Below are 144179 nucleotides of genomic sequence, written 5' to 3'. Positions count from 1 at the left end.
CAATGTGGAAGTAGCGTTCAGACCGCATGCCAGGTTATCTCATTTCCTTTTCAATGCCAAAGATAAGGTCGACAAGTTGGAAAAATCTTGATGTTATAAGCTTAAGCGTCGGGAGTGTAATAGTGTTTATGTGGGACAATGCGGACGAAATTTCCAAAAACGGTATGCTGAACATGAAAGGTCCTTCAGACTAGAAAAAAATGATTCGACGTTTTCAAATCATTCCTTGGCATGCAACCGCAAGTTTCCGAATCTAAGCGATAAGGAAATTCTGCACTATGCAAGGAAGGGTTGTAAATTCAATTATTTAGAATCCTTGGAAATTCACAACCTGAATACCTGAATGGTATATATTAGCGAATGTAATGAATCATTGTTAGTTTATTGTTCAAGTTTGAGAATGTCCATGTAGGACGAAACTGCAGTAACGTTAGTTACTAATGAAAGTGGTAAAAAACATAGAAATTTCTCTTTTCATCATGATCTCCTACCACGTAGTAACGGCTACATCCATCAATTTATTGTAATTCTTTGGGTCTATATGTGGATTCATATATGAAAACAGATATCCTCCTCCTCGCTGACGTATTCGAACAGTTTCGTGCAAGCTGCCTCAGGACTCATAATCTGGACCCTGCCCATTACTATACGCTACCAGGCCTTACCTGGGATGCGATGCTCGAATTGGAACTACTGACCGATCCTAACATGTTTCTATTTGTTGAAAGAGGGATTCGAGGTGGACTTAGCCAAGTTTGTTCGAAGAGAAGAGCTCATGCGAACAATAAGTATTTGAACAGCCAGGTTTGAACGGTCGGTAGCCAAGCGGTTCGGCGTGGGTGCTATGTTCACTCACTCGAATTGACTGCCGTGTTGGTCGGTGGTTCAAGCCCTAGTCTGAACGATCGATCTTCACTTGCTGCCGTCCAAGCCGTGTTAGGAATCACACGTTAAAAGGTAAGACCTCGTTAATCCTTAGCTCGCACAAGTTTCGACTTCTGAGGGTTGTCGTTCGTAGGGGTGCGACAGCTGGTTAACGGAAAAACAGATTTTAAACAGATTTTTTAATTATGACTCTTCAAATCCTGACATATACCTCATGTATTTTGACGTAAACCACCAGTATGGGTGGGCGATATCTCAGTATTTGCCATATGATGTGTTTAAGTGGTGAGATACCACTATTGACGTCTCATCAATACTCGATGAGAGCGACGTGGGATATATGCTTGAAGTTGATCTGGTGTATTCTAATCATCTACGTGATTCGCACAAAGACTTTCTTACTGCCCTGAACATATAACACAAAAAAAAAATATGTGATTTATTATCGCGCCCTCAAACAAGCCTTTGTTAATGGTCTTATCATCACGAAAATTCATCGAGTACTTCAATTCAACCAATTACCATGATTGAAGTCCTATATTGATTTGGATACTGAGTTGCGGAAAAGGGCTATGAATGAGTTTGAGAAAAACCTCTTCAAACTAATGAATAATGCAGTATTCGGAAAAACGATGGAAGACATTAGAAAATGAGCCAACATTAAACTCCTCACCAAATGGGTTGGTCGCTACGGAGCTGAGGCCTATATTTCCAAGCCAGAATTTAAAAATTGTATGATATTCAATGAGAATTTGGTGACAGTCGAACTGAGGAAACTGCAAGTTTATCTCAATAAACCGATACAAGTAGGTCAGACTATATTATACTTGGCAAAGACTACCATATACGTTTTTCATGGCTATATGTGCCATCGATTCGGAGATAATTGTGTTATTCTCTACACCGATACAGATAGCCTGATTTATGAAATATGCAAATGATACGTCAAAATTGTCATAAATTCTTCTATACTTCGGATTGCCCTTCCAACAATCAGTTTAATGTTCCTTTGGTAAATAAAAAGGTTATCGGGATGATGAAAGATGAGAATAATGCAGTTCCGATGACTGAATATGTAGGCCTTAGATCCAAATTATATACAACTAGGATGTTGGTGAGGAGGATAGTATCAATAGGAAGCGTCAGCAGTTGGTAAATGATAGAAATGATGACGAAGAAATTATTCAAATAATCTCATGCTTGAGGGTTACCAAGAAGGCAAAGGGTGTCAAATCTTCTGTGGTGAAGAATAAAATTACTTTCGATGATTATGTGAATTGCTTAGAGAATTGGAAGAATATGAGGGTTACTCAAAATTTGATTCGATCCGATTAACATCAAGTACATTCCATCGTCCAATACAAGATTGCTCTCAGCCCTAAAGATGATAAACGTTATATAATTCCAGATTCCCACGATACGCTACCTTGGGGTCACTATTCTATCTCTCAAACATCAAATGCTATGGATATAGACGAATATTAGTACATATGTATTTAGTATTTCATTACTGAATGTTCAACTAACTACTTTATACTATCAGTAGATTTGAGGTATAGAGATTTAAAAAACTTTGATAGCAGCAGAATGTCTCGATACTCGAAAAATGTAATTGTGAACATATCAATGGAATGATTAGATATCAATAAATACATTCTCTAGTATATTGTTTTTGAATTTATGAATAATTCCTTCCTACGTTAGAAACTTCCAAACCCATCTTCCTTTCAGATTTTACTTACCCCTCACTCATAACTAACATGATTCTAATTACAGTCTACAAGCAATTTTTATCTATTCGACAGGTAAAATTTTTGCTCCTGTTACGAATCATTATGATTCAATCAAAGTAAAGTGATTTTCTATTTTTCTCAGTATGCTAAGTGAAAAAATCTCGGTTCTTTACAGAAAAGGTTTTTTTTATTAATTCAATTTCAATTGTTCCACTGTAAATGGTTATTTCTTCAAACTAACACATAATGTTAGATTAAACATCATTTGGGTTGTTAGAGAAAATGGGGTTTCAAAATGCGTGATTTTTGCTGCGATTGAAATGATCAAAATAATCGTTTCAGCGCGTTATATTTTATAAAAATTTTTATGCGATTTTCATGGGAGAAATGATTTTTGCTGCGATTGAAATGATCAAAATAATCGTTTCAGCGCGTTATATTTTTATAAAAATTTTTATGCGATTTTCATGAGAGAAATGACCGCTTCATCATAATACGTCACTTTTTTTATTATATTGACATTACCTATCCTAATCACTAAATTAGCCAGCTCGCAGTCCTGATATGAATCCTCTAAATTTTTTATTTATAGGGTCATCTGAAGGCTCTTGTTTATGAAACTTCTGCAATAGATGTGAATGACTTGAGGAACCGAATAATTGACAGATACAATGACATAAGGAACTGGTATTTTTGAACGTGTCAGATAATCAATGACACATCGATCGCAGTCGTGTACTTTATCGGACATTTCGCTCATTGACTTCAGGCTCGAAATAGTTCATTATTTACTTTTGGTCCTCACCTCAACATCAACTACACACAACTTCACGCCAACCTAATAATTTGTTGCGATGGTATCTTACTAGGCGATACCGGGTGGTACCAGCATCTACCATCTATTATGATGTGAACTGACCACCGAAATCGTGCGATTTGAACCAGTTTTTTCTTTTGGGGTTTTCTCAAGTTGCAGGTGCATGCGAATCAGCCACAACCACATCGGTCCTCAAAGCCAACATAACCCATGCCATCGGTCAAATTCAGCCTGATTTATGTGCCAGAGTCATGGAAAATTGTACGTTTCGGATACGCTCCACTCAGAAAAGCCGTGGCGGATATTCGAACGATGTTGTATTCCACATATAATGACATTAATAGATCTTTCAAATGAATGAAAATTTTCGATGATATCTCACACACACTTTGTTTTATTTGAATTTAAAGATGAACGCTCCTTTTTCTCTCGCGGCTGGCGCCTCATTTGAAGTATTTAAAAATTCTTTCTTTTGGCACATCTACAACATAAAACGAACCTACATACAAAATTTCAGCCTCCGAAAATATATCGGTACGGAGAAACAGAGATTAATGAGTGAGTGTTAAGTGAGCGACTTTCGCATTTATAAGTATAAATTCAATGAATGAAGTTTGACCATATAAGCGAGTACAGAACTTACTTCACCAGAGAGGGTAAACTGTTCAGTGCAAAATCAGACGAGTATTCTGAATATAACTTCGTTCGTTTTAGCGGTAGCGAAGAAAATTTGAAATAATGTAGGTGGTCTTTGTGAGCCTACCAAAGATGTCAAGATTTGTATAAAAGCTGTGAAAATATCGGTATAACAGTGTGAAAATATCGGTGAATAATTTTTATCAATATTATCTAAATATGATGAACAAACTTGTTATACTTAATATCAATCAACATACAATGGAACAAGGTCTCATTTCAAATATGTTACAAAAAAATGTTGGAAGTTGTTTTTTGTTAACCAACTGTCAACTCCCTACGAACTACAACCCTCAAAAGTATCTCTCTCTCTAGGTTTTTTTGGCCTATGCTTCCGTACGGCGCAAAAGTGTAACTTGTGCGAGCTAACTATTAATGAGGTCCTACCTTTTAACGTGCGATTCCTAGCAGAATCATGTGATACAACTTATTAAATTGATTTCGATAACATAGATCACGATTCGTATTCACCACAATAACTATCAACATATTTTTTTAAGGACAAAACACAAGCACTACAGGAAAATCCTTAAATCCTTGGATTTGAATCGCTGGAGATTAAATCCATTTGGAAAAACGTTCTCAGGAAGTTTATTCATCATAAACGCCGTTCTCCAAATGAAAGAGTTCTTAAACAGTGAAGTGTACTTAGTTGAAACTCAAAACGATGAGCAGCCACAGTCCATCGTGTATTTCTGATATGTATCCCTCTTGGTGGAATCAAATGTACCAAGTCACTTGAACATTTTCTGTGAAAGTATCTATAGAAGAGAGACCTTTTTTCGATGTTCCAGACTATCAAGGTCAGAAGTGATAATCGCGTCTCCAATCAGGCGGATGGCTCTTTTCTCGATGGAATCCAGCAGCTTAAGGGTATGCTTAGGGGCGGAACTCCATACATGAGAACAATACTTCAAAGAAAGTCTGATCTGAGGGTTATGAAGCATTGCTGAGGTGTATACAGTTTCCTGGTTCGGAACACTGTTTCAAGCTTTTGAGAATCGGCTTTTGTAATTCCAGCGACATGATTGTGTCAAGACAAATTGGTGTCCATTTTACTTTCACGAATTAAATAGATTAAAATGTCAAAACAAGAATTCGACATCAATTTACAGAACTGATTAATTTCAATCTTAGTGAATTTCAACCCTTTAGGTCATTCACGTCAATAACGCCAATTCACAATTTGTTCACGATTTTGAATGATGAAAGATATCCCATATTTTTATATGGGCATTTGTTATGAAGAGCTTATCTCCTAGTATTATTCTGATATTTGGTATTTGTTGTATCAGTTTGTATTCTAATAAAACGCCTTTTTGTCATTTATCACCAATTATTTTTTTGTGTATGAAGATTAAGAAGCATATGGAATGCCGTTTTTTTATTTATTACCAACGTATTTTTGAACGTCATTTTAATCCATACGAACTGAATTGAAACAAAACTATCCACGTTGAGATTGTCATGAACCCATTGAATTCAAAAACAAAAGTGAGTAACAACAAAATGGTACATTCCATTGATGTATAAAAATGTTATTAAGTTTCAAGTTTCAATACTCCACAAGAAATTGGTTTCATTTGAATGAATCAGCAAATTTAGTTCTATTCTAAATTCATGTGATATCATTATTTATTTGCAATGCTCCTGATTTGACGATTAAATAATAAAATGGCGTGCTCGATGTGTATTTTTTGAAGCATGTTTCTTTATCGATTGGTTTATGAAAAATATGAAAATCTTTCTAGAGTAATTTACGCTAAAATGAATATTTTTTTTAAAGAATGATGTTTAAGATACAGCAGGATTATTCATGACTATGTTGTCAATTTCATTAAAGAAATATTCGTGATTGTATATCTCCAACAAAATACATTCAAAAACATACTGGTCAAAAATAAAATCGTTGGTACACGAGGCCATTGAATTCATGAAATTTATGTTTAGGTATCACTTGATCAGAAATGAAAAATTTGTATGTATGTATATTTTCCTTAATGTTCAGTAGAATTTGAAATTTTCATTTTCAACGCAATATGCATTAAATTTGAGAGAGCAGAGAAACTTTTCAGAATTCTTCAATTTATCACCATATATATGGGATATATTTCTTTTAGAAATGTCATCATTTTCTTCATTTTTCACAGTATGCTGATCAAAGCAAAGCGGTATTTTTCAAATCGAAACTTACATTTTACGAAAAAACTTGCATAATAAAAACTTTCAAAAGCATTTCTCTGTGGCCTGATTTTACCTAAGTTTGTAATGAATTAAATTACCTGACCTCATGTCCCAGTTTCCACATCTGAAAAAATATTTAGTAACGGGGAGTTATTCAATTCTAATTGAGCATTCAATAAATTACCCGAATTCCTGGATATATTGATTTCTAAACATTCTAGAAGATTGAGTTTCAAACTCTTCTCACGTCGTATTCATGATTGAACTCATGTCATTCTGCTGAAAGGTAGTTTACAAATGTAGAATTGGTCTTTCTATATACAAAACTAAATCTATGATCTTTAATTCTTTGGGAAAATGATCCCCCTGTTTGGCCAATATACAACTTTGGTCAAGAGCCACAAGTCAGCTTATATATTCCTGATCCATCCGACATTGAAGTTTTGTTTATGTAAACAAGTTTTATTAAAGAACCAATTATATGATGAATGAAAGTTCGCAAAAATTTAAAATTTCGGTACCTACCTACTCACAAAATAATCGTATATTTCATTGAAAATGTATGTATGTATGTATGAATTTAAATGAAACAATTGTTCTGCATCTCAAAAAATGTCGAGTGGCAAAATAATTTGTTTTTGGGAACAGAAATATTTTCTGAATTATTTGAATGGAACCGATGGCTTGTGCAATATTCAACAGTTGTATGAAAATATAGGAATCACACAATAACTCTTCGTATTTTTATGGAATGTACCGGCGCACTTGAACAGTCAACTGCTGAGCGGTAATTACAATATGAATAATACTAATATTGTGTTTTATTACGAGTGTGAATAAGTTACAGAGCGGACACTACAATTGGCGACAAGGATTTAAAAAAAGAAAAAATACCAATAATAACAAAAAAATGAATGATAGAAAAGTAAGCAATATGACATCAGCAATGTTCCATGAAGTGCCGGTCTTCAAAATAGAATAGGGCACGCAGAAACTATTCGATAAAAATTCAGCCCCGCAATTTTATACCAAGTCTGGAAAAACAAGTATACCTATATATAAGGAAATGCAAGAAAAGCCTTTTAATTTGAAGAACAAAAAACGGTGAGGCTAAAAAACGCTGGTGATTATGTTTTTCTCCATGCAAAGAGCATCTCTTCTGTTTTGTATGCAAGCTTTTCTCACCCGTACAGTCACAGTTTACTCATGAGCGCTTTTGTGATTGAAGAAATGCCGTCGCACGATTGGTTGAACATGAAACCTCGAAAAATCATCTAAAGGCTTCAATCGATTATAGTGGGCGATCCCAACTAATTGCTCGCATAGATCGAGAACTGTCGGAGCAAATGGAAAAAAGTGTTGAATATTGGCGAGAAGTTCTTAAAAGAGTATTGCGAGTCATAGCTGTTCTTATCGAAAGGGGATTGGCATTTAGAGCGGACAACGAAACTTTCGGATCTCCTTACAACGGCAACTACCTTGGAATATTAGAACTTTCAGCTGATTACGATGTTTTTTCAAAAAAACATTTAGAATAACATGGCAACCGTGGATGTGGTCACACAAACTACTTGTCATCCACGATTTGTGGGGAACTGCTAGAAATTTTAGGAAAAGCCTTTTTAAAAAAAATGATTGATCGAGTGAAAACTGCAAAATATTATTCAGTTTTTCTGGACTCGACTTCTGACGAAGGCCGAGTTGACCATTAGTGGTTCGGTTTATTGAGGGGCACGCTCCTGTTGAGCGTTTTCTTATATTTATGCCTAACCAGGATCATAAGGCAAAGGATATGTATGAGGGATTGATTAATTTTCTAGAACAAAACGAGCTGGATCTGAAGAACATTCGTGGACAGTCGTACGACAATGCTCTGCAATGAGTGGCAGATATAATGGCCTACAAGCATCAATACAAGAAAAAATAGCCCAGCAGCTTGGGTGCCGTGTGTTGGGCATTCACTTAATCTTGTCATACAATCGGCAGCCAGTTTTTGTCTCAGAGCAATTAGTTTCTTTGATTTTTTAGAAGAGCTGTATGTATATTTTACTGCTTCAACTAACAGGTACAATACAGTTAGTCGCTATTTACGAGAAGCAGAAGCTTTCGAGCTAGTTGATTGCCGAAACTACGAAGAAAAAAGAAGAAAAAAAAACGTCCAGTTGTCCACTTTAGATTGCCCGCAAGCTTCGGAAGTTCAGTTGTCACCCTCGGACAAATTTAGAACTCAAAGCTATCCCCCAGTTATCGACCAGCTCATGACCGCTCTTCAGAAGAGAATGGCCGCGTACTCAATTCTGAATGTACGATTTGGATTTTTCAAAAATTCAACAACTATTTCTGATCAAGAAATTTTGTCTGTCAGCCAAAACTTGGTGAAAACCTATTGTGACGAAGTAGATGATACTCTTGGCAACGAATTCATACATTTCAAACTATTTATAGTTCATTATGAAGAATTTGAACAGAAGAGAAGATGAGAGATTATCTATGAGACATGTATGAATTGTTGTGTAAAAACAATGTTAAGGACGGCTTTCCCAATGTTGAGATAATTCTGAGAATTTATGTCACACTAAAGATCCTTTTCGAAACTGAAACTTTAAAAAATAAACTCTGAAGTTCCATGACCGAGGACAGATTAAATATTTTGGCTCTCCTTAGTTTAGAGAGTTATGTTTTGAGGGAAACAGACTTCGACGATAATATCGATACGTTCATTAATGTCAAAATCAGACGAAAAATAATTTAGCGTGTAGGTACCTCTAGCTCAATTTTGAATAAATTTTATGTTAACCAATTCATTCAGTTGCTCCCTTCTTCAGCTTGACCTTAATAGAAACTTTCAACAGTTAACCAGAAACGATTTGAAGGCTTCCACCACATGCTCTGCCTATGGGCCGCTGAAGTCTAAATCCGGCGCTGGAAGGGGGCATGTAAAATTGAGGCAATGATGCCGGTCTTAGTAGAAAAGAGCAAGGAAACATAAGTGAAATCTATCGATTTTCTAGAAAGAAAAGGGCAGAGAGTAGGAGATTTGAGCCGGCTCTAAGCCTCCCCCCACCACTATGACGTCACGTGGGGTGGATGACCTAGACTGACTCATGTGACCTTGAAAAATATGTCTGGTGCATGCGACCTGGAAAAATATGTATGGCCTTGAAAAATATGTCTGGTGCATAGGTGGTATGTGTACAAAACAGATTAGAGCCGGTTCTGGGCCTCCCCCCACCACTATGACGTATTAATTGCTTTTTTTGTTGTTGTTGTTCAGTAACATCAAGGCGATGTGATCTTGAAGGGTCTGGTGCATGGATCGTTCAGAATTTTTTTCATATGAGATTTTGTGTGTGTGTGACATAGTGACCTAATTACATTTGATTGGTGTGTGTGTGAGAATGCACGGTACAGAGTTTCATCATGTGCTTGTCTATGTACAAACATACGTCTGCATACTTCGAAGATCCTTCATGTAATTAATGTTCCATCGGTGTGAGCCCACCAAGTTAGTAGTGGTGTGACGTCACAGCAGCAACCGATCAACGGTAAGAGAGCAAGATGTTCACTCCGCGACGTGTGGCTGAGTAATGCGTATTCATCGGTGTGCCCTCACCTCTCTCGATGCAGTGAAGGCTGTGACGTAACGCATGGTGACACGCAGGCGGCCGAGGACTGTGCTAACGTCTGCCCTCTCCGAGAGCGCAACGATCACTGCCTGTTCGTATAGACATCTGTTATCGCATCCAGTTGGGAGGTGAGCTTGGCTGTGACGTCATGCATCTCTAGTGGATAGCAAAGTAGGGTGGACTGAAGAGAGTTGAATAACGTGCATTTGTATAGATAATATTGTAGAATTTCGTGAAGTATTAATCGAAAATTATCAACTTGAGCTGTGCCAAGGTACGGTTAGGCCGAATTGGATAAATATAACAATTGACAGAAATTCTCCATATTATAGCAAAATTTGACCTCACATTTCCGCTTTGAAACCTCATTGAACTATTGAGGCCCGTGTCGGACTGCAAAGTTAAAGATTATAAAATAATTAGAGATGAGTATTGAGAAAAGTTCATTGCATGTATTCAAATGATTCAACATGAAACAAAGCAATAAAGCACAAGTGATAAGAAATGAGAGTTCAGGGAGTGAATTCTTGTTGCTTGTAACTATCCAATGGAATTTAAAATCTGAATCTTGTGCAATGTTATATTCATGATGACGAATAAAAGAACAGTTATTATTTAGGTCTATTTTATGTACGGAAAACACTGGAGAGAGTGAAATTGAATTACATAATACATATTCGGAAGAGAAATAAATATATTAGGATTTGGAAAAATCTTGAGGTTTGGTTAGAATTTAGAAATTGTCGAAAGAGACAACTGCTTTGATGAGCCGATTCTCTATAATTTGTGCCTGTATTTCTTGCTTCCGTATGATAAAAACTTATTTTGATATTGCACGTAGCTTTTGCATTCCGTTTCGACCTTCACAGCATATGACATCAGCGTAACTATAACTGAAAAGTAGGATGTGTCATCACTTTGATCGAAAATAAATTCATTCACCTGTCATTGCCAGATTTACCCGTCAAGTTTGGTTTGACTTTGAAATAAATGCAAGGTTATTATCTGCCCCAAAACAGATGCGTAGACTCAACACATAACATTTTACAGGAGAACAGACTGACATTTCTCACGCATATGCATGTCTAACATGAGCTAGGTACCACATATTTAATGATGATTCAAAATGCTACACTATATTTTTCCTTGAAATATAATTACATTACAATTTGAAGCAACATAGTAGATGATATCGACGTAACTTCAACTGAAACGTGGGTATCGCTTCACTTTGGTCTCTTTTTTTTCACACATTGGCAAAATCTGATGGTGAAGTTTGGTTTAACCTTGAAACTAAATACTAGGATTTTCTCGAGGGTCGAGTTTTTATGTATTCCGATTACACAACATTATGACGACCCTAGATCTAAATAATAATAATGAGTTTATTTACCATAATGATCAGAACAACAATATTATAAAATAGCAGGGTAAACAAACAAAGGCATCACAAAAGAAACATTTTCGAAAAAATGTTTCTTGTGCGTGATATCGCCTAGTACAAAGTAACAACATGAATAAATATACAATACATAGATAAATACACGAATATCGTAAAAACTTGAATAAATACACAATACATGAATAAATACACAATACATAAATAAATCCACAATATATAGATAAATGAACGAATAAAATGAATAAATAAGTTGACAATATATATATATATATATATATATATATATATATATATATATATATATGCCCTCCTCTGCCCTCTTTCAACACCATCTACAAACAGGTCACAAGATTAATTTTGAGTCCACAAAACAGATAGCACAGGTGCAAAACCCAAGAATACGACAAATCAGGGAAGCTATCGAAATCAAAAAGCAAGGCCTCATCAACAAAAGGGATGACTCACTAAACATCCCAAGGATTTGGAAAACAATAATTAAAAACAACCACCAAAGACAACCACAAATTGATAATGAACCATCGCAGGTAGGAGAACCGCCAGAAGCCATTAACAACCCTCAGGTAGAAAAACAGGTAGGAGAACTACCAAAAGCCATCAACAACCCTCAGGTAGAAAAACAGGTAACAAATCCATACAACTTACGCAAGCGAAACCATATAAAAACACCACAAGAAGAACCTGACATCAGTTACACCTCTCGAAGCGAAGCAGTAACTCGTCTTGATAATGCCATCTGAGATGATGGCGAAACGTCGACTATCGAATAGTACACAACGGATGAACACCCGGAAAAACAACACATCATATTCTACCATCCGTGAAAACCTACATTGTAATATATATATATATATATATATATATATACTTATATACATATACACATATATACACACACACATATGACAATGAACCATCTAATATAAAATATAATTAACCGGGAGTTAATTATGATGATTTTGACACAAAAAGTAGGAGGCATAATTCAGGTAAATTCAGACCGACTGTGAGTATTATTCATCTAACAATTCACTCATCACATTTCTCGGGTTGCTATCAATAAAGTATTTCAGTCGTTTTTTGAACATATTAGTGCTCTCCAGAGATTTAATCTCTTCCGGAATGTGATTATAGCATTTTGGTGCAAGGTAAGAAAACGATCTTTGTGTTGTTGTTTCAGTCATAGAAGGAAGTTTGTAATAGTTTTTATCTCGTGTGTTATAGTTATGAGCAGGGAGTTGGTTGGAGTGTTCTGAAGTATGATATTTGATACTTGTGATGAAGAAGTATAACTGCCTCAGGTCTAAGATCTGTGATTCAGAATAAAGTTTGTCAGAAGGATATCTGAGGTTTTTATAAATCTCCTCTGTATCACTTCTAATTGGTTTATTTGCGTCCTCAAAGCTCCACCCCATGCTAGAATCCCGTAAATGAAATTGAAAATGAAACGAAACTAGTAATCAATGAATTCGAATGTTGGTGTAGAAACAATCATTTAATAAATAATGAAAATAAAACAACATTTATCCAGTTTTCAAGTAAGTATCAGCGCCCTCTCCAAATAAATCTAGGTTTCGAAACAACAGAATACACAAAATTCCTTGGAACACAACTTGACAATTGTCTTTCAATAATCACATCGAATACTTGTGCACTTCTCTGAAAAACGTATTTTGCCTTCCTAACAATGAAATTAAATTTTTTGAGACATAATCTCTTGGATATATACTATGGTCTAGGGTATTCTAAGCTTAATATAAATATTTCCATTTGGGGACACTCATCAGAAATAAATAGAATCTTTATAAGGGAAAAACGCTTAATTAGACTAATTTTTGATCTCAAATACAGAGAATCTTGTAAGAAACATTCCAAGACAAAAAATTTTTCACTTTACCATTCATTTATCTTTACAAAATATTAAGCTACGTTCAAATACATTCCCATTTGCTAATAAGAAATAAGTAATAACTTATTATCACACAGCATCAGAAGTGAAACAAATTCAAGAAAAAAGTCAAAGATTTTTTGGTAACAAGTTGTTTTTACTTCCTGATAGAGTATGAAAATAATATTTTTGTGTAACATGTGCTGATAAAATATCTTTTGTAAAATGTGACGTGTCATATATACATTCATGTATCAAAAATGATGACTAAAATTTGACTTTGACTTCTCCGCCAATGTCATGCTAGACGGAGATTTGTAGACATGTAGTGTCAACACTTGACATTTTAAGGAGATCAGACTGATATTTCTCACATATATGCATGCCCTACATGAACTTCCGCATGCTTAAAAATGATGTAATAATTTGAAATGTCACACTACGTTTTTCTTTTCGAAACATAATTTATTACAAATCTGAAGCCATATAGTAGATGATATTGATATGATTTCAACTGAAAAGCAGGTTTGTCCTCACTTTGGTCAGTTTCCCCCACCATGTCAAGATCTGACAGAGCAGTTTGGTTTGAGCTTAAAACTGAACGTAAGTTTATTCACTGCCCAGGTTATGCTAGACGGAGATTTGCGGAGTGCCCAGGTTATGCTAGACGGAGATTTGCGGAGTTTCCAAAAGAGATGCGAAGGGTCATGCCATTTTGCAGTAGAATAGATTGATATTTCTCACACATGCATATGCTCGCCTAACAAGAACTTTCACGTATTGCAATACAACCTAATCATTTGAAATGCAACACTATATTGTGTGGTTTGACTGTGAAAATGAATACAAAGTTCATTCTTTGCGAACATCATGCTAAACGGGGTTTGGAAGTTCTCCAAAACAATGCATACAGTCACAACACACCATTTCACAGCGAAAAAGAACATATTTTTCACACCTAAATATATTCTCGACATGAACTTTTACATGTCGCAATACACATACTTCAATTTGAAATGTAATACTATCTTGTTCTTAAAACCCAATATTATCCAAGATTCAAGCCAACATACCATATGACGTAAGCGTGTATTCAACTGAAAAGGAGGGATTTCCACGCTTCAACCTGAAAACTGATTCCTTCCCTCCACCATTTCATGATCTGACCTTGAAGTTGACTTTGATCTTCAACTTGACTACGTGGTGATTTTCTGTCGATGTCCTGCTAAACTGGTTTGTGAGTCCCCAAATATTACATAATGCACACATTTTTCGTACACACACACGCATGCTTCACACCATGCATGCTTATGCTTATGTTGTAGTATTTTTTTCGAGAGAATTTATCTGGTTGAAGCTGCGATGATTCTGCAACCGTGTTAGGAATCACACGTTGAAAGGTAAGACCTCGTTGGTCCTTAGCTCGCACAAGTTTCTCAACTTCTGAGAGTGTCGTTCGTATGGGGGTGACAGTTGATTAACGGAAAAACAGATTTTAAACAGAAACAGAACAGTATGATGTATCCATCAGAAGTGCAATACTAGGAGTTTGATACAAACTATTCCAATACATGAGTTGGATTCGACCTAATATCGATACTCACGATCAGTGTAGGCTAAAGAAGGCGAAAACAAGTGTCTCAAAGAATTTTTCAGTTCAATTTATCCAATATGAAGTTTTCGCATATTGGTTTCTCTATTCTTTTAATCAGTATATCATTTACTTGCTGCATGATAAAGATACAGTAATGCAACTTGTCGCTATCGAATTGGGTACTGTAATAGCGCGATAAACATTTTTGTCAACATTTTTACTGTTGTTCCTGTAAATATAGTGTTTCAGACTGATATATCATCATAGAAATTCATTTTTCTGATATACTATGATTCCATAAGACATGTGTCTCAATAGCAGATTTTCCCCGCTAGGTAGTTCTGTTTCTAATTTACTGTTCGAGGAATATTTTCTGGCTCTCCATTTCGGTCAATCAGTTATTGTTGAACCTGCTTCTGCAATTTTGAAAAATGTTTGCTGATGTGATGAAATATATCGCATCTATCTTGAGCCTCATAAAAGATGAATACAAGGAGAAAACAGTGAAGGATGGACTTGAAGAGTGTTATAAGGCTTCTAAACGAATAAAATAAGATCTGAAAAATACTACTACTATGGGTGGGAAACAAAATCTACCAGCATTCTTGGTCAATATTACAACACTACGTAATCAGATGAAATTTGAGATGAAGAAAGAGCAGGCCTGATTAGCCGGAAAGAGACAGCCTCTAATCGAGTACATTGGGATGATTCAGAATCGTCTTTCAATTCGCATATCAGGACTGAAGTGATTAGTAATCTCGAGCATAAGAACCCTACCTCATTTTTAATCGACTGTAAGATCCTTTTTGTAAGACGAATTCAAAATGCATTGAAAAAGGATGCGTTTTTAAAGGTTGAATTGACATTCGGTGGAGAATTTGAGGTTGTCATCCATCCATAGTAACACTGATATGAATATGTGGTTTGAGGAACATGTTATGGAGCCAATCATGATGAAGTTGGAAGAGTTTCAGGAACGTGACAGAGGTTAGACGTTGAAAGCAGTAGTGAATTTGGGGGTTAACGTAAACAAATTTGTGCCGCAGAGAGGTTAATCATACATTGAACTGCCTTCTCAAATCAAACGAAAAATCATGATAATGCCTGCTTCGCTCGGGCCATTGTTTCGGCGTTGTATCCAGTTCCCCATTGACAACATTCAGATCACATCCTATCTTATCCTGACTATTCAAAAGTTCTGAAGTTTCAAGGTATTCACTTTCCGATGACAATTATTCAGATAAATAGTTTCGAAGAGCCAAATGATCTCTCAGTCAATGTTGACATATATGTGACAAACCATTCAATATATCAGACAAAATAGTATGCGACCATAATCGTCTAATATCTAAAAATAATCAATCGCGGACCATCACACAATGAGTGCATTATGAACTATCAAGATGATCAAACAATTCCCATCGTGTTTCATAACTTATCAGGGTATGATGCACATTTTGTTATAGAAAATATTGCATTGGATCTCAACGGAAGTGTCGCCGTTTGGCCGATAACAAAGGAAAAGTATATCTCCTTCACTAGAAATATTTCTGGTAGCAAGATCCACTTCAGATTTCTCAACTCATTCAGATTCATGAGTTTTTCGCTGGATACGTTAGTATCATATCTATCAGATTTTCCAAATCTCATATCAAAGTTCTCCAACCTCTCGAATGATGAAGAGTAGATCTCGACAAAAAAGGGTGTAATGCCGTATGACTATATCGATTCTTTCAAAAAATTCAATGAAGATTTTTTACCCCCTATCGAAACCTTTTACAACAAATTGGAGGGAAAACCGTGTCCTAGGAGATCTTACTTACGTGCCAAGCTGATATGGGCTACTTTTAATATAAACACATTGGGAAAATATACGGATCTGTATTTGAAGACGGATGTTATGCTTCTGGCTACGTCTTCGAGCAGATCCGGTCAAGTTGTCATAAAACTTACGGTTTGGATCCTGCCCATTATTTCACTCTGCCTGGCTATACATGGGATGCTATGTTATTCAAAACGAAACAGCAACTTGAACTTCTCACCGATGTAGATCAGTCGATGTTTTTCGAAAAGGGAACAAGAGGTGGACTGAGTCAAGTTTGCTCCAAGCGAAGAGTCACAGCTGATAACAAATACATGGGTGACAATAATGATTAAGCCAAAGCTGACTCATACCTAATGTATTTCGATGTTAATAATCAATATGGTTGGGCAATGTCTCAATATCTTCCATACGGCTGGTTTGAGTGGATGGACACCAACATTGATATCACAACTGTGCCTGATGATGTCTCGGAAGGTTATATACTAGAAGTTGATATGGAGTATCCAAACAACCTTCACAATATGCATAAGGATTTACCGTTCTGACCCGAGCATGTGGATCCTAAGACAAAAAAATCTCGAACCGAAAGTACATCGGATGTGAAACAATTTAAATTGATGGCTACTCTACAGTCGAAGAAAAAGTATGTGAATCATTACAGAAATTTCAAGCAGGGCTTAGAACATGGTCTCATTTTGAACAAGATTCATCGTGTTCTAAAGTTCAAGCAGTCCACATGGTTGAAGCCCTACATAGACTTGAACACACGTTTGCGAACTGCTGTCTTGGAATGTTTTCTTACAAGATTCTCTGTATTTGAGATCAAAAATTAGTCTAATGAAGCGTTTTTGCCTTATAAAGATTCTATTTATTTCTGATAAGTGTCCCCAAATGGAAATATTTATATCAAAAGCTTAGAATACACTAGACCATAGTATATATCCAAGAGATTAGGTCTCAAAAAATTTAATTTCATTGTTAGGAAGGCAAAATACGTTTTTTAAGAGAGGTGCACAAGTATTCGATGTGATTATTGAAAGACAATTCATTGTGAAACCTAGATTTATTTGGATGTAACCCCTATGATGGGTTTGAACTCTGTATTTAAAGCGGAAGATACTTTTTGCTAGGGAAAACTATAGCCAAACTTAAAATTAGAGCAGCCGCTGTCACCATTTGAAATTTAGAAACGAAGAATGATACTTACCAGAGAACTATCTTAGATGTTGTCTGCAGAAGTAATCACCCTCCAAAGGTTTGGCTTAGCTTCTCCTATCAAATAGGCACTGTTTTAGTATAGAAAACTTCTTCACTTAAGTCCTTCCAGGCGCTTTGTCGGGATATGCCATTGATACCTCTTATGAACTTTTCCTAGGGAGTTCTCTCATGTATTGTGAGATATAAATATACTCTATGTTCCCCCTTTTCCCCTGCTCTCCTACCAGTATAATTACCGGCAATAATACACCGCTTTCAAAGTTGATAAGTATAATAAAAAAAATATATAAGAAATTCGAAACTTACAAATTAATATAATATTAACGACAAAAATAAGCAAAAAGAAACCAGACCATCAAATTAACAACCAGACCATAAGAGCATGCTCAACCGGCATTCGATTTAATATTCATAAGCATACCCTTTATTCGGCAACTCTATATGAGACAAACTATTTAAATAAATATTCACCCACAGTGTTTCAATAAAATTATATGGTTAGCCACCAGACGAAAAACCCTAAAACTTACTTACCAATAGCTCTATTCCTCCGTTCAGCTATAGAACGCGGCTAATCCTTTTATGGTTCGCTGAATCTAACACCAATTCCGAATTTCACTCGTCGAATTTGCAACCCAAAAGAAGGAAAGGAAAATCGGGTTTTTCCCAAACTCCCAAAAGTACCTTGAATATCACCCTTTTCGAATAACTCGCGACTGCACTCTCGGTTACCCCTTTCTTTCTACTACTTAATTAGTTTTCCGACTTTATCTCAAAAAAAAAATTCTCCTCTAATCGATTTTGCTCGAATCGACCCTTCGACGACCCAAAATCACCGACGGACACCTCACGACTCCCCAAACTTAAACCCTCTAATTATTTTCTCTCAAATCGACCCTTCGACGACCCAAAATCACCGACGGACACCTCACGACTTCCCAAACTTAACCCTCTAATTATTTTCTCTCAAATCGACCCTTCGACGACCCAAAATCACCGACGGACACCTCACGACTTCCCAACAAAACCCTCTAATTATTTTCTCTCAAATCGACCCTTCGACGACCCAAAATCACCGAAGGACACCTCACGACTTCCCAACAAAACCCACTCTAATTATTTTCTCTCTAATCGACCCTTCGACGACCCAAAATCACCGACGGACACCTCACGACTTCCCAACAAAACCCACTCTCCCGCGTTCCATCTCTCGCGACAAAATTTTTCCTAAGTCCGCGGATATTTCCCTTCTCAAAATTGAATGGCAAAGTTACGGCCCATACATCCAATCAGAGAATTCAATTCTATCATTTAGTTCTTTCGGTCGCTTCGTGATTCGTTAAGTATTTAAGTGGTTTTTAGCATAACGTTCCCAGCTTATCGCTGACTTTTCAAAAGACCCAGCTGCGTTTCATAAACAAAGTGTCTCAAGCTATCAATAATAATGAGTTTTTTCGTCTGGCCCTTACAAAGTAACTGTGAATAAACCTACTGTATTTTGTGGTTAAGAAATATGCCTTTAGCACGTACAAATCCTATATACATCCGTTCAGTAAGATATCGTATCCCCATGAACTTCAATTTTTCCTATTCAGATAAATATGTGAGACCACAAAATTAAAAATAAAATACAGGGCGTCTTCTCATAAGGCGAACTGTTACAATACTCCCTCCTTTGAAAAAAGTCCAAGGCTACATCTTGCCTTGACTTTTTCCCAAAATAAGTGATTGGGACCTATATTTAATAAAATGATAAAATATAAAACCAAAAATTTTAACTGCCCACAATCCTCTAGGGCCCTACACTAAAGTTAAGTCCGGTCCTGTTCACTATATGGAGGTTCCTCTTACCTCTGAGAGACTCTTATCTTTCTATGACCTAATTAAACACTATGTTTATATTATCGGACGCGGGTATCGGCATTTTAAGAATTGACTTTTTCACTTGACATTCCCGAGCTTTCGACGCACTTTTGCTGAAAACACTGGCGTTGTCTCGTTGCTGGAATGCTGTGTTATAAGGCGACCTTTTCTGACTTTTCGCTGATATTTAGTCGATTTAATTCCGATTCGTTCGAACCGCACTAAATTGCCGTTTGACATTACTAAATTAAGAGTTCATTGTTTATTTTGCCTCGTTTCGTTTCGTCCAGTGGGGTTCGACGAATAAGTCCGGATAGACTTTTGTTCGCGGTATGGGACTCCTCATAGGGGTTTTCCCGTTTTCAATATCTATGTTTTCCGCATTAGAATTTTCACCCGGATTAGTTGGCGGTGTTGATTCTCGTTGGCGATACATGATCCACATCGTAAGATTGCTCCATAAGCTTGCTAGTAGGGTGATGCCACAACCTACTGTTTTATATAAATGTAGTCCGTTCAGGGTTACTCCAACTGCATATTTAATTACTTTGAATATGGTATAGAATCCTATGAGACCACTCATAAACATCCCGACGTCGGTAAACCATCCCCATATTTGTTTCATTGTCGAATGGGCTAATTCCTTCATTTCTTCCGAATTGAATATGTTCAACGTTGAAAATCCTTGCCCTGTCGTCTCGAGTCCCACAACTCGCCTGGAGATTATATTTTCCACTGCTTTCCTTTCGGATCCAAATGTTAGTATTTTCTGCGCTTTATGGACTTCGTCTTGGGTATATAACCCTGCTGAACCTATTGGTAATATAGGAGAAAAATTCAACTTGGGCGATGTCTCTACTTCTAGTTCCTTTGGCGCCCTTTTAATCGTGGGGTATGGCGCTAGGCCAATCCATTCATTGTCTATAAAATACAAGGGGGGAATAAGTCCGTTACAGTCTATTTCCTCCGCGTGATCTTGAATGATCCGCGTCACTGGGGCTATAAACTTGGATTGGTTATTTACTTCTATGGGTAATTCGTGGTAACATTTGTCGGTTCGCCTAATACTTGCGGATTTTGGTACACACCTCATAATGTAGAGTACTTCTCCTAGTACACGTCCAACATGTCCTCCATCCTCTTGGACTATCTGACTAATCAAGGTTGGTATCAGGGGTGCCATTAACAAACGGTTTCTGAGTACTTCTCGATGTACCAGACATCTCCGATGAATTGTATCTAAATGGAGTTTTTCCAGATTCCTCTTATACGCTTGCTCTACGTATAGGAATTTACTGTTTACATAGGTCATCAGGTCCGTATTGTATGGTAGTATTTCCATATGTGGGTCTAATACGTTTCCTGTTTCTTTCATCCAGATTACTATCCTAGGGTGCTCGGTTTGCCAGATTTCGGCATGACACATTATTCCCTTTTTCAGTAAAGTAAGAGCAAATATCTTGTCTTCACTTTCCACTACTACGTAGCGTTTCCTATTGCTTTCATTGGTTACCACTTCCGCTTTTCCTTGATAAAGTAAGCTCAATTTATCCTCACACGGGATTTTAGTGTTACTTCTCCAGACGTTCTCTCCTAGCGTCGTGTCGAAACAGTATCCTGTTAGAAATGAACAGGTTACTCCTCCTACCAGCTGTATCTGGTTTTCGTCCATTTTGATTTTTGCCCAATAATCACTCGCTTGAATTTTTATAGAAGCGGTAATGATTACATCTTCCCAGGTGCGCCCTCCTTCGTGGTAGGTAGTGCCTTTACAGGTACCCTCTGCATTCACCGTCCCAGCGATGGTCAGCGAAGCTGTGGTAGTCCCGTTCATCGCTATACCTCCTATATCCTGGTGATACAACCGTATGCTTCGATAACGATGTAAGGATAAACATTCGTCTGCCCCGATTCGGTGCACAAAATTTGAAAGTCCGCCGGCCACTACCGAACTATGGCTATGCATTCCGCAATGGGTGATTAATCGAGTTATTTCGATTAAACAAGTCCAGACCTGTATGATGTTTATTTCGTTTCGCTGAATCACTTTAATTTGGGCCTCGACACTCGAGTATTCAGATTCCGGTTCCGGGCATTGCGCCACGTCCCTAATTGATACCTTTATAATGTCTGTATTGTAGTCATTACAGTCGTACACAATTATTCCGCGACACTCCAGAATTAGCAGAAAGGTCAGAATAAAGGTAATCGCCTTATAGTTGTTCCAGTTGCTGCTATCAGTTGCTGCTCTACGGAGTTGGCTCATGATGTGGCACTGTTTGTTTAATTGGTTTCTTTCCCGATTCGCGCACCACCTAAGAATAGATTACAATAATGATTATTCAGCGTACAATGAGTCCTTATATAATTGTTCTAAGGCTATTCATACAGGATGTTGCAGGCTGTCCCTACAACTTGATGTCTTTGAGCAAAATTGTCCTTTTCATTATGAAGGATATCAACCCGTACCTCCACACGAGAGCCTATTATTGCTATTATAATATCGTTACGCAATCAAAATCAAAAATACAAGTAAGAATATCAGTTCTTCAGTTACAATTAACACAAAATATCGACATATTAAATATAACAATGGCCAAACTTCTTCCATAAAAAAAATCAAAACAATCATTCCTTACCTAAAACTTTGTCAAAACAGTTTTTCTAACGTTTTTATACCTAGCCTATTGCCTACCCGTGGTCTGATCAGGTAGCCATTAGGGTCTCCATTGAAGCTTAAAGGGGCTTCTCCCTCTTTAAAAGAAATTCGCTACACGCGATATTTTGAAGTGTTACTTACTTTGAGATTTTTTTTTTTTTTTTTTTTCATCAGACAATGTCGGCCCTGGTAGATATATTCTTGGCCCCCTCCACGGAGGCAGTTTTTTTTTTCTTTTTTTTTAACTTTGTCTCTAGGGTGTATACCTCCCCGGAGGTTTGCGAATTCTTGTGGATCGCCTTAGAACCGGTTCAGGTTCCTCCAGTAAATTTTCTTCGGAGCCTTCTTCTGATGATCCCTCATCACTACTTGTATTGGGGTTGCTCTCTCCTCTTAGTAGGCCAGGGGCCCAAAACTGTGGAATTACTGCAGGTGACCATTTTGAAGTTTCCTCTTCCTTGTCCTCTTCTCCCTCTTCTTCCATCACTCTTTCCTCTTTCTTTCGTCTAAGAGGTGTTTCCGCTTCCTCTGGGTCCTCTTCTACTTTCCCGTGAAATGCTTTCAGTCTATTTACATGGACAATTTGATTTTGTCTTGTTCCTACCTTCCTAAGTTCGTATGTTACGGGACCTATTCTTGTCATAATTCGGTATGGTCCTATCCATGGTTTACTCAGCTTCTTTGACGTCCCAATTTTCGTGGCCATATTTTTAAGGTACACTAAGTCTCCCAGTTCAAATGCTCTCTCTTCCGATTTCTTATTGAATTCTTTAATTCTTTTCTCCTTAGTTTTTTCAGTATTATTATAAACTTCCGAGTATACTCTATGCATCCTAGCCATGAATTCCGAGACATAATTTTCGTCATAATCATACTTCAATCTCTGGGATCGAATGAAGCTATCCATAGGAAGTACCTGATCTCGGCCATGTAAAAGAAAGTATGGGCTATAACCGGTTGAACTGTGAATACTCCCCCGATAAGCCATCAAAACAAAGGGTATCCAATTATCCCAATCTCGTTGACTTTCACAAATATATTGCGACAACATATCCTTAAAAACACGGTGCATTCTTTCAATCTGCCCGTTTGACGTAGGAGCGTAACTAGAAGTTTGAATTTTTTCAATATTTAATACTTCACACACTTCTTTAAATAGGTTGGACATAAAATTTGCTCCTCGGTCTGTCAGTAGCCTTTTAGGTGTTCCATGTCTCACAATGATGTGCTCTACGAATATCCTTGCTATTGTTTCCGCTTTTTGATCCGGTATAGGTATAGCTTCAGGGTATTTCGTAAAATAGTCTTGGAATGTTAATAAATACCTATTCCCATTCATTGAAGTAACTAGGGGTCCCACGATATCCATTGATGTTAATTCCCAAGGTTCTCGTGTAGGAGTAAAGTGCTGTAGGGGAGCTTTCTTCTGATGTGCTGAAGTTTTTCTCCGATTGCACGCATCACATCTCGTACAATAATTAATAATGTCCGTCCTCATGCCTATCCAATAAAATCTTTTCCTTATATTCCACAAAGTTTTTTGTTGTCCCTGATGTCCAGCGAGTGGTGAGTCGTGAAAATCTTCTAAGACTTTCTTAACATATATCTTGGGTACTATTAATTTATCTGTATTATCCTCTATTCGATATAATATTCCGTCCTTTGAGAGATAGTACACATCGTCCATCCTTTCCTCTGTTTGTCCTAGTTGTTCTTTTATAGCTTTGCAGAATGGGTCTTGTGATTGCGCTTTCTTCAGTAGTTCTCTATCCCACTCTGGTTCGATAATTTCTTCTTCAATTCGTAAAATTGCTCCACTTTCTTTCGGCAACGTATAAATAAACACTTCTATGTCTGTATTATAAAAAATGAATTCAATCATTGTTTGTATTTTTTCCCAATTCAATCCGTCTAGTCCGCATGCTATTTTTGGCATTGCTAATTTCTTATCTTGATTATCTTCGCATGTCTTCTTTAAATTCCGCAGAGCATTCCACACCGTTCGATATGATGGTTTATCATGATATTTAAATTTCGTTATTAAGTAATACACGTTTCTCTCGGGGAGTTTCAACTCCGCCACTTCTCCTACCATTTTCTTCTGTTCTAGTAGAACATTCACTGATCCAAATGATTCTCTGAATTGTACTGCGATTCCTTGTCCCATAGCGAAATCTTGTGATACGCAGTGCGCGAGGGCACACGATTCGGGAGCTGAAAATAAGTCTCCTTGTTTCAAGATTAAATTCTTCGTCTTCAGCGGCTGATGAACTGTTAAGTATTCTTCATACTCTTCGAATTCTATATGATCATCTTTAGCATACATCCTACTAAGTGCGTCCGCATTCCCATGAAGTCTTCCTCGTCTATGTATGATCTCAAAATCGTATTCTGCTAATGTCAAGGCCCATCTGGTCAATCTCGACCCTGGGTCGTTCATCGAAAGTAGCCATTTAAGTGGTCTGTGATCCGAAATTACGGTAAATTTTCTCCCATAAAGATAGCATCTGAACGTTTGAATCCCAAATATTACTCCTAACAGTTCTTTTTCTGTTGTTGAATAATTCAATTCTGCTTTTTTAAATTTTCGACTTGCATAGGCGACTGGTTTTTCATAACCATCCCTCATTTGACTCAGAATAGCCCCCACTCCTAGTCCTGAAGCGTCTGTGGATACAATAAATGATTACTCGAAATCTGGAAAGATTAAGACAGACTCTGCCGTCAAACTTTGTTTTAATTTGTCTATTGCTTCCAACACTTCTAGGGAAATTTCAAATTTCACATCCTTTTTCGTTAAATTCACTAAAGGTGCTGATATCTCTGCGACGTTCGGTATAAATCTTCTATACCAATTCACGAGTCCCATGAATGCTCGGACTCCTCTGACATTTCGGGGTATTGGGAATTTTTTAATGGCCTCAATTTTCTCCGGATCAGGAAGAACTCCTTCTTGTGTAATCATATGTCCCAAGTATTTCACCTTTTTTAATAGAAAATTACATTTTTTCGGTTTCAATTTGATGTTTACTTCTCTTAGTTTCTCAAAGACCTGTGCTATTTTTGCTAAATGATCTTCTTCTCCTTCGGCGTTGAATATAATGATGTCATCCAAATATACCATGCAACTTTGTCCTGTAAGTCCGGAAAGCGTCATATTCATAAAACGCTGAAAGGTACTGGGCGCATTGACTAATCCAAATGGCATTTTGGAGTACTCGTAGTGACCTTGAAAGGTACTGAACCCAGTCAAAGGTATATCTTTTTCCTCCATATCTATCTGATGATATGCTTCTGCAACGTCAATCACCGAAAATAAGACCTTATTGCCTGAACTATATCCTTGAATTAAATCTGATATATTTGGTAAAGGGTAATATTCCTTCTTCGTGACGCTGTTGAGTTTTCTGTAATCAATACACATCCTCACTTTTTCTTCCCCAGTCGGTGATTTTCGTGTCACTAATACCACTGGTGCCGACCATGGGCTGTAATATGGTCTGATGATTTTTTGTTTCAACAGCCTATCAATCTCCTGTTGCAACACTTCCCTTTGTCCATACGGTATGCGATATGGCGCTTGGCATATGGGTTGTGCTCCGGGTTCTAGAGTTATGCTGTGTTTCACTTTCGTAGTACTAGTAAGTTCGTCGTCATCGTCTCTGAACAAATCCTTGTATTGCCTCAGTAATTTGATTAAGTTTTCCTTATCTCCCTTTTTTAGATGATCTAGTTCAAATCCGTCTTCGATCCATTTGTCATTTGAAAAATCAAATCCTTGAATTTTCAACCTCTCTCCTTCGTTTCTCTCCTCTTCTTCTTCACACGTCACTGCATGCGCAATTTTTTGATTTCTTCTTATATCAACATTTTTCCACGACAAGTTTATCAGTCTTATCGGTACTTGACTACCATTTTCCGTCAAGGTTTTTGCGGTAATTACGTGTGAGTTTCCTACTTCCACCGATTCGCATACTAGAAATTTTCCTGTTAGATTTTTCTTCAAGTTCCCCATTATCACCACTTCTGACCTGGCCGGAATATCCAAGTCATACCCTGCTACTACGTCCGTTTCCCATCTGTGGAGTTCCTCCCCTACTATCAGCTCCTCCATTTGTTTAACCGCTCTTTCTTCTCCTGTTCCCACCTTTTCCATTTTCCATAAAATTTTCTTCCTTGCTTTGTCTCCTTCAAGATCGTTTTTCCTGGGCTCTCGGATTTCCTTTTGTTCCCGTTGCAACTCTTCTTTTTTCTTTCTTTCCTCTCGCTGGGGGTTTTCCCTCTTTTTCTTCATTATGAATCTTGGTCGGGTCATATTTTCATCGTACCCCTCGTAATCTGAGTCGTCTTCACTCCGTTCTCCATATTCTTGAATGATTACTTCCACCTTGTTCAGATGTTCTATTTCCAGGCTCAATTTTTCATCCGATTCCCGGACTTCCTCTTCTGTTTCGGTTTCGGTTTGTGTCCCCATTTCCTGGACTAATCTCTTCTCCATTTTTTTAGTTTTCTCTACCAAAACTGTAGGTTCCAGTAGTCGTTGTTTTTCTTCCGAAGTCTTCACCTCGTTCCATTTTGACATTTTATAAAATTGTCGAACTTGCCCAAGCCACTCGGTCCAACCATTTGATGTTCTCCGCCCATCTTCTTGTATATTTTGATTTTTTCCTTCAATGTTTCTTTTTCCATAAGTTTTTCCCTGCGAATCCTCGCGTATCCCATTCCAGAAACAGTGTCTGACTTGTTTCTCAATTCCACAGATTCCGTCCACTACTTCATTTCTCGAGCGGAAACGTACAGTACGTTCCCATAGACGCATTACAGGCTTTGGTCCATAGATCAGATGTACATTATTTGCAACAAAAAAATCTCTTCCTAAAATAACAGGCGTAATTCCCGCAGTTTCGTCTTCGCATACATATGCTTCAAAGTTCGTCTCTTCCATCCCTGGTTTGATCCCAAGAGCTAAGGTCGTTGTTCCAAAAATTTTCAGCTGATGTCCGGTAACGCTAATGAGATGAATATCTCTTCTTCGCTTGTAATTAATATCGATTTCTGGCACCAGACTTTTTCTTACCAATGTGACCGCCGCTCCAGTGTCCACTAAACAATTACAGGATTCCCCATTTACCTGAAGAATCACTATATAGGGTATCTCCTGTCGTTCCACCTGGGGTATTTGCAAAGACTTTTGTTTGCTGCCCATCCTTTGGCTTCTTTCTCTTCCACGAGGGTTTCGTTTTCTTCCATTCTCGCCTTTCCAATTCCTTTCTCCTGCATCCCAACATCTTCTTGCCGTTTCTAGTTTTCCCCTATAAAAATACCTACTTTGGCCGCTTTCTCGGGGTTGAAAAGTCGGCCTACTTAGTTTAAAGCGTTCTTATTTTCTTCGCTTCTCGCTGAAAAGCGTCCATCAGGTCTCGATTGTCTTGGAATCGCCCCGGTATGTCGACCATTTCCAAAGTTCCTGAAATCGACCGGCCTTTTTCCGGTTTCTTCGGTTTGTGGATTTAATACCTTCCTTGTATTCTCTCTTCGCCCTTTTTCATAAGAGTCATATCGTCTCCGTGGGCTCCAATTTCCGGGTGGATTCCGTTTTTCTGGACATACATTCGCGTAATGTTCTACTTTGTTACAGTGGTAACAAGTCACCTTCCTTACTGTTTCTTCGCTGCCACATTCTCTTGACAAATGCCCTTTTTTTCCACACTTGTAGCAACTAAAACTCTTGCTCGGCATTCTTTCTCGTCCACTTCGACAAACTGTAGATAGATGTCCCATTTTCCCGCAATTGAAACAGATCTTTTCCTGATCGATTTGCGAAACATTCGAAGAGTTTCTTTTCCCTTGAATCATCATAAGTGTAGTCTCTTGTAGCCTCACAAGGGTTTCTGCCTTATCCAGGTCCAAATCTGGTTCCCTTAGCAACAAAATTCCAACTTCTCTCAATAAATCCTTCCGTAGTCCTATCTTAAATTGATTCATTATAATTTCCTTATTCTTTTTCTTCAATCCCGCAATTTCTGTGGCTTCAGCTCTTTCCAAATCTTCGTTTAACAGCTTGGCCCCTAAGGCGCGTAACCTCGTACAATAAGTTGAGACATCTTCTTCGTACCTTTGATAACACCTGCTCAACATCAATTGGTTCTCACCTGGTAATTTAATCGGTCTAAATTTTCCAATAAATCGTGCTTTAAGATCGCTGTAAGACAATGTATCCAAATTTGGATCGGCTTTAAAAAAATTGTAAGCTTCACCTACTAATTTAAATTTCAATAACTTGACAGTTTGGTCCTCAGACCATCCGTCTAAGCTAGACCTTTGCTCTAGTTTTTCAAAATATTTAATAACCTCCTTTCCGGAAAAAACATCCAGGGTTGACGCAATCATTCCCAATGAGTACGCCATTGGCATCATCATTTCGGCCCTCGTATATATCGGTGAAGTACCTGTGGTACTAGTTGTTCCTGTGGTTGTAATCATTTTTATGGGTTAGTATAAGTGGGTGAACTTTACATGCATCAAAAATTATAGCTAGAAAGCGATACTACCTTTATTTTTATTTTTTATTTTTTTTTGGCTTCTCTCTGACGAACCTACTCTGAAAATCCCTACTTGATTACCCGATTGAAATCAACTCTTTATTTACTATTTCTGATTTCAACTTCTTACTTCCATTTTTTCACTCTTTATTTTAAAGGAATCGGCTTTATTTTTTCTTTAGGGTGTCCCTTCAACTGTTTCTGTCATCCGACTTAACCCCAATTACTTCAAAAGAGAACGCAAAACAATGGGTTCAAATCAGGTTTTTTCATTCAATAACAATCATCCAACTTACTTTTTCACACAACAGTAAAACAAAAAAAAATTATATTCAATTCAACTTTTTATTCAATTAATTTCGTTCAAAAAAAAAATCCCAAATTATTCATTTCAATGTGTTATTTCCTCGAGTTCCTTCAACTTTTGCTTTCGCTCCAAAATAAAAAAAAAATAATTGATTCAACTTTTTATTTTGACGTTATTCGAAAAGAACACTTTCCAAACCTAATTCAATTCATTTTTCGTTCAATAAAATTCTCGATGCTTTGTTTCGATATCATTTCATACTTAAAAAGGTTTGTTTCCCAAATGTTTTCAATTAAATTTTTTCTTCATTAAATAAGGTTTTTTTTTTATTTTAATAAACCCTATTCGATTCGTTTCGACACATTCAACAGGACATTCTCTTCAAACCCCCAACAATTCTACAAAAAGAAACTTTTTCATGTGATCTGACAAGGTACCATGTAAATTTTTACTTTGTCAATTCCACAAAATTCACTTCCACCAGTTCGATCAACATCATTCAACTACACTTCCTCAATCTATGGATCTTTATTTCGTCCTATCTTTCTGAACCATTCACATTCTAACGAAAATTCCTGTTCTTTCTCAAAATATTATTCAATATTTATTTCCCTCACCCAATATTCCTTTCCCTTCAAATTTCCTTTGAAAAAATAATCTCAACACGGCTCAGTCGATTGCATAACTTCACCTATTGATTTATAAGAAAAATAATTTTGTTTTCAACAAAAACTTCAACAATCCAACGTCTTGAGAAAAATAATAACCGTTTCGTCTCCACCTTCTAAAAAGAAAAATCCCCAAATACAAAAAATCAACAGAAAATCTCCCCGTCGACAAATTCAAAATATCTCACAATAGAAAAATTCAAAGTGTCTCTCCCTAGGAAAAATTCAACATAAATCCCACCGCTTTTACCATTTGTAACCCCTATGATGGGTTTGAACTCTGTATTTAAAGCGGAAGATACTTTTTGCTAGGGAAAACTATAGCCAAACTTAAAATTAGAGCAGCCGCTGTCACCATTTGAAATTTAGAAACGAAGAATGATACTTACCAGAGAACTATCTTAGATGTTGTCTGCAGAAGTAATCACCCTCCAAAGGTTTGGCTTAGCTTCTCCTATCAAATAGGCACTGTTTTAGTATAGAAAACTTCTTCACTTAAGTCCTTCCAGGCGCTTTGTCGGGATATGCCATTGATACCTCTTATGAACTTTTCCTAGGGAGTTCTCTCATGTATTGTGAGATATAAATATACTCTATGTTCCCCCTTTTCCCCTGCTCTCCTACCAGTATAATTACCGGCAATAATACACCGCTTTCAAAGTTGATAAGTATAATAAAAAAAATATATAAGAAATTCGAAACTTACAAATTAATATAATATTAACGACAAAAATAAGCAAAAAGAAACCAGACCATCAAATTAACAACCAGACCATAAGAGCATGCTCAACCGGCATTCGATTTAATATTCATAAGCATACCCTTTATTCGGCAACTCTATATGAGACAAACTATTTAAATAAATATTCACCCACAGTGTTTCAATAAAATTATATGGTTAGCCACCAGACGAAAAACCCTAAAACTTACTTACCAATAGCTCTATTCCTCCGTTCAGCTATAGAACGCGGCTAATCCTTTTATGGTTCGCTGAATCTAACACCAATTCCGAATTTCACTCGTCGAATTTGCAACCCAAAAGAAGGAAAGGAAAATCGGGTTTTTCCCAAACTCCCAAAAGTACCTTGAATATCACCCTTTTCGAATAACTCGCGACTGCACTCTCGGTTACCCCTTTCTTTCTACTACTTAATTAGTTTTCCGACTTTATCTCAAAAAAAAATTCTCCTCTAATTGATTTTGCTCGAATCGACCCTTCGACGACCCAAAATCACCGACGGACACCTCACGACTCCCCAAACTTAAACCCTCTAATTATTTTCTCTCAAATCGACCCTTCGACGACCCAAAATCACCGACGGACACCTCACGACTTCCCAAACTTAACCCTCTAATTATTTTCTCTCAAATCGACCCTTCGACGACCCAAAATCACCGACGGACACCTCACGACTTCCCAACAAAACCCTCTAATTATTTTCTCTCAAATCGACCCTTCGACGACCCAAAATCACCGAAGGACACCTCACGACTTCCCAACAAAACCCACTCTAATTATTTTCTCTCAAATCGACCCTTCGACGACCCAAAATCACCGACGGACACCTCACGACTTCCCAACAAAACCCACTCTCCCGCGTTCCATCTCTCGCGACAAAATTTTTCCTAAGTCCGCGGATATTTCCCTTCTCAAAATTGAATGGCAAAGTTACGGCCCATACATCCAATCAGAGAATTCAATTCTATCATTTAGTTCTTTCGGTCGCTTCGTGATTCGTTAAGTATTTAAGTGGTTTTTAGCATAAGGTTCCCAGCTTATCGCTGACTTTTCAAAAGACCCAGCTGCGTTTCATAAACAAAGTGTCTCAAGCTATCAATAATAATGAGTTTTTTCGTCTGGCCCTTACAAAGTAACTGTGAATAAACCTACTGTATTTTGTGGTTAAGAAATATGCCTTTAGCACGTACAAATCCTATATACATCCGTTCAGTAAGATATCGTATCCCATGAACTTCAATTTTTCCTATTCAGATAAATATGTGAGACCACAAAATTAAAAATAAAATACAGGGCGTCTTCTCATAAGGCGAACTGTTACATGGAGAGGGCGCTGAGACTTACTTGAAAACTGGATGAATGTTGTTTTATTTTCATTATTTATTAAATGATTGTTTCTACACCAACATTCGAATTCATTGATTACTAGTTTCGTTTTATTTTCAATTTCATTTAGATCTAGGGACGTCACAATGTTGTGTCATCGGCATACATGAAAACTCAACCCTCGAGAAAATCCTAGTATTTAGTTTCAAGGTTAAACCAAACTTCACCATCAGATTTTGCCAATGTGTGAAAAAAAAGAGACCAAAGTGAGGCGATACCCACGTTTCAGTTGAATTTACGTCAATATCATCTACTATGTTGCTTCAAATTGTAATGTAATGTAATTATATTTCAAAAAAAAATATAGTGTAGCATTTTGAATCATCATTAAATATGTGGTACCTAGCTCATGTTAGACATGCATATGCGTGAGAAATGTATGTCTGTTCTCCTGTAAAATGTTATGTGTTGAGTCTACGCATCTGTTTTGGGTCAGATAATAACCTTGCATTTATTTCAAAGTCATACCAAACTTGACGGGTGAATCTGGCAATGACAGGTGAATGAATTTATTTTTGATCAAAGTGATGGCACATCCTACTTTTCAGTTATAGTTACGCTGATGTCATATGCTGTGAAGGTCGAAACGGAATGCAAAAGCTACGTGCAATATCAAAATCGACAAGTTTTTGTCATACGGGACCAAGAAATACAGGCACAAATTATAGAAAATCGGCTCATCAAGGCAGTTGTCTCTTTCGACAATTTCTAAATTCTAACCAAACCTCAAGATTTTTCCAAATCCTAATATATTTATTTCTCTTCCGAATATGTATTATGTAATTCAATTTCACTCTCTCCAGTGTTTTCCGTACATAAAATAGACCTTGATAATAACTGTTCTTTTATTCGTCATCATGAATATAACATTGCACAAGATTCAGATCTTAAATTCCATTGGATAGTTACAAGCAACAAGAATTCACTCCCTGAACTCTCATTTCTTATCAGTTGTGCCTTATTCCTTCGTTTCATGTTGAATCATTTGAATACATGCAATGAACTTTTCTCATTACTTATCTCTAATTATTTTATAACATTTAACTTTGCAGTCCGACGCGGGCCTCAATAGTTCAATGAGGTATCAAAGCGAAAATGTGAAGTCAAATTTTGCTATGATAGGCAGAATTTCTGTCAATTGTTATATTTATCCAATTCTCCCTAACCATACCTTGGCACAGCTCAAGTTGATAATTTTCAGATTAATACTTCACGAGATTCTACAATATTATCCATACAAATGCACGTTATTTAACTCTCTTCAGTTCACCCTACTTTGATACCCACTAGAGATACCTGACGTCACAGCCAAGCCCACCTCCCAACTGGATGCGATAACAGATGTCGATACGATAGGCAGTGGTCGTTGCGCTCTCGGAGAGGGCAGACGTTAACACAGTCCTCGGCCGCCTGCGTGTTACCATCGATAGCGAGGCTAGAGCGATGCGTTACGTCACAGCCTTCACTGCATCGAGAGAGGTGGTGGCACGCACCGATGAATACACATTACTCAGCCACACGTCGTGTAGTGAACATCTTGCTCTCTTACCGTTGAACGGTTGCTGCTGTGACGTCACACCACTACTAACTTGGTGGGCTCACACCGATGGAACATTCATTACATGAAGGATCTTCGAAGTATGCAGACGTATGTTTGTACATAGGCAAGCACATGATGAAATCCTGTACCGTGCATTCTCACACACACACACCAATCAAATGTAATTACGTCACTATGTCACACACACAAAATCTCATATGAAAAAATCTGAACGATCCATGCACCAGACCCTTCAAGGTCACATAGCCTTGATGTTATTGAACAACAACAAAAAAAAAGCAATTAATACGTCATAGTGGTGGAAGGAGGCCCAGAACCGGGTGTAATCTGTGATATACACATACCATCTATGCACCAGACATATTTTTCAAGGTCATATGCACCATACATATTTTTCCAGGTCGCATGCACCAGACATATTTTTCAAGGTCACACGGATGAGGATGGAAATGACGTGTGTACCATGGCTATTTCGAAGTTGGACAAGTATTTATCACCCAAACAGAGCAAAGTTTATGAAAAACATTTGTTGAAACTACTTAAATAGGAAATTGAAGAGAAATTTGAAAAATTCTCACCAAGCTGAGGAATGTCAATTCAATAATTTGGAGATACAGCTTATTGACCAAATAACGAAAAAATGTTGATCTGTAGATTTGAGAAAGAAGATTTTGGCTGCGGGGATTGCAATTACCTTGAGTACGATCATCGCTGAAGCGTATTCATTGGAAGTCACCGAGAGATAATCAGAATTTAAGGATCAACCTGCTACAAGTTCTACGAGCAATATTAACATTATGGCGTCATACATTATTGAAAGATACACAAAAAAATACTTTCTATGTGGTCTGGAAGAAAGAAAAGGCAATCACCATAAATGCATTGCAAGAAATGCAATCTATCGGCGATGTAATCGAAAGGGACATTTTGCTAAATATTGTTCTAGCGAAAGAACGTTTCCTGCTTCAACAGGTGAACCCGAAGACAAAACAATCGGTGTCAAGCAAAAGGTTCAGACCATCCATTTCAGCAGAAGTCGACTGTGTCGAAGAGAAGAAGGTGTTTCATATTGATAACGATGATTCAGTTGAATGCGAGGTAGGTGGGTGGAAGAGTAAAAATATTAATAGACTCGGAAAGTAGGTAAATGTAATATTTCTGAGAAAGCTTAGGAACAGCTGAAGAAATCGGAGTTGAAGTGTGGGACCAAATGCAGAATTCAAACAAGATTATCTACGCTTATGGCGGCTCGAAGGGTCCTTAACAAATTATAGGACCATTTGAGTTAGTTATTCAAATACTTGACCAAAAAGAGATTGTAACTTTTTATGTAATCAAAGATGGCAAACGAAACTTATGGGAAAACACACAGCGATTTCTTAAAATGTTCCCATAATTGAGTATCAACAATGTAACTGCGTTATCATCATTTCAAAAAAGTTGAGTATGTTGTCAATCCCCCAATAGATAGGCAGATATCTCCAGTCAGTCAACCTTATAGAAGGATACCCTTACCGCTGGAATCAAAGATCAATAAAAAATTGACGAATTGATTAAATTAGATGTAATCGAGGGAGTGAAAGGTCCATTGAAATGAGTATTCCCCATAATGCCAGCACTAAAGGAAAATGGGGACGTTAGGATTTGTATTGATACGAGAAGGCCTAAAAGAGCAATACTAAGAGAAAATTGCCCTCTTCCGACAATAGATTCTCTTTTGCCACACCATCGTATTACAAAGTATTTTCACATGCATATACAAAGAATGTTTTTCATCAAATTGAAATGTTTCCTGAATCGCGATATGTAACTACATTTATCAGTAGCAGAGGAATATAAAGGCATAAGAGATTATTATTTGGGATGAATACAGCTACGGAAATCTTTCAAAAAAAACTATGGAAAAACAGAAAAACTCCGCTGACTTGCGAGAGTACTATAAATTTCATTGATGATATACTCGTATATATGGAAAAAATGAGGAGTGACATGATAACAGATTAAAAAAAAAGAAATATTGGAACTCAATGATGTTTTATTAAATCGAACCAAATATATTTTTATAGTTTCAAACATCAAATTTCTTTGTGAAAAAATCAGAACTCCATCCTCAATTGACGAAGTACATAGTTTCTCAGGACTAGCAAATTTTATAGGCAAATGGATCCCAAATTTGACAACTCTCACATAGCTTTTGAGAAATTTATTGAGACTGATATTATCTAAACATACGAATATCGAAAAATATTGGGGGAGAGAAAAAAGTAACGGATTTCAATAGTTGAAAGATTCGCTATCAAATATACCCACTTAGGTCATAGCGGACGCAAGTCCGGTAGCATTGGGGGCTGTTCTTATTCAATTCGATAATAACGGATCGAGAATAATTGCATACGAAAACAAAAGTTCAACAGATCTGGAAAAACGTTATTGTCAAACTGAAAAGGAAGCATTGGTTTTGGTTTGGGCAGTAGAACACTTCAAAATATATCTAGATGGAAAGGAATCGTTCGAATACTCATAGTCGATCACACACCATTAGAAGTGATATTTGGACCATGGTCACATTTATGCGCGGTGAGTTTTACGAATGTAGTCTTTTAGGTATCGAGTTGTATTTCGGCCTAGTAAAACAAAAATAGCTGGCCCATTGTCACGGTTTTGTCAAACTAATACAAGTTACTTATCCCTTCGAACCATATGATTTTTTTTCATCAACTCGTTGAGTACGCACGACCAGTAGCTATTACATTGAATGAAATTCGAGAAACATTGGAATGTGGTGAAGAAATTTACAAATTGAAAGATGGAATACAAAATAATATTTGGGATGAATCTATCAAATACTGCGAAGAATTCAAAGTAGAGTTTTGTATTAGCAATAGTATTTTATTACGAGGCACCAAAATTGTCATACCACTTGAATCAAGGCAATGCGTGTTGAATTCTGCGCATGAAGGAGATCCTGGAATGGTTGCAATGCAAGGCAGACTCAGAACGAAGGAATGATAGCCAAAAATCGATGAACATGTAGAAAAATTTGTGAAATCATGTAAGGCCTGCACTTTGGTTTCTAATTCAACCATACCACAACCTATGAAGAGAAGAGAAATTGCCTATGGGACCATCGGTAGATGTAGCTATCGACTTTATTAGACCTTTACCAAGTGGAGATTACCTTTTGTTATTATCGATTATTCTAGTCGATATGAAGAAATCAAAATAATGAAAATCATTTCTTCATCGAATACTATCAAAGCACTCAAGGAAGTATTTTCGAAATTGAGTTTTCCTGTTTCTTTAACATTACATAATGGAAAAAAGTTTTTCAGAGAAGAAATGAATAGGTACGTTCTACAACGAAAATGCTATAAAAATTCATCATACAATACCATATTGGCCTCAAATGAATGGTGAAGTGGAACGCCAAAACAGAGCGAGATATATTCAAAATATTGAAGATCTGCCAGGGACTTTAAAACAACCGGCAACTGGAATTATGGGATTTCCAGATTATGTACAACAGTACACCCCATACGATTACTGACAAAACGCCTTGTGAGATATTCCATAAAAGACAATTCAGTAATATGATTCCGAGTAAATTTTTAAATATAGATCACCAACTTATAGACTAACAAACTAGAGACAGAGATTTAAAAAGAAAAGAGTAAAGAATATGGTAACAGGAAAAGAAGAGCTACGGAAAATATAGATATCAATGTAGGTGACAAGGTATATCAGAAAAATTTGACGAAGGCAAACAATACATATGGTAGTTAGCAAACAAGGAGGTGATGTGGTTATTAGAGAAGAGAAGAAGAAGATGATTCGGGACATGAGTACAGAAGAAATGTTTTCCACCTTAAGAGAGTAGAAAGAAAATGGAAGGTATGTGTTAGGAATCACACTTTAAAAGGTAAGACCTCGTTAGTCCTTAGCTCGCACAAGTTTCTCAACTTCTGAGAGTTGTCGTTCGTATGGGGGCGGTAGCTGATTAACAGATTTTAAAACAGATTTTAAAACAGTATAACTGCGCACCTCAGGGTTCCGTTAAATCAAACAAAAACTGCCATAAACCCTTCACATTTCAAGTCAAGTATTTATATTCCCTCGATTACCTTTGCAATATCTGAATCTTTTATTTGCAGGATTTTTAGGAACTACGTGGGTTCAAGATGTACCATTAATTATATTTATCTACGATTATAAGGTTATGTTAAAATTTGGAAAAATTGTAATTGAATATATTTTATTGAAAAAAAAACAGTGATGTAAGATATGACTATTATGAATAAAGATGCGAATTAGATGATTGCATAAGGCATATCGAAAAAGAGGATTATTAGTCAGTTAATCGGTCGTACTTAAACTGCTGAGCGGTAACTACAATACGAATATTGCGTTTAATTACGAATATGAATAAGTGAAGTTACAGGGTGGACACTACAGTAGTGAAGGTCAAAATGGCGTTCCATAGCTTCATTTCTTTGATAATTCGTGAAAATGTTGAAATCAGTCACCACAGCTAACGATCCATTGTCAGATAGGACATGTAATATCTGCTCATCCCAAGTCCATAGTTACAGGGTAGAAACTACAGTAGTGAAGGTCAAAATGGCGTACCATAGCTTCATTTCTTTGATAATTCGTGAAAATGTTGAAATCGGTCACCAGCTAACGATCCATTGTCCGATAGGACATGTAAGATCTGCTCATCCCAGGTCCATAGAGTTTAACTTCGGTTGAATCCCAAAAAAACCCTTGAACCATCACCACCACCATAAAACCTTCTTTATGGGCCAGAGTAACGACAGTGTCTAGTGTTTAAGTCACTTTCAACAAATTTTCTGTCGACAAATAAATACCAATTAAATAACTATTTTTCAATGAAATCATATAGTTTTATACAAATCTTCACAAAATATAGAAGTATTGTAGACAATTTACAACTCTCAAAAATGAAAACATGAAAATCATATTTTCAATATCAACAATTTTATGACTCATCTGGTTTTGAAAATAGACGTCACATATATTATGATAGTATAATCCAGTCCTTTCGATTTTCAGTATTGATTACATACAGAACAAAAACATTTTGTTATTTTATTCTTCCAAAATAATTAAACTGAATTTGAAATAAAAATTGAAAATAATACTATTAGGTATTTCCAATATCCCAGACATTGGAAGAAGAGACTTTAAGCAGAATAAATGTTTATAGAACATTTCATTTGGCGAAAAAAAATTTCCGAGTATTCGAACCTTAACTGGTCCCTAAACACTTCATAATACAGTTTTTCTCGTTTTAATGTAGTGCAATTGAATGTGACGTAATGCCAGTCGAACTTGTATGGATGTCTATGGTCACTTGCAGTAAAAAAAGTAAAAATGAAATATAAGGAAGAAGACGAAGCGGTTACGTGTACAGGTTAGACGATGTAACTTTATTTTCAAATTCTTTTTGGGTTTTTCAAAATTAAGATATCGACAAAACATTGGGACTCAACGGAAATATCAAAAAATGGGTCAGGCCGTTGGCAGAAGCTTTGACATTTCTTCCAATGAATACTGTTTAAGATTCATAGGAAAAGAAACCATAGTAGCCAATGATCCCTTCTGGAATCGTTTTTTAGCCTTCAATATCACCCCACCAATGACAATGTAAGTAAATATATGAAACCGATAACGTTGAGGTGAAATAAACTAATTTTCAGAAACGAACAGCTAGCTATCGAATCAAAAATCGAACCTTTATGTCAGGAGCTGTTGAAGAATAATTTGAGTTCTGGAAACTTCAATTCCCTTATTCAATGTTTCCTCACAAAGTCAACTGAGTTATTATCAGCTACAAATTCTAATGCGTAAGATAGTTCATGAAAAATTATGTTTTGTTTCAACAATGTATTTCTAGGGAGCTTTTTAACTGGCAACTTTTCAACACCATCTTTACGATACGTTGCGTTTTAAAGTTCATGACTGAAATTCTTCCTGAAGAAGAACTGATGAAACATATTGAGTTTAAGGGAAGTGGGAACTATGTAGAGTCCTTTATTGGCACATTGGTGGGCATAATAGTAGATGTACCAGTCGAAGACTCGACTTATCTCATTCATTTGGAAGCTTTGACTTGTTTATTGGTGTGCCTGTCTGTTCAGTTTCACTCTGGTGGCAGATCAGATCAAAGTATGATATACAGACTCATCATGAGGGGCAAGCATGTTATACATGCCCCGGTTTTGGTGAAAAGTTTGCTGACAAATTTTATCAGCCAAGGGAAGTTACCCCCTGGATATGGTGGGAATCATGGCCACAGCATAGTACTAGGTGAGATTTTGGTAAAACTTCAATATCTAAGTTCTCTCCAAAACATGTGAATATTTTTCATTATTGTTACTTATACTGCATTATTGGTATAATTTTGGATAGGCTGCACCCTGTGATTTGGAAAAAATTTTTGATGCACTTACATGTTTTGGCTTCTAGATTACGATTCCGAAAGGAAAAATCTACTCACTCCAGAGTTACAAAAATTGCAGCATTGCTGCCTTCTTTTTTCATAATACAAACTATAATAAATATAGTTTAAAAAACTAAAAAACACGCTTTTAAAGAACATCGAACTAAAAAGTAAAAAATATTTTTTTAAATAAGCTTAAAACAATAACGAACGAAAAATACTAGTATTATTGTAAAAAAAGCGATGGGCGCTTGATATACAAAAAATATGGCACAAAACGCCCCCGCTTTTTTCATAATAATATTAGTGTTTTTCGTTTGTTATTGTTTTAAGCTTATTTTTAACTTTTTTGTTCGCCGTTTTTTAAAAGTGTGTTTTTTAGTTTTTTTAAAGTATATTAATTTTTCATTTTTTAGTTTCGTATGCTATAAAAGCGTGTTTTTTAGTCTTTTTAAACTATATTTATTTCATCTAAACTTTGGGATCAATCAGTTGTATACTGTTTAGAAAAATGACCGTTGATATTTTCCGATTCTGGAGAGGGAGCCTGAAAATCAGCTACCAAGTTCAAGGAAGGTAACAGGCGCCCAAAGGAGGGTTACAAATGAGGCAGCAGGCGCGCGAGTTAATTAAAAAAAAAATACTTTTTTCAAATGAAGAAATACATGTAAAGTGAGTTCGAATTATAACAAGGAGGTTACGTACAGCGCCATTTGCCCGCGAATAGATCAAGCAATAATGTCGATACATCAAGGAGGTTACGTACAGCGCCATCTGCCCGCGAATATATCAAGCAATAATGTTGATAATTCTGTCAAATACAGATACCGAGCTTGAGAGTTACAAACAAACATACATACATACAAGTGAAGCTGATAAAAGAGTGTTAAAAAAAACAAGTATTTATTCACGTCTTATTTCACTTCCTTCGATACTTTTCAGTTTAATAATCAACATTTTTTCTATAAAAAACTTGATGAATTTCAAATCCAAGTCAAGTGCTTTTTGTTTTCATTGTTGATATCTTCAATTATTTTTTGACACTATATTAAGTACTTGTTAGATTAGATTAGATTTTTTATTGGTCAGGTTATTACACCTTAGTGCTATGATAAGTCAATAATGTATAAAATAAATGTAAATTACAATTAAAATTACCAAAAAGAAGTAGGTAGTACATAAATATTGTATATGATACAAGCACAAAGTAAAGTAAATAAATATATAAATGTAAAAATAAAGATACATAGAGACAGTACCTACATTAGGGGTGACTGGCGGGGGATCACTGTCTCTCTCTTATGGGTGTTTGACAGTCCCCCGGTGCAGACCACACGGCACTCACCCAGTAAAGTTATTGGTCAACCACCCTATCCCGCATCTGCGGGCAACAGGCGTTGGCCGATTTCAAGCTAGATGTGTGGGAGAGGTGTCTCGCAAGAGCCCTCGGCGGTTACTCATCCAACGCTGGAAAGGTAGCTTTCCTAACATGAGTGCCCCTTGGGGTAACGTAAGGGTATGCGGTGCAGACCACACGGCGTACACCCAAAAGTTGTTGATGAACCGCCCTATCCCGCACCTATACGGGTAATGGGCGCGACATCTTCGACACATGATGTGTGGTAGAGGATGCTCGTGAGAGTCCTCGACGGTTACTCATCAAACATTGGAAAGGGAACTTTCCTAACATGAGTTCTAGGGGGGAGGTGAGTGCCCGCTCGCGGCTGGAGGCTAGTGAGCCTCATCTCCAACCGGCGTTGGCCTCTTAGGGGCAGCGGCTCCGCTAGCGGGTAAAGGGATACAGGGTTGCGGTAATCCATTCATGGGTGCATTGCAGCCCCATTCTGAGGCACTGGACGGCTTATGCTGTTCCGTGATCCTCGCCTGCTTCTGTACGGATCCAAGCGTTCGAGGTGTCGGGGCTCGCGGTCCTTCCGGGCTCTAGTATCCGAGTCTAGCCTTGGAGGTCACCAAGGCAGACGCTTGAGGTGTCGGAACCCGGTTGGACGGAGCTACTAGTATCCGAGCTTAGGACCCCGGCCGGCCAATTCCGGGACCATATTCCCAATTGATTTGGATTGGTTGGCGGGGGCAGGTGTGCGACGCGAGCACTCTCTGGCGAAAGAGGAGCTTAGTTAACTTGTACGAACGTTCGGTCGAACGCTGCCGATGGTCCTGTCTCTTGGTTAGCCACACTAAGTAGATGTAAGGAAGCAATTCCGGGTTCGGTGAGCGGGAGGAAGCCCTGCGAAATCCTGTTGGTGTGGGGTGAGGGGCGGTACCCGCAAGGATTTCCCGAAAATCCACCCCTCCACACCCGATCGCATCCAACGCCGGGGTGCGTCTGGGGGGCCTAACCGGCCCCCCGGTGCGGTCGTAACTATGACTCTAAAGTCAGACGCATCATAGTAAGCATTCTCTGGAGATGTTTTTTCAGTTTCCGTTTGAAATTGGCAAGGGTTGCATTTTTCATTGATTGGGGCAGTGAGTTGTACAATGATATGTATGAGTTACATCTTGTTATTTCTAGTCTTTGGTTTGGTGCTTTTATATTATCCTTGTTCCTAGTATTATATGAACGGTTGTTTCCGTTTGAAGTAAACTTTTGTAAATTTTCTTGAATATGTATCAAATTGCAGTATATTACACATGATGGTAGAGTTAATAAGCCAATTCTTACAGCTCTCTATTTGACATATTCCAGCCAAAGTTCTGATTTTTTTTTTAATTTTAAATATTCTCGAGATATGAACAGATGTGCCCGGTTTATCAATCCATAAATTAAGGAACTATGAAACATTACATGATGAGCGGTATGGGCACCTTCTTTACCGACTTTATTTTTTATCTGCCTGATTGCATAGACCTTGCATGATAGATTTTTTGCTAGTTTGTCAATATGGGGTTTCCAAGTTAACTTTGAATCAATTGTTATACCACGACATTTTACATTATTTGAGAGATTATGAAACAGCGAGAACATAACTGTTTTTGTCTTGCTTTTATTCATACATAGGCTACTCGCCTTAAACCAGTCCATAGCTTCTTGAATAACTCACTTTTCTATTTCTGATGACTTCAAAAATTTTTTTCCGAATGGCGTAGGAAGTGTCATTGGCGAATAGCATTGTAAACTTTGTCATTGAATTTGGTAGGTCATTAATATAAATCAAGAAAAGTAGTGGCCCAAGCACACTACCTTGTGGAACACCATTCAATATTGTTTGTAAGCTACTGATTTCTCCATTATATGATACACATTGCTTTCTCTCATTTAGATATGATGCTATGTGTGCTATGCCTACAAATCCATAGTATCTCAGTTTTTCCAATAGAATGTCAGTAGAGACGCAGTCGAACGCCTTGCTCAGATTGAGGAATATGCCAAGTGTTGATTCTTTGTTTTCGAAACCTTCAGTTATGAAGTCGACTAATTCAAGCACTGCTTTCGACGTGCTTCTTCCTTTCCTGAAGCCAAACTGTCTATCTGTCAAGATATTTGTGTACTCTAAATAATTTATCATTCTTATTGCTATTATTTTTTCTACAATTTTTGCAATTACTGGAAGTAGTGCAATTGGTCTGTAGTTTGATGGAAGATTGATATCACCACTTTTAAAGACCGGAATTATCTTTACAATTTTTAGTTTTGATGGAAATACACTAGATTTCAGAATCAAGTTAACAATACATGTAATTGGTCGTAGTAGCGCAGATAGATTTTTTTGTACATAACCACTGAGTGATTGTAAATATCAAGCGAGCCCGAGTTTTTTAGGGATTTGATGACGTCATTCACTTCATTCATTTAGTTTTTGCTATCAGAAGAAATAAAAAAATAGTAAATCAAAGTGAGGCACTTGCAACATATCATTCACTTTTTCATTCAGTCCTTAGGTATGGTATAATCAATTGGAATAATGCATTAAATGTACATCTTAATAGAATATTTGCCATTCAAATCTTCATCTGCAGTAAGAAGCATAATCTCTGCCAATTATGATGAAAAGTGTCGACCAATATTTGTAAAACTTAAAATAATGACCTAATAGGTTGAAAAGAACAGATAATATAGGAATTAAGCTTTTATTATCTTATCTGTCGAATTTTGTAACTTGCCATTTGGAAGATTCAAAAACTTATTGAAGAAAATATTAACCAAACATCCTTCATATGAAATTGATCAATTTTTCGAAGTTATTCAAGAAGAAAGAGACACTTTTGTGGTCGCCTCCCTAACTTTTACTCAACTTTGAATATATATAATTTATTAGCTATGTGATTTATAATTTGTAAAAGCTCATGGCTTTACATTTTAGTCAATTTTTATAAGATTGGATTTTTATCTTGTTAACTTGTATTTTTTTGTAAATCTAACTTATCTAGAAGCATTTTTTAGAAACTATATTGACGAATCTTATCCTCTCAAACCTATTTTAGAAATTGTATTGACGTGTCTAAAAACTGTGTGTTTCTTGAGACTAATAGTCTTGAGACTAATAGAATTATCATTATTTCCTCTGCAGTATCAGTTTGATAGAAATGCATTGAGTTATCAGCATTGCATGGAACTTGGTGGAGATAGTTTGAGAATGAATTGGGTGTGCTCATTTCATTATTCATATCCAGGGCTACATTTATAAAAGTCATTGAACTGATCTGATGTAAGACAAGAAGAGCTATTAGTGTGATTATTACTACCTATGTTTTTATTAATAAGCTGCCAGATTGTTTTTTGTTTATTGTTCGAATCGTTCAGTTTTTTTATCGTCTTTTTTCTCTTCATTTTAATAAGTAATTGTTCGTATTTATATTTTTTTGATTTAAATTCTGATTTGATTTTCTCACTGTTGTTAAAAAGTTTCAATTGATCGTTCAATTTCTGAATTTCATTTTTTGCAGCAATTACTTCTGGATATGAATAAATGCTAGGGTCACGCTTAGAATTCATTCTGACTTTCATGGGAGGAAATGATACTTCCATATAGTAGGTCAGGGTATTATAGTGAACTTCAATCATCTCGTTTATCTCATGTTGTTTAAATAGTTCAATCCAATTTTTTGTTGATAATTTATCAAAGAATAATGTTTTGTTTGCAACATTTTTATCCAAAATTATTTTATATTTTTGTAGAATCTCTCGTTCTGTGTTAATACTTATAATTTGAGAATAATGGTCAGATAGATGAAAGTCAGAATCTTTTGCTGCCTCTACATCAAAATTTGTGAGCATATTGTGGATGCATGATTTTGAATTACCATAAATTTTAGTGTAGCCCAAAATTCGTTTGGATAAGCCAAAAGATGAGAATATTTCTATCATATCTTCACTGTGTTTAGAATCTGTAGCGAAATCAATATTGAAGTCACCACCGATGACTAGATTGAAAGTTCTAAATTTTTCTGATTATATTAGAAGCATGGTAGAGATATTATCCTTGAAAATATTTATATCTCCACATGAAGAGCGATAGATAGATACGACAATGCATCTTTGTTTTAATAGCTTAATGCAGCAAATTTCAATGTGCTTTTCCATGTTATATTTATTCAAAGCATCAATTATTTCGAACAAAATATCAATTCTAATCAAAATACACACCCTTTCGTGAATGTATGTGTGATTGAAAAGGAACTAGCTAATATATAATTTTCCATTTTATAAAAAAGTGTTTCATCACTACTCAGCCAGTGCTCACTTAGTAGTACAATACCAAAATGATGTTGCAGTACAATTACTTCAAGTGAGTTCAGCTTATTTCTGAGACATTGTATATTAACATGCATTATCTCAAGTCGAGTTTCCGTTTTCCTAATTCTAAAAAAGTTGTATGGGGATTCGTTACTTTAAGAAGAAACTCCATTAATATTCACTAAATTAAGTGAATAATGGATTTAAAAATGAAATTAACATTGGTTTGTATGCCAAGTGACTGGGCATTGCAGAATAATTTGAATGGTTTAATTTTGTAGATAATATAATTAAAATCATATGAATATTGAATAACTTATTAGTCGGTGGCAGTTACCAACAAATTTTTGTTTGAAATGTCACTAGTATACAACTTTAAAATAGGGAAATGTTACCAGAAAATATTGTTGAGTCAAGTTTTTTATAGAAAAAATGTTGATTATCAAACTGGAAAGTGAGAAAGAATGTGAAATAAAATGTGAAGGTGATGAGGTGAATAAAAGCTTGTGTTTTTTAATAGGTTGTATTGTGCAAAAAGAAGGCTGAAAATTTGCCATTTCAATAATAATAATAAATTTATTAATTCCAAGAAACATTACATGTTTATAGTAGGGGTAATGTAACATCCAACTTGAAAATAAAATGATAATAACCCAACAAATAAAAAAAAAACAAAAAAATGAATAAATATGATGTATATCTGATGAAGAATGTTTAAATAAAATTTTCAAGAAATGCCCTTCAAGAGGGAAACTTATTTGCGCATTAATTATCACAATGCATACACTTCAAACCTACTATCTCTAGAAGATCGTTGCTTGGGGATATCGACTGAAATGGGCTTGAATATGAATGATTGTATCACAAGGGATCCTGTTTTCTTTAGCATTGAATTTCATATCACCAACTATTGTTGCAACAGTCCATTGTGATGAATCTTTCATAATTTCAACAAAAATGGAATCTATTCTTTATGTTGGCACTTTTAAATATTCACCACGCAATAATGCTGATTTTATAAAAATGCCATTTTCTGTTTTGTAATTTTTCTGTTCACTTCACTGTTCTATTCACAAAACCATATCTTTATTTTGTAGATATAATTTATTCATACATGATTTATATCACTAGAGTACTCATTGTAAATAATGATACTGTTAATAAATAATTTAATATAATAATAATTTATTAAACCACTGTGGTATAATATATACATGTTGTATTGTAGCTTTGCTAGTACATAACATACATATGGTACGTCAATTAAATCAAACCATTTACCCTTAGTACATAGTTGAAATGAAGTATAAAAAAATATTTGTGAACCTATAAAAACAATATGTATTAAAAACACAAAAGAATAAAAATATAAAAATACTTACAAAAGCAATTGTCAGTAAGATATATCTTATAATAATAAAATTAATAGTAATTTATTTTCGTCAATGGGTGCAATATGTACATATGTACATATGACTGGTTGATTAAAAACAAAAAGCATACTATAACATTAATAAATAACATTTATGACATTCACATTAGACTTATTCAGAAAATAATTACATTAAATTATCGTTTAGGTATTCCTGGCGACTATAGTAACAATTTTCAATGAGTAAGGATTTAACAAGGTTATAGAACACATTTTCGGATTTCAGAGTTTTAATCGAAGTTGGCAGTTTATTATACAGGATGATCCCATTATATAGGGGTGATTTCTGGAATTTAGCTGTCCTGTGGAGGGGTATTGAGAGGATCCATTAGTTGTGAGAGTTGTAAGATTTTTTCTAATAAAAACTACACATTTAAAAATATACAGTGCTGGGACAGAGAGCAATTTCATTCTTATGAACGCTGGTTTACAACTTTCACGATATTCCATGTCAAAAATTAGTCTCAGAATACGTTTCTGCCCTATAAACACCATGTTGAAATCCGAACCGCACCCCCAAGACATGATGTTCAAGGAAATATGTGAAAAAGCCATTGCATAATAGATGCTAATCAGACTTTTCTGATCTACACAGTTTTTCATTCGCTTTATTGCAAAAAATGCCTTATTGAGTTTCTTGCAGACACCATCAATATGAGAGTTCCAATTCAAGGCTTCATCCACAATTGTTCCTAAAAATTTTACTTCTTGTGACATACCTATTTCATCAATAGAGAACACTGCATCTTGAGTAATATGATTTCTGTTATAAAATTTCATTGTCACTGATTTTGAGGTATTCAAAACTAGTCGGTTGCGTTCACACCAAGAAGTGAATTCATCGATAATGTTACTAATTTTGGTTACCACGTCGTCCATAGCATGTCCAGTGACTGTAACAGTGGTATCATCTGCAAACATCGTTATGTGGCAGTCCCTGACATATTCAGGCAAATCATTGATAAATATAATTAATAATAATGGTCCTAAAACTGATCCCTGAGGAACGCCCAGTTTAACAGCATGCTCATCTGATACGGTGCCTCCATATTTGACTGACATACAGCGCCCCTCCATATAGGAGCCTAATCATCTCAATACATTGTTTGGAAGACCAAGTCCAATCAACTTATTAGACAGAAAATTCCATGACACAGAGTCGAATGCCTTTGACAAGTCAAAGAATACACTTATAACAAAGTTACCAGCGTCCAAGTTGGAATAAATGTTGCTGAGAAAGTGGTAAGAGGCTGTTTCTATGGAACGATTTTTCCTGAAACCATGCTGGTTGTTACATAATATGTTGTTGCTTTCTACATACTCCCTTATTCTGGAGGCTACAATTTTCTCATACAATTTTGAGAGCGAGCATAGTAGAGAGATCTGTCTATAGTTATCAATCTCAGCACGATTTCCTTTTTTAAATAGGAGAATTACCAAAGCCTTCTTAAATTTCTTTGGAAAATACCCTTGTATGAAAGACTGGTTCATCAAATAGGTAAGTGGATCAATTATAGCACTGATTATATCTTTAACTGTAATTATTGATATTTCATCAATACCTGTCGACGTCTTATTTTTCATTGATCTGAGAGCGTCATATATTTCAGATTCTAATATTGGGCTGTTATCAAAGGGGTGTTGGATACTGACATTCGTCCTACTGGTGCAGGGTAGGGTTAAATTATGTCCAAAGTTGGTGGCTATGATAGATGTAACAGTGTGTGCAATTCAGATGTATTTTGCGCATTTCCAACTGAGTTTGAATTATAGTTTAAAGTAATGCCCCCTTCCCCAGCATCAAAATGCATTGATTTCCCTAGTTCACTATTTATTATTTTCCATGTCTCCTTCGTTTTGTTGGCTGCATTCCCATTTTTTTTAGAAAAATAGTTAATTTTATTCTGTTTGATTGTTCTTTTATGTTCTCTCAATCTTATTTTATATGTAAGCATGCTTTGGGCATCAATTTCTTCATAACTGGTGATCAGATAGAACATTTCTCTTAAGCATTTTCCTTCTTGAACAATATCATTAGTTATCCATGAGTTTTTAGGCTTCTTAACTTTACTTTGTTTTATTGGGCAAGATACATCAAAACACCAGAACAGAGACTCTAGGGAAAAGGTAAAGCTTTTTTGCACAGACATATATGAAAAATACCATTCAGTCTAGTTCGAAATTAATTTATATTATTTGGATTAACTATTCGCTTCATTATTGATTTACTAGGGTTGCATGCATTTACTCCCTTAGAAATATCTGTCTTGATAATGACAATATGCGATATATGATCAGCAATGTTTGGTTGGATAAGCTCACAATCATAGTTAGCATCATGTAATGTAATGACCATATAGTCAATAAATGTTTTATTTGTCTGACCATTAATGTTAGCAAATATCCCTGTTAGGTCGAACATATTATTCTTTAATTGAAATGAAACAAAAAGGTCTGTCAGTAATTTAGTATTGGTTGCATTCGTTAGGCAATCAATGTTGAAGTCCCCACAAAGAATAATGTTATGAGATTTTTTCTATGCAATTTTCAGTGTCGGCAACAAACAATCAAAAAACAAATGTACATCACTATTTGGAGGTCGATAAGCAGTTATGATAACAATTTTTACACTATTGACCTTACAGTAGATACCGCATATTTCTATTTGGCACTCAATGGATAGTTGTTTTATTGCGACAATTTCCCTGAATTCAATGTCTTGTTCTGCTAAAGTACAAGCTCCACCGCGAATATAATTACTTCTACAAAAAGATGCTGCAATTATATAATCATTGAAATATATATTATTAAAACAATCATGACTGATAAAATGTTTAGGTAAGCATGCTATGTCAATATTGTGAGTTTTTACAAAACATTCTACCGAGTTCAAATTATTCAAAAATCCCTGAACAAGAACGTGGCATATTTTAGTATGAAATAGATATTTTGTACTACTAGTCTTAATGTCTATAAAGCTTTTGTGGACAAATTTATTAAATTCTGGAGTTGAATATTTCTCTTACATGGTATTAGGATACGTCTATTGATTTTTTTAGTACAGAAGGAAAATTTTTTGAGTATTTATCGCCAATGACCAGTATGGTTTTTGCAGCTGGAGTAGATGCTTCTTTGCAAGTGATAATACACTCTTGTCCCTGAATTGTTTTTGGAAGCACTTCTGCTTTGTCATCGCCAGCTGATGCAGTAATAAATAGTAGTAGAGCATTTAGTAATTACTTTGCTTTCATCAGCTGTTTGTTCAGCGGAGTTATCACCAATATAAATGTCAAAAAATCAAAAACTCAAAATCAAAACTCTTATTAAGATTTGTCTTCTTACCATGTATTTTTTTACCATGTATTTACCTTTTATCATTACTCTTTTCTCTAGCTTTAGTTTTGCTCTTTGTTTTGTTGATTTTACATGATTCTTTTTTTGCTTCTATTTGGTTATTAATTTCGTGTTCGAAATTTTCAGATTTCTTCATATCTCTGTTTGAATCACCCTGTATGTTTGTGTCTCCCAATGTAACATTGGCTGCTCTAGACTGTCAATACATAAATCGTCTTTTTTTGTCACATGGAATTCCTTTGTTGTTTTATCCATCTCAAGGTCGTGGTCATGGCATGTCGAAGTTCCTATGTTTTGTTGGTTTCTGTCAGTTTGCGTTTCAACAGTTTTTGTTTCAATCACACTGTTTGTTAGTTTTTGTTTCAAAGATATGACTTCGATCTTCAATTCACTGATGAGTTTTTGTTGTTTGTTTATTTGGTGTATTTAATGAATATTCGTTTTCCTGATTCCCACTATTTTTGGAAAATGTTTAATTAGACTTACGAAACTTCATCTGCTGATAAAAAAATCTGATTTAAAAACTTGATGTTCATATCTATTTTCTTCATCTTCTCAAAAATAGAAAAATTGACTATTTCTGGAACTCTTTCGGTAATGAAATTTATAAAATGACGACCTTCTTTCACGTAACTCTTTGATTTTTTTCCAAACAAAACGTCTAATTTTCTAAAAATCATATATCTTTCCTAGTAAACTACATCATAATTAGAACTCAATGATATTTTTGCAAGGAATTTTTTTGTTGGTTCTGTTTGCAGTGATATGAAATTAAACATATAAAATGTATATGGCTATTGAAAAGATACGGAATGCTACTTTTTTTTTTGTTATTTTAAATAGGACTTCCACAATTGATTTATTGTGTGCGTTACATGCGCTGAAGTGACCTTGAAAAAGTTCCTGTTACAAATAATTTAACTATTGTGTATGTTTCATGTAATTTCATATAATATAGAACTCATATAATGTGTCAACTAATGTTGGATTTACAATTTCGTAAAAATGAAACACTATTCAATTTTACAACTTTGTCGAAATATTGTCAACAGCAGTAAGAAAAGTTCCTTGTAAAAATTTCCTGCAGGCTAAAAATACCTTTGTATGCAGTTGATAAGGGAAATGTAATTTTGGGAAAATTATACATTTCATATAAATTTGGCAAGTGAATCAATGTTAACAGAAATTGATTGTGAATGTTTTCAACATTTGAATCTCAATTTTTTCAAATGTTTATCCATGCGATAAATTTGTTACTTCAGATTTGTGAACAGCAGACAAAAATACTTAACTAATCATAAGAAATTGAAAATTTAGCATGAGGCTGTTTACGAAATTAACCAAAAATTCATAAAACTACTAGCGAGTCTCCCCAGCTCCGCACGGGTGCAATGCTAATACTAAATATACATATAAATGCTTGCGATCGCTGCTAATCATAAAGTGCTATAGGGCGAAGCACGGCATTCGTCGCGCTATTTATAGGCACGCGCCGTGAAACTATTCATTTAAGTTACATTCTTAAAAGGGCCATATTTATCTATATTAAATATACAATGTATTTAAGGTAGTTAATTGGATAAGGTTTAATGCTGTATTGTTTAATACCGCTTTGTAAATAAGCCATTATTTCTCGAGGATTGAAAATGGTTATTGTGGGTTATCCCTAAGAAATAGACATAATATGTCATCGCGGACTTTCTTGTAGTTTTTTTTTTACAATACTGTGGTATACTTTTTGATCTGTCTTGTAGTGTTCAGCCAGCGTTTGCAATGTAAGCGCAAAAAATGTGTTTATTTACAACATAACATTAAAAACCTCTGAAACTATACTACTATATTATGCATTTTATATAAATATAAACCATCCTCTTGAATCACAATATCTAATAAAAAATCCGCATCTTAGTTCTAAGCATACATAGATACAGACAGCGAGAAGCGACTTTGTTTTATACTATGTAGTGATATGATGCTATAAGAATAATTTTTTCAGGTTTGGCTTCAGATTTGTGGTCTTTGCTGACTTTCAGTAAAAAATCAACTGAGGAAGTGGTTTCTCCCGAATTGAATGATTTCCAGCAAGCCCCTCTAGCTAGTCAAAGTTTATTGCTACTTCTTGTATTAGTGCATCATTGGACAACAACTTCAAATCCATACAGGAACAGTTTGTTTTCCTGTTTAGATAGTCAAGGTATAAAAAACAATACTCAAATAAAATCCAATACAAATACTGCTCCCTCAAATCAGAAATTCAATATTCTTCTCTATTACATAATCTGAATAAATTTTATTGTAATCGAACAACTTTGCTTTGATAGTTTTTAATTAAAAATATTCACCAACTTTTTGGTATTTTTTGTCAGGAAAGATGTAGAATAGGATGGAGTAGCCGATTTGGGTGAAATTTTCAGGGAAGCTTCAGAACCCTCTAAAATGGGTAAAACATCAATATCAAAATAGTTTTTTCTGAAAAAACGTATTTTAGGGGTTAGAAAGTGACAACAAAAGTACTATACAAAATGTAATCATTAAGGAATTCATTTGTATAGATGAAGAAAGAAAAAGGAAGAAAAAAAAGAATAAGTTTTTTTTGTTCCAAAAATATTAATTATTTGATTTGTGTTGTAAGGATGGAAAGTGTTATTTTATAGGTGAGTCGTGTGGAATTACCTGACGTTGATATAATATCCTTCCTGTGCTTTTTGTGAATAAGGCACATTCTCTCTAGGCTAAAGAGAAGCTAATTGTGAAATGCCATGGGACAAAAAAGTGGTTTTTGGGAATTCCAAACTTTTGCCTAGCAAAGATATCTCAAAGCCCTTTTCTGGATAATAAGTACAGATTTGAATAGAGGTGAGGTGTATCACTACCAATGATCTTCTGATAGTTGGTATATACAAATCTTTGCGATAGTACAGCAGATCTCAGATTTTTAGTTTCACTATGAACCGCACTAATCACTGGTTGAATGTATTCCACGAAATCCAAATTTCAGCAGCTTACAAGAAACCACAGACACCAAAGTGTTCAAAAAGAACATTATTGCGAGTTTAGGTTTATAGCCCAACATAACATAAATATATTCCTTTATGCGAATAAAGGATATTTATGTTATGTTAGGTATATATTTATGTTTATGTGAATAAATAAATTTACTTTTGTATTTTTATAACTAACAAAAATCTAATTTTTGACACTGTCACCTCATGAAACATGAACGTAAACAAATTTTGTTTGATCATTTATCATTTTACTCCAATATTCTTGACCTGTGTTAATCCAATCAAGTTGCCATTATCAAAAAATGGTCTGAACTGTTTGGGGAGCTGTGTTTTTTTGTGAGAAGTAGCATTTCTTATTTTAATGAAGGGAGGAATTCAATTTCACGTTTTCTTGCAGATACCAATCCAGTACCTCCTACCAAAGCATCATCTTTGTTCAAAATAGATTTCAACTTATTGTTCCTGACGTTATGTGAGAAAGCGACAGGAGACGCTGCAACTTTGCTTTTGTATTTGTTGCTGCATCGAAACCAATCATTTAAATCATTCCTACTGAGAAGAGCAGACTTAGATCAATTGGTAAGTGACCCTGGTGTAATGTTGTTAATACACAGAAATTAAAAGGGCTGATCCTAGAGTGTCAGCCACTCGCTGGCAGAAACCTAATGTGCCGCCCTTTTAGGAATTTTTCATATTTTGACTGATACTTTCAACGTTGATATTATAAAGCCATCAACCCATATAAGAGTTGAGAGTAAAACATTATAAAAACCAACTAATACACTTCACTGTGAGATTTTCACTATGAAATGTTTAAAATCATGGCATGTGTTTCTCTATATAATAGCATCGGGAGAATAATTCAAATCAATTTCATTGTTTATTAGATATTGGGAATTAATTAATTTCCATACTTTTCAGCAGGCTTTTTGTATTTTTGTGAAGCAACCAACTTTACTGCCTTCAAAATTATAAATTGAACTTTATTACGACTTACTTTTTTTGTTATTATTCATATCAACGGTCAAAAATTAATTCATATATTATTTACGATCATTCTCCTTAGTGCCATTATTGCTGAGTTTGTACTTTAGGAATGTGCTATTTCCACATGAATAGATCTTATGAATAAGCTCGTGAATAAGACTCCATAACGTTTTTTGTTTCTTCTACTAACAGTAACAGTAATAAGACTCCATAACGTTTTTTGTTTCTTCTACTAACAGTAACACTCATTGGAGTGAAGTAGCCCATTCTAGTATATGTAAAAGGACTAACAAAACCACTCAATATGTATTTAGGTGAAGGAGACATTTCTAGAACGATGGGTTTCGCTCTTGCGATCTTACATTTTAGACATGTACTCCAACAACTTCTTACTGCTGATCGAACACGAACTATCCAATATTTTTGACATATTTCATTTAACACGTACTCTTAACCAACGTGTCCAGATATAAGTTGTTTTTTCTCTTGGCGCTTTTCTTCTTCACTATAACCTAATTTTCTTTGATCTTCAATTAACATTTTTTTTGGCTTGCACCACAGATTCCATGTCTTTTTTTTGTAGAACTGCAACTAGTCTTCAATGCTACATGTCAAACTGCATTCATAGAATGACTTTTAATTTTGTTAAATTACATTCATAGAATAACTTTTAATTTGTTGACTGCTTGTTTTTCTAGACTCTGTTACTTGACTTTCTCTGTGATTTATCGTGTCCCGTTCCCTTTATTTTCTTCAGTTCAGTTTATACTCGAAGGACCGAAGGTTGTATTTTCATAATGTAACCAGCTTTTCTGAGTAAAAAACTGTTTTCAGAATTATAAATCGAATAAATTGGAAGGGATATATTTTAAGGAGAGATTAATTTTTGTGAAAGAAAGGTTTTGGCTTTCTACTTCTTCATCTTCATACAAAAATCTTCCAAACCTTCCAAAGAAAAGAAGAAAGTAATTCATTTCAAAATAAACTTTACAAAGATGTGTAGATCATGCAAAGAAGTAACTTTCAGACACAAACAGGTAGAAAAAGCCCTCTAGAAACAACTACTTTTATATGAACGTTGAATTAAACAAAAAATACGTTTTCCTTTTAAGTCTGTACTCCAAACATTCTTTATAGAATTGAATCAGATATCATTCACAGGATCGCTACACAATATAGTAAATGAAGATGAAGAAAAATGCTCTCTAAACTCGTGTTTCGCTAACCAAGTTACCATCATCAGGAGATGGTTAAGACTGGTGAGGGAAAATGTTTTCAATAGATTCATGTTCCATTGTAAGAAGATATGTAGCATACATTGAGTTTAAATAAGAGATAAGATTATTAATGACATTTCATAATATGTACAAACAATAATAATCAAACTTCTGAATAGACTAAACCCTGGAAAAGTAAAATGTGTTTCAAGGTAAATCATAAAAACATCCTCCTACTAAGGTGGCCCAAATAAGTTTACATTCTGTGATTTGTCTTCTCGACTTTTAGAATTTGTCAAATTTTCTTTGTGGCACCAATATTAACTTGAGCATGCATATTGAAAATAATGAAGACAAGAGTTAGGTGTCAAAAAGATCTGGGATTTATAAATTGCGTGAAGAGCATGTCCGATGTTTTATAAAGATTGAACTGGAACAATATTTGAAACACACATAAAAACAGTTCTGGAAACAGTTTCCAGAATGAATTCAGCGTTTGCTACTCATCTACTTAGAGATACATGAGTTCAACCATGAACTCAAAACTCTTCATTTTTTCAGAAAGTATGGAAATTAAGATATTAAAAAATTTCCAAAACTCAATGAATGATTGAATCGATTTGCTTAATTCATTCTTACCAAGTAATCATTCTTAATTCCCCTAGAAGAATTACTATGTAATAATCATTGACCAGTGAAAACTGAATATGTTCTATCTTTTCAGTAGTTAAATTTAGCCCTTTTTCAAGTTCAAAAACAAGGGCTAGATAGTAGCAAATGTTTTGAAGTATAAAATGTTTTTAAATTATAAGTCATTTATCATTTATGCTTGAAAAAACTATTGCTATAGCGAAACACATTTTTTATTAACCTTACACAGTGAAAACTTCACGGCAAACTGAGTTAGTTGATTTTGATAAGGAATTTCATCACTTATCAGCAATTCCATTCAATTTTCAAAATAATAATAAAATACCAGTTTTTCAATTATTTAAAATTCAGCTCATTTATATGCAGTCTGCGGCCACTGCTTGTTTGGCTGTCCAGGAGCGAAGCATTTACTGCACACTTGGTAGGATCAGCTATGGATATTGAATAAATTCATTTCAGATTGTACCAATCCTGAAGACCCTGTATAATGCTCCAAATAGCAATTCCCATCATATATACATGTCTCTGATCATATTGCTCATAATGAGTGAAGATGACAGCTTTAATACTAATATCCATGATTTGGTGAGTTGAAAATTTAGATTTAGGCAAATGTGAGTATTGTGAGAATTTATAATAAGAATAGCTTTATTTTACTGGGAATCTGAATATACAATTCAGTAATGTCAAATCATTTTTTCAATGTACTAAAAGGGGTAGACATGACTAGACTATTGGATACAAATAAATAAAAAATATATGTAAACAGAGTCAGTTTTTCATAAACTTGATGAGATTTTATTTGAATGAATACAAAGTTGCACTTTACTTGACATTTGAAGGTAGGCCATTTATTGAACTAGACCGTTTTGAAACAAGAAATTGATAGTTTTCCTATAGTTGCCATGCGTTACATGAAGATTAGATTATCAAATGTGTTGTCAATGTTTCGTTATTCCACCAGTGATCTTAAAAACATGCATCAGTTTAGTTTATATGTTGATAATGTACGTATTCACAAAGCAGTGCAGTCATCAATGTTTCAATTTCCGATCAGACAAATAACCGTGGCATCATTTTTACAATCTGGGAAATTTTCTGACAATTTTCTTCTTCTATTCATGATCACTATTGACACCAGGGAACGCTTCAAATAACGAACATTTAAATAGAAATGGAAAAGCCAGGAATCGCACGGTGAAAAGTAATACCTCGGTAATTCTTAGCTCGCGTCAGTATGGAATTTTGAGGGTTGTTGTTCGTAGGGGTGCGACAGCTGGTTAACGGAAAAACAGATATTTATTGCCCTAATAAATTGCCCTAAGCAATTGCTAAGCCAGTATTGAGACATTTCCTAAACGTTTAATTATGATTGAACTATAAATTCGTGATTCAGACAGAAACATTCAGAAAATCTATACAAGAAAAGAAAACAATAACTTGTCACCACTTGAAACTTCATTTTAAAGTATAGAACTAGTATCGACTTTCTGCAGTTATTGAAATTTGCTTGCAGCAAAAATACTTTTAATTTGAAAAATTACAAAATTCAGAAACTAACAGACCAATGAAAAATAACAACTATCTTCCTTTTTATTTTAAAGGCGAAGACAAACTGATGTCCAAAAGTGATGATCACAAATAGGTCATATTAGACTCAATAAATTGTCTTGCACATTTGCAATATTCAAAGATTAATCTATTTATAAGTTTGGTAATTAATATTGCATGTGAAATTTTATTCGACTTATTGAACAAAAATAAGTTTTATGGAATAAATGAAGAATTTTTTATTGAATTTTCTTGGAATTTTCACCTTTCATGGTCTGAATAATAAACATTGTAGAATCAATTCAAACAAATATGAGAGAATTGTAATAACGCCTCTTCATTCAGGTACTAATATTAAAATTCTTTCAACTAATAAATGTAATGTCATAGTGATAATGGATACCATCAGTTATGAAAATAAAAAATTTCGCTTAATTTTGAATACAACGTACCAAACAAAAAATATAACAAAAAAACATTTACAAAAACTAAAAGATGATCTGACAAAATCATTTGAACAGAAAACTTGCGGAACATTGAACACGAAAATATCCTAACCAAAACGGAACTCACTCAAATGTTTTTTTTATATATGTTTTATATATGAATTTCACCTTCCACAATTTGAAAAATAAATGATGGAGAATTTTATATGAGTGTAGAAAGAGCAAATTTTTTACTTCACACAAATTACTCCGTAAATCCAAAGTATTTTTTACAAAGAAAAATGTTTTATTAACCAGTACAAGTATTAATAATTATTATAATTGTTTTCATTGTCAGGACGGAGTCAAATACATAAAAAAAAACACAAAAAAAACGAACAAAGAGACCAACCAACAACCTGACAATAATTTTGCTCATCAAAAAAAATCTAAACAGAAATTTATCTTAACGTTTCAGAAGCTAAAGTCCGTATTCATCTTCAGGATTGCAATTAAACTTGCACTCCCGACAGATGCCGATAAAAACTCATCAACAATGACTTTTGTGCAATGAGAATAATCATCAACAACATCTATTGGAGGAGCGTCATAATCATTAGAATCTGGAAAACATTTAACGTATTCAAAAAACACTTTATTGTGAGATTTTCACCAAACAATTTTACAAAAACGCAACACGTGTTTCGCCACGCCCGAAGAAGCTATTGTATGGCGAAACACATGTTGCGTTTTTACGAAATTGTTGAATAAAAATCTCGCAATAAAGTATTTTTTGAATACGTTAGTTATAGATATCCATCAAGTATCGGCCAATTCCATCTTATATGGAAAACATTTATTCTGAATAAGAAGCAAATTATTTTTTGTAACTGTAGCAGGTACTATGTTATAAAATTGCTTTTTCTTGACTTCCAATGCGAAAACATTAACCGATATACAGTGCATTCCATTTAAAACGCGCCACCCTGAATAACTTTTGGTACAATGATTTTCAGGAAAAATAAAAAAAAACAATAGTATACAGGGGGACACATTTTGACATATTCTTATTTGATGTTACTTTCCCTATCGCACCCCCAGAGCATGTCACCAATGTTTTTTAAATGGATCACCCTATATTATTTTGCATTATCAGATGCTCCATGATGAGCAGAATTCAACAAAGTATAAAACATATGGTCTGAAACTTATGGTTCGGGAGCTACAAATTATTTGAGTTGAAAACGAGCTACCCTGAATAACTTTTGAAGCAATGATTTGCAGGAAAAATAAAAAACAAGTCAACAATTATACAGGAGGCCACATTTTGAAATATTCGTTCTGGAGACAAATATGGAAGAAAAAATTTTCTACAGTAAATGTTCAAAAACGTTTCCACCAACTTCGTACAATGAGCTTCCATTGCCGCCCTCACATGGTTGAGAATCTCGGGAGTTATTTCTTTGCAATGCCTCATGATATTCTCTCTTAAATCTTCTAATGTTGTTGATTCTATCTCATACACTTTAGACTTCAAATTACCCCATAAAAATAAATCTACAGGAGTGAGATCCGGAGACCTTGGTGGCCACATTGTAGGGCCTCTTCTCCAATCCAGCAACCAGGAAAATGATCATCCAAAAATTGTCGCACTGGAGCTGCACCATCCTGTTCAAAAACTATTTCATTTTTCAATAAATTTATATCCTCTATTGCACGGTATTATTCGATTCTCCAACATATCCAAATATTTATCACTAGTCAAAGTATCATCGATAAAAAAGGTCCTATAATATAGTCACCTAAAATTCCTTCCCAAACTTTCAGTTTTTGAGGTCGATGGGTATGACAGTATAAATGAGGATTCGTAATAGTCCAATATCCACAATTTTGTCGATTCACCTCTCCATTCAAACTAAACGTATATGCATCCGAAAAACAAATTTTATGCAAGAAATTCTGATGCATGTTGATCCGTTCAGTGAGACTTTCACAAAACTTGATACGTCTATCGAAATCATCTTTGTTCAATACATGAACTAGTCTAATGAAATTTGTAGTTATGAGGGATCCTAAAAACATTTGTACGACTGATTCCTGATTCTCGAGATAACTTAGTTAGATATTTGGAATTTTCCAATAGTCCAACGTGCAGTACAAACTGCAGTACAAATAGCTTCATCGTTGACAACTCGTGAAAGGTTAAGCTTTTTAATGTTAACAGATCCAGTTTCCATAAATTTGTTCAATAGTTCCGAAACATATTTGTGTTGTATATTTCTTCCTGGATGATTATCATTGAATATACGGGCAGCAGCTCTAGCACTATTTCCATTCTGGTAGTACAAACTCACTATTTCAATCCGTTCTCGAAGCGTATGAACCATTGCTTCCCAAGAACTCACAAAAACAGAAACACCAATTGTAATTTCACCTGGTTAGGTAATCATTATTGTAGAATGAGACAAATACAAAATGAAGAAAATATCGAATTCAAACTGAACTAGGCAAAATAAGACTTTTGAAGTATACTTCACAAAGACACCTATGAAACCTAGGTAACAGATTGTACAGAAGTTCATTCAGGGTGGCTTGTTTTCAACTCGGATAATTTTTATCTTCCAAACTATGAGCTTCAGACCATAATGTATTCTACTTTGTTGAAATCTGTTCATCATGGAACATCTGATAATGCAACACAATTGATCCATTAAAAAAATGGTGACATGCTCTGGTGGTGCGATAGGGAAAGTTAGATCAAATATGAATATGTCAAAATGTGTCCCCCTGTATACTATTGTTGAGGTGTTTTTTATTTTTCCTAAAAGTCATTGTTCCAAAAGTTATTCAGGATGCTCGTTTTCAAATAATTTGTAGCTCCCGAACTATTAGCCTCAGACCATATGTTTTATACTTTGTTGAAATCTGCTCATCATGGAGCATCTGATAATGTGAAACAATATAGGGTAATCCATTAAAAAAAAATTGGTGACATGCTCTGGGGCTGCGATAGGGGAAGTAACATCGAATGTGAATATATCAAAATGTGTCCTCCTGTATACTATGGTTGACGTGTTTTTTATTTTTCCTGCAAATCATTGTACCAAAAGTTAATTCAGGCTGGCTCGTTTTAAATGGAATGCACTGTATTACATTTGGTTTGATTTCATATAGAAATTTTGACAGTTGGATTTCTTTCATTGCTTGCTCATGAAAAGCTGTAATAAATTCTCAAACAAATCTGATACGGGATATTGTTAAGTATTGTAAGGCATTTTCTTAGACATAGCTTGTATATTCAAGTGGCTGACCTTTGACTATCCATAGTGAGCCCCGATTTAACAATAAAACTGTTCTCTTTTCAAGAAACTTAAAACCGTCGACTGGTACACGGAGAGAGCTTTGACAGAAATTTCCTTGGGAGGCCTGCTTATACTAGTCATCCTACGAACAGTTCAATACAACATGCTCAAAATGCGAGACAAGTACCTACATACAAACTGCCTAGCCGCCCTGGCTAACATGTCATCACAGTTCCGCAACCTGCACCCGTACGTTAGCCAACGGCTGATATCTCTGTTAGAAACCCTAGCCAAAAAATACCACAGACTTATCGAGCTTGCAAAGACTGAAAAAGAACGCGAAGACTCTGAAGTCGTCGTATCTGTGAAGGACTCTGCTGACGTCGAACAGGACCTTACGGTGCTAGAGGAGGTCTTGCGGATGGTATTGGAGATTCTCAACTCGTGCTTATCGACGCAGCTGGCCAACAATCCTAACCTCATTTACACGTTTCTGTATAACAGGCACACATTCGAGTTGTTCAAGAACGATGTCGTGTTCCAGGACATTATACATAACTTGGATATTATCATTAAGTATTTTTCTGAATTGCTGCATGAGAAGTCCAGAGAGCACGAAGTCGATGCCCATCAGGTGCTGTTGGTAATTCAGCAAGGTGCTAGGAACTGGCCAAAGGAGAAATTAACGGTAAGGACAATTGGAGAATTATTATTTCTCTCAGATCTATGTGCATGGATTGAACAATTGATTTAGGCACGTTAATTCTCTTAATTGTTTGAACTCTGAAATTAATATGCCTAGACAGATGTGTAATAATCGAGTGGGTAGCTATAATGTAAATTCCTCCCTGCATAGTAATTTCCAGCTACAATCCCATGTTCGGTTTTCGACCCATCTATATACCAGATGTTTCTGCCAAATTAACATTTATCATTCACCCTTCATGGTTTATGACTTTAACCATGAGTTTGTATAACTTGTGGTCTGAAATGTTTTATGTTAATTTCTGCACTTATACCATAATATATATATATATATATATATATATATATATAATCGAGAAAGGTTAATGCAGTCAAGCTGTTGGAAAATAATTCCATGAAAATCAAAAGATAAATAGATTAGTACTTTTTAATCATTCCCATATTAAATTGAAATCAATATGGGAATGATCAAAAAGTACTAATCTATTTATATATATATATATATATATATATATATATATATATATATATATATATATATATATATATATATATATATACAGTGTCACCGATAAAGTCCGCATCAAATGGGAAACTTTTTTATTTATCGTTTTATGTGAAATTTGATTTTGGCAGTAGATTTTGCTTAAGAAATGATGTCAAATGGCGTCTACAAAATAGGTCAAGTGATTTCCTTAACCTGTCAAAATTGACATTTAAAAAAAGAAACATCGAAAAATGAATTATTCTTCAAAATATCCAAAAATATCAAAGGATAAAAACATTTTCTTTTGTAATTTTATACCCACACACCAAGTTTCAAACCCATAATAAGTATTTTATATTTTCACTATTTTTCCGCATTCCTGCTTTTTCTACTTATCAAAATTTAAGCACACCTGTACTAAATCATTTATTTTAACTAAACTCGTCACCGAATTTCTTTTTTTGTAATATAATAATATTTTAAGAGCCTCTTTGATGTTAAAAACAAATTTTGAAAAATAAAAGTTATCAAACTTGATGCAAAGTTCATCTAGTTTCAACGGGGCTTTCCAAACTATACAGTACTTGAGTTTTTTAATGAGCAAATGGCCTCACAATATGAATTAGAACAAAACGGAACATTAGGAAACAATATCTTAGAGTGTTTATTGTTTTTTTAACAAAAAATACAGTGGAATTTAATCTTAATCAAAAGGAACTGAAAATAAACATGTACCTATACCTAATAGCAAAAAAACACGAAAAAAAAACTCACGACATTAAATACACTACATTTCTGTATGTCTTCCATCGCGTTCTATGCAGATAATTGTCCTTCTTGATACATCTTTTATTGAGTTGCTGATACTCACAGGGTTTATGTTTAAAATAGAGTTTCTAATAACAGTTTCTAGGTGATTCACGTCACGAAAAGGTCTTTGTTAATAAACGATTTGTTTTAAGTAACCCCACAAGAAAAAATCTAGTGGGGTTAAATCTGGCGACCTAGGCGGCCATATTTGCTCCATATTTCGCCCAATAACTTTGCCCCTAAACATTTCTAATAGTTTCTCTTTGACTTGTCTTGAACTATGAATAGGAGCCCCGTCACATTGATACCACAGACTGTGTCTTATTTCAACCAGCATATTGTCCACTATATCACTGATCTCAGTATTTAGAAATTGCAAATAATCCTGAGAAGTTAAATTGTGTCTAAAAAAAAATGGTCCCATTACCTGATTATTTGAAACACCGCACCACACATTTGTTTTAAATGAATATTGGTCCCGACATTCTATCACAAAATGAGGATTTTCCTGAGCCCACCACCTACAATTCTGGGAACTGACTACGCCGTTCGATGTGAAGGTAGCTTCGTCGGTCCATAGGATTTTGTAAGGAAATTTTCTGTTTAATTCTACTTCTCCTTGGTACCAGAAAGAAAATCTAGTCGAACATCGAAATCTCTTTCCTTTGCTTTCTCTTTTAACGCCAGTTCTATCTACAATATTGGTAATACTTGATTTTCCCTGTTCGATAACATCCAGGCAGACAGCCAACTGAACCTCATCATTATTGCGTGATGGATTATGACGTTTTTTAAAAGTATTTTCAACTCTACCAGTCAGTTAAAATTTTTTTAAAATCCTACTTACAGTGGATTGCTGTACATGTCTACCAGGATGTCTTGCGTTAAAAATATCAGCCACTTGTCGATGCAATGTGTTTTCACCACAAATTAGCACAATTTCAATTTTTTCTTGTAAAGATAACATATTATTTTAATTTTCATACATTACATTGAACTAACGGGCATTAATTTATTCAGTGACAGTGATGTTTTCTAAAACACATTATGTAGTTTCATATTTTTTCACAGCCTACCCAGTTTTTTTAAATTAGTGTTGTTAGTGGAGTAGGTAAATGTAAATACTATGAGTTTTTTTCTTTTATTGAATGGCCTTCAAGAATCACGAAATGATGTTTCCTAATGTTCCGTTTTGTTCTAATTCATATTGTGAGGCCATTTGCTCATTAAAAAACTCAAGTACTGTATAGTTTGGAAAGCCCCGTTGAAACTAGATGAACTTTGCATCAAGTTTGACAACTTTTATTTTTCAAAATTTGTTTTTAACATCAAAGAGTCTCTTAAAATATTATTATATTACAAAAAAAGAAATTCGGTGAAGAGTTTAGTTAAAATAAATGATTTAGTACAGGTGTGCTTAAATTTTGATAAGTAGAAAAAGCAGGAGTGCGGAAAAAAAGTGAAAATATAAAATACTTATTATGGGTTTGAAACTTGGTGTGTGGATATAAAATTACAAAAGAAAATGTTTTTATCCTATGATATTTTTGGATATTTTGAAGAATAATGTCATTTTTCGATGTTTCTTTTTTTAAATGTCAATTTTGACAGGTTAAGGAAATTACGTGACCTATTTTGTAGACGCCATTTGACATCATTTCTTAAGCAAAATCTACTGCCAAAATCAAATTTCACATAAAACGATAAATAAAAAAGTTTCCCATTTGATGCGGACTTTATCGGTGACACTGTATATATATATATATATATATATATATATATATAATCAGTGATATGATCAGTGATATGATTTTATTAATAGGCCCATCAGAGGGGTAGATTTTTCTGAAAATAAAAATTTTACATATCCTTTGAACCGTTGTCAGCCCCATGCTGTTGGTCAGCCCACAGTTATACAAATCCCTCTATGAAGAGCATCTTGGTCAGCCCGACAATGCTGCCACATCGAAGGGCTGACCAGGAACGCGATCTATTTCAGTGTATCATTGGATTTCATCGTGAGGGTATCAAGTGTTTTTAAAATCCTGACAAATCTAGTTTTTCAGAGGTAAACTATGTGTTAGTTTACCGGAAAAAAATATATTAGGAAAATAAAAAGATGCCGTTACTATTGACTATTTATGTTTCATATAGTTTCTGTATTATGAATGATTGATTTCTTGTTTATTTTGTGGTAATTCATGATCACTTCAATGAAATTAATGAAATGTCTTACACGGACATCATCATACATAAATCCTCTACACACTCTTACCAGCATAAAGTTGCTGCATTCAATAATATTCTTCATAGACTATTGAATATTCCACTGTCTGAGAATAATTTCCAGAGAGAGCTAAGTTTGATCAGACAAATCAAACAAAAACTACAAAAGCAAGCCATGGACCACATCTACCCAAATTCAAGATGCGATAACGTCAGTTTTAAGACATTGTCATTTTTGGCTAAACCAACCAATAATATTTATTTGAAGAAAGACTGCGTAAACTTAGCTCACAGAACGAATTATAGTCCGAATAATAGTGTAAGTGCATTTATTAAAAACAATAAAGACAAAACTTCGGTATCGGATAGATCAGGAGTATATCAGCTGACTTGTGGCTCTTGCCCAAAACTGTATATTGGCCAAACAGGGAGATTATTTTCCAAAGAATTAAAAGCATAGATGTAATTTTGTGAATAGAAAGACCAATTCCACATTTGCAAACCACCTTTTAGCAGAAGTACATGAGTTCAGTCATGAATACGACATGTTACATTTAGAAGAGAAGAGTTTGAAATTCAATTTTCTAGAATGTCAAGCAATCAATAGATTCAAGAATTCGGGTAATTAACTAAATGATCAATTAGAATTGAATAACCCTCACTGAATATTTTTCAAATGTGGGGACTGGGACATAAGCTCAGGTAATTTAATTCATTAAAAACTCAGGTACTTGAAATGTAGGTACTTTAAATTTTAAAATTAAGTATATCAAGCATTAAATTTGTAAAATATAGTAGATAAAGATACGCCCGAAAAAGCCATTGTATGGCGAAACACGTGTCGCGTTTTTGTAAAACTGTTTAGTGAAACATTTTTGGCTGTGAGTTTTAGAAAGTATTTTGAAGTGTTTGTGAGAAACTTTCCAAAAATCCAACAGATATAATTCAACGGTAATACGCGACAAAAGTTGTTTTCTGTTAGAAACTTGACAATAGAAATAACTGTTGTATACGTTTTTGTGAGAGATTGTATCAATTAATCTAAAAGGTCGTTCACTTATACTTCAAGGTCCTTCTTCACAGTAAATTAGAAATCAACCCTGAAAAATCATCGTTGAATTCCTGATAAAATCACCTATCTAATAGATGGCATATATGGGGTTATTTTGTTTGATATTTTGAAGGGGAGTGTGTAGGCATCTTAGCGATACCTTATAATATTTCACAAAAATTAAGTGTTTCGGGAAATTTACATTACTGTCTTATTTATGGAGATATTAAACGTGGCTCCTTTCAAAAAAATTTCCCTATATAAACATTTTTGCAATCAATTATTTATATTTTGAGCTGTTTTGGAATCATCCGTATCTCTGAGTATAGGTTGGAAATGAGTCAAATCACTTTTCAGTATCGTCCTTTCATTTTTTATTTTCATTCATTCATTTTTGGATTAATTTTTAACCCATTTGATATCTTGATAGAGTTTTTCAACACACTGATCTCATTTCAGATCATCAGACACGCACAGTTTCAAAAACAATAAAACCTTCTCAAAAAGAAACTTGTTCTAAGGAACAAAACGAAATATAGTCAAAAAGTTTTTCGCTCTGAAAAAAAAAGAAGTGCTAGAATTGAATTGAGTTCTTGTTTGTATCTAAAATATAAGGGAAAGAAATATTCATCATTCAAATTTATGTATCTAAGATAGCGCAGAAGTTAAAATTGCTTCGACAAACTAAATGGAATAACGCACTGTTAGTTAGTATATTATTATTATCTTAAGTAAAACGGAAACAGTATATTTCCGTACTCGACACCGTTATCCGAAAAAGCTGATTTCGGGTAAGTAGTCGAATGTGGAAAAGTATGAGTTCAGATCAAGCATTTTTCTACAAGTGAAAATGTTACGAAGCTCTGAAAAAACTTGTAGATATAGGGTGATGCACGCACACGCACGCTTGTACAAAAAAACATACAAAACAGGAACTTTTTCAAAAAATTCTCCATCTCTATTATCGGATTTCTGCACCACGATAATCTAGTTAGAATATTATTCATCATGAAATGCAATTGCGGCGTTGCCCGATTGTGGGCTGACCAACATGCTATCCATTGAAAGTGTACGTATAAACCTGGGCTCACAAAGACACTATTCACATCAGGTGTATACAATTACACAGCCACGCCTCCTGGCGAAGTTTTGTGAAAGTAGGTGGTGTAATTGTCGGACCAACCGAAAATTTGCCAAACGTCATTTCACATGATAACATGTCCTAAAAACCCTATATACAGTGGGAAACGTTGGCGAGCCCGAAACCGGAACAACTGGCTTATTTTATCTTTGACCACCAAACTAAAGACGTATCATGAACTGTTGAGTATAGCCAATACATTATGTATGGTTTCAGCTTTCATGTTTTCCCATAAGTATGTTTGGCCAGCATGAGTGCTACCTTCACCTTTTTTTAACTTATTAAGCGTTGATTTCAGCTCAGTTTAGGTTATTACAACTCAACTTTATTAATAAGTATTCACTGTTTGGCTAACGAAGTTTTCTCTTCCTATTATATTTGATACCAAACAAACTAATTGATGAAGTAAGCATAATTGTGTGACCAGATATTATTATGTAAGATTATGCCACATTTACTTTTTTAGAGAAAACTTTTGGCCTGGTTTTACTAGCACTAAATTCCACTCTGTTTTTGATATAGAAAGCTAAAATTTCTTGGTGGGCTTGTCAAGATTTAAAATTTCTTCCGGCTGGTGAATATATCCAGCCGATGTTTGAGCATCTGCATTGGAAGATAAAACTAGTGTTAACCTTGGTATACCCCGGGGCTCGGTCCTAAGATCACTACTGTTTCTGGTATAGATGTAAATAACCTACTGCAAAATATAGTATATTGCCACGATATTACTATAATTACATCAATACAAAGTAATGAAAATTGTATTCATAACATAATATACAGAATGATAATATTAAACGTGTTTCTATAAACATTTTTTATGAATGAACTAAAAAATCCTTAATTAGGTAATCATGTATTAAGGTATTGAGTTGATGAAACAAGATAAAAGAATTCAACGCTTTTTGAAACAACTAAATATTTTTTTTTCAGTTGTATCTACTAGTATAATAAAGAAGAAAGTAATACAAATCATGAAATTATGAAACAACAAAAATTAATTGTCGCTTCGGGCGACTTCATTGATCCCATTTGCTTTTTCAGCTGCAGAAAAACCCGAAAAAACCTGCAGCACTACATCATCTGAAGATCTTGATTTGCCAATGCCCTCTCTTTCGTAAAACAAAATGTAGGGTGTCTCCAGAGGGTCCAATAAATTCAAGACATCGACAGAACACTTAGTGATACGACTATCGTCAAACTTAAAACAGTCTGTTTTGTCGTTGACCAAGTATTATTTTGAAAATCATTAGCCAATGAATTCATTTTTTGTATCAACCAAATTTTCAAAATAACCTGTTTGTCATATATTAATCCAACGTTGGGTGCCGCGTTTGCTCACGTTATACTAAAAACGTGTTCGAATGAACATTTACAAAGCTCTGTTGGCGCAGTAAATCGAGTTTTGACGCCTATTAATCACTGTAGATGAAACTTGGATTTACCATCATACACCCAAAACAAAAATATAGTTCAAACAGTGGACTGCAAAGGGAAAACCGGCATTTTTTTATCCATTTTTTGTTTGTATAAAAATCTGTGTCGATGATATCCCATTAGAAGTGATCTTGAACACTCTTTCCAGCTAAAATTCTAAGAGACCTATCTAGACTCTTTGAACTGAATGAGAATTTGTACTCTAAAGAAGAATAATACAGCTTACATACAATATAAGCTATGGGGACAGTTGCCTACCTATTTTCATACAATATAAAATTCATACAGAACCTTCTTTTTTTATTTTTCTCTGGCATAAAATGAATCTATTGAAAACCCCTTTTCCACACCATGACAAAAGTACTATCTTGATGCACATTTCACTATTAGCATCATCAGGAGATATTTTAGTCAGTAGGGATTTCTGAGGGCATGAATCCATTTCTTCTGAAAATTCCTCACAAGAAATGGCTTTCTACTTTCATTGTCGTTGAACATTGAATCACATCAAAGTTAATATTTTTTTAATTAAGTTTGTGCTACAAATATTCGTTATGTGATACATAAATGTGATATATAAATGGGTATTGATAGAAAATGTCATCTACATCCACAATGGGGAGTATCACACAAATGAGAAACCCCCAAACCCTCTTATTTCATTCCTCAATGATATGAATGATATATAAATGCAAGAGATAATTTTATCGGACATGCATTCAAAAAGGGGCAAACCATAGACAAAATATCAAAATCATTTGTAAATTGTGCTCTGTGCTTAATTTTCAATTTACAGTAAACTAGGACTAGTGTTATTAATTTTCACCAAGTGACGGACCAGTCCATTCATAATCACTTTAATACAACTTTGTGAGGATTATTATCATTTTGATTTTTTCAGAAATTTCCTGATCTCAAGTTCAAATACGTTGAGGAAGACCAACCCGAAGACTTCTTCATTCCTTACGTGTGGGCCCTTGTTGGTCAGCAGTCAGTTTTGAATTGGTCTAATGACTCATTGTCAGTTTTAACAAGTATTTGCTAACAATTCCAAAAATAACATGATATAAATAATGTATATATGTTAAATAAATTTTAATTTATAGTTACTTGTAATTATAATACCCAGAAATATTTATAACAAAATTGTTGATATGTATTATTAATTTTTTAATAAAACTATGTTTTTTTCCCAAGTGTTTGTCTCAATAAAAATAAATTATTGTTGATAAGTCTATTTTTCATAACAAAACTTAGGGTGACATTTCTTTTGAATTATATTTGAATGGGTAAAAACTATTTACAAATTCTTAATCATTTTTTTTTTATTCGGGAAGTCTTGTTTCCACTGATTATGGAAGGCATTTCTATAATTTTTTTAATGTGGTTGACAATTTATGAACTTTAGAGACTCGGACATCCATTGTAAAAAAGGATTAACAGGTTTACATTATATTGATTGAAATATTGAAAAAATACTACCACCAAAATATTCGGATGAATTAGCTGAAAAAAAAACGACAATTATATATAAATGAGAAAGAAATAAACAAGGAGTATTCTGTGTTTACCAAGGTCGAATCCAACTACCAGGTCCCTTTTGAACGAGAGAAACATTATTGAATTTAAAAGTATAAGAACGCAAATTTGAGAAGAAAATAAATGACCTGAGATAAAAGTGAATTGAATGAGTTAAGATATAAGTAACAGTAATGATTTTCAAAAATACAAACCACTGATGGTGAATGAATGAAAGTGATGAATAAAAAAAAAGTTTCAAACCAAGCTACTTTGTTCCAATTGTTAGCATACTCAATCGTTTCCTGGAGATAACTGGCCTATTCCTGACACTATCAGAACATTTTAGGTCACTTGGGCACTTTTCCTTCTCTCCTCTGAATTCTCTTGTTCAGTGCATCATTTCCCGCTTGATTAGAGGTTTTTATATATTGCGGATATCCGTAAGAGCCTGACGAAATTAGTTGTTTTTTTACCATTTTCTTTGAATTTTTGAACCAGTTTTTCCCAGTGCAGATAATTTCACCTTTGGACCACTTAATCTCATCTTGGTGGATCCAAACATGCATCACTAATTCTGATGTGCTATTCCTGATGGGATTTTTTTACTCGCCATTAAGTACTTTCAAGAGCCTTTTGGCAAGTCCTGATTCGGTGAAACAAGCACAAGAAAAACACCCAGCGAGGAGAAAACAGCAAATCGGGAAAAGAGGGCCTGTTTGAACTCATCAACATAACATGAAGTGGTTCGAAAGGAAGTTTAAAGATGTTGCTTACATAGAGAACGACACATTCAGCCACACTACTGAAAAATCTGCAAAGTATGGAAAGTTTCATTCAAGCAGGAAAATAGGCCTTGGTGCACTGAACTGGAAAACCGAAAGAAGAAAAAGTATAGCTAAAGCGTGCCCAAGAGATAAATAAATTGTCTTGAAATATAAGAAATAGGCCAGTTATCACTCAAATACGATAGAAGATAAGTTGTAAAGTAGTTTGTTTTAATTATTTTTTTCCTCATTTTTTTTAAATTTTCATTATTTATAATTATTAATTTATTCATTGTTCCACCTATTGAATAATTCATTTCCATTTCAGGTGACAAGTGTTTTAATTTTCTATACAAATTAACATTCTGAAACTTTTAAATTTCACAGTCATTGTTAATTTCATCTCACTCGAATATTTCAAGTAGAGGAATTTTGAAATTTCATTAATTTTCAGAGTTTAGGTATAAAATAATTAAAATTTTTCATATTAAAAAAGAAATTTCACCAACTCATCAAATGGACATGTGATAAACTAATTACCCATTTCAACATTACAGAACAGATTCAACCGATAAAAAGAATTCAATTCTATTTGGAAATTCAATGAATTTTCAGAATTCTTAAATCTATTAATTTCCAAGCAATATAAGTACATAGGCTTTTGCGACCAGAGTCATGATTTAAGATAACAAAATCTGTTCTGGTAGGCTGTGGTCGAATGCTGCAGTAGCAAACAAAACGTTTCTTATTTTACATTCAATGTTTTTTGGTGGGTTCGCAAAGTATGTCAATGTCCTAAGATGCTTATTATCCTGCGGTGGGGTAGACCTGGTAAATGCCTTATTTTCGTAATATTTTGGAAAGAACAGATTCATATTGTTTGTACCTTTGATGACAGCAATTTGTTTTACAAAATTTAGTTCTCTCTATCTCTCTGGAATTTACCTTCTGGCTGAGAAAGCTATTGTACAGTGAAACACGTGTTCACTGAAAATCTCATGAAAAGTGCCACTCAAACACTTTTTTAGATAATGAAAGTCCAGACCGCTAACATTCTCCATTATTTTTATTGGTAATAAAAAGTAACATTAACGATGTGACACAGAACATTGAAGTTCCATCCAGCCAAAATATAAATTGGAAATAATTAAGAAATACCCATATCACTTGAGACACTTTTTGACCACTAATATATCCCTGATTATTTCCCTTTATCTTTATTTTGAGCTTTACTTCTGTTCTTGAATAGCTCTTTTTTCTTTTCCTTCAGCTTCTTGTCCTTGAATGCTTCTAAGGCTTCCACTTCCTGTCTATGTTTTTCCATCCTACTCTTGGTCTCCATTTTGAGTTTGTTCTGTTTCTGTTCGTAAGACGCCCTCAACATTTTCATCATTGAAGAAATCTATAATAAATTTGAAAATAAAAAAAACAAATTCAAACAGATAGATTTTCATGACTGACCTTTTGCTCTTGGGGTTCACGAATGACAGCCACCCTTTCAATGCTCTTCTTCTTCTCCGAAAGCTTAACGCCATGTTTTGGTTTATCCCTGTAGGGTAGGGCTTTTTGTAGTTTTTGGGGTATGATAAGTGGCTTGAAAGGTTTTTCTTCTCTTTCGATTGGCTAGAAGAAAAAAAAAAGAATCCGTAAATACAAATTAGAAGAATATTTTATTCCAACTACACACAACTACACAATGCTATAACTTCGGGGGAAGTTATATAGCGAGAACAAGTGTTCCAGTAATAAAGATTCAGAAGTTTTAAATATGACTTGAAAATATTTTTCATTCATTTCAATCGTTCTTTAATTAAAAACTATACCAGTCCAACTAATGAAGATACTGTTTTGTGAAACGTGCCTCAAATAAAATTTATTGCGAAAGGTCTATAATTATTATCATGGATAAAAACTACTTGAGAAATATTCTTTGAAAGACGTTTTTTACGGACGAGTCAATGTTTCTTACTATATTTTGAATTTATATCAACAATCTGAAAAATAGAGCCAGGTCAATAGAGAAGCTGTTAAAGTATAACAAAGGCCAAACTGAAAAGGTCACCCCAAAAATTACTGCTCAGTATCAATCAATTATTTATTGACCCCAAGAAACATAAATTTTTAAAACAACCAAGTTTATAAAACGAATATTAACAGGAATAGATATTTTTATGGATATTTTTTTATGTATTTTCACCTTCCACACCTGTATAAAGTTCTCAATTATAAATTTCATATTTTTCAGATTATGGAAGATGAAAATACCCAAAAAAAGGTCGATAAAAACACTTTCCTCCACAAAAAATGACTTTCGTTCAGGAATAGAGATTTTTCTGAATACAAAACATACTAGGCAAATTATCATAAAAATGGGTACCATATTACAAAATTGGGGAAATGGTTTCTCGGGAAATCTGTCGTGAAACATATCAAAGAAGTACACCACCCCCTTCAATCAGAAATGTTATAGAAGATTCTGCTCAGCAGTTTGAAGTGGAACCTAGCAGACTTGAAAACCCTACAGAGGATGGGCAAAATTTTTTGTCTCCAATACGCCTCCACAAAATGCGAGAACGAGAAAGAGCTCCATTGCACCCATAAATTCAGTCAAACATCATGGCGTGAAAGAAATGACAGGCATAGAAACAATAAATAAAAAAATTAGTATTTGTCATGTAAATGTCCAGGGTTTTCTAAATAATTACACTTCAATTGAACTATTTGTTCATATTAACCAAATTAATATTTTATGTGTATCAGAACACTGGATTACCAGAGAACACTCAGATTGTTTTATTAATACTTCCTTTGGAAACTATAGAATAGCAGCTATCTATTCAAGAAATAATAAATTTCGTGGTGGTTCTATCATACTCATAAAGGCAGAACACAATGAAACTGTGATTAGGGCCATCGCTAATCTGTCCATAGAATGTGAAATTGAAATATGTGCCATACGTTACAAAATGAAAGACTGTACCATTTCTGTTATAACCGCATATAGACCACCAAATGGTAATCCCAATATTTTTATCAGTGTGTTAACACAGGCACTTGATATAGCTACTAGTAGGTCTGATTTTGTTGTTCTCTGCGGAGACTTTAACATAGACCAGTGTTTCTCAAAGTGTGCGCCGCAGCGCCCTGGGGCGCCGTGGAACCTTTACTGGGGAGCCGTGGGCCACGGGCAAGTCTCAAGGTACAACGTTTTACAACATATATAAGTGAGAGTAAAGGTAATACGTCGGTACCTCTTAATAAAAATCCTCTAATAATATGATAATATCGGTAATTGCACAATGCAATCCGTCAAGACAGCCACCCACCTACTTTTATTAATTAAATATCTAGTGTAGTCTTGACGTTCGGGGCGCCGCGACAACATTCAAAAAACATAAGGGAGCCGTGAATTTGAAAAGTTTGAGAAACACTGACATAGACTGTCAAAAATCGAGTATGAACACAAAATTGCTAATAGATATTTTGAACTCATATCAATTATGGGAAAATGCCAAAGAAGATACTAGAATTTTTACCAATAGAAACGGTCACACCAGCGCAACCTCTATCGACTACATGGTGACAAATCTCCCAAAACCAAGTTTTAAATGTAATATAGTTCAACCAAATATTGCTGATCATCTTGCCCATATTTTAATATACGATAGGACGGAAAACATTGACAAAAAAGAAGAAGTGTGTAGCAGACATTCAGTTATGAGGCGTACGCTTTATCCTGACAATATTGAGGAACTAAGAACAACACTGACTTTTAAAGACTGGTTGCCTGTATATCATCTACTTCTTAATGAAGCTTTCCAATATTTCATTCAGACATTACTATGGTATGATATATCATGTCCAAGTAAATATGTACATATAAGAAACAATGGTAATAACACAAAACGTTGGGTAACAAATGAAATAACTAAAGAAAGTAAAGAGTTGAAGGATATGTTTTGGATTTTATCACACTCTCATGAAACCAATTCCATTCTAAAGGACGGATACAAGGCAAAAGTTAAAGAACACAAAGAAAAAGTTAAAAAGGCAAAAAGAGACCATTATTCGTCGAAAATAAATAAATCCGCAAATAAAACTAAAGAAACCTGGAAAATTATTAATAGTGAATTAGGTATAAAAAAGAAAGATGGAAAAGAAAAAATCATTCTTCAGCAGAAGGATACCGTTATCTCTGACCCACACAAAGTTGCATTAACTTTTGCTGAGCATTTCGCTAATGCATCAGATTCCGCAATGTTAAATCATTTTGGTCAGAATATGTCTCTTCCCTGTACTAGGGTAGAAAATATCACCATCAATTATCCATACTCATCTTACCCTATCACAGAATATGAAGTAGTTGAGTGTCTTAATAGAATGAAAAATAAGACATCTTCAGGATATGATGAATTATCGATTATAGTTATAAAAAATATTATTGACTTAATACTAAAACCATTTATATACCTAATAAATCAATCACTTATACAAGGGTTCTTTCCAGATGAATTTAAAAAAGCATTGGTAATTCCTCTGCACAAAAAAGCTGACCTAAAAGTAGTTGATAACTACAGGCAAATTTCTCTTCTCAGTTCTTTATCGAAATTGTTTGAAAAAATAGTGTCTACAAGAGTGATTTATCACTTAGAAAAGAACAAATTAGTAAGTACTTCTCAGCATGGTTTCAGGCAAAACAGGTCGATTGAAACAGCCTCGTGTCACTTGCTTAATTATATATTATAGTGTCAATATTATATGTATTGACACTTTAATAGATAAATTGGCGCCTCTAGGACTTCCAGCCAGTATAATAAAGTGGATACAATCATATATGACAGATAGAACCATGATAGTGAGATGCAATAATTCAATTTCACAGTCAGGCTGTGAAACTTGGGGTACCACAGGGTTCAGTTCTTGGGCCACTGCTGTTTCTTCTTTATGTAAATGATCTTCCACAATATTTAGAAAACGTTCATGTTACCATGTTTGCCGACGACATAACGATAACAATATCCGATCAGGATGCAGAACAGCTTGCAGTTAAACTGGAAATGGTTGTAAATCAATTTTCATCCTGGTGTCAGAGAAATAAGTTAATTCTAAACACGTCCAAATCGGTAATAGTCAAATTTTTTCACCGAAAATTGTTACCCAACAAACTTTTTGTAATTGACGACATCCAACCCTCTATGGAAACTAAAGTTTTAGGCACTCATTTAGATGAGATTATAAATTGGGGTAGACACATTGAAAGTGTATGTTCAAAACTAAATAAAGGCTATTTCGCTATTAAACAAATGAAATCAACCTTGAATACAGCAGGGTTGTTAAGCATTTACTATGCTATGGCATATGCACATATTAATCTGAATATATTGGCATGGGGTCGAGCAAGAGAATTCTTGAGAGTGTTTATTTCCCAAAAGCGTTTAGTAAGACTGATTTTTAACTTGAATTATCAAGACAGTTGTCGATCTATCTTTAAAGAAAATAAAATTCTTACGGTGCCTGCTGTGTACATTTTTCGATGTATTATCTTTGCCAAACAGAATATAGATAATTATCCGTGTAATTCTGAGAAACATGAATATAACACCAGACACGGTAACTTATTGAAAATTCCTAAACATAGAACGACATTCTATGAGAGGTCTCCGGATTACAATGCAATCATATATTACAATAAACTACCAGAATCACTCAAACGGACTGGAAGTAACATCATATTTCAAAAGAAAGTTAAAGACTTGCTATTAGAGAAATGCTACTATAGTTTCCAAGAATTTTTAGACGATAATTTCTGAAAAATAAAATATGAACTAGATCTGTATACGTTTTCATATATTTTAATTGTGTATGTGTTTATATGTATGTATAAATTTATTTCTTTTTTTCTTTTTAGTGACGTCTTGTATAAATATTAACATTTTTAAATTTATACCTAGTATTAATTCTGATTATTGATTGACTTACCATATATACACTATGTATCGTGAATGGTGAATAAAATATTATTATTATTATTATTATATAATACATCTTGATTTGAAAAATGAAAATTTTTTATTTTCAATTAATTTATTGGTAAAGATATTTTTTCGTCTTTCTAGTATGATATTCATGACCAAAAAATTTTAAAGATCTATATTTATTTTTATTGATAGCAGAATGAATAAATATATTCATTTTTATTTTATGCAAGAGGAGATATTTAGTATTTATTTTTTTTCTGATTGATTCAGCCGTTAGTTACTTGATGAATATCTCTAGTAATTTCATAAACTACACTTTATGATTTCATCTCCACAAACTTTATATAAAAAAAATATCACTACATGTTTCGCTAACACAGTAGCTTTTTTGTAGTGAATTATGTACTGAAAGTTCATTCTTATACTTATTTATATTCCCCACGTATTTACCTTAAGCATCTACTCAACTTTTATATATCCAAGATACATCCTCAATTATGACTACCTAAAACAGGGGTCTGTGGTAACCTACGGCACGCTTGATAACTTTGTGAAGAAGCAATAAAATGAAGATTTAATTTTAAGGATACTCAATGTAAATTCAAAATAATCTACGGAAATGTATACAAGCTGGCGACCTAGCTTGACCAAGCTATTGACCAATTGGGGCTACAGCCCCAATTATAATGATAATCGTTGATCTTACAAAATTCACAATTCCGGATACTTCAATACATTACTGTTGATATAATTTCCCAACGGGCCAACAGGGGAATCACCCGATCGCCTCGTGTCATAATATTGTTACTAGGTTATTTCCCTATACCATAGTACAAATACGCCAATTAGGTTTTTTCATTCATCATTTTACCAGTGACAAAGTTATGCAGGATGCATAATTCAAATTCAAAAGTTAATTATCTGAAAAAGTTAGTTTGATGGCAGTAGATTTTTCAATCATTTTTCAAGACTTTGGGTGCATCGACTAAAGTACATACACATTCGTCATCAAAACATCAAGTTTTTCTTTAATTGTTCAATAGCTTCATTAAGTTGAAATTTTGAAAATCTGAATAGTGCGCCGCCGCCAGCAATGCGAAAACTAGAAGATTATTTTACTAAAAGTACCGACGATAACATGGATATTGTTCTGGCATGAATAATTGCATTAGATAGATTTCCACTCAGTACATTCAGGCATTTTAAGAAATTTGCTCTTAGCGAAATACACGTATTTATCTAAGTTAGCCGTCACAATTTGAAAACAATTTATTAACTACAATAAAAAAAAAACAATAAAACATTGCAGGTGATAAATTCAATCTATCTTTCGACACGTTAATTTACAGAAACAATCTGGAGCTTGGGACTGTTTCTACTCCTGGATGAATGACAACTGAAAATTGTCTTCATATATCGATGAAGGCTCTAAGTGAAATTGATTTTCCCGGAAAATGATATCCCAACTATTGTAACCGATGGAACCGAAAGTAGGACAGCCTGTTTGCACTGAACAACAACTGTAACTCGCACATGGTATCAATTTAGCTGTCTGTGATGTGATTTATAGAAAAAGGATTGTTTGCAAGAGAGCCAGCTCTACCTCAGATGTTACTATAAAAGAACCAGTTGTTACTGCTGATTATATGGATGACAATAATGATGATGGCAGTTTAGAACTGTCCAGAAAGCATACAGCAGATAAAGGAAGATGAACATATTAATGAGCTGATAAAAAATCCACAATGTTTTAGTGTATTTCAAAAGATTATCATTGAATAATGAAAAAGTATTTCACTAGTTCGGACTTCCATTGTCTAATATATAAAGTGATTAGATCCCTGATTTATAATTCTTCTTTTAGTTGTTTCAGGGATTTCAAATCATTTTATATATTAGCCAATGGAAGTCCGAACTAGTGAAATTTATCATGAAATATTGTCAATCACCTTCAAACAAACAATGAAAAAGTATTTCAAAAATATGCGAAGTTCGAACATGAAAAAGCTGTCTCTTCTTTTTGATTGTAAAATCAGGTGGAAAACAGTATTTTCACAACTTGCATCCAAGAGGTTCTAATATATCCCAATCATCCAATCTATTTAGAAAATACAGATTTTGATTTGGTGAATAAAATTGTTGCTGTGTAGATTGCAACTGAGTTGACAGTAGAAATACACTGTTGACGAGATGGTAATTTAGCAAAAACTCATCATTCACCAATAAAATGAAAACAAGTGTATTATTGTATCCTAATTTTAGTGTGTTTTTTACAACAATATTAATTTTTTTTTTAATAACACTAGAGTGTTTTTTTCATAAGCACAATTAGAAACAACATAGCCTGCTCCTGGGACAGTCCCGGGATCCTAAGATTATATATCAAAATAATCCTGAGTTTGAAAAACATTCTCGGGTTTGTTTTCTCTAGGTATCACTAGACCCCATTACCATTTGAAATTTGGGGGATAACACCCCCGCTTAGGGAGTTGTAGGTTTTTAAATAGTTTTGAAGTCAAAAACTTACAACCTTATGTTACAAACATTTGAAATTTTGTCAAAAGTTCTTTAACTGTCAGTTATGCCTTGCGGTAAATTTTTTGTTTGTATTTTCACATTTTGGATCATATTTATTTCAGGTGGTAGTGTGAAGTGATAAATTAGAAAGGGGAGAGTTACTATAATTAACATTTTTTTACGTATTTCTTATTACTTGAATTGAAGGGGTTATATTTTTAGAAGTGATTAATTTTTTGGGAAAGAAAGTTTTTGGCTTTCTACTACTCCATCTTGATACAAAAAAAATGTGGGAATCTTCCAAAAAAAGAAAGGAAGTAATCAATTTGAAAATAAGTAACTCTATACATGGATGTGTAGATCATGCAAAAAAGCAACTTTTAGACATAAAATGGAAGAAAGCCCTCCTGAAACAGCTACTTTCATATAAACATTGAATTGCACGAAAGAAAAAAAATATTTCGAAACAAATACTTTTACATGAATACTGAATTTTACAGAAGATACTTTTCTCTACTCAGTTTGTATTCCAAACATTCGTTATGGAATGAAATTCAGATATCATTCACAGGAGTTCCACTTTAAATGAATGGTAATAAATTACACTTACATGGAACACTGTCATCCTCACTGGTATAAATCGATGTTTCGCCATAAGACACTTGCCTTAGGGCTCGTCAGTACCAAATTGGATAACATTATAGAAAATACACACAATTCATTCATGAATTATGATTTTCAATGTTACGGAATAAGTTTGATCTACTTATGTCATCGATGACATCGTAATGACATTCATTCACCTATTTGATTAAATCCCAACCAAGAGGAATCTTATTTGAATTGAAGGGGTTATATTTTTAGGAGTGATTAATTTTTAGGAAAGAAAGTTTTTGGCTTTCTACTACTCTATCTTGATACAAAAAAAATGTGGGAATATTCCAAAAAAAGGGAAGGGAGTAATCGATTTGAAAATAAGTAACTCTATAATGGATGTGTAGATCATGCAAAAAAGCAACTTTCAGACACAAACTGAAAGAAAATTCAGATATCATTCACAGGAGTTCTACTTCAAATGAATGGTAATAAATTGCACTTACATAGAACACTGGTATTTAAGTATTTCTCATTGCTATACCCATCCATTGAAATGATTTCATTGGGACTACAGAGGTTATAGATCCAGTGCAGGATTTATATAAGCCATAAAAAAGCTATAGCCTAGGGACTCCACTTTCTTGTGAGCCCTCAAAAACAATTGTCCAATATTGCAGCATCATTTGAGAGCAGGTATCACCAACAATGAATAAAAAATGAAAGGGAAATATTCGTGAAAATACTTATTAAATTAATAGTTTTTTTAATTTAATAGAATGTGTGTATGTGTGTGGTTTTCTGAAGATTGTTGAAATTGAATTTGCCAATATCATTATTATTTCCTTTCCTTACATCATGTTTACATGTTTTCCCTTACATCATGTTTTGGATCATTTGGTTCATCTTCAAGCCAATGCTTATTTTTTTCAAAATAATAAATTATTCAAATTCACGGACGGTGGGCTGGTTATAGCAATGGATAGTCAACTGACTGGGCCCCCACCCCCCCAAAAGGCCGACCCAAGCTACACTCTAGGACTTGAGCTTGCGCTGACCTTTTATAAATGTTCAAAAGAGCCGGCAGAAGTCACAGAATATTTGGGCTTATGAAGACCTCCAACTGAAACAAATAACTTACCGTGTACAAACTGTCAATGTTCACTTTATTTCTGAGTCCCTGTTCTCTCTTGATTTCACCGGTGGTTCTGATACCCCTCCAAGAATTCTTCTGATCTGGAGGCAACAACAAGGTATTTACCGGATTATAAAATTTTGGAGGCTCCACTTTGAACCAGGTCCTACAGAAAACGATATCTGAAAACAATACGAGTGAAATAGTTGATCCAACCACAACAATGAATAAGATTACCGCTGAGTAGAATTTTATCCTCAAAAGTAGCTCTAAAACACCCTTCTGGTTTGTCTGCTTTTTTTATTTGCCCCCTTACCCCTGAGACTGTTTTGATTTTGGCTCCCTCAAACTTGGCGACTTCCAAGGAGCTGTTGAACATGCCTGTAAAATGTGAACTAGTGAAATTGTGCATGAAAACAGTATTTAGATTGTCACCTTTGATCATAGCTGTTTTATTGTAAATTTTCAGAGGGTAACCGACTAACTTGAGTTTCTTCAGTATCCTCGTAGATTTATCCAATTCTTGTACAGATCCCGTGGCAGCGATTCGGAAACCAAGTTTTTTAATTTCCTGAAAAGAAAATCTCGGGAATGAAACAGATATAATTTTTCAGATAAAATATGTGAAATAGGGCAATGGAAACAAAAAGGAATTCTACTTTCAAAAGGTGTTGTGAAATCACAATAAGCAAAGATGAATAGAAAATTTCATTCATCTCTTCCATCATATTTTACAATGACACAAAATAAGTGGTGATACTAGCTACAGAAGATTACTTTACATAAATGTACAACATTTATAAATATAATTTATTTCACTCAACCACTCTGTAGTTTTGAATGAAAACATATAATCTGACTTATGCTTATGAAACAGAATCTGTATAACCTTTAAAGATTCCTAATTCAGTCAGAATCTGTATAACCTTTAAAGATTCCTAATTCAGTCAGTTTGTAAATAATTTCAAAATACCTGATGATAGGTCATAAGCTTAAATGTTATCTCACTTTCCACAAAAGTACCTGTCTCTCTAATAGAGGAATGTTTGAACAAGTAATTGATGAATTATTTTCTCTCACAAATTTGTGTATGAAACAAAATAGTTTCCAGGTAGAAGATTTTTTTTATGAACAACAGGAGAGAACGGCTATGGGTAACCTCTTGTCCCCCTACCTGGCTAACCTGTTCATGAGTAAATTCGAAATGGAAACCAAAGAAACGACAAAGTATTTCCCTAGAATATGGCTGAGGCATAAGGATGATGTTTTTGCGATATTTGATAACAAAAAATCGAATATTGACGACTTTGTTTTCTTTTTTAAATAACAGACTTCCATCAATAAAATTCACATATGAGTTAGAAAATGAAATATATATATATATATATATATATATATATATATATATATATATATATATATATCAGTTCCATATACCACCAATACACGAAAGACTAGGAACTAGAGATATCTCAAATGGTTAAAAATTCTGATCATTCCCATATTGATTTCAATTTAAGAGCCACCGGTAGACAGCTGTTTCAGCCTATTGGGAATCGTCAGTAACGGGCAAGCGGTCCTCGATTGAAGACAAAATGTGAAAAACCAAGAAAAGTACTTAATAGAAATAACTGCGTAAACGCAAGTGAGACATAAGTGGAACGACCTATTGGTGTGATACCCAAGTCAACTTGCCAAGTATTTTATGTCAGTGTTGGTGGTTTGACCAATCAACCGACAACTGCGGTGGCAGAAATTTGGGAAGCTAACCTGGAATGTCATCGAAAAACGAATCCACATGTTTCTAAAAATGATATGAAATCGAGAAAGGGTAATGCAGTCAAGCTGCTGGAAAATAATTTCATGAAAATAAAAAAATGAATAAAAAAAGATAAATTAAATAAGCTGAAACAGCTGTCTACCGGTGGCTCTTAAATTGAAACCAATATGGGAATGATCAGAATGGTACTTATTTATTTATCTTTTGATTTTCATGGAATTATTTTCCAGCAGCTTGACTGCATTAACCTTTCTCGATTTCATATCATTTCTAGAAACATGTGGATTCGTTTTTCGATGACATTCCAGGTTACTTCCCAAATTTCTGTCACCGCAGTTGTCGGTTGATTGGTCAAACCACCAACAATGACATAAAAAACTTGGCCAGTTGACTTGGGTGTCACACCAATAGGTGGTTCCACTTATGTCTCGCTTGCGTTTACACAGTTATTTCTATTAAGTACTTTTCTTGGTTTTTCACATTTTGCCTTCAATCGAGGACCGCCTGCCCAGTACTGACGATGCCCAATAGGCTGAAACAGCTGTCTACCGGTGGCTCTTAAATTGAAATCAATATGGGAATGATCAGAATGGTACTTATTTATTTATCTTTTATCCATTGATCGTTGTCTTGGGTAGAAAACGGCTCCAAAATTACCAGTGGAATTGTGAATATAGAAAAAAATTGGTAAACTCAAAAGAGAATGCTAAAAATTTTTGAGAAAGAACCCATTGTATTCTCTTTATATTCACATATATGTCTGTGCAAGAAAACTTCAATTTTTTTTGTTTTGAAAACTGACCAAAACGGCAAGAAACAAAGTTTCTCAAAACGATTAAAAAAACATGCATTTTAACCGTGTTAGGCCGTGTTAGGAATCACACGTTAAAAGGTAAGACCTCGTTAATCCTTAGCTCGCACAAGTTTCGACTTCTGAGGGTTGTCGTTCTTAGGGGTGCGACAGCTGGTTAACGGAAAAACAGATTTTGAAACAGATTTTGAAACTACTCACCGTTGGATCTGAATGCACCGCCTGCAGCGCCAAAAACCCTGTTCCTTGCGGCGTGATGGGCCCCCAGAAGTGAGCATTGCATGACAAATGTTCCGGAGTGTATTTCAAGTACCGGAACTTCAAATCATCCTCTAGCTTTGAGTACAACGGAATCGTCTGGAATCGCCTCCAACCTAAAGAAATGATCAACGGATCGTTCGTCTTGAGTATCTTCGAGTGCCAACGGTGCTTCTTGATCTTCACGTTCACATACCCAATATTTTCTTCCCCCATATTCAGCGCCCCGATAACGAGGGGATAAGTCGGATCGAAATGCTGAACGAATTCTGCAGGCACACTTTCGAATTCGATCCTGACGTACATGCCCGACCGATAGCCCTCAATCTGCACGCGCATCTCGTCTGGCATATTCTCGAAGACCTCCTTGTTCAGCTGCGACTGCCTTTCCGCAGCCTGCTTCAGCTCGTCATAATAGCTACTCTTCTCAGACGTATCGTACTCCGCATCGAACTTCTCCTTAAGCTTGCGCTTCTTCTCCGATAGCAATTCAGCGTCACATTCGGCATCTTAATAAAAATATTATAATAATAAACATGTTTTTCTGACAAAGCTATGAAGAAGATAGTGTTTTGAATAGAAAACAAGACAGTCAGGAAGAAGGTATTATCAGTCGAAAAACATGAGTCTTTAAAAAGAATATAAGAAAATAATATGAGTATAGCTCATACCTAATATATTCCTCATCAATAGGGGTGCAGTAATAAAAGCTCATAATATATGGAAAAAAAACGGAAAATTTGTATTACTAGTGTCATACTTGGAGAAACTTAAAAATAATATGACTCTTTTCTATTTATTGTTGTATAAAAAGTGAACACAGCATTGGAATTATTCCTTTTGAATGATTTATTACTGCATACTTTTTGAAAATAGACTATAATATATTGAGGCGAGATAGTAAAAATGTTAAGATTGCATATTCTATGCATATTGCATTCCTTTGCACATTCTTTTCGAAACAAAAAGTGAAGTCTGTTTCTAAAAAAGAAGGGTATACCGAAAATTTATTTTACTCCATATGTGTTTTTTAACACATGAAATATAAGGTTTGTAACGTAGACTGTTAGTAAACTCTTTAAAATTATTCATAATACTGAACCAAAAGTCGTAGAATCATATTTGAAGCTACTATTTGAATGAAATTAACCACGCAAGATTCCCAATCAACCATGTCTATCTCTTACAGATTGGAAAAAATAAGATAATATCAATTAGAACATCTTCTTGTGTAAATAAAATGAGTTCAAAGTTTGATTAACTCGTGCATAAATACGGTACAGTTTCAATTATCCGAATTCCAACTATCTGGATCGCGATCGTCAAATGACGATCCGGGTGACTTTTAGGGGTCACACATTTTTTTTAGTTTAGATTTTCCAGGTAAAATTACATATCCATTATGCATGTTCAGATGTTAATTGGACTGCAACTCTCGATGATTTATTGTGCTTCAGAATTATTTAAACTGGACTAAATAAATGTTTCTTAACGAAGCCAATTACTTTATTCGATAGGTAATCTTTCATGTTAGCCGGCAAGAGTGGGACTGAAAACTTATCTGATCTGATCCGCGACGGAACGAGCACAGTATTTGTTTTTCTCTGCTATAAGAACCTGAATTTCCTCGTGAAGAATAATCCACTACAAGATTGTATATTTCCCTTAATCTGGTAAAGACCTGATCGGCGCCCAGTCTACGATTACTTTAGTCAGGTAGGTAAGCAACACAAATGTATGGCTTGTAAAGTAGGTCTCCTGTGAAGCATTTCAGAGAGATTCCCTCCCATGGCTGCACTGCTGCAGTGTACTAAATACACCCATCAGCAAGGAGACACTCTCTTGATCCTCTTGGGTAACCTGTAGCTGTCCTGGCCAAAATGTGCAGTTCTAGAATCGTACCTATGGACTATCTTCTGGAATATCCTTTATCCTTAAGATTCCAGTTGATTGGTCGATATTGAGACCGTCAGGTGTTCAAGGTGTAAGATTCTTATGTCAACCTTCCCAAATGAGGTCATCTATAACTGTATCCCAACTTGACTAACTAACATGTTCAAGAATTAATTTTATACAATTCATATGTGTATGTGTACTATATCAAGTAAACTGGGTAAACTGAGTGTTTTTTCCATAAAATAAGATTTTTTTGTCGAATCCATTTCTCTGGATATTTGATTATTCAACCTAGGGTTGGATATATGTAATTCTACTGTATCAATATTTCTGAAATTTCAATACTCAATATGGTGTGTAGTTCCAGTTGTGGTTAGTAATACTAGCCGTAGTAAGTCAAATGACTCGATGTGTAATTCAGTCAACATAATGTAACTCAGCGCAAGTCAAAGTACAGAGTCAACTCAGTATGTGCATCAGTGTCAGTTCAACATTCACACTTAAAGTCAATGAATATTCTAATTATAACTAAAAAATCAAACTAAGTGTAATTCGGTATAATTTTGAAATAATAAATTTAGTCAACCTTTACACAATACACATGTTAATAGATATACTCGTTAAAAAGAGCCGAACTATACTCTGTCAAAGTACATTTACATAAAAACTGGCTGTTAAATTATTTTATTATCCTCCTTCGGAAGGAGTTGGAATTCTGAGCTCATATCGGATTCCCTCTCTACATAGGAAGACTTGTTACGCTAATGAGGGACTCTGCCGTGTTATAACTTCTTTCCCTGGCTACTCGCGAGATAATTTATGAGAGGGAGAGAGAGAGAGTATGTGTTTATTATCCAATATACATGACCTTATTGACAAACATTGGTAAAAAGAGAACATATCTACATCCAGATAAATATACAATTACATAATTACATGAAAATAATACATATAGATAATCACATCTAGGTAAAAGTACACATATATTATTACATATAAGCACCGTCAATTTCATATCGTTTCATCATTAAAATATTCTGTCAGATTGTAATAGGCTTTAGATGCCAGACTTTCATGTAACTTTTTCCTAAAAGTTTTAAGAGAACCCATGTTTTTTATAACTTCAGGAATTTTATTATACATTTTGACACCGACGTAAATTATTGAGTCTTTGATGTGTGGATTTAGGGATGATTGATGATACATTCATTGCATTCCGTGCAGTGCGATTGTTATTTTCATATAAATATTTGTTCTTGTAAATGAGACATGTAACTTCTAAAACGTAGATTGAGGTTAATATCAGTGTTCCATGAAGTAGCGAAAGGATTCGACTCGGAGACTACAGAGTGCAGCCTGAAAGCGACTTAACGCTTTCTCAAGAGCGGGATATTATATGAGTCTGTTTTCTGAGCAAGCTTTTCTCAACGTCAATGAATGCTAACCCTTAAACGATGATTCATCTGAACCAGAGATTAAAAAGTATTGCATTGCTGAATCTAATGTATCGTCGGGTATACCTGACTTATGTATGCCTTTATATGGGAAGGTTGCTGCGGTCATTGAGGTGGTAATCTTGGTATAAATGGCTACAGGTCACCTTAGAAAATCAAGGAGCCATGGGAGGGCGTCTCCCTGAAATGCGTCAAAAGAGACCGTAACAATTTCCATAGCAATTTCCAACCGGAATCAGTAAAATAATCAGACTAACTTATACCAAAGAAACGCCAAATATAAATATTGTATTATCAGCATTATCAATTTTGGCTTATATTTTTATCTCGTAGAGAAACATCGGGTATTTCAGAGGCGAGTAAAGTTAAAAGTTGCCGTGAAAAATTGTAGTAGTGGCTAGTTATATAATTGAAATACGGTTTATTAGTTCTTATTTTTTGTATAAAGGGTCGAGACAGAACACAAAACCAGAATCAAACTAATAAGAACGATGATAACGGAACGGAAGAGGATTTAGAAGAAAATCGAAAAATACACAAAAAATTGCAGGACAAAGAATAGAAAATAAAAAACTAGTGAAACATCAAGAAAAACAGGAACAAATAAGTAGAAGCAGAAGTATTTATGGGGTTCCATACTTTGAACAACATGTTAAGAAAATAAAAAACTAGTGTAACATTAAGAAAAACAGGAATAAATAAGTAGAAGCAGAAGTATTTATGGGGTTCCATACTTTGAAAAACATGTTGAGAATATAATCTAGTTATTTCCATATGTTGATTTTTTTAAGTTGGTAATTTTGTTGAATAAGTCATGATGTAAATGTATTGAAGCTGATAAAAGTTGTTCTTCTTTTGAAAAAATATCTTGATTTGATCGTAATAAAACTAATGCTGAAAGCAGTTATATATGGTGTTGACGAACAGAGATTATATTGCGCTGTTTAAAAAATATGTTATGGAATACGAATCGAAACCTTTGTAAATTAATATAATAATCGAGTTTCTCCCACTGATCAGAATACTGCCTTAGTGCTCCAGCCATCATGTCAAATTACCACCACACGCCGAATGATCCCCTCCAAATAATTATCAGCTCTACGGATAACTATTGTATCAAGAAAAGAAAGGGTGTTATTATTCTCAATTTCAATGAAAAATTCTCACCAACAAACTAAACATGCTAAACATCTGAAACTGTGAAAATATGTTCGTGGCGAATGTACCAACATAAAAAAATTGAAAAATCGCTAATCGAACGTATGTAGCCCACAAAATTGGAACATTCACCTTATTTTTTAAACAAATGAACTGAGAGCTCTTACACCTGATCATTTCCTAACGCTTGAACCCCTAATCGCATTGCCGAATCCTGATACATCACCCAGAGAATGGGCAAACTTGACCGTTTTTAGCTTCATTTACAGTTGCATTCAACCTTTTGTAGTAAGTAGGATATGTTCCTCCATTAAAATGGAATCTTGTTCGAGCAATAAAATTTTTTCCCGGGTGATGACGGTATTGCAAGAGTTGCTAAAGTCCGGTGCAGAGCGGGAATCTTTACCCGACCTCTGATTAAACTTTGCCCTTTACCGGTGGCCTAAAATCTTTTCTTTTTGATTTAGTTGCTTTTATTTTCTTATATTTTGTACTTTACTTAATGAGGCATGGAAACGTGAAACGTGGCCAAATGGATCCATGATATCGTTTTTTTCGATGAAGAGGAGGCCAGCAGAAGTGATGGATCCCCACATTCAGGAATCTTAAATAGCTTCACGAGACAAGCGGAGGATTATACACTCCCAAATCAAGTGCCTATCACCGAATCTCAAGGGAAAGACTAATCTATTTTGCACTTCAATATACAAGGTTTGTCAGACAAAAATAAACTTCTACAGCTCACAGTGATGGAGCACAATACAGACATACTCTGTTTGTCTGAACATTGGCTGAAAGAAGATGAAATGAAAATGACATATATTGATAACTTTAAATTAGTTTCTTTCTATTCAAGAACGAAATTTAGAAATGGTGGGGTGTGCATTTATGCTAAAAATAATGTTAACATTAAAAGTATAAACTTTAAGTCATGCATAGAAAAAGATTTTGAGGCTTGCATAGCACTATTGGAATGTAAATTATCTAACAATGTCTATATAATTACGGTATACAGATCACCTATAGGTAATGTCAAGAAGTTCATCCAGTGTCTGAGCAACTACTCCATAAAATCTACAATGTAAGAAACCACTATGTTTTATGTGGAGATGTAAATATAAATTTATTAAAAGAATCATCAGACAAAAAATAACTCGTAAACCTAGTAAAGCTAGTTACAATATAAGACACTTTGTTAATGAACCAACAACTATTAATTGATAATATTTTCTCTGATTTAACAATACAAAATATACTTGTTAAAGATTCCTTCTTATCTGATCACACATTTCAAACAGGTTTCTTCAAAGTGGATTTATCTAGACTAAATACTTCAATCGCTATTATGAAAAGAATTTATAATGATTCAAATATTGAAACTTTCTCTTTCCGTATAGCAAATGAAACTTGGGGTGACATGATTACTGTTGACTCGTTTGAAGATAAGTTTAAAGCTTTTTACACAACACTTCTTTATCATTACAACTGTTCTTTTCCTATAATGAAAGTTAAGATGAAGGCAACATCGAAAAAGTGGTTTTCACCTCATATAAAAAACATGCATAGCCCGTGAAATGAAAAAAAATTGAAAAGCAAATAAATAACAAGTTCTATACCTCTAAATATAAGGAATTTAAAAAAATTCATCAAACGACTGTGAAAATATATCAGAAACAGATCAATGACGCTAGAATAAAAAAGTCCAATAATGTTGGACAGTTGATAATGTGACAGTTGGAAAATAATCAATGAAAATAGTAACAGAGATAATGATAATGATATGACGCCCCAGTCATACCGACCAATTAGTCTAGTGTCTTTTTTGCTCAAAACACTGGAAAGACTGATAGATAGATACATAAGAGATGAGGTATTATCAATAAACCCTCTCAACGAACGCCAATATGCGTACCAGCCAGGTAAGTCAACAGATCTGGCATTAAATGATCTTAACAGGCTACTAACAAAATCCTTAGAGGATAAGGAGATAGCCATGGCAACATTCATCAACATCGAGGGTGCCTTTAATATCGCATCCACAGAGTCCATCACCAAAGCTCTAGATAGAAAAGGGGTTCCAACCCCCTACTGTGGGCTATCCTAGTGGACGAACTACTAATGAGGCTAAAATCCAAAGGCATGCATTGTTTAGGATATGCCGATGACCTCGCGATTATCGCAAGAGGCAAATTCGCAAGAACTGTTTCGGATCACACACAAACGGCTCTAAACATAATAAATAAATGGTGTCAGGAGGAGGAACTAACAGTAAACCCTCTCAAAACTACACTAGTAGTCTTTACAAAAAAGAAAGTACTTAGAGGGCTGAAGCCACCAATACTGCACGGGATAGAAATTCCAATTGCACAAGAGGCAAAATACTTGGGAGTCATTTTTGACCACAAGTTGACATGGAATCAGCACCTACAAAAAGGCTGGGGCGATTCGAAGGCTAAATGACATTCAAAGGCAAGCTTGGCTGGCTGCCACGGGTGCTATGAGAACCACCCCAACAGCCGCATTAGAAGTCTTGCTGAACCTAACGCCACTACATAATAATAATAATAATAATATTTAATAATAAACAAATAATAATACAAATAAACACCAACAGAGAACATCGCGAAAGCAGAGCTTGTATGCGGTGAAACTGCCAAAATTTTCGATTAAAAAAATATACGTATTCTATGAAATAAACTATAGCAACAAACAAAAAAGAAATACAGAAGAAATAATCTAGACAGTAAATAAAACTTTTTTATGTAGTAGTTAATAAAAATAATAATAAACAAAAAGAACTACAAACCATTGCAAACAACAGGATTTGCCAATACAAAAAAAGAACAACATACTATGTTACTAGGACGTCAGGCTCTTAGTAACAAATTAATTTGATGTCGTTCGTCCAAAACGAATTTTTTAATTAATTTTTTAAATTTTTTAAAATGTTCTGCCTGTCGAATGGACTCCGATAGTATATTATAGGCTCGACTAGCTGAATGCAAATGACTTCGATGACCAATTGTTTTGAGTGTCAGTTCTGTTTTGATCAATTTTTTTACTTTATTTCTAGTGTTATGTACGTGGTCTATATAATCGTGACGTTTATGTTTATATTGAAAATACACTAACTGTATGTAGTACAACTGACTAATATCAAATATTTTAGCCTCTTGATAAAGAAGGTTTGTAGGATACAACATGTCTCTTTTAAATATTATTTTTAGGAATCTTTTTTGTAGAGTCTCAAGTTTGGACAAATGACAGTTTGCGGCTCCACCCCATCCCAATATTCCGTAATTTAGCCTAGATTCAACCAGAGAGTAATATACAATCTTTATCACAGGTAAGTCTAAGTATCGGTTCAGAAATTTTATTTTATATAGCATAGGCCTTAATGTTTTAATTACATTTTGTATATGTATATTCCATTTCATAGTATCGTCAATTGTTATACCTAAATATTTTATATATCTAACTCTATTTATTTCTATTATTTTATTGTTGACATGTAACTGTACAACATTAAAATCTGGTAAACCATTTTCATAACAACTAAATGGAACAAAGCACGTTTTTGAGTAATTAACAGTTAATAAATTATAATCAAACCAGTCTATAATGTGAATAAAATCTTGATTAATTTTTTGTTGTAGGTCAGCCCATGACTCACTCTGATAAAAAACAGCCGTGTCATCTGCAAAACTAATAATGGAACCTTCAGTATTCAAGGTAAGTAAATTATTAATATAAATGGTGAACAGAGTAGGCCCTAGAACCGTACCTTGCGGCACACCATATGTTATTAAATTTTCTTCACTTAATTTATCATTTATTTTGACTTTTTGCTTTCTTCCAGCTAAATAGCTTACCATCAAATTATAAACACTGCCCCTGAAACCTAAATCCTGTAAAGTTTCCAACATCCTATTATGAGACACTGTGTCAAATGCCTTTGCAACATCCAAGAAAATGCATAACGATTTTTTGTTTGTATCTAGTGATTTATAAATTTTGCTTGTCAGAAAAGAGATTGCATCTTGTGTTGACCTATCTTCCCTGAACCCAAATTGATGTTCTGATATTAAATTATATTTATTTAAGTATTTTGTAATACGAATTTTCAAAATTTTTTCAAATGTTTTGGCAAAGTTAGAAATCAGGGAGATAGGTCTATAGTTGGAAACTTCAGTTTTACTTCCTTTTTTATGTAATGGGACTACAATTGATAATTTAAAACAAGAAGGGTATACACCTTTATAAATAATATTGTTTATTAAATAACACAGTGGTGTTGCAATCTCATTTGCTATTTCCTTCAAACATTCTGCGGTAATTTCGTCGTAACCCGGTGATTTTTTGTTTTTTAAAGATTTTATGGTGTTAATAACTTCTTCTTCTGTTGCAGGTTCCAAGAAAATTGAATGGGGTAGTGATTTGTAAGAATGTTTACAATTTGAAGTCTGCGGTATTTTATTAGCAAGTTCTGGTCCTACATTGGAAAAATAGTTATTGAATTCCGTAGCTATTTCAAAAGAATCAGTGATAGAGTTTCCTTGAACATTATGTATTTCTGTTATACTGTTATTTGTTTCTGTTTTGCCTGTGAGTTCATTTACAGTGTTCCACAGAATTTTTGAATTATGTTTAGATGCATCAATTTTATTTTGGTAGTAGTTACGTTTGGCTGTTCTGATCAGTGTTGTCAAATTGTTTTTATAATTAATAAATTCATGTTTTTTAAATAAATCATATATATATATATATATATATATATATATATATATATATATATATATATATATATATATATATATATATATATATTCAAGGGGAAACCAGGTCAGTCATCAGTAGACTGACCAGAGGGCAAATGCCTATAAGCATGCTGCACAGTAAGAGGTACAACGAGCTAAACAAAGAGTTGGAAAACGACCCCATAATGGGAATGCCATCGGATGAGATGCTTCCCCAGTATAGCTTCGGAAAAAACTTCAAAACAATTATAACAGGCAAAGAGGCATGGAAAGGAGGACCTCCAATAAATGCAGAGATTGCCTGTTACACAGACGGCTCAAAAACTGAAGAAGGCGTAGGAGCAGGAATCTATATAACTAAACCAAAGACGAAAGTCTCACTAAGCTTAGGTAAAAATGTGACGATATTCCAGGCAGAAACAGCGGCAATACGTCACTGCGCAGAAGAGTTTACTAAGGCAAGAGTTTAAAGAAAAGACTATTGAAATATACTCTGATAGCCAAGCAGCTATAAAAGCAATTAGCTCCATGCAGATCAATTCCAAACTGGTCTGGAACTGCCTAGAAAAGCTACAAGAACTAGGTAGTCAAAACAGACTGTCATTAGCCTGGGTACCAGGCCACACAGGATACAAGGGCAACGAAGAGGCTGATTCATTAGCACGAGAAGGAGCATGACACTCCCCCATTGGCCCAGAACCCTTTTGTGGTACAGCAAAAGCGCTGCGAAAAACTTGTAACAGCAACTGGAAGGAAAAACAATCTCAAAAATGGTGGAATAAGGCGCCGGGTATGAGACAGGCCAAAGAGTTCATTGAAGAGCCATCCCCAAAATTCACGGAGTACCTACTAAGTCTGAATAGGCGATCAACTAGAGTTCTGGTCGGGCTATTGACGGGACACTGTAGACTCAACAAACACATGAACAACATCGGACTGGCAGACACAGCCCTATGTAGGCTTTGCCAAGAGGATGAGGAAACCTCCGTACACATACTATGCTATTGCGAAGGTCTGTTGAGGATGAGGTTTGCAACATTAGGGGAGGAAAAACCACAACACTCTCAATATATGGGGAACTTGAGGTCTGGCTTATGGAGTCTAGTTTCGAAGAGGGGCCTAGACAAGGAACTCTAGCATACATGAGTGCACACACAATACATCTGTAAAGGTCGCAGTGTAGTTGCTGTTCAGCACAGAAGCCCCATATTAATCTAATCTAATCTAACAGAGATAATAAGAAACCATTTCCTGACATACACAACCAGAATGGAGAACCTATTAGAGATGAACTGGACAAATGTAATTATATTAACAATTATTTTACTAACCTCCCAAAAATTAGCTTAAGCTTCAATAATAACAAAAAAATGAACATTACCCCTCTTAACTTTTTTCTGACGCCTGTAACGCCAGGTGAATTGAGAACAATTTTAATGAAAACTACCTCAAAGACAGCTTCAGGAATTGATGACATTAATGGAAGAGTTTTGAGATCAGTTGTGGATTTAATCTGTGAACCACTTGCATATCTCATAAACGAGTCATTTTCAAGTGGTATCTTTCTGGACCTAAAACAATCAAAATGTATACCAATATTAAAAAATAAAGGTTCCGAACATGATGCTGCAAACTATCGCGCTATTAGTGTTCAGAGTCAAATTTCCGAAGCGTTCGAAGCTGCCTACTCCGTCCGGCTGATCTCCTATCTTGAACATTACAAAATCATCTCCAATAACCAAAACGGATTCAGGAAAGCTAAATCAACTTCAACGGCTATTGAACAAGCTCTGGATTTTATCTATGAACAGCTTAACAGCAAGAAGAATGTACTAGGTATATTCTATGATTTTACTCGTGCATTTGATATGGTTAACCACAACTTACTCTTTCGTAAATTATACAGCATAGGAATTCGTGGTATATCACATGATTGGATAGTATCATATTTGACAAATCGTTCTCAAGTGACAGTAATAAATAATAGCAAATCTGACTGTAATAGTGGTGAGTTAGGAGTGCCCCAGGGGTCTATATTGGGACCAACTCTTTTTTTTATAATATTTTAAAATGACATCTACGATACCTGTACCACATCAAATAAAATGATACTTTATGCTGATGACACAAATATACTCTTAGCCCATAAAAACTTGGGAAGTCTGGTAAACTTGGGTAATTATGCATGTGATGAATTCAGTAAATACTGTAGCGACAATGACCTTGTCTGCAATATAAAGAAAACTATGTTTATCAATTATTTACCCAAGAACGGTACCTCGAATCCAGATCTAATGAACAACATCAATATGTGTGGTGAAAACTCTGGAATACTGTCAGGTAGCTAGATTTTTAGGAATACTCCTGAAGCTAACATGGGAGGCACATATCGACAGTTTATGTGTAAAGGTTGGCAGTGCAAACTACGCAATTCGGAATCTGCGAGAGACTGTCTCTACAGAAGTTATAAAACTCATGTATCGTGGACTGGTACAATCAAGAATACAGTATGAATTGATCTTCTGGGGTAACTCTGCATATACTGACCGCATTTTTAAGGTTTAGAAAAGAGTCATTCGCTGTATGGACAAGTCTCGTCCACTGGACTCTTGTAAACCACTGTTTAAAAAATTCAACATCCTACCATTGCCGTGCCTATACATATTACAGCTAGTGTTATTTATCTATGATAATAAACACCTATATCCAAAAAACTCTGATATACATAATTATGCTACTCGGGGTGAACATACTTTATACCACCCCTACTCTCGCTTGAGTGTGAGTCAAAATTCCCCAAAATACTTGGGTATTAAATGTTTCAATAAAATAACATTTTTTATAGGGATCAATACAAGTACAGTATACAAACTGTAATGAGGAATGAACTATATGATTTCTTGTATGGATGAATTTCTTGCTTTTAGTGCTTAGATAAATGACCTAGTTTATTTTGTAGTCTTCTCTTTCAAGTTTGTTCAAGATCAAATATTTGTGTTTTGCTTTTAGCGTTTTACTTTTGACTAGTCCAATAAGTTTTCTCATGTATTTAGTTTTGTAATTATGTATGTGTGAAAATTTTAGTGATGAATAAAACTATTTCTATTTCTTATCGAACACAGTTTACTGATAATAATGCCATGATCGATTATATCAATTATATCTTGATAAATCGAAAAAAGTGCACCTTTACATATAGCTGTGGGTATTGTTATAGGTCTATTATTTTCAAGAATATGCCTATCATTGTTCTTTGAAATTGGTGATACTAACGTTTTCAATTCATTAGGAAATATTTCAGTTTCCATAGATAAACTTAGTATGTAAGTGGTTCACAAAATGAAGAACTTAAACTTTTGTATGAGGAATGCAATCTATAAAGTTGTTGAACCAAAATGTACCACCAGTATTTCTAATGTTATGTTTTTCCATTGATCAGTTGACCAATTCAAATTTAAGACATATGTGATCTGCCAATCTGACATTAATTTTTGAGAAATATTTGTAAGAAAATAATTTATTTTGGAGAGACTAGTTCTTCTGTTGAAGTAGGTGAATATTCTTGTTGGGTCCAAATTTTTGCAATTCAAAATTTAATAGTTACCTTTGGGAGGTCGGTACAATAATATCAAAACAAACGTTTGCAGTTGATTGTGAAAGATATTGAATAATATCTGTTTTGAAAGTAGCTGTTTCAGGAGGACTTTCTTTCAGTTTGTGTCTGAAAGTTACTTCTTTGCATGATCTACACATCCATGTATAGAGTTACTTATTTTCAAATTGATTAATCCTTCCTTTCTTTGGAAGATTCTCTCATCCATTTTTTTGTATCAGATGGAGTAGTAGAAAGCCAAAAACTTTCTTTCCCAAAATATTGAATAAGATTCGTATTCCAATTCGAAGGGCATATTAAATTTTGCTAATTTTTATTAGTTAAATTATTTTTACAAGGATACGTATTCCACCATGAATATATTTAAATCTTATAAAGTGAGAAGCAAATACATAATTTCAAAATGAGAATGGTCTGTATGGTAAAATTGTTACACCATGTCTCCGATATGCACAAAATATCTGGAACCTGGTCGGAAGAAATCACTCCATTTTGGTTCATTTTATTGAGAATGCATTGGGAGTTCACATGCATTATTTTCACAGAAACATTTTCAGGTTTCCTAATTATTTTGGGAGAAATTTTGGAATTGTTAAAATTCCGTCCTTGCACTAGAGTTTCGAAAAGATTCGCGAAATTAAAACCTCATGATGAAAAAATTTTCAGGCCAGTATTTCGGCTCATACAGTGACTCACAGAGACCTTTGTTTGCCCGGACTGGGAAAGATTTGAATCTTCCACGTAAATTGAGAGAAGAAATTTCGAACTCTTACACCAAGGAATGCGCAAGATATGATGTAATCATTTCTATTGTTGTATATGATTTGCAATGACCAATAAATTATAGCCAAACCTTTGGGTTTGCACCGCTAAATTCACTATCATTAGAGTTCGAATTTGTGCTCACAATGTACTTTGTTTTGTCATGTTTCCTATTTTTTTTTTGTTTTTTTTGTTAATTACTTCAGTCCAGGTATCAGAAAGATTTTTCTCATCTTGATTGGAAATAGGATAATAACCTACATACTTTAGACTTACCCTACCCTACCTACATTATTATATGTAATATGTGTAAGAAATTATCATTATTACCTTTCCCATTGGTCGCGTCTCTTTTGCGTTTCTTTCCCTGTGGGGGTTTCGAAGCGGGGGCTTCGGTGTGTTTTTCGCCGGTTTCCAAGTCTTCAAAATTGCCGAATACTTCCGAATCTATGTCGTCTAGATCTTCGGCGTCATCGAGTTTCAGCAACTCGGTGGCGTCTTCGTCCTCCTTCCATTTACCTGTCACGAAGCAATTGGCGATGAGGGCCCGGTTCTGATATGAAAAATATGTGTGTGTTTAATTGAAATGGTTTATCATAAATATAAATGAATTTATGAATAAAACGCAGTAGCACAAATTTGCAACAAAATAAAATACTTTATCAGAGCTATTTTCCGGATTAATAATAATAATAATAATCTTTATTGGTTTCAAAGACCTAAAAGGCACAAGTAAAAATAAATTTGAACATAGATTAGAATGCTATAAGGAGCAAAGAGAGTTCACTACGAAGATAAAAACTCGTCCAATGTATAATACGAGTTATCCAGTATGTTTTCAGCTTTTTTCTGAATCTGAAGTAAGATACCTCCTGATCGATTTTTGTCAATAGGTGGTTGTAAACCCTAATTCCATTGGAAATATGGCCATACAGGCATATATTCAACTGATTTTGGGGTGTGTAAAGATGATGACTGAATCTTGTTGCGTAATTGTGGATGTCATTATGACAAGGAATTTTGTTTGTTTATATATATATATATATATATATATATATATATATATATATATATATATATATATATATATATATATATATATATATATATATAAACAGTATACAGGAGTATATTCAATTTTTTAAAAAGAGGTTTGCATTATTCTCTCTGATTTTTGTTTAACATTGCACGTATGCATTTTTTTTTGTACTAGGAATAGTTTTTGTGCTGAAGACGACATACCCCATAACAAAATTCCATATGATAGTCGGGATTGTATTTCCGCAAAATAATAATTTCTCAGAACCTTTATATTAATTACTCTCTGAAGACATCTGATCTGGTGAAGTTTACTGTTCAATTTTTTTATTGTTTCACTTATGTGAGATTCCCAATCAAGTGTATCACTCAGTTACACCTAGAAATTTAATGGTGTGGCACTTCTCCAGAGTCGTTTCCCCTAAATGAATCTCTAAATTTTCAGCCGTTCTCTGTTTTGTGTGGTAAATAATAAACTGTGTCTTGGTAGCATTGATATAAAGACTATTAATGGAGAACCATAGAATGATTTTTTCCATGAGATCATTGCAAGCTTGTTGATTGAGATCTTAAGATTTTTGTAATACTAATATGGAGATATCATCAGCGTATAACGTTAATTTAAAATGTGAGAGGTATTTTACAATGTCTGCTATGTAGATTGAAAATAGAGCTGGAGCAAGGACACTTCCCTGAGGAACTCCAACTTCCACAGGTGCAAGATGAGAGTGATGTGGTGTGTTTTGACTGGTATTCTCATTGCAAGATATTTGTACATACTGATATCTATTTTTGAGAAAGGATTCAAACCAGCTAAAAGCAGATCCCCTGATACCATAAGACCAAAGCTTGTCAAGTAGTCGATCGTGTGGAACACAATCAAAGGCTTTACTCAAGTCAAGATATATGCCTATAGGGCTTTTTTTTTCTAATTCACTGAGAATGTGTATATATGTATCTGTGGTTGCCGTAGATGTAGATTTAGATTTTCTGAATTCATGCTGTTCTTCTGGGATGATTCTGAACCTTGCAATGAATGAGTTTAGCCTCTCTAGCATACAATATTCGAAAAGTTTGGATAAAACTGATGTGAGTGATATGGGTCTATAGTTATTCAATATATTTTTTCTTCTTTTATGGAGTGGAATCACTTTCGCTATTTTGAGAGCGTCGAGAAATATGTCTGTTTCTAGTGAGTTATAGGTTTCACCAAATCATTTTTGAATTCTTTTATTATATTGTTAGGTAAGTCATCAGGTCCAGAAAAACATTTATTTTTGAGTTTAGAGAATATATTTAGCATTTCTTCCTCGGTGAAAGGAAGTACGACCATTGAAGTAAGATTTCTGTTGAGGCTATGATCAAAGTTATTACTATTAACATATCGTCTATAACCTGTTTGGGAGCACCTATGAAAAAATTATTGAACAGATTTGCAATTTCATCAGGACAGGAGATTTCTTTATTTTCATGGGAGATTTTTATATTGGATGATTTGGTTTTCTTATTATTTTTCAATTTATTGATAACTGTCCAGGAGGTTTTATTTTTATTTTCAGAGAGTTGAATTAATTGGTTATAATGATTTCTTTTACAAGGGATGATTCACGATTTTGGAACGTTTTCGAGGATTTTTTTCTTCATTGGAAATGTCCTAAAGAAATGACTGTGTAATGTATTCAAGAATTTTTCATATTTCTCATTGCATCCTAGTGCATCATATGTATCGCGCCAAGATTCGTTTTGTAAAATTTGGACAAAGAGTATTTTATTTTTATTGCAATAGTCTCTGAAACATTTCACCTCTTCAATATGTTTACAGCATAACTTAATGTGAGTTGATTTTAACAATTATTGTACTATGATCAGAGAAGTGGTTATCCATAACATATGTACATGCTTCAGCTTTAGTAAAAATATTGTTAATTTTTGTACTAGAACTTGATGATATTCTTGTATCCTGATAAACAATACTATGAAGGCCGTATTGTGCAAATATATCAAGTAGTTCCTCTCGTTCGTGTGATAAGATGTTAAAATCTATATTAAAATCACCTAAGACCCATAAAAGTGAGTTTATGCTAAATATTTGGTCAAACATTTCCTGAAGTTTCTGGCATGTTGGTGATCTATAAATTGTAACTATTTTATGAGTTTCAAATACACATCCACGACATTCAAAAATTTTTTCAATGCTTAGGTTGTTAATATTTAAAGGAGTTGCCACAAGTTCTTGTTTTGCCCACAGGGCAGTACCACCGCCCTTGTACATACCGCGACAGTATGCACTCGCAAGGTTATATTCATCAATTGAAAAATTACTTACTTCAAAGTCCTTTAACCATGATTCTGTTACTGACAAAAACATTGGTTGCTGGACAGAAAGCTCTACTTCGAGCAAACTCTGCTTGCTTCATATACTTTGCATATTTGCATATAAAATGAAGTTTACATTCGTTTCGTTACTATCTACACCTGATGTTTTGTCTAAAACTGTTGAAAACATAATCAAAGGTGAGGAAGCAATAGACGAAGTGCTCTAATTGAATAGAACTGGCCGATACTTGATGAAAATCCATATCAAAAAACTAATCAATACAGTTTATTATATGTACAGTTATTGTATAGCGAAACACATGTCGCGGTTTTTGTAAAACCCTTTTATAATGAAAATCATACAATAAACTGTATTGATTAGTTTTTTTTTTCGAAGTGCTCTAGTTATCCACACAGTGCATACTCATTATATTGTTATCAACACCTTTTTATTAACGAATAAACAACATAACGATAACAAAACTAATGCCAATCTTTTAGAATGCACAAAACCGATAATTTCACTTATGAGATAACATAGGTTTCCAATGATACTACATAGTTTGTGATTTGAGTTTCGGTTTTATTCAATCAGTGGAGGGCTGGGCTTCATTACTAATGATGTATTGTTAAGTTCAGGTAGTCAGACTTAATTTATGTTATTTCCCTGTTCCTTCCAACTACCAATAATAGCATATACTGACTACTTTTTTTTCTTACGTCAGATACCTTGTTCGTCGTTATATTTGGATCATTGCCTGCACGTCATCTTGATTTCAAACAGGTTGGAGCCTGGCTCCCTTATCCTTTGAACTGATGTTTGCCAGAAGGAGAAACGGGTCATAACTGATGTTGGGTGTTGATGGTATGGCGGCATGAATGTCCTCAGACATCAGTACCGCCCTTCACGGTGTACCCCTACCTGGCTGGGGTTGGATGAAAAAGTTGTTCATCTTTCAACGGAAGATATAGCGGCCTCATTCGACAGAGTGTCGGGGCCTTCTATATCGGGAGGGGTCGTCTACAGTATAATCCATAGCTTCCCTGATTAATGAGGATCATTGCTGTTGGAACACCCACATATAAAGCAATCTCGCCCCATTTCGTCCAGTACTCCAAATTATGAACAACAGAAAGAATCTATTATCGGTACAAATAATTTTTCAAATTTGTCACAATGTCAATAAACGTCAACTTCTGCAGTTCATTTGCGATAAGCTCACTTATTTATTTCTGAGAAAGAATAATAGTATTGGTAACACATTTGTTGAGGATCAATTAACGACTAGAATCAATAGAAATATTGATCACTGACACCATCTTGTGGCAACGTTTGTATAATAATTTCAAAAATAACCGCATCAACCGCGAAGGAAGGAACAATTAGGTATAATTATATTTTATGTAATATATGAATAGATTTCAAAAAGGTTACTAAAGAGTTCAAGTTCACCACGTCTAAGGCAGAATTCAGATCACTGGAAAGTCTTGCTTCTTGTCTTTCATGTTCAAAAACTGGGCACTCCAGGATAATGTGTTTCACACTGTTGATCACAACACAAATATCACACTCCGCAGCATATTCTTTCTTCATAAGGTGTTGGTGTGTTAGTCCTGTGTGTCCGATTATGAGGCGAGTAAGAATGACTTGATGTCTTCGTTGGGCTGATTGGTAGTTCTAGAAGCGCATGTCGGGATTTATCTCACGTAATTTATTTGTTTCTATGGCTATCCATCTTTCTTTCCAAGTGTTTGCTATTAGTTTCTTTATGATTTTAAAGTAGTCTGAGTGGACTGCATCGGCTTTCTCATTGCCTCTGATTCCAGTATGGGAAGGTATCCAGATTAGTTTAATACATTTTTGATTCTGCATTAGCTTGGAAATCCTTTCCTTTATAGGGACAAGTAGTGAATTGCTTGGGTATAACTGACTGATTCCATGAATTGCGCTGAGAGAATCGGTGATAATCAGAAGATTTCGAAGCATCTGTGTATTGTATTTCTTGTAGTTGGAGAATATTTTAGAGAAAGTTTTTTGGATAAAACTTGGTGTTATATCATTTTTCCTGTGGATGGAGAGTTGGGTGTTACAGGATGGGATCTTTATGGTCCATGGTGGTGGAGAGCAGAAACCAAGTGACATGACATGATCAGGGACTACAGGATTATTAGGAATTTTTGACATTTTTGCGTAGAGTGGTGAAGCACCTTTATTACTTTGATTGAAAAGAACGGGAAATCTGTTACTGAATGTATAGTGCTAGGCGGGGTGGTTTATATTATCAGAAATTCTTGTAGCATACGTCATGGTCTCCTGCTTCGATAAGTAAACTTTCCACTGAACTACTACGGTATGCTTCTAAGGCTATCCTAATGGCGGCATGTTGAATGACATCCAGCTGTTTAAGAGCTGACTTATTTGCAGTAGAGCATGCAATACATCCATAGTCTATTTTAGATCTTATTAGCGCCCGATAGATGGTTAACAAAGTATTGCAGTCCGCTCCCCAGGTGTGATTTGACAAGACCTTCATTAGATTCAAACCATTTTGACAAGATTTCTTAACATTGCGGATACGGGCGTTCCAATTCAGTTTGTAGTCAAACGTCATCCCAAGAAACTTTGTTTCCTCTACGAATTCTAACTGCTGTCCATTAAGTTTAAAGTTTGGAAAATTAGTTGCTTGCTGTTTGGAAAATAGAAGGCATTTGGTCATCGTTGGTGAAAATTGGAAACCTGTATTGAGGCAGTACAAAAGAATTAGACCAAGATGTGGGAAGTTGTCTGGTGTGGTATAAAGTGTTGTAAATCCCTAGGAGATGGAATTTGCCGGATTGTGGCAGTTTCGTGATAAATATACAAGGGATGTCATCTGGTCCCGGTGTATGGCCTTTCACTTTAGACAATGCCTCTTCGAGTTCATCCATGGTTATATCGATGTTTAGTAAATTTTCATCGTTGTCTTCAATTACAAAAGGATTGGAGTCTATGACTTCCCTTCTTTCTAAAAAGTTAATATCGTAGTTGACGTCACTAGACTGTTGCTGGAATTTAATAGCTAGAATGTTAGCAATCTCGCGACTATTTGATAGACGATATCGTCATCAATAAGGGAGGAAATGTGATTTCCTTTCGTCCTTCGGATCCTGTTTATTTTTCCCCATACTTCAGCTATTGAAGTGTGCTGGTTCAAAGTGTTTAAATAATTTTTCCAAGATTCTCGTTTGCTTTGCTTTAGAAAAAATCGTTGGCGAGCTCTGAGCCGATCAAATTCAACTTTGTTCTCAAGGGAGAAATGTCGTTTCAATCTGTTGAAAGAATGTTTGCACTCAATTGTTGCTGCCTGACATTTGTCGTTCCACCATGGTACAGGATAGTGATGTGTTAATTGCGAATTTTGACCTATGGCAGTGGATGCCGATTCGATTATAATTTTGGTGAATTTCTCCACTAGCGTATTCACGTCATAATCGAAATTTGTAGAAGAAATGGCTGATAACTTGGAGTCAATGAGATTCTCATAGTGAGTCCATTTGTCATGCTGTACATTCTTGAGTTTCCATGTGGGATGATATATCGGTGTCTGAAATGAGTTATCATTGCTTTCAATCAAGATTGGAAAATGATCACTATCGTATACTTGTGATGATACTTTCCAAAGAGAGCGATGTAAAAATCTTTGGCGTGCAAAAGGCTAAGTCTATAGCGGAATGGTTTCCAGATGTGCTATTGAATCTCGTAAATTCACCATTGTTTAATATAAAGAGGTCGGAGAGGTTGATGTATTCCTCTAAGACTACTCCGCGTTTGTAAGATGCGCAGCCCCACAGAAGATTGTGGGCATTGAAATCTCCCACAATAATGAAGGGTTTTGGAAGCTGTTGAATTATCGTATCAAGTTCTCGATAGGTTAACTCTAAGTTCGGTGAAATATATACGTTGCAGATGCATAATTTTCACGGAAATGTGACAAGAACTGCTATAACTTCGTGTTCTGACGTTATTGAAATCATTTTTGAAGCGATCGATTTTTTTAGTGTAAATGGTGACTCCACCGCAGGCTCTAAGTGGGATATTTCTAATTTTATGGAAAGAGTTGTAAGATTTCATTTCGTATGTATGTGCATTCTTGAAGTTAGTTTCCTGTAAACATATTTCTAAGGGGTTTTCCTTATTCATCAGAAGTTGTAGCATTTCCATATGCTCCATTTATGTTCCATTGAAGAATGAATTATGTTAATAAAAAAAAATAAGAAAAGGGCGGACAGAAAATTCAATAGGTTTCTTGTGAGAGGTCACTTTCGTTCTCAGAAAGGGAAATATTTGAGTTTGTTTCGAGTTCATTATTCAGTTGTTTCATCAACTTTCTCTTCTATTTTGTGATACGAGCCTTAATACTTCGTTCAGTCAGAGCTGGGTATATTTTTGTTAATATATCCATGAGAGAATGCACATTGTCAGTATATTCACGTGCTATACTGAGAGGATCGGATGACCCATATGTATTTTCCAAAAAACTGACTATTTATTTATTTACGGACTTGCCATTATACAATGAACACATAAATAGTGTGATTGAAAAAATAAACAATTGAATAATAATATAAAATACCATAAAAGAAAAAAAAACAAATATCAATTAATTATTAATAATAATAATCAGCAGTTTCTTCATAGTAGGTCAATACGTTTAACTCTGATTTTCAAAAGAGTACAAGGATGAGTCAAACAAATCAATATATATTTGATTGGAGTCTAGAGAAAAGGGTAGTGATTCATCGTCAAATATTTCGATGAAGAAAGGTGTGCGGCTGTAGCGTTTGATGAGGTTTTCTTCGGTTTCTTATGAGTTTGCGAAAACAGCTGAATAAACCCGGGCTGTTTAGGTGGATTGGAGTCGGTGTTTGATAACGTGGGGCTTGTTACCTCTGATCTTGAACGTTTTTATGTTGGGTTGGTGATTTGTGATGAAATGACCACACGTTCATTTTCCAATTGGGTTTCAGGACTAACCGTGGTAGGGGTATCATTAACTGTTTCCGTGCAAGCGGCGGTTACATGACCATCTTTTTTACATTTGAAGCAGGTTAGCTTGTCTTCTGATAGAAAGATACGGTATGGAGTGTTTCCGAAAGGAATAACAATTGATTCTGGAAAGGTAGAGGTATCAGTTTGAACATAGACTTGCCTCCGGAAACTAACAATATGGCTGAACTCTGGTTGTGAAATCCCGATTCTGAGAAAGGTTGTAGGGGACATAAGGCTCAAACCTAGGTCTTTAAGGCTATTTTCAATTATGATGTGGGGAATTGACGGGCATACATTTGATAGGATTAAACGAGTTGCGGGTGTTATTAACCTCCATGCTTTCAGTAGTTGTTGGTTCACCACTATTTCTCCACCTTGTTGAAGGAAAGTATCTACAACTGCAAGACTGGAAATATATATATACAAACTCTGTTATTGGAGATCCTGGAGGAGAAAATTATATTTTTAGGCTGAACTTTGGTTTCGATGGCGATTATGTTCTCCTGTATTTCAACTCCTTCGATAGAATTGAAGAGTATGGCTTGCTCTCTGGATGGAAATTTAAAGTTTTGGACTGCAGTAGAGTATGAGTTGGATTGCACATTTGATTGATTACTTTGAGTGTCCCTGTAGTCAGAAACACTCGGTATGTTAGTGGAGTTCATGGTAATATCGGGAATATATGCCGATAATATTCGGCATACCCCTCTGAAAAAACCACTATATCTTTCTCTTAGGAAAAAAGTCTCACCAATATGAATTGAAGTTAAGATCTTGCTACACTTTTTACACATTTTTTTAGTTTTATCACTTGTAGAATTTATTAGCGGACACTACAACCATTCACTTCGGAATGTCAGAGTCGACTGAGCTGATATTTTTATTTAAGGTTATTTATTGTTACAGATCAGAATGATATGCGTTCACGTAGAGCATCTGAAATATACTGACTTCGCGACGTTGTCAGACTGTTCTTGAAGTACCTAGTTTACATACATTACAATCAACTACCTTACTAAGTCTACAACAATTTCTGAAACAAAAGCGCATCTCAGGAATCACCAGTATATGGAAATTTTAGGTTCAACCAATATTTTAAACCGTCAACTGCATTATTATCAAAATGTTGAAAAGCTTTAAGCTTGTTGGGTATCATCAGTATATTGGTCCTCGATTGAAGACCAAGACGAGTTTTCCACATAAGTGAAACCACCTATTGGTGTGACACCCAAGATAGCTTGCATTGGTGGTTTGATCAATAATTAAAACTGACAACTGACAACCACCAATAAGTGGTTCCATTCAAGTGTCACTTGCTTTTATGCAGCGATTTTCATCACTCTTTTTGGTTATCCACAGTTTGTCTCCAATCGAGGACTGCCTGCCTGGTACTGATGGTGCTCAACAGATTGAAACAGCTGTCTACCGGTGGCTCTTAAGTTGAAATTAAGTTGTACTGATAATTGATTTAATTAATTCTGGTAGGATTATAGTCGGCTTAGATGTATTGAAAACATTGAGATGGCCGTAAAAATATAGTTCCAGTCATCTCTTGATGACGCTTACTTGGTTAACGAAATGTGTGTCGAGAGGCAGTATTTTGTTCTGGTTTGAAAAAAGTGTTTTTCAATAGATACACTGATCTTTTTCAACCCTTTCAATTATTAATCCTATTTCCTGTCACCTTTCCTGCTACCCCACATGCTAAATCTCTTAACATTTTTTCTTCACACTCTATAAGAGAAACATCAATATACGAAATTATAATATACTCACTTCTGGCTCCAACCAGTCTTTCATGGGGGCATTCCAAGGTAAAAGCAACGAAGACTCGGGTAAGTCCATGATGTCCTTGTTCTGTTTGACTCTCTGTTGGTCCCTCGATACTTTTCGGAATAATCCACCAATGTCTTCTCCCTCTGAATCTTTGTCTTGCTCCTGTTCTTCAGAAGGTTTGGAAATGTAATCACCTGAAAAGTATTCTATATTACTAGAGAACTTGGATAGTGTTACGATGTGAACTTTACCATACACGAGCTTCATTAGGTTCTTGTTAGAGGCTTGCCGGTCCAAAAAAGATTCCCTGGCTTTACTCATCATGTTGTCCTTCCATTTCAATCCCTCGTCTTCGTCAGTTTCTGAATCATCGTCGCTTTTGTCTGATTCCTCATCAGAAAGGCCCTCTTCTGATTCCGATTCAGCATTGACAGTCTTGTTTTTAACTCTGGAATTTAGTCCCTCCAAAACATTTTTGATTTTGGAATGGATTTCATTAGCTTTATTTTCGCTTAACTCTGTATAATTTGCGTCTTCATCTTCATCATGTACACTGTTTCCTTGTTCATCCTCAGAAGAACTTTCAGCATCATCCGTATCAAATACAACTTTCCGCCGTATCCTTCCACTATCTTGAGAAAGGAAAATATTCTTTATAGCCATTATGAAAATATTCTTATGGACAAAGCAGTCACAATTATGAAACTAATAGATGAGTATAAGTATAGTACAAGTTTGAAGACAAGATATATTGCAGATAAATTTAAAAAAATGTTAAAAACCATATACAAAATATATATATATATATATATATATATATATATATATATATATATATATATATATATATATATATATATATATACTGTGTTAGAGAAAGTATTTGAAAAAAAAAACTGCAAACTTTTTATGCAACTTGTACTTTGGGTAGACGAAGGTCGATTATATATTTCGAAATATGGTTATATTTGTATTTTATAACAAACTTTTGGATCAAATTTACTGGTTAATCTCTAAATAGATTTCATTGTTTTTTGGGAAAATTCAATTTCATTATTGCTAAATTTATTTCAAACCAAATAGGAAAAAACTTGTGAGAAAAAAAATTATAAATTTTCAAATAATTCAACAATCAAATTAACGAATACGATTCTATTAAATACAATATTCACTGAGAAGATTGCATAAACAGTGTTTTTTTCTTGGAATACATACTAATTTTGAGAAATTATTTTAGGTTTTTTTAGAAAACCTGTTATTCTTATTTTTACCAGCTTCCCTTTCATTTTAGCCCGCGTTGGTATAAAATAAAGGATATAGGCCCAAAATTCGCAACATCTCTGGCATCACCTTTGTATATAGAATAACAATAGCTATCTCAGTTTGACCAATATATCAAGGCTATATCTAGCAGATTGTCAAAAATATTCATTAGTATATCATTGATATCATCGATTCTATGTTTTTTAAATTTTTAATTGTTTTTATTATTTTTCTCAATTCTGATATATCAGAGTCTAAAAAAGGAAGGGATTTCTAATAATATCTATTGGATGTTCATTTCTGGTCATGAGTATTGGGTTGATTTACCTTGAACTTCAACAAAGGTCTTCTTCCTCAGCTTCTTCAACTCAGAATCCAACTCAGTATCGCTAGATTTTATCTCTGGTTTCTCATACAGTTGCACTTCAGAACCTCCTTCTTCATTCTCACACAAGTCTTCTGCGGTAAGCTTATCGCCCTCCGAGAAGATCTGCAGCTTGGAGTATTTCATTTTTTCGTCAATCGGCTCTTGAGCGTCGATGAGGTTTGTGACTATGTCGTTGGTTTCATCTTCTTCGCGCTTCGTGTGGCTATGGGAACCACCAAGTTCAACGTAGACGGCATCTTTGTCGTAGACTATACCTCCTACGCCAGAGAACGGGGCGTAAATCAGTTTTTCTTTCTCGATCAGAGCTCTTTTCTTTAATTGTTCGGGCAAAGGACAAGGGTCCGGCAAGTAGGATATGTCTTGGATCTTGATATCGCCAAAACCTGAAAAAAAGCGGAAGAACACATTTTGAGTTCAAATAAATAATTAAATGGAAGTTTTGAACACGTGTCCTGGTCGCTGGACCAGATACAGTTTTATCTCAATCTACAGAATAGAATGATTACACTCGTATAAACTTTTTGAAAAATATGAAGTGCTTCTTTAATTGTCAGCATATATTCCGTCCAGGGTATTGGAGAAAAGCAGCAGATCAGAAAAAAGCAGCTAATAAACATGAAGTAGACAATATGATCAATCAGAAATAAACTTTAGTTACAGAAGAAATGTTCCTGAGGGAAGAAAATAAACTACTCAGGCAAATTGAACAGGAAAAAATACAGTAATAGAGGATGAGAAGCACTTCATCCTCCTTCAGAAAGAAAAATTACATTGCTTGAAGCAAAATCCGCAAAATGTAAGTCACTCAAAAGTAGACAAACAATCATCTCGAACAAAAACTAACAGAGGGCAGATGATCAACAATCGGGTTAAATCTGAGATTACTCAAAAACTGGCTGTTGCCAATATAATGAAAATTCAAATTGAAACGCAGCTGACAGATCTCATAAATAAAGATGGTGATGATGAAAATTACACAGGCTTCACAACAATAACAAGAAGGAAAAGGAGACCTATCCTGCATGATAGGAGTTTCAATTCCTATCAGAGGGAACAGATCTATGAAAGTAGTTTCTGGTCTGAAGGAGTAAGGTAGAATCCCTTTAACTTAATATTAGGTCAACATTTCTTGGACAATCTACATCAATTAAACGCACAAAAATCAAATAAAGAATTGCACAGGCCCTATAGAAAACGAATTTATTTGAGGTTCGTTCCTCCATGAAAGACTTGTAATGAAACATAATGATGCCATCCTGCAATCATCTAATGAATACAGTACCATGTGGAGAAAACAGGATTTGCCTATTTTTTTATCTGAATGATGAATCGTTAGTAATTAAAACTAAATTAACCATTCTCAATTAGGAAAAACCGTATCACTTAGTTTACATAAGTGAAACTTGGCTTACAAATGACATGATCTCATATTCAAATTCTCAACTATCACCTATATTTTTCAAATATCAATTTAATTACGGCAGACTTAGCAATGGCTGCTTGAAATAGTTGCTGCAATAAGTATATCTAAAATATTTATACTGATCAGGTAAAGTAGATTTCAGAATTTGATATCGTCCTTTGAAACACTTGCTGAATTTACTAATAAACGATTTCCCACTTATGTTGACACAGCTGAAAAAGATTAAAAAAATGCAGTACTGATTGAAAACAATCGATTATGGAAACAAAATATAATTTTTTTATCAGAAACTATCTTGACCCCTTTCTTATACACAGGTGCGGTGTGGATGTGGGACAGATACATCTAGAGAGAGAAAACGCAGAGTAACGAGCAAATCTCCGAAAATTGAAATTTTCTTAAAAACCCCTCGTTCTTAATTCTTCATAAAATACTAACAAGATGATTTCAGGGGTAGCCTGCAATCAGTAATAGAAGTTGAGAATACCTTATAGTCCTTATTGAACAAAGCCACGAAACAAACAGAATAATTTATCTTTCAATCTTCAGCAGTTACCAATGCTGCCAAATTCAGCCTTAGCAGTAATATAGATCTTCGAAAACAAAATGAAGCTCTAAAGGAAGAACAAGAAAACATTAGAAATAATACATATCTGTGACGATATCCAAAGTGAAAAAAGTGAATTTACTTATTTGGAGCTTCTGGTGAAAAATAAATCTAAAGAAAACTCTTCCTACACCTGAACATCTGAACAACTGAAATTCTTTTAATATTAAAAACTAGCTGAAGCATTTTGTCTTACTTCCAGAAAATATGGAAAAAGTGTTATCAATTGTGAAAATGAAGTTGAATAAGAACCCCTAAAAAGCATAACAACGTTGCATTATTTGATGTAAGAGTAGTAGTTATTTCAGTATATAGAACAAATTGGAATTTCTAATAACTAGTATTAGTAATAGAAAATTAAAATCAATTTCAACATAAGAAAAACATACTAACGAAATATGAATTTAAGACATCTATATCTTTTGATTCACAGTCTAACGTTCTCTGGAAAAAAAACAGCCGGCCCAGCTGACAAAAAAACACTTAATGAATGTTACAATATCATATTCATTTATATTTATCCTTTGTAAAAATGTTCATGACAGCATGTAATTTGCTGGAAAAGATGCATTTTGAGGATATCAAACATTTTGCATGTAAAAAAAATCACCAGCACTAATAATTTAACTTCACTTCTGGTGAAGATGATATCCCAGCCTGTGTCATTAAAAACACCGCACCAGTTGCTTGTGATATCTCAGCATATTTGCTAAACAATTCAATTACATAGGGAATATTCTCAACTGTTTCAAAATCATAAACCCATCAGTGCCTTACCTATATCTTCTCTGAATTGTTTGAGTTAATGATTTATGATAATTAAATTGCATTTTTTCAGAAATGCAAAATCTTTAGTGATGATTAGCATGATAATTGAAAATAATACCACAATACCTCTCAATTTTATTAATAAATTTCCATTTTTTCAACAATTACTTTGTTCATTTAGCAATACCATAAAAACAACAAGCACGAAAAAAAAACAAGACTTTTTAGTATGAGTGGTTTTATCTACTGCTGATTGCTCGATTAGTAATGCCCAAAAATTACAAAGTTTGGGTTTCAAAAAAGGGACATTTATAATGTTTACGTCAATGAGCATGTCAAGTAGTATTCATAAAGATCAATTCCTGAAATATTCTCAGCTGGCTGCATCAATATAAGAAAATTCAATTTTGTTGACACACAGAGGTTTACTCCATGGCTGTCAGTTTTATTGCTGTCAATTTATCGCTATTCGGAAGAAGGGTTTTATTGCTGTAAAACTGTTATTGGCAGACTAGCCTTCAATTTTTCAATCATTTTATCGCTTTGAAGAAAATATTCTAAACAGCGAATCTACAATAACTGCAATATTTCAGGAAAGAAAGGTTTTGGCTTTCTACTTCTCCATCTTGATAAAAAAATGTGGGAATCTTCCAAAGAAAGGAAAGAAACAATCAATTCTTCCTTTCTTTGGAATATTCCCACGATTTTTGTATCAAGATTGATGAAGAAGTGGAGAAAACTGAAAATATACCCCTTACAATTTAAAAAGATTCCTATGTCTGAAATTTAATCAAATAAACAAATGAATGTCATACGTACTGTCATCGATGACATGAGTAGATTGATCTCATAATTTCACTCATAATTTTATGAATGAACTGAGTGTTTTTTCCTATATTATACAGATTTGGTACTGAAAAACTGATAAGGCAAGTATCTTCTGGCGAAACATCAGATATCTACCAGTGAGGATGACAGTTTTTCAAGTGTAATTTTACCTCTTTCATTTACTATATTGTGAAGTAATCCTGTGAATGATATCTGATTCAATTCCATAACGAATGTTTGGAATACAAACTGAGTAGAGAAAAGTGATTTTTGTATAATTTAGTGTTTAAATAAGGGTATTTGTTTCAAAAGAATTTTTCTTTCATATAATTCAATGTTTATATGAAAGAAGCTGTTTCAGGAGTGCTTTTTCTTCTAGTTTGTGTCTGAAAGTTACTTCTTTGCATGATCTACACATCTATGCATAGAGTTACTTTCTTTGACATTGATTGCTGTCTTTCTTTCTTTGGAAGATTCCCACATTTCTTTGTATCAAGATGGAGTAGTAGAAAGCCAAAAACAAATAAGCGAATGAATGTCATTAAGATGTCATCGATGACATGAATAGATCAAATTCATTTAGTGACATACATTCGTAATTTATGAATGAATTGTGTTTTTTTTAAAATATCATCCACATTAGTATTGAAGAGCCCTAAGGCAAGTGTTTTACGGTGAAACATCGATGTCTACTAGTGAGGATGACAGGGTTCCATGTAAGTGAAATTTTGACCTTTAATTTTTTGAATCGAGAAGGAGAAGTAGAAAGCCAAAACCTTTCTTTCCCAAAAATTAATCTCTCCTAAAAATATATCCCTTTCAATTTATGCAATTTATCAATTTCCCATCAACATAATTAACTTAATGGAACAAAAAAAAGTTGCATTGGGTATGTCAAGGTCATATGAGTGTCTCTGGACTAGTATGGCATTAGAGGTAATACATTAAATACAGACCACAGAAAGTATAATATATCAATACAAATTTTCAACAAATTGAATCTGAGTCAATTTCAAAGAACCTAGGTGTGCCTCATGCCAGTATTTTTGGTTTGCTACTATTCATCATTGATATTAATAATCTATATGAAAACAACCCAATTGCTGATAGAGAAATATACCCAGAAGTATAAACAAATTCACTATTTATTCAACTGACCTAACAAGTGGTTTATACAAAATAAATTGATAATAATTGATTTTAAAACTATATCATATTCTTTAGAGGTAACTATTACAATAGTCCACATAAAGTTTAATTAAACAATGTTAACTTGAAAGTAATCACATCAAACTCTTAGGTGTTTACATTGATTAATTTTCAAAAACAGTAAAATCTCTTATAAATTGAAAATATGTACCTACTAGATATCTGGATAAAGAAATACCTACCTACATTTGTTAATTTTGACCTATATTGAAACACAGGATTGTATTCTGAGAAAGTTATTTTATGAACTAAGAAATTATTTCTATTTCAAAAAGGAGCAATCAGAATCATTAATAATATAACATTTAATGCAGCCATACTCAACCTTTTTTTTAATGGGGCCACAAACACATTACGGTCTTGATGCGAGAGCCGCAATAAAGAGAAATAAAATGTTTTAAACTAAGTAGTTGTAGGAAAAGCCCCTACATAACACTAACAATTTTACGCTAAACGACACCAATTAACTGCAATTACCGGGCGAAATTAGTTAGCTTTTAATAGTTGTGTATGTAAATAAATTCAAAACAAGTCACGGTCGGCAAACAAGTCGACACACACTCGTTAAAGTATTAAAGTGGAAGGGGATTCTTGCCATCTCGCTTGCGCGACCCGTGCTTATACTCGATGCAATGTTCGGGAGACATGAGTCCGATATAACAAAACGTAACTTCGAATGGTTATGCACCTCATATCATGTCGTGTCGATATGCCTTGTAAAAAACCTGTTATTTTAATAACTTTGAAATCCTATTCGCTTTCATACCGAACGTAACTTCACATATTCATATCACTTAGAACTTTAAAACAAGTCTTCTGCTCTATAACTCTGATGGGAGCGAAATTCAAAAAAAATTATAACTCCAGGTGGGCCAATTAGAAGGGACCAGTGGACCGCAGATTGAATATGACAGATTTAATGACTCTTAATTATGTAGGGTTTATATTATATTCAAATGCTTGATGTAAAGTTTCAAAAATAAGGAAAACTTTGACATTTTTATCCCTCATAGCAACAACACCGGAAGGAATGATTTCATCCATCCTTTGTAGATGAAAAAATTAAAACAGTTGAAAAGTTGTTAATAAATGGAGAACTTTAATGTATTAATGATTCTCTTAATAATACTTACGAGTGATTTATTTATGATTATATTTTGGGTTCATTTCATTGTGTTTTAAATCACGAATTTTCTTTTTATATTTATGGGAACAATTTTGAAATGAAGTTCATTATTATCAGATAAGTACTGCAACTCTCCCAAAATGAAATTCCATACCTCAAGTGTAGTTCAATATTTCAGCACTAGAGTTTGTTGACGATTTGGATTCCTAAAGATTTTGCACAGAGTAGTTTTTATATTTTGTTCTACTTTCAGACTGTTGAAAATTAAACGAAGTGCCTAAAGTTGAACCCAGTGCCAAGTTTTTACTGGAGATTCGTTATCAGTGGACAAAAATATGTAAGTCTGATTATTTTTTTTCTTCAAAAATTGGTGCGAGCTGTTGAAATGTTACTTTTATAATCACATATGAAATACTAAAATTTGTTACTTACCAGCAATATGTACAGATGTTTCTTTTTTCAAAGGTACACCTCTGATGTACCCATACAAAGCAACATTTCGATCACATTTTGGGTTTTTCCTGATTAATTCTTGGTTGGTTAGATCTTCATATCTATCTCCCAGAAGGTAGCTGTGAGTTATTCTCCATTGGAGAGGTCTGAATTTCATAACCGATATGAACCTACCCAAATTTTTAATTTCATTCCTCATATATTCACCGTGTATTATGCCGGAAAGGTAAAACAGCTTAGCTCCTGCATACACTTCAGTCCAAAATCTATGTTTGAGAATTTTCTTGGTGTTCTTAAGAGTTTTACTTTTTTTAATCATGTCCAAATGAGTCAAGACCCCCATTATCCTAGGCATGCCATGCACTTGGCATATATTTAGAAACTCAAAAACTTCCATTTCAAAGCCAAAGCTAGCATCGCAGAGTAGTAGAACCAAGTCTGCTACTTTGGCTAGATCAATCATGGAATTAATATCATTATTACATTCAATGAATGTTATTCTCCTCTTTTTTCCCGTAACTATCGTCACAGGTCCTTTAATGTCTGTCAACGGCAGCCTAGTGAATAACCTAATTAAATTGCTTATCAGTGTAGATTTTCCAACCTTTGGAGGGCCAACAACGGCTACAAGTATGGGGGGTGGTTCTATGGGCGTCCTATCAATAAGTGGTATATGTTGCTTTTTTGTATTAAGGTCCTGTTTCCTCCTGAAACGACGTTCAGCACCTATAGTCGAATTGAAAGCAAATGCTTTTGGATTGCGTTGCTTGGCTGTTAACTCTTCTGCTACGGGATTTTCGTCCCGTTTTTTATTTTTTTTCTTTTCCGATTTCCTTCCTAAGAAAGTAGAAACATTAATTCATGGTAGACACTAAAGTTCGCGAGATGCTTACCAGAATGTCGACTTCTGTGAGACTTGTGGTTAGATAACTCTGCGATAGGATTGTCCATGGCTGTTGAACAAAATATTGGGCAGTATTGAATCAACTTTTCGTTTTTTGTTAAAAAAAAGAACTCTTACTATTTTGAATTTTGAACTATACACTTTGATCTCAGGTTATGTTTAGATTTTAGGTTAACTTAAGATATTACATTCTTCTTCTTCTATATTTATATGGTCGTTACTTTCTAAGGTATATACAAATCATGGGGGTTAGTTAGGGTCACCAACGGCGAGGCCGTCAGAGGGCGATAGAGAGCAAGAGGTCAACGACAATTGAACCTCAGAGTAATAAAATATAAGTAGAGATGCCCTCCGTATATAAACACAACAGATTTGTAGACAACCAGGATATCCATCTCTCTCACAGTAAAATGTGGTCAAGGGGACTGAGGGAATTGTTTACATAATCCTCTGGACTGGATCCAGGGGCGTGCGGAAAATATGTTAAGAAAATTCTAATGACTATCAACTATTAATTCGATCGGAAATTCTGGGTTACGCCCATACTCCATTTGTTGTTTACCTGTGAAATGTTACATCAACATGCGAGGATCGCGAAAATCCACCACCAACGCAGATTTTCACCATCTTCAAAATTACTTTTTGCACTACAAATTCATTATATTGGTCAATAAGCACTCAAATCACCAAAATAATTTCCAAAAACAACGAAATACCGGTATTATCTATTTCTCTTAGTTGGAGGACTGTCGTAAATATAAACAAAGTAATTTGGCTTCAGAAACAAGGACAGAAAGGCATCTCTATTTATATAATTACTCTGAGAATTGAACAGCTTTTAGAGTGCTTAAAAGATGGATGTTTGATTTTGACTTGTTTAAAGAGTTTTACGTCCGTTTTGAGAAGTTTTGGCATATGAATTAAGTCTTAATATCATGCCCCCAAATTACTCAGGGCAACTTCAATCCGTAAGAAGCTCAGATCACAAATATTGCCAAATGGCTTATAGGGAGCAAAACATTTAAGTTCGAATGATTACGAGTTGGAAATGGAATAAATCTGAAAAGAAAAAACATTTAATGAAAAATTGAATCAAATATGAAAAATATGATGAGGAAAAAAAATATTGAAACTATACTGAAATTTTGCACTATGCAAGCAAGGGATGATATTTTAATGAATATACTACACTTTGATAGATTTTTTTCCAGTGAAGTCACTTAAAAAGTACTATGAATTCGAATGAAATATTTTTCGTTCCATAGATATGGGTTATTTCCTCCCAACACTTTTTCTAATCACAAGTGAAATAAATGAACCACAGCCACAAAAAAGATTACACAAATAATTCCCATTGAAAAATAATATTACATTTTCAAAAACCACAACTCTTATACAAGAAGGCCAATGATTATTCAGATTTTTTTTGGGAATATTCAACAAGTTCCTAAAGTTTACCGCGCTGCTATATCTTTTTCTCGGTCAAAATCGTGAAAGTAGAAACCAAGGAAAAATGCATACGCAGGATTATAGGCGCGTGCAAGTGAAGCCTAAAATAACGCGGTAAGGGGTATCGGCGCCGAAAGCAGATCCATACTTTGAATTGAATGTAAATAATCATCATATTGAGAATAAACACATTTATTTAATTTTCATCGATACATGTCCAAAGTAAGTGGTAAAAATAGGTTTTATAATCAATATATTAAATATTTACTGAAACCTATGTAAAAATTTATTCTTTGATAATAATCAAATTATTATAAAGCGTTTTTATTAATTAGTTTATACAGGGTGCATCAACGATAGGTGGGTTGACGGTAGCTGCTTCCCTATTAGAGATACAAAAAAATGTTTCGGGAAAAGTTTGTAGAGTTTAATGAAAGCTATGTTTCAATGATTATGAGTTATATACAGAAATCCCTATAAGTTGTTTTTTTTTAATAGAATACTCTAGATATTTTCACTCGATTGAATTTCTTGGGCGGAGTGCAGGAACAGTAATGTCCCCTGATTTAATTTCCTTAGATTTCTGTTATTTTGCTGAGGGATTGGCCTATCGCAAGAAACCAATAAAATTAGAAGGAAAATAGATTGATTTAAAGAAGTTTTTTACTTTATTTCAAGATAAATAATATTTGACGTTCAAAGAGAAATTGTAGATATATTCAAATAATTACTTCTTTATACTCGGCCGGTCGGTAGCCGGGCGATTCGACGTGGGTGCTTTATTCACTCGGCCGATGTGTGAGTCGATGGTTCAAGTCCCAGGCTGAACGCTCAATTTTCACTTGCTATCGTCCAACCCGTGTTAGGAATCACAAGTTAAAAGGTAATACGACCTCGTTAGTTCTTACCTCGCATAAGTATCGACTCCCAAGGGTTCTCGTTTGTAGGGGTGCGATAGCTGGTTAACGGAAAAAACATATTTCAAACACACATAACATACTTTTCTGAACCAACCTGTATCAACTAAATTAACTCTATATTTTTGAGAAGCACTCCGCCTAAGAAATTCAATCGGGTGGAAATATCTGGAGTATTCTATTTAAGAAAACATGAAATAGCTTTCATCAATCTCTACATTTTTTTGGAAACCTTTTTTTATATTGAAGAAAAGAGAAATGATTTCCTACCGCGTAGTAACGGCTACATCCATCAATTTTTTTTATATCTTTGATAGGAAAGCATCTATCGTCCATGCACCTATCGTTGATGCACCTTGTATGTTTTTCAGAAATAGCTCTCATTAATTCTAATTTGTGGCTTGCCTTCGGGAAATTATTTAATTGATGAACCCGCAAATTGAAGAAAATTTCAACACCTTCAAATTTTTAAGAGTTTTGATTATTCAGATCTTTTGATATCTTTCCTCCATATAAGTTAAAGGGGTATAAAATTATTGTTTTACATAATTCGCAAATTTCAACATTTTCAGAGGAATAAACCAAATTACCTTGCCCTCAACCCATATTGAAGTATAAATAGAGTTGGTTTCATTAGAAAACAAGCAATCAATGCACCGATGACAATGTAAAAAGTTTTAAGAGACTTTCCGCAAAGTCTATCTTCTAATCAAACGAGTTGGATTTAACTAACTCTTTCATACTCTCTGCCTGTGATATAGGCTTAGTTAAAACTCTGTGAGGTGCGTTGCAAGGTCGAGACTAATTTTCGCCGTCGCATCCTGTTCTTTATTGAACTCCGTTCAACTCGTAACTTCTAAAGTCACTAGCCAGTGACCCCACTTCGCGGAGATGCGAGGCGAGACCTTTTAAAGCGGGTAGGGTCGTCAATAGCGTAATCTACCGCGGCCCTGACTACGGGGTTTTCGTGAGTTAACGTCGTTTCGAAAACTACTCTATTTTGGGACCGTATTGTAACGAATTTGAAGCCGGCCCTGACCGATATCTCAGCCAGCAAATATATGACTCATAGCGAACCACCGCGAAAGGAACAGATGAGTGTCGAAACCCCTAGAGAGATCTGGAGCGTTCGTTAACGATATAAAAAGGCCGCTTTTGCGTTTAAATGCGTTTAAATAAAGAAATGGAACAGTGAAGAAAAATTACGCGTTAGTTGCTAAGTGTTATATATAAATTAGTTGTGATAGTGAAATATTATTAAAAATAAATTTGTTTAAGACAGTTAATTCTTTAATTCGTTACAATTGGTGATCAGAAGTGGATTTTTAAAATAAATTTGTGAGCGCTTGGTGGACACTCTTAGTATTTTACGGTGAAATTGACTATTTGTTCGCGTAGAGATTGGTGATTCTTTGTGTTTCGCGAAGTAGACCTGTGAAAATAAATAAGTGTTTCGGACTCGATTAAAATAAGTGGACATTTTCAGTGGAAAATAGACAATAAGAGAAAATGTGTTCGAGGAAAGTGCGCCTAGTGGACTTGAAAGTCGCTGAATTGAAGCAAGAATTGGAGGAGAGAGAGCTAGATTCTTCCGGAAATCAGGAGAAGATCCGGAAGCATATTTATTCGAAGTTTCTGAGGGTGATTTGGGTTCAAAAATAAGCAAACTCGATGAGAACACTAAATCGCTGAAAGATGAACTTCAACAAAATTCGGTAAGTCTGGAGAAGAAGCTTCTGGAAAATTCGAAGTACCTGGAGGAGAAGCTTCTGGAAAATTCGAAGAGTTTGGAGGAGAAGCTTCGCGAAAATTCAGTAAGTTTAAAAGATGACCTTCAACAAAATTCGAAGTGCCTGGAGGAGAAGCTTCTGGAAAACTTGAAGAGTTTGGAAGACGAGCTTCTGGAAAATTCGAAAAGTTTGGAAGATAAGTTTCTAGAGAATTCGAATAGCTTGAAGAAAGAACTTCTAGAAAATGTAGAAGGCCTGAAAAAGAGCTTTGTAGTTTGGTGAGCCTAGTCGAAGAAAGGATAGGAACCATCGAGACAGAGATAGATAAAATCAGGAAGGAAATGAACACAGAAGTAGAGAAAATCAAAGGCGGAGTTCAGGCAGAAATCAGTGAGATAAAGGAAATAATTAGCAAGTTGCGAAATCAATTCGTGAATCCTACCCACCCCACAGAAACGGATACCGAAAACTCAAATTCCTGAACTGAAAGATGTCAAAGTCAGTTCTGAACCAGGAAAGCTCTCCATGAAGCCGCCCCAGTTCGACGGAAAAACTTCCTGGGAAAATTACCGCCGATAATTCGAAGCTGCAGCCAGAGCAAATGGATGGAATGCAGAAGAAAAGGCGGTAGCATTAACATCGGCGTTGCGTGGAGAAGCAACAAATATTTTGCAAACCCTCACGGCCCAAGAACAGAAAGACTATGACCCACTCATAAAGCATCTTGAGCTACGGTATGTACAGGCACACCTAGAGCACGTTTACCATTTACAGCTGAAGAACCGCTGTCAGAAATCAGGAGAATCCCTACAGGAGTTTGAAGCCATCATAGCTCGATTGGTCCGTCTGGCATATCCTGCTACACCCGAAAATGTAATGGAGCGGTTAGCACTTCAGGCATTCTTGGATGGACTTCGCCACCAAAAAACGAGGCAGTTCTTGACGCTAGCTCATCCCAAACATCTCGTGGATGCACTGGCAAGCGCTCTGGAGTTTGAGGCTGCGAAATAATGCAAGAGTCAAGCAAAGTTCGAGCTATCCAGGAAGATGGTCAAGTGCCTGCTGATATTGAGGCCGCCATCAGAAAAGTAATGAAAGAAGTGTTGCCTGAGAGGAAACAAATAAGATGCTGGAACTGTGGGAAAATTGGATATGTGCGTAGCAAATGTCCAGCTTTCAAAGAATCGACAACAAATCAGGAAAACTAGAGAACGGCAACATATGCCGTTCTCCAATGACAAGACAAAGTGTTTTCGTAAACGGCCTCATCAACAACGAGCCTTGCACCATGCTGCTGGATACAAGTGCGACGGGAACCATTCTTGGGCCAACCTTTGCCAAAACACCGGCAAGAATTGAACCGTCAAGCTGGAAGCTACGCACCGCAACAGGGGAGCCAGCCACTGTACTTGAAGAACTACCAATTCAATTAGTGTTGGGCAGCACAAAATTAAAAGATCGTGCATTGATGGCGGACATTGAGGACGATGCGATCATTGGAATGGACATAATGAATTCCAGAGGGTTCGAGCTGAATTTTCAAGACGGCGTCCTACGTGTCGGCGGAGAAGAGCTGGTGCTTCATGGAAGTAACGAAGAGATGATCAGGGTCCTGTTGGCTGAAGACGTGTGCGTACCTGAAAGGGCTGAAACCATCCTGGAGGCTCGCTTGGACGGAAGTGGGAGCAGCGGAAAAGTGGTAATGTTCGAGTCCAAGATACATGATGAGAACATTGGATGAGGAATAGCACTAGGGAAGACCCTATTGCATGTTGATAAAGTGCCAGTCAGGGTAATGAATGTCAACTACTTTCCCGTGAACTTGAAGAGAGGAACCATGCTGGGGCATTGTTCGTCCATTTCCTCTGTGATACGGAGTGTACGCAGTTCTGTTAGCAAAGCCAACAATTTGCCAGAAGAGTTGGAGAAGTTGATTGCCATTTCCTCCAAGGACATACCACCAACTCACCACCAACGATCAAAACTGAGGGAGTTAGTTGAAAAGTACCAGGAGATCTTCGATATTGGAGAGAGAAAAGGCGGCAGAACGAATGTGGTTCAGCATAGAATCGACACTGGGAATGCCCGACCAATCGGGCAATCAGATAGAAGACTCTCCCTTGCGAAGAAAGAAGAGACAGACAACATAGTCAGCGATATGGAAAAAGAAGGAGTCATCCAATCTTCTGACAGCCCCAGGTCTTCACAAGTCGTACTAGTGAAGAAGGACGGCTCGACAAGCTTCTGCGTGGAGTATCGCCAACTAAATCACTTGACGAAGAAAGACAGCTACGCTCTTCCAAGAATCAACACCCTAGACACGCTAGCCGGCTCCACGATTTTCTCGACTTTGGATTTGAAGAGTGGATATTGGCAAGTTGAATTGGCCCCAGAAGATCGAGAAAAAAATGCTTTCACAATCGGCTCAGGATTGTATCATTACACGGTTATGCCATTCGGGCTTTATAAAGCTCCAGCGACCTTCGAGAGATTGATGGAGACGGTTCTCAAGGGGCTCTATTGGAAGACGTGTCTAGTGTATCTCGTCGAAATAATCGTGGTCGGAAAATCGTTCGACGATCACTTGAAAAATCTGGAGGAGGTGTTCATGCGTCTGAGGAGTTCTGGATTGAAACTTAGTCCCAAGAAATGCCATCTGTTCCAGAAAGGAGTCCGTTACCTTGGCCACGTTATCTCTGGGGAAGGAGTGGCGGTAGACGAACAAAAGATCAAAGCAGTTGAGAATTGGCCCAGTCCAAAAGACATAGGTACATGAGCTTCGGAGCTTCCTTGGTTTATGCACCTTCTACCACCGATATGTGCTGGGGTTTGCCAACATCGCCAAACCATTGACTTGACTCACAAAAGGACAGATCCAGTTCCAGTGGTCTGAGGAATGCCAAGACTCATTCAAGAAGTTGAAAAGAGCTTTGATCAACGCTCCTGTTTTGAGTTCATTTTAGATACGGACGCCAGCAACGTGGGACTTGGAGCAATCCTTTCTCAGATCCAGGATGGACAGGAGAAAGTTATTGGTTACTTCAGCAAAGCGCTCAGTAAACCAGAGCGCAATTATTGTGTCACCAGGCGAGAGCTGTTGGCCGTTGTCAAACGTGTAGAACATTTCTACAAATACGAGTATGGAAGAAGATTTCTGTTGAGAACGGACCATGTAGCTCTCAAATAGATTCTGCAGTTCAAAAATCCCGAGGGCCAAGTAGCACGCTGGATTGAGAGACTTCAAGAATTTGACTTCGAAATAGAACATCGAGCTGGGAACAGGAGTGGGGGAAACGTGTGACGTCATCGACGCAGGATGGAATGAATATCGTAGCGATTCAAGCGTGGAACTCCGCCCCTCGGCCCCCTTAGTACTCCGCCTTCGGCTCCCTTGGGACTCCGCATCATTGCTCAGGCCCCCAGGCCCCCTTGTCACGTGATTCTAATTAAAAAGAGTTTATAGTTATGAGATTCGAACCCGGATCGTCCGCGTGGTAGACATTGTCCTTAGCCTCTACACCAACGTAAGGTATTGAAAGTAACTGCGAATGATTGGTATTTAAAGAGTTAGTTTTGTCGGGACAGAAATTAACTCATTTTATATACTTGACCGCATTTCTTTGATTTCCGTAGAATGTTAGGGAAGTCATTATCACGTTGAAGATAGGAAAATATACTTAGATTTGAGAAATGATTAATATTTCATGTAAAGATGTTTATGTATGTGCAAGAGCGAGAGACGCGTGTGACGTAATCGAGGCAAAACGAGATGAAGATGGTATCGATGTTTTACGTTCCTATCACAAGCAGGTGTTGTAAAATAAACCGTTGTTAATGGAGTAATGTAGCGTTGCTGGGTTGAAAATAAGGGGTTAGGAATACGACTCTGTACGGGATGTCTCAAAATACATCATTTAAAGAAAAAAACATAGCGTCGAAATGTACAGGGTGCGTCAAAATATATCATTTAAAAAACATGTCAGTTCAACAGAAGTCTAGCATTCCAACATGCCAAAAGGGCATTAAGTCTCGTATCTTTGTATCTTTGTTTCAGGAGAAAGATGATACCCAAAAGTGTCGAGGGGTTACGCGTTGTGGACTCAACGTGAGGGCAATGGGGGAGCGAAGTATTCGACAATGACATTTAAAAATACATTGTTTTGCATAAGTTTCGACCGTTTTGCGTGCGTCTATTCGTTATCGTTTCGTCGTCATTGACGTAGCCATTTTCGTGTTTGAATAATTGTGCACCATCAGTCAGTTACATTTAATATGAAATTGGAAGGAAAACGATGTTCCGTACGTCGTTGGTAAACAAAAATTAGTAATATAATATCATTTAGAGAATACAGAGGTAAAGTAGAGGAATTTGAGAGACGTGTCCAAAAATCAAGTCAAGATATTCAATTATAAGAGGAAAAGAAAAATGTTCTGAAGCAGTTGAATAATTTAGATTTTCAATCGAACTTTATCACATATGAGAAGAATTCAGCCTCAGAGTGTAGAATATGTCGTCACCGATGCTGAAAAACAAATTTTGTACTTCCTACTACAATAATTTTTGTTCAATATGAAAACGTACCGAATGTGGGTGAAATTCCAAGAAAGTATCCGTGAAGACTAGTCTTTATAAATGTAAACAATGGAAATTGATTCGTTCGACATCAGTCAATAATAATAAACATAGGCTCGGGTTTGAAACGACGAAGCACCAGGGTAACGTGGCAAAATGTTAACAATGTTTTCAATAGTAGAGTAACAACGGGGGTAATCATCAATTTGACTCATAAAGATCCTAAAAAATTTCTAGACGATGCTTTTCCATTATTCAAACGTGAGATTGCCAAAATTTTAAAACAAATGTCATACCTCAAAGTTAATTTTACAATTTCAGGGGATTTTATTGAAAAATCGAATATTTCAGTACGCCAAATAAAGCTATCGATTCAAGTACGGACTTGTCTGCTTGGTACAATGAAAACCCTTTGGATGTTATATTGAATAAATTAGGCGAATTTGAAGAACAATAGTCGGGGTGAGCTTGAGTAAAATTCTTTTGCTGGAAGTAGCAATAAATAAATATGTGCATGCATTACGAAATGTGCTTCTTTTGGATTATTATTAGCGCCTTGTATCCTGTAGCAAGAGATCCACAGAGGGTGTCAAAATATCCACACTATTCTACAGTTTTGAATACTACAGGACTAAATACTCCAATGGACTTACATAAAATTTCCAAATTTGAAAAACTTAATAATATTTCTGTAAATGTTTACACGTTAGAATTGAATCAAGCAAAAGAGAGATCATTTTATGTAGTAGTTCCTGCCAGACTCACGACAACAAAACGAGACAGACACGTTAATTTGTTATTAATTCAAGACAAATATTTTCCAAATGCGAACGATTATGAAGCTCCACCTATTAATGATGATGTCGAGACTGAAATTAAATTTCATTATTGTTGGATCAAAGACATGTCCCGATTATTAAGTAACCAATTGAACAAAAAGAAAGACAAACAATTCTTTTGTGATAGATGCCTCATACTGTTTTGTGCGAAAAAGTGAATGACTGTAAAATTTCCTTTCCTTAATACGATTATGTGGAATTTCAAAATTATGTTTATACTGGTAGACGTTTTTGAAAATTTTCGTCAAAAAAGCATGGCAACTTATGGGTTGGACCCCGCATGGTATTATACTATGCCTGGGTACACGTGGGATGCCATGTTGAAGTATACGAAATGTAAATTACAAATTTTAAAAGACATTGACATGATTATGTTTGTAGAAAAGGGGATAAGGGGCGGAATATCGGTTTGTTCGAATAGATGTTCTGAAGCAAATAATAAATATATGGAAGCATACAATCCCGAAAAACCTTCAAAATATCTTTTATATTTAGACGTTAATAATTTATATGGGTGGGCAATGTCAGAATGTTTACCTTACGACGGTTTTCAGTGGTTGGACAATTTTGACAAAGATGTAACTGTTCCTGACAATGCTTCAGAAGGCTACATATTGGAAGTTGATTTGGAATACCCTGAGAGATTACATGATTCACATAAAGATTTTCCGTTTTGTCCAGAGCATCAAGCACCACCAAATTCCAAACAAAAAAAAATTAATGGGTACCCTGTATAATAAAGTAATATTTTGCATTATCGCAACTCGAAACAAACATTGAAAAACGGTTTGATTCTAACCAAAATTCATCGAGTTGTGAAATTCAAACAATCTGCATGGCTGCGTCCCTAGATTGAGTTGAATACTCGTTTAAGGGCTGCAGCCACTAGTTCTTTTGGCAAAAATCTATATAAACTAATGGTAAATGCTATTTTTGGGAAAACAATGGAAAACATTCGGTTGCACAGGGTGGTCAAACTTGTGAATTCCTGGACCCACATAGCAATAGATATTCCAGAGAATATTCCCTGGAAGTGCTCCTGGCGAACCTTTGGTATATTTTAAGAACATTCCTTGGGAATATTCTTGGAATATCTTATAATATTCTTAGAATATGTAAGGTATATTCTATTAAGAATATTCCAGGAATAAAACCCGAGGAATATTCATAAAATATTCAGGATATTCCTAGTTTATTGTAGGAATATATAATGGGGAAACACCATAGAATATTCTTTAAATATATTTTATGAATATTCTAGGAATATTTGGAATATTCCAAGAATGTGACGAGTAAACGCTATTAGGCATGTATATATTGCATTTTGATGCAAGATTTACACAAGTAATAAAACACATAATATTCATAAACAAATATATTTCAAAAACAATATACACTGAAATATTTGACGTTTCAACCAATATTAAAAATAAAAAATCTAATTCAAAATATTTATTCACTGAATAAAATATTCCTGAACTGTCATATTACAAATATTAGAAATGTATTCAAATTAGGATGTTCCTACTCTCAAATAAATGTATACTAAAAAATATACTAAAATAACAACTCTGTGAGTTCATCAGCACTAATTAAAAAATTATAAATATATCATTTCATTGAAAAAGAAAAAATGTATTACATCAAGATATAGGTTAGGTTAGGTTAGGTTTCTCACTTCAAAAACTGAACCCACAAATGAAGTATTTGAAATGAGTGGTATGATGGGTTCTTCAATGAATTTCATTTACTTAAAGTTATTCAAACTTTGCTCACCAGAATAGTTTTCCTTATATTTGTCCAACAATGCATCACCCAGTGTTTCAATAGTAATACCTGGAACAAAATGTACATTAACGTTCATTATCACTATTTGAAAGTGGCACAATAAAACTGGAATAAAAATCAAATAGATATTTTTTGCATAGGTTACTCATGAACATTTACAACATTTTATGACATTACGTTTTCAGTTCCTTGGCGCACCTGCCTGTACCAGGTACCACTCTGTTTCCTTTTGGGTAAATTGATACTATCTTGAAAACGAGTGATAAAAATTATGAAAACAAATGATACAAAAGAATGTGTCATTCACTTACTTTTGAAGATATTGAACTGTCTATTGAAGATAGACAACTGAAATCACTCTAGTTCAAACATATACTTAGTCAAACCAACAAATCCCACACACCAACCCTCTTCGAGCCTAAAATGAGGTATAGTAGGTTAATCACCATGACTTTACTATCGATACTATTGCATTTTACTTACTTTTCTTGAAGACTGTTTGAAGATCCAAAATCAAACTATTCGTTGTACTGCAAATTGGACAACCCCAAATTATAAATGGTGCACTGAACGTGAGAGAATTATACTTTGATAATAACACCAATACACCATGCATTACACACGCGAACCTGCCACGTCAACCGCCATGTTAAATCAAATGTCGAATTTAACGCAAAGGTACCAAGTATTAAGGGACAGCCGCTTTCACAGAGCTTATTCGACTGTCGCGCGCTACACTTCAATTGACCAATGAGAAACGTTTACTCCAATTCTTCACTTCCCCATTTCTCTGTTTCCAGGATTTTTCGCTTTGTAATTGAATAATTTCAAATACAAAAAGACAAATGGGATGAGAATTAAACAATTTATTGATGCAATTGGTTCATTTAATGGCCCATTCAAATTTTTTTGTCGTTTCCAACAGTTGCTGTTGGAGCAATTCATCCAGAATCTTTGCGTTGAGTTCAAAAACTGGTTAACACTATCAGGGTTATATTCATTAGGTTATGCATTCGATTAAGATCTTCAAATATTTTTGTTTTTATTAATATTGAATTATTTGAATACGTTATTATAAGATAATAGAATATTCCAAAATATATCGTGGGGATATATTCTAAGAATATACCATATGGTATATTCGATCGACAATATTCTTAGAATATTCAAGGAAGAATAATCCATTTATAGACATTCTATGCACATTCTTTCGGGAATAATCCTGCCATATTCATTCAAGCATATTCTATGAATATTCTAAAGGCATGTATATATTTCAAGAATATTCTATGAATATTTGGAATATATACGTTCGTTTTATGACATACAGGGAATATTCCATGAATATCTGGTGCTGTGTGGGAAACTGTCGTTATGGTGCCAAAAATTTAATTGCGAGCCCCCGATTTCAGAGCCGAACCGTTTTCGATACACACTTGGTGGCTATTGAATTGAGAAAGACTGAACTTGTTTTCAATAAACCTTTGTACATCGGAATGGCAATATTAGATATTTCAAAAACATGCATGTTTGATTTCCATTACGATTTCGTGGTGTCCACTATAGGTATAGAAAATTGTAAGTTAATGTATATAGATTCAGATAGTTTCATCTACGAAATAACGTGTGAAGATGTCTATTCAAAACTCATTAAAAAGAACCTATCAAAATTTGATACTTTCGATTATTCGCCTGATAATAAGTTTCAAATTCCACTTGTGAATAAAAAAATTCCTGGGTTAATGAAATATGAAGCAAATGGTAAAATCATCACGCACTTTGCAGGGTTACGTTCCAAAATGTACACCTACAAACTACAGGGTGGAAAAGTTATCAAAAAATCAAACGGAATTTGATATAATGTAGTCAAAAATAAAATTGATTTCAAAGATTATATCGATTGTCTCAGAAATTTTAAAGAAAAATATGTGAGCAGTTTACTATTCGATCATACGCTCACAACGTTTTCAATATCAAGCAGGTGAAAATAGGCTTGAGTGCACACGACGATAAACGAAAATTAATCACCAAATCATCCGACACTTTACCTTGGGGACATTATAGCTTGAAATAAGGTTGTGATTTGGATTTTATTTCTATTGATGTGATTCATTCAAAAATTTTGTCCTTGTTTGAATATGACTGATAGGAGTGTTTACTCTGAGAATTTTCAACAGCGGTAGGAGTCCACCAAATTTGCAAGAATTGGCTGCAAACAGAAATATGATTGAGTATTTCAGTTTTTGTATACTATTTATTATTGTACATGTAAACGTTGATATAATTTGAATGGATTATATTGGAATTTTGTATACTTATTTATTGTTGTACACACACGTTGATATAATTTGAATAAAATATATACAGGGCTATTCAAATTCGTTTCTTATCGTAAACGATGAGAGATAGAGTGTCGGTTAAATTGTGGCAAAGTTGCGTATTTTAGAGACCTATTCAATGATGTGAAGAAATCGAATATAGCTCTTTTGGTTCTGGAGATATACAGGAAATCCCAAATTTTTTTTTTGCCTATATATTCTTTATTCGCAGACATATTGGAAATCTGTCCACATTTTGCTATTGGCACTTGATGTGGGCTCTCAGAATATATACACGAATCTTTTATACAGGGTGTCATCTGACTTGGGCCACCCCCATCTTTTAGTTTTTAAATACGGACCTGTATTTTTATTGTAGTTTTTGGATGGTAGACGTTCACTCCATACTGAGAAATTAAATTAAATTTTATATTTCGTGATTTTTCGGTAATATTCGATTATAATTGTGTGAATTATTCCCTTTTGAATTACGGCACTGGAAATTGGTTGACTGAGTTGAATAAGAACATAATAGCAACTTTCACGTCTCCCTATGTATCGTAGTTTTTTTTTTATTTTTAGGTACCTATTCATATTTTTTCCATTGCTCTGAGCGTTTTCTACAATGAACTTCGAATAAGACAACCTTTTATTATTATTTGAAACATTATCTACATCAAAAATATATTATATGTGTTTTAACAAACAGAAAAAGAAATGATAGCAATAATAAGATATCCGAAACGAACACTATAATTGTAATGAAAATTGAAATGAAATCATTGAATAGGTCTCTAAAATACCCAACTTTGCCACAATTTAACCGACACTCTCTCTCTCTTATCGTTTACGAGATCCCCATGTACAGAAACGAATTATAGCCCTGTATATTGAAATTTTGGTATTTTATTACATCAAACAACTTTTTAAAGTTGATTTTTTTTCACCTTATACATTAAATGAAACAAATGTTACAACATTTTCTCATTTATTACATAAATCATAAAGTATTTTTTGTTTATAATAAAATAAATATTCACGTAAAGCATTAGCATACAGACTATCTAAAGCTGAGGCTTGATCAAAACCTTTTATGATTTCTTCCAAAGTTAAATTATTTTTATTTTCACGTAACCATGATTGTATTATATTGAAAACACCTCGATAGTAATCACAAAAGTTCAAAGCATCCAGCATAGCGATACGGTCAGAGAGCACACCAAGGTGAGTATTTAGGATCTCGTATACATCTCGTTGAAACAGCTTCATGTTCGTGGTGTCCTTGGAAATGGAAACTTGTTTGGTATTACTTTCGATGCACTGTGTGACGTAAATGTAATCCCCGCAACGTGTTGTAATTGGATCATATTCGTCTACATATTCATCGATTTGTGATTCAAAGAAATTTTCCTTTATTTGTTGCAGAATGTCAATGAGGGTCGCCCATTCATAACTTGTTAAATTGATGGAACGAATGGAAAACTGCTGCTTCAAAATTATGCATGGGCTGAAGTCTCTGCATGTACTTAGGCCACATCGAATTTTATAAGATGACATGGGGAATGCCAGCAACAGCAATTGGTGTTCGTTTCGAACGGTCATTTCGTATTGCTCCAACGCTCTATCTATTGCATCCAGAGTTCCATTGTAACCTTCCATCACTGTCGAACTACTTCAACTTCACTACCGTAACCATTTTTAAACTGAATATCCATCTGTGTTTGCATGCGCTCTTATAGCTTCAGATCACGTGGTCCATTTCAGATATTGTGCGTTTATTAAACACACAAATATTTCTTCACAAAAGGCCCTTCCAATACATTGTCAGTGTGCTTTTTTTCCATAAGATTCTATACAAAATCGACATTTTCGATCCAACTGTTGTGTTTGTTATCCAAACCCAGCCATTTAACGTACATTTTTTCATATTTCTTCCTCAAGACTTTTTCCACGAGATATATATCAGGATTTGCAGTTTTTTGTAATTCTTCCCCATAGAAAGTACCCCTAATAGGTGCACCCTGCATATCTTCTAGCATAAAGGTGGTGGGGTTGGTAATGTTGACTTTGATAATTTTAAATAATTCCATAGTTCAATTGGGAGTATAGCCTTTTTCGAAAACGTGTTTCGCCTTACTGATTCGAACAACATCACCGACTTTGAATTTTCTCGGTCCAGCTATTTTCAGATGGGTGTATGTTGATTTGAGGATTTTTTTTCGTTGGTTTTGTTGATTTTCGAAGATTGTATGCTCATCTTCGAGTGTCGCGTATCATTGTAGGATTTTGTGATTTCAGGCAAGATATTCAACCATTTGTGGGTGCCATTCAGACTAAAATATTTGAAAAGTCTTTCTTTCAACGTTCTAATGGTACGTTCAGCCATTGGAGCCTTAGTGATGCTGTTTTTCCATCACAAAGTTTGAAACTTATTGTTGTGAAATTCTTTACCTTGATCGGTTTGTAAATTTTTTGGACAACGTTTCGTATGTGTCAAGATATCTGCAAACGATTTGGTAATTTCCTCTCCCGTTTTTGATTTCAGTGGTCGAGTCCACACAAATTTCGAAAAACAATCTATGACGACTAGAATCAGTTTGAAATTTTGATTTTGGTGAGCGAATGATCTCATCTCAGCCAAGTCCATCTGCCATAAGTCATATATTCCTTTGATAACTGTACGACGTCGATGATAATTTTTTCTAATTGGTTTATGTAGTTTATTGACAAGTTGAATATTTTCTTTGGAAGTCATGACAACTGATGGTGAAGATGTGTGAACCCCGCTCTTTTATTATGGTTATGCTTAAACTTCATTTTGCATCTTGTTGATTTTCTTGATAGTAAATTGTACCTTGGCTATATTCGAATTTATTTCGGTGATTTGTTTGGAGATGTCACCTTGAAATTTGGTTAGTTTTTCATTTACTTGGGTCATTTCTTTTTCGTGTTGCTCAGCTAGCTGATATATAAATGAAGCAAGTTCTTTATCGGTTCCATCCACATACTTTTTATTAGCAACATCGTAATCAGTGGTGGGGCTCTTCGACATGACACAATTTCACCTCACCACAATGAATATTACCATCTGAGGTATAATGCAACAAACATCCTCCAGAGGGCGTAGACAATTTTCGCTTTCTGTTGCTGTCGCTACGTCCAAACTTATTGATAACCATTTTGAAAATGATAATGTATTGAGGAACGTAGTTTATCTTATAGAATTATTTTTGCCTCTTTGAGTGTATTCAAAATAGCAATGATTTCATTTATGTGTGAAGTATTTCCTGCATCTCGAGAGGCTAGCAATAATTTGAGACGTTCGCATAGCTCGTTGGGATCGTCCCAATAAATGTATTCAATGGGTTTCGTATTGAATGTCATTGCAAGAGGTGATATTTTGGGTAGACATAATGTCATCGCAGAGTAGTAGTAAGAGATGTTTTAGGTTGAAAAAACCCAGTACCAGTTTTACGACGATTTCCTGCTGTAGGAAACAACGGTTTGATTATGTTGGTGTACTTGTATCTCTGAGTGCCTTTTAGATGCCCAGCCGAATTCTTGTGAGCGTTCGATAAACCCAAATTCTTTTTGTATACATTCAAATCCTCAGTATTATAATTTTCAGGCACGTCGAGAAATAACAGTTCATATATACCGAGTGTTGCTTTCCAGTGATACCCAGCCAATTTTATGTATCCGCTACGCTTGTCAAAATAGATTTCCTTTTGGCCTAGGAAACATTTTGAAGATACCCCATCATATATGGGACCGTATACTTTGTCAATTTCTTTGCCATTTCTCCAATGTTTTTTAATGTACGGTTGATCGATATATTATTCTTCTAAAACTTGTTCACCAATGCCTGACGCAACGTTGTCGTCTTGTTCGTCTTCTGCATACCCGCTAAAGACGTTTTCATCATCATCATCCGCATCTGTACCTGCAAGATGTACGAGAGTTTGGAATGGAGTCGTTTCAGGCTCTTCCACTGTCTCTTGTTTGAATTCGGTTTTTGCCTCAGTTTTCAATGGGGTAGTAGCTGACTGTGTTGCTGTTTTATACGCTATTTTCCTCAATGGAATAGACAGAGGTTTGAAAAATATTTGCAATGACTCATCATTTCCTTCGGATTTGCCCAATTTCAGAGCCAAATATTTTTTCGAATGATGCGTGCAATTTCGTTGATTTTATTCTTTCGAATAACATCAACTTCTTTGCTCAACGTTTTCATGATGTTGAATGATACATCACATACTGTCTATACTTATATATTTGTCGAATTCTTGACGATAACGTCCACCATTCGTATCGAAATCTTTCATTATTACAACGATGTTGCTAACATTCGACACACATTCTCTTGAATTCATCGAAAGACATGTCGGGAGAGACGTGTTCATCGAATACATGTTTCAAATTTATTTCATCCTGTTTGAAAAGTACAATCATATTGCAATTGTTTCGTATCAATTTTTGGGGATTTTTGAATATGTCTGGTGCCAAAAAGAAACTTGAAGAAGATCAACGTCACAATAAAGCTATGGAACATTTAGGTTTCGGTTTGTACCTACGCAAAACACCTCAATGATTTGGTCTATTCCTAAAGAAACAACAGCAACGCAAAGGGCGAGGTCTTTACTTGAAAAAGCAAAAAAAACTCCTACTGAAGCTACCCCATAAAGCATTATACGATTCGGAAATTCAAAAATGTGCCCGTCAACTGGGAATTCCACATTTTCGTGAAATCTTTATGCGTGACACGTTGCCAACTTGTGGTCCTTGGCTGCGAGAATGTGGTGTATTGAACTTGGATTCTCAATTGAATGCAGGCACTCATGGTAGCTTACATTAAAAATGTCAATGCTGTACAATATTTTGATACTTTTGATAATCTCAATTCTCCAATGGAATTGGTAAGATATTTTGAAGGGGATATAACGATTACATATAACAATGATCAGTATCAAAATTTTGACCAGAGTTATTGCGGACATCTGTGCCTACAGTTTCTGCTCCATAATGTCTGCAAAAATGGTTGGAGATAAATCTTTGCGAGATTTAACCGATGCTGAATTGAAAACTTTATTGATCGACTATTTGATTGAGAATTCTGAACCTTGGGAATTATTGGATGTTTGGCATAGATTACCAAAGGACTACCAACATTGATTTGCTTTGCAGAGTCGTTTACCATGTTTCATCCATTACCGACATGAGGTACCACCACCTACCTCAGCTGCGTTATCCCTACAAAAAGCAATGTATTATGGTCCTGTGAGTTCACAAATAGAATGTTATTATTGTAGAAATAAATGATTTTCATTCAAAATGTCGTTGTTGTTTCAATCATTATTTAAGGAGATATCATACTGACATTATATCAGTCATGTCTATGATATTAACGCTAACGAGTCGTTCTTCGACGCTCTCCATCGATTTCAATCCACTCATTCGATTAGATTTTGATTCTGAATATACTTTAGCTTTGCTCAATTTCCATTCGTACAACAGTATAGCCAACATTGAAGAAGGTACGAAATTCTACTACTATGAAATACCCTGAGGATTTTTTATATCTCAAACCGAATAATAATATGCTGAAAAGTGAAATATTCTATCTGAAACACTTGATTGATTTCCGACCTGCAAATAGCTTGGCTCACATACTGGGGCTTTCATCTACTCTTCTCAAACCAAACATACATTACGAATCCGATCTACCTGTGGATATCATTAAAGTACGCACCGTACACATAGATAGCAACATTACGTTTGGAGCCTTCTACAACGACACACCGACTCATACGATATACCAATTTGCTGTTGATGTTGATCCGGGGTATGTAATTGACGAAACACCTAATCACCTTGTTACGATATTTTCTTAATTACGGGTACGGGTACTCAACAAGTAAGTCGAACGAATACTTTTCGCGCGGAAAAAAAGACACCAGAGAATTCGGGACGGGGTCCGCGGAGATTTTGTGAGCGGTTGAATAGATATCGGCTGTATGAATGAACAAAATTTTATCGTATTATACGGATAAGTCATTCAAAGTGCTTTATGCAATATTGGTGTTATTTATGGTTATATCTGGTGTATGGTATATGACCAATATTGTGAAACATTAAATTTGGATCAGTATCTGCTGTACGGTTGTTGGAAAAACGTCTTTGATGTGCTAGGAGACTCGACACTCAGAGGTAAACATTTTTCATAACCGTGTTACCCTTACAATTCAATTAATTTTCGATCACAGCTTAATCTTTGATATCATTGCTTTTTAGACGTTTTTTTTTGGGAGCTATATCGGTGCTTACTGTCAAGTAGCAAAGGTGGAAAATTTTCTCTGGACCTTCATATGAGATACAAGGTGGCTTATTCATAGGAATAGCGAACTGAGCTGTTAGTTGAAAGGAAAAGTTTATCCACTGAATGTATTCAAGATCAAGGATAACGGTTGAGTACCTCGTAGAGGAGATTCCTTTTTTTTAATCTTCGATTCGTTTACATATTTTGATTACAAAAGCAATAATAATAATTATCATAGTCATAATTATAGTCTATTTCAAAAGAGTGTAGGGTAATAAAATCTCATTAAGTATTCAAAAGCGCTACAGGGTGATCCGTCAATAAATTCTGTCACTTCCCTAGTCCGCATTGCAAAATTATGTCGTTTCATAAAGAGCAGGTAGGTATCACCCTGTTTTAAGGGATTTGTCCATTGTTATCGACGGATAAATACTGAGCCAGAGGCGCGCTAGTGGGATAATTGCCAAAAGAATATGCATTCATAAAAATTATATTAAAGGAAATAAAAATTTAATACAGCAGAACAGTGTTATTAAAAAAATATAAAATGTAACAATAAAATATATACGAACCGAAATCGGGAAATACTCACAAACACACACGAACGAACTTTACGTATTGAAACACTTGTGGGGACTTTAAATCAATTTATTCACAAAAACGACAAAAACTTTACTGGATACGTTATTACAATTTGACACTTGAACAATACTAAAACTGTGAACTTCCCTTAACGTTTAACAACACTCTATTTATACCCTAATTGAATGTTCTAGAGATTACTAGGTACAATTTTCGAGAACCTTCCGAGAAAATAATTATTCAGACTACCCTTAATTCTAAACCCTAACCTAAGCAAAAGTGTCACTGTCACTGATACACTGGTCTCTGTCCAGATTGCTTATCCCGCTACAGTATATTTACAATTCAATTAAATTATTCTACATCAGTATAGTCTTCATCCGAAGAACTGTCATCATCCCCTGGTGTTATAATTATAGGGTCAACCACCTGATCGACCAAGTTGTCCAGTTCCCACATTTTATCTTCCTCTTTTAAAACATGCTGGATTGCTTTTTGCCAGTTTTCTGATGTGATTTCCATAATGGCTTGATCAAACAATACCTTGACATCTTTCATTTTAAATGTGGTATTGTGCCTTGCAACATATCCTTTAACTTGTGCCCATATAAGTTCTATAGGATTTAATTCGCAATGATATGGCGGTAGGCGCAGCACAGTTACTTTATACTTTTCTGCTACATCTTCTACGGCATATTTCATGAAGCGAGATTTATGTTGTTTTACTATGGCTAGTAGTTCCTTCTTTACTGAATTCGTCTCAAACTGAATACCTTTATTTGACAGCCAGTTAATAATTTCTTGCTTTCTCCAAGCTGAAGTTGGTACCTTCTCTAAGCGCCTTGAATGGTAGCTTGCATTATCCATAACCACGACCGAATCAGCTGAAAGAAATTTCAACATTTCCCCGAAGTAGTCTTCGAAGACATCCGAATTCATGTCCTCATGATAATCTCCCGTCCGGCACGACTCAAAGCTTAACAAACCTTCTTTTAAAAATCCGTCTTCGCTTCCAATGTGAGCAATTATAAGCCTCTTCCCTTTTCCCGAAGGCACTTTAATACCCGTCGAAAGGCCTTCTATGAAAGCTTGGCGAGAACTTGTTATATTTTTATCTTGCCACATTTTTTTGACTATATAACCTTCGTTTATCCACGTCTCATCAAGATAAAAAAATTTCTTTTGCTCTCTGCGGTACTGCTTTATAGTTGTCAAATATTTTCGTCTCCAGCAAACAATTTCATCACTTTCCAGTAATAGTGCCTTTCGATTGTGCTTTTCCCAGGCAAAATTCATACTTTTTAAAGTTTTCCATAAAAGTTTTCTGAATATCAAAGGAATATCGTTATCTTGGCTTATCTCGATAAATATTTTTTCAAGAGTGGGTATTTCCTTTTTAAAATAAAACGAATGAACTTTTCTTCGAATGTCACATTTGGTGTCTTCATCTAAGATTTTTATTGGTCTTCCTGATTTTCTCTTGCATGGACTTACCTGGCCTGATATCTTTCTTTCTCGCAATAATTTAAAAATCGTGGACTGTCCAATTCCAGTCATTCGGGCACATCGCTCAACACTTTCTTGCACAGACAAACTAGGGTGATCGTGTTTTATGCAATCATATACATTTAAAATTATAACTTTTTCGCAAACAGATACCGGAGAATTTTTTACACTTTTTTTCTTTGGAGTAAATGTCCCCATTTTATAACTTTTTCACTATTTCTATATCACAATATCACTGTACGTTTAATTGGTGTAGTAACAATTACTATTATAACTCGAATGTTTAAGACACCATTACAATATATTTAAACCCTTTTTCTTAATTACCTGGGTTTAATAGGTATTGCATGATTGGTGGGCAGGGTCAAAAAGGGATTATTATAATGACATGGCACCTCGGAACTAAGTGTTAACCCTTTTTTGAGAAATCATGCTCAAGTATATGAACCCAAATTGCATATTAAATAAGTTTACAAGAACCACTAAAATTAATCTTAATCTTTTTTTAAGAAATTTTACTTACCTAAATACATGTAGGTACTTAGTTTTAGACCAAATTACTTCCCAAAAATGGCCTTTTATTATTATCTATGTCTGTAATTTTTAATTTACTTTAATTATTAAGTTTAATAATCCTAAGATTTGCCTACGCCCATACGACAACGAAATTCAGGCAAATTTTATAACACTTCATGATTTATTACTCTACACTCTTTTGAAATAGACTATAATAATGATAGTAGTAATGGTGATAGTTATGATACTGTTGTTGAGATGTCAATAAGGCCTATATCTCTTTCCTAGTGTAATGATAGGTTTATTATCTATACTTCTTGTACTCTTGCAAGAGCCCTCAATTATATAAAGTAGGAGCCAGTGTCAATGTTGTAAGTGGTCTATATCGTTTTCATATAGTAATATATATATATATATATATATATATATATATATATATATATATATATATATATATATATATATATATATATATATATATATATATATATATATATATATATATATATATATATATATATATATTTGATAACTCGAAACAATTCATTTTTGTTGGGTTGGGCACTGCTGAGTAATTAATTTTAGTGGTTTTTTTTAACAGCAAGGGCTTCAAAAACCACTTGGCGTCTAAATTATTTCATCAAAATTGTAATAAGTGTGTTAAAATCCTTAGTAACCCACGGCCCTATCAGACCAGGCACATTACCTGCCATACTTAACCCCTCCTTCAAATACGGTCCAAAACCTGGAAATTAACAAACATACAGGTTGGACGTAATAACCTAATCACCCTATTTGCACATAGAGACGAAATAAACAATATTACGCTGCGAGTGCTCAACCAACATTCTAGGTTCATTGATTTCCGAAACGAAGAAATAATAATTCGTTTGGAATTGAAGCGGAAGTATGGTGCTGACTATCTATCCCCTTTAATAATTGTTGAATGTTTTTAATGAACATGCAAGGATATTTTCAATTTTATTTTACCCACTTACAACTTGGTTTGACAATTTCTTTTTTCACTTAACTTACATTTTTCTCAAATATGGCGGTAATAAATTCCTCAAAAACATAAGAAAGGGTATAAATAATTGGAAAACACGAACGCCTAAACTATTAAAATAACAAATTGTTTGCAAATTTCATTGAGTACTATAATATTTGGTGTTGCCACTTATCGCATTATACAATCATCAATTCCTCTAATACCGCCGGTGAATGGCAGCATTTCCTGGATTACGCCCCAAAGAGCTTTTGTTTTTTATGTTAACCACATTATATACTTTCCTATGATACTTCCATCTTCCGTGTGGTACTCTCATCTGCAAACCATTACAGAACGACCAGTCCTTATGTTCCAAGATAATTTAGAGTAATCATGAGAATCATGAGTCATATGAGGAGAGGTGTAATTCTTCATGAATATGAAAACCTTTGAACATGCATCTCTTCATAGATCAACTACGGGTTCTAACACCAAATCAAAACAATATACTTTAAATTAATATAATTCCTATCAGTAAAGGTTTGTAGCGTGAGAAGCAAAGGACTTTCAACTATTAATAAGTATAATGCCTCCCAAGAACATTATCGTTCCTTTTCTGTATTTTGAAATTGACCTAGCAGTCCGATGCCTAGCTTATCTCCCTGGAGCTCTTAGAGCTCAATTTTTTACCTTCTGCCAGAAAGAGTATCTTACGTGGAAAGCAAAAAAGTTTTGGTTCCTAACTTTTTGACGACTTTGGTCTTGGCCTATTCTCAAGAATCCTCAATTGAGGATTTGCATTGTGGTTTGACACTGTAACTTCCATCACACTTAACGCAAGTGATATGTGTTTTGTCTGCTAGTTTACTCATCCCCTGATGATGGTTAGCGGAACGCGTTAAATGATAAATGACTGACATATTGGAACACGAAAAACCGTTACGACAATAACAATTAAACGATAACGAATAAACGCACGCAAACCATCGAAAACGCACGGAAAACGGTCGAAAACGCACGCAAAATGGTCCACGCAAAACGGAATACTTCGCTTTCCCCATTTTCTTATGTTAACTCCACAATACGTAATTCTTCGACATCTTTAGTGCCATCTCCTCCTTCTCCTGATGATGCTAACTTGGTTAACAAAGATACGAGACTTAGTGTCCTTCTGACATGTTGGAACTCTAGACTTCTGTTAAACCGAAATGTTTTTTTCTTAAATATATTTTGAAACGCCCTGTATACACATTAATACCATATTTCAAACCGACATGTTTTTTCTTGATTGATATATTTTGACGCACCCTGTACACTTCGACGCCATGTTTTTTTTAATGATGTATTTTGAGATACCTTGTACACATTGAGGGATCGCACGTTGAAAACCTACAGCCTCGTGGAACTGTTATGTTTTTTTTCTTAAATGATGTATTTTGACGCACTCTGAACACTTCGACGCCTTGTTTGTTTTCAATGATGTATTTTGAGATACCTTGTAACATTGAGGGATTGCACTTTGAAACTATACAGCCTCATTAATCTGTAATATTTTTTCTTAAATCTGATTTATTATTATTAATATATCACTTTCGCGCTTCCAATTTTTTATGGATTAATTTCAAAACCGGTAACGCTACATTGCCCCATAAACAACGATTTATTCAACAATCGACATCACCTGCTGCGCTAGGAACGTAAAACCTCGATACCATCTCCATCTCTCTTTACCTCGATTACGTCACACGCGTCTCTCGCTCTTACACACACATACACATCTTTATATGAAATATTAATTCTTTCCCAAATCTAAGTATATTTTCCTATCTTCAACATGATAATGATGATTACAACTCCCCTAACATTCTATGGAAATCAAAAAAATGCGGTGAAGTATATAAAATGATTCAATTCCGGTCCCGACAAAACTTACGCTGTAAATACCCATCATTTGCAGTTACTTTCAATATCTTACGTTGGTGTAGAGGCTAAGGACAATGTCTACCACGCGGACGATCCAGGTTCGATTCTCATAACTATAAACTTTTTTTAATTAGAATCACGTGACTGGAACAAGACAAGGGGGTCACATTCGAACTGGCTCTATCTCCTGGAAATAGAGTCCTGTGGTATCTTCTTCTGAGACGATTCTTTATCTAATTAGAGTATTTATCCGTCGTTATAGGATTTCCTTGGTACCAAGTAAGTCGCGGTAACCGCTGCGAGTGCGTTTCTTAAGTTTTCCTCGTACTGTGTCACCGTAGCATCTAAGGCTTCGGGTGTTTCCGGTGGTCGTTCGATGACGGGGATTGCTTCCAAGTGCGGCTTGAGAGCGTCCCAGTTGCTTCTGATTCTTACGCTATCGTTTTGTGTTGGGGAGCCGTCCCCTAGAAACAGTGTCACCGGGTTGTGATCTGAGTCAAGCTCAGAAGTCACATATATATCCTAGTTGAGGGTGATGTTCCTGACAAATAATGTCAAGAACGTCAGGTCCGAACGGTGTTTGGTAATAGGTAGGCAACGGCGGTTCCAGAACCTGATAACCGTGTTCATCAGCATGGGCGTAAAGCGCTCTGCCGTTCATGTTCCACTGCGTGTGTTTCGCGTTGAAATCATCTGCAGCTATCGTCGCGGTGTCTGTTTCTAACCGAAGAGCACTGAGTGCTTCCGGCTGTATACGGTTATGGGGGGAACTTATATACCGACATAATTCGGTGTAAACCGTCGGTCTCTCTAGCACTCGGACGTTAAATGTCGTCCGGCGCATTTTACGCAGATAGGAATGGCTTTGCAATTCCGCTGCATGTGTCCGAATCTTTGGCAACGATATCACTGACCTACCGTTGTTCTAGGTCGCTGAGTCTTTGCTCTGACTATTATGTTAAGAATGTCTCTTATCTCGAATATGTGGCTTTGTTCTTTCTGGATGAGTACAAGTACTAGATGCAGCTCTTTGCTGTTCGCTTTCTTCATTCGAGAGA

General features: G+C 34.9%; 2 protein-coding genes and 1 long non-coding RNA gene across 4 annotated transcripts; 2 read left to right on the top strand and 1 right to left on the bottom strand.

Annotated features, from left to right (window-relative positions):
- The first annotated feature begins 39009 nt into the window (after positions 1-39009).
- LOC111508683 (dymeclin) lies at positions 39010-70746 on the top strand. 2 transcript variants are annotated; one of them, XM_023164271.2, is made up of 8 exons: positions 39010-39281; positions 39335-39481; positions 39532-39944; positions 52552-52749; positions 53958-54139; positions 56875-57000; positions 61758-62381; positions 70452-70746. In XM_023164271.2, the coding sequence occupies exons 1-8, from the start codon at positions 39142-39144 to the stop codon at positions 70593-70595; spliced, it is 1974 nt and encodes a 657-aa protein (XP_023020039.2). In that variant the 5' UTR covers positions 39010-39141; the 3' UTR covers positions 70596-70746. The 2 variants fall into 2 exon arrangements, with proteins under 2 accessions (XP_023020039.2, XP_074042156.1); XM_074186055.1 differs by lacking the exon at positions 52552-52749.
- Positions 70747-72883: 2137 nt separating this feature from the next.
- Positions 72884-117861, bottom strand: LOC111504307 (ribosome biogenesis protein BMS1 homolog). The gene is made up of 12 exons (XM_074186054.1): positions 117666-117861; positions 116752-117609; positions 110298-110741; positions 108959-109339; positions 108708-108901; positions 98879-99101; positions 84852-85417; positions 82495-82630; positions 82297-82440; positions 82066-82241; positions 73297-73458; positions 72884-73237 (listed from the first exon to the last, which is right to left on the bottom strand). Exons 1-12 carry the CDS (start codon positions 117721-117723, stop codon positions 73037-73039), a joined length of 3543 nt encoding a protein of 1180 aa, XP_074042155.1. The 5' UTR covers positions 117724-117861; the 3' UTR covers positions 72884-73036.
- LOC141487228 (uncharacterized) lies at positions 91976-94165 on the top strand. Its single transcript, XR_012468275.1, has 3 exons — positions 91976-92762; positions 93073-93148; positions 93825-94165. It is a non-coding gene; the product is annotated as an uncharacterized lncRNA (long non-coding RNA).
- Positions 117862-144179: the final 26318 nt, after the last annotated feature.

This window comes from Leptinotarsa decemlineata, unplaced genomic scaffold (assembly GCF_025532065.1).
Source record: "Leptinotarsa decemlineata unplaced genomic scaffold, Ldec_3_MD MMD2_tig00078422_RagTag_RagTag, whole genome shotgun sequence".
NCBI lineage: Eukaryota > Metazoa > Arthropoda > Insecta > Coleoptera > Chrysomelidae > Leptinotarsa > Leptinotarsa decemlineata.
This window is presented reverse-complemented; position numbering and strand designations above follow the sequence as displayed.

Coding starts and splice junctions, on each gene's coding strand:
- LOC111508683 (XM_023164271.2), top strand. CDS start 39,142: ATGGGTCAGGCCGTTGGCAGAAGCTTTGACATTTCTTCCAATGAATAC. Junction 54,140..56,874: donor GAGCAGACTTAGATCAATTG/GTAAGTGACCCT, acceptor AATTCATTTCAG/ATTGTACCAATCCTGAAGAC. Junction 57,001..61,757: donor ATACTAATATCCATGATTTG/GTGAGTTGAAAA, acceptor TCTCTTTTCAAG/AAACTTAAAACCGTCGACTG.
- LOC111504307 (XM_074186054.1), bottom strand. CDS start 117,723: ATGGACAATCCTATCGCAGAGTTATCTAACCACAAGTCTCACAGAAGT. Junction 110,742..116,751: donor AACATCTGTACATATTGCTG/GTAAGTAACAAA, acceptor GCTTTTTTTCAG/GTTTTGGCGATATCAAGATC. Junction 109,340..110,297: donor GACCTTTGTTGAAGTTCAAG/GTAAATCAACCC, acceptor TCCTTTCTCAAG/ATAGTGGAAGGATACGGCGG.